General features: G+C 44.5%; 5 protein-coding genes and 2 long non-coding RNA genes across 12 annotated transcripts in view; 4 read left to right on the forward strand and 3 right to left on the reverse strand.

Moving 5' to 3' along the window:
- Nucleotides 1–20475: 20475 nt before the first annotated feature.
- On the forward strand, nucleotides 20476–22524 carry LOC116359938 (ATP synthase subunit f, mitochondrial-like). Its single transcript, XM_031814039.1, has 4 exons — nucleotides 20476–20604; nucleotides 21695–21802; nucleotides 22134–22250; nucleotides 22373–22524. The coding sequence occupies exons 1-4, from the start codon at nucleotides 20589–20591 to the stop codon at nucleotides 22399–22401; spliced, it is 270 nt and encodes an 89-aa protein (XP_031669899.1). The 5' UTR covers nucleotides 20476–20588; the 3' UTR covers nucleotides 22402–22524.
- An 8113-nt stretch (nucleotides 22525–30637) lies between these two features.
- Nucleotides 30638–45088, reverse strand: LOC116359934 (cleavage and polyadenylation specificity factor subunit 4). The gene is made up of 8 exons (XM_031814025.1): nucleotides 43849–45088; nucleotides 43618–43668; nucleotides 41952–42104; nucleotides 37059–37154; nucleotides 35709–35802; nucleotides 32959–33031; nucleotides 32071–32265; nucleotides 30638–31817 (listed from the first exon to the last, which is right to left on the reverse strand). The coding sequence occupies exons 1-8, from the start codon at nucleotides 43949–43951 to the stop codon at nucleotides 31749–31751; spliced, it is 834 nt and encodes a 277-aa protein (XP_031669885.1). The 5' UTR covers nucleotides 43952–45088; the 3' UTR covers nucleotides 30638–31748.
- On the forward strand, nucleotides 44722–56390 carry LOC109886606 (protein BUD31 homolog). Of its 3 annotated transcripts, none has more exons than XM_031814028.1 (5): nucleotides 44722–45391; nucleotides 45654–45744; nucleotides 49774–49896; nucleotides 51859–52025; nucleotides 55787–56390. In XM_031814028.1, exons 2-5 carry the CDS (start codon nucleotides 45654–45656, stop codon nucleotides 55835–55837), a joined length of 432 nt encoding a protein of 143 aa, XP_031669888.1. In that variant the 5' UTR covers nucleotides 44722–45391; the 3' UTR covers nucleotides 55838–56390. The 3 variants fall into 3 exon arrangements, with proteins under 3 accessions (XP_031669888.1, XP_031669887.1, XP_031669886.1); XM_031814027.1 differs by having other exon boundaries at nucleotides 44782–44885; XM_031814026.1 differs by lacking the exons at nucleotides 44722–45391; nucleotides 45654–45744 and adding an exon at nucleotides 47565–47818.
- A 5761-nt stretch (nucleotides 56391–62151) lies between these two features.
- LOC116359926 (serine hydroxymethyltransferase, cytosolic-like) lies at nucleotides 62152–115973 on the forward strand. 4 transcript variants are annotated; one of them, XM_031813987.1, is made up of 12 exons: nucleotides 62152–62245; nucleotides 70859–70973; nucleotides 73564–73709; nucleotides 83626–83741; nucleotides 87508–87722; nucleotides 101660–101741; nucleotides 102619–102831; nucleotides 104156–104269; nucleotides 112398–112520; nucleotides 112987–113103; nucleotides 113783–113893; nucleotides 114592–115973. In XM_031813987.1, the coding sequence occupies exons 2-12, from the start codon at nucleotides 70875–70877 to the stop codon at nucleotides 114762–114764; spliced, it is 1509 nt and encodes a 502-aa protein (XP_031669847.1). In that variant the 5' UTR covers nucleotides 62152–62245; nucleotides 70859–70874; the 3' UTR covers nucleotides 114765–115973. The 4 variants fall into 4 exon arrangements, with proteins under 4 accessions (XP_031669847.1, XP_031669848.1, XP_031669849.1 ...); XM_031813988.1 differs by having other exon boundaries at nucleotides 87508–87668; XM_031813989.1 differs by lacking the exons at nucleotides 62152–62245; nucleotides 70859–70973; nucleotides 73564–73709 and adding an exon at nucleotides 74448–74509.
- On the forward strand, nucleotides 99525–101653 carry LOC116359927 (uncharacterized). Its single transcript, XR_004206820.1, has 4 exons — nucleotides 99525–99647; nucleotides 99743–100551; nucleotides 100587–100681; nucleotides 100777–101653. It is a non-coding gene; the product is annotated as an uncharacterized LOC116359927 (long non-coding RNA).
- A 4004-nt stretch (nucleotides 115974–119977) lies between the features above and the next one.
- On the reverse strand, nucleotides 119978–120496 carry LOC116360021 (uncharacterized). The gene is made up of 2 exons (XR_004206864.1): nucleotides 120309–120496; nucleotides 119978–120278 (listed from the first exon to the last, which is right to left on the reverse strand). It is a non-coding gene; the product is annotated as an uncharacterized LOC116360021 (long non-coding RNA).
- Nucleotides 120497–134642: 14146 nt separating this feature from the next.
- smcr8a (Smith-Magenis syndrome chromosome region, candidate 8a) overlaps nucleotides 134643–144179 on the reverse strand; it is a 29807-nt gene continuing 20270 nt past the window's right edge. The window contains exons 5-6 of the mRNA XM_031814447.1: nucleotides 139484–139708; nucleotides 134643–138718 (exon numbers count right to left, since the gene is read on the reverse strand). Of these exons, the coding sequence (XP_031670307.1) occupies nucleotides 137734–138718; nucleotides 139484–139708 (1210 nt within the window). The 3' untranslated portion in view covers nucleotides 134643–137733. The remainder of the gene's footprint in view (nucleotides 138719–139483; nucleotides 139709–144179) is intronic.

A 144179-nucleotide genomic window follows, 5' to 3' on the forward strand; every position in this document is an offset into this window, starting at 1 on the left:
CCCCCCCCCCCCCCCCCCCCCCCCCCCCCCCCCCCCCCCCCCCCCCCCCCCCACCCCCCCCCCCCCCCCCCCCCCCCCTCTCGGGTAATACTAAAATAAAATCTGTACCAACCCCACCACCGCCTCTAGTCTTTCTGTCAACACAGTTCATCTCCCTACAACAGATATAACAGTGGTGTGTGCTGAGTGCTGAAGGAATGGACAAGTTTACACTAGACCTTACACAACACGTCATTACACAGGCAGGCAGCAGGCAGGCAGGCAGGCAGGCAGACCTTACACACACGTTGTTCACGCAGGCAGGCAGGCAGGCAGACCTTTACACAACACGTTGTTCACGCAGGCAGGCAGGCAGGCAGGCAGACAGACAGACAGGCAGCTGAAGGCCTCAATATATCATAATGATGCGCTCTCTCTCGTCCAGACCGCTAGAAAACAGTTGGGTGTGATTACAGTTCCACCACTAGGCGGCGCNCCCCCCCCCCCCCCCTCTCCCCCCCCCCCCCCCCCCTCTCTCGGTAAATACTAAATACACACAATCTGTAACCACCCCACCACCAGCCTCTAGTCTTTTCTGTCAACACAGTTCATCTCCCTACAAACAGACATAACAGTGGTGTGTGCTGAGTGCTGAAGGAATGGACAAGCTTTACACTAGACCTTACACAACACGTCATTCACACAGGCAGGCAGCAGGCAGGCAGGCAAGGCAGGCAGGACCTTACACAACACGTTGTTCACGCAGGCAGGCAGGCAGGCAGACCTTACACAACACGTTGTTCACGCAGGCAGGCAGCAGGCAGGCAGGCAGACAGACAGACAGGCAGCTGAAGGCCTCATATATCATAATGATGCGCTCTCTCTCTCGTCTCCACTGACCGCTTAGAAAACAGTTGGGTGTGATTACAGTTCCAACCACTAGGCGGCGCTCACAGACTCTTAGTCAGGGGCAGAATGAAAGGGACCGACATAAAGTGATTGAAACATGAACCAAACAGACTCGTACAGCGTTACACATTCAACAACGGCCTATCGGTCAAGAAAAACATACATGTTCTTTTAATGCCATGTGAAAGTGAAGAGTAAAGTTGGTTTTATTCTGTAGCGAAAAAAACAAACATATTGGATGACAGATTAAATCAACTAATAGTCTATGTGTATCGGCCTATTTAACAAATAATTCGCCTAATCCTTGTGTTTGCAGATATTCCTGTATCAGTAGCCTCGCCTTGAGCTCTGTGTCCGTCTGATGACGTTACGACGAAAAACACCGGGAGGGAAAACTAACTGTCTAGACTCCAATTTAATTACAATAAATATAGACTATAAAAATGAATAATATTCATTTTAGAAGCAGCAGTCCACCCATCTCGTTTTATTCTGTCAGTTATTAATATAAACGAACCAGATACGTGAACACAAGTCAGGTATTGCAGCTCCGTTGTAGCCCTCCAACCGTTTCTCCCAAACACACCGAACAAACAACAGGTTCTCCATCCATCCTTTCCTCCAGCCCTCATCACCTTTCCTTACGACGCCGTCTGAGCCTCTATTCCTAGGACAACGGAACAGTCTTTATTCTCCCGTGGTCTCCCGGGTCGATGCTCTCGGTGCTGCTGTCTCCTGTCCGTTAACCGCCTCCATCAGAAGGGAACTCCCGCTGCCGGATCGCGGCTCCCGTCCTGCTCTCCCGGTGCTGCTTCAGGCGGAGAAACGTCCACCGCCGCTGGCTTGACGCTGCTGTCGCTCGACCTCAAACACCGTTATACACCTCTTTAAACGGGAAATCACCTGACTTGCGTCATCCTAGCGTATTATATTGGTATGAATAAGAAGTTGTCGGTTCACCGGTTTCAGTCAGTCAGCTACATCTGGCCAGTATACTCGTCACGGTCAGACGTAACATATTATGTCTCCACATGACACGAGTCAATGATAAGGCTGAACCACCGTCAACAAGGACAGTGTGTATATTACAGTGTCAATATATAATAACTAGATTCGCAGTTACTAAAATCTGCTTTAAATCAAATACAGCTTCCTGTTTCTACTCTTCTACTTCCTGTTTCTACTCTTCTACAGCAGCAGACACATTATGTTCCCTGGAGACACACAACGCTTCCTGTTTCTACTCTTCTACAGCAGCAGACACATTATGTTCCCTGGGGACACACAACACAACACACACAACACAACACAACACAACACACACACACAACACACACACACAACGCTTCCTGTTTCTACTCTTCTACAGCAGCAGACACATTATGTTCCCTGGGGACACACAACACAACACACACAACACAACACAACACACACACACACAACGCTTCCTGTTTCTACACTTCTACAGCAGCAGACACATTATGTTCCCTGGAGACACACAACACAACACACACAACACTACGCTTCCTGTTTCTACTCTTCTACAGCAGCAGACACATTATGTTCCCTGGAGACACACAACACACACACACACACTACGCTTCCTGTTTCTACTCTTCTACAGCAGCAGACACATTATGTTCCCTGGGGACAGACACACACACACACAACGCTTCCTGTTTCTACTCTTCTACTTCCTGTTTCTACTCTTCTACAGCAGCAGACACATTATGTTCCCTGGAGACACACAACGCTTCCTGTTTCTACTCTTCTACAGCAGCAGACACATTATGTTCCCTGGAGACACACAACGCTTCCTGTTTCTACTCTTCTACAGCAGCAGACACATTATGTTCCCTGGAGACAGACACACACACACACACACACACACACACACAACACAACACAACACAACACACGCTAATGTAATCTAGATAATTAAGTTCCTATGACACATCCTGAGCTAGCAGGTTGTCATAGAGACCGGTGTCCTCAGCTTGACTCCCCTTTAGAGAAAGAGAGAGAGGGGGGAGACAGGAGAGAAAGAGAGGAAGGAGAGAGAAACAGAGAGAGGAGAGAGAAACAGAGAAAGGGTGTGTAAATTGTTGTCCTGGTAGTTCATTAAACGTCTAAGTCTGATCATTTATTGATCACATACAGAACTCCACATCAATATTTATTCCTGTCGCTTTGGGAATCACTTAAAAGGTCACACAGTGTCATCACAAACTCCTCACCTCCTCCCCTCCTCTCCTCTCCTCTCCTCTCCTCCTCTCTTCCCCTCCTCTCCTCTCCCCTCTCCCTTCCCCTTCCTCCTCTTCTCCCCTCTCCTCTTCTCTTCTCCACTCTCCTCCCCTCCTCTTCTCCCCTCCTCTCCCTCCTCCTCCTCTCCCCTTCCCTTCCTCCTCTTCTCCCCTCTTCTCTTCTCCCCTCCTCTTCTCCCCTCCTCTCCTCCCCGCTTCTCTCCTCCTCTTCCCCCCTCCCCCCTTCTCTTCTCCTCTCCTCCTCTTCTCCCCTCTCCTCTCCTCCCCCTTCTCTTCTCTTCTCCTCCCCTCTTCTCTTCTCCTCCCCTCTCCTTCCCTCTTCTCTTCTCCCCTCTCCCCTCCCCTCCTCTTCTTCCCCTCCTCTTCTTCCCTCCTCCCCTCTTCTCCCCTCTCCTCTTCTTCCCTCCTCCCCTCCTCTTCTCCCCTCCTCTTCTCCCCTCTCCTCCTAACCCTTCCCATGATCCATCTCCATTATAGCCTCTCTGTCTGCTCTCATCTATCTCACAGAGAGAGAGAGACTGACCCAAACTGAAGGAAAGCTTTGACTATGTACAGACCCAGTGAGCATAGCCTTGCTATTGAGAAAGGCCTCCGTAGGCAGACCCACAAAGAATGAAAAAACAAACCAATATCTACTGGGTGAAATACCACATTGTAGCATCACAGCAGCAAGATGTGTGACCCATATTTACATGTATTTATTTTCCCTTGTGTACTTTAACCATTTGTACATCGTTACAACCCTGTATATATATATATAATATGACATTTGAAATGTCTTTATTCTTTAGGAACTTTTGGAACTTCTGTATGTGTAATGTTTACTGTTCATTTTTATTGTTTATTTCACTTTATATATTATCTACCTCACTTGCTTTGGCAATGTTAACACATGTGTCCCATGACAATAAAGCCCCTTGAATTGAATTGAATTGAAATTGAGAGGAGGGAGGGAGATCAGAGAGAGAGGAGAGATAGAGAGAGAGAGAGGAGAGAGAGAGGAAAGAGAGAGAGAGGAAAGAGAGAGCGAGAGAGAGGAAAGAGAGAGAGAGAGAGGAAAGAGAGAGCGAGAGAGAGGAAAGAGAGAGAGAGAGAGAGAGAGAGAGAGAGAGAGGAGAGAGAGAGAGAGAAAGAGAGGAGAGAGAAAGGTCCTGTTCTGTATGGACAGACAGACATGAAGAGATGTTAACTGCACCTTGTAACATTCATACACATTCAAAAACACATAGTTTACTGTATAAATACTACTATATCTCAGTACCAGTACAGTATAAATACTACTATATCTCAGTACCAGTACAATATAAATACTACTATATCTCAGTACCAGTACAATATAAATACTACTATATCTCAGTACCAGTACAGTATAAATACTACTATATCTCAGTACCAGTACAATATAAATACTACTATATCTCAGTACCAGTACAGTATAAATACTACTATATCTCAGTACCAGTTGCCCACCAAGTACAATATCAATACTACTATATCTCAGTACCAGTCAATATAAATACTACTATATCTCAGTACCAGTAGCCCACCAAGTACAATATAAATACTACTATATCTCAGTACCAGTACAATATAAATACTACTATATCTCAGTACCAGTACAATATAAATACTACTATATCTCAGTACCAGTACAATATAAACACTACTATATCTCAGTACCAGTACAATATAAATACTACTATATCTCAGTACCAGTACAATATAAATACTACTATATCTCAGTACCAGTACAATATAAATACTACTATATCTCAGTACCAGTACAATATAAATACTACTATATCTCAGTACCAGTACAATATAAACACTACTATATCTCAGTACCAGTGCAATATAAATACTACTATATCTCAGTACCAGTACAGTATAAATACTACTATATCTCAGTACCAGTACAATATAAATACTACTATATCTCAGTACCAGTACAATATAAATACTACTATATCTCAGTACCAGTACAATATAAATACTACGAAATCTCAGTACCAGTACAATATAAATACTACTATATCTCAGTACCAGTACAATATAAATACTACGAAATCTCAGTACCAGTACAGTATAAATACTACTATATCTCAGTACCAGTACAGTATAAATACTACTATATCTCAGTACCAGTACAGTATAAATACTACTATATCTCAGTACCAGTACAGTATAAATACTACTATATCTCAGTACCAGTACAGTATAAATACTACTATATCTCAGTACACTACTATATCTCAGTACCAGTACAATATAAATACTACTATATCTCAGTACCAGTACAATATAAATACTACTATATCTCAGTACCAGTACAATATAAATACTACTATATCTCAGTACCAGTACAATATAAATACTACTATATCTCAGTACCAGTACAATATAAATACTACTATATCTCAGTACCAGTACAATATAAATACTACTATATCTCAGTACCAGTAGCCCACCAAGTACATTATAAATACTACTATATCTCAGTACCAGTACAGTATAAATACTACTATATCTCAGTACCAGTAGCCCACCAAGTACATTATAAATACTACTATATCTCAGTACCAGTACAATATAAATACTACTATATCTCAGTACCAGTAGCCCACCAAGTACATTATAAATACTACTATATCTCAGTACCAGTAGCCCACCAAGTACATTATAAATACTACTATATTTATATCGATGCCAGTACAATATAAATACTACTATATCTCAGTACCAGTACAATATAAATACTATTATATCTCAGTACCAGTACAATATAAATACTACTATATCTCAGTACCAGTAGCCCACCAAGTACATTATAAATACTACTATATCTCAGTACCAGTACAATATAAACACTACTATATCTCAGTACCAGTACAATATAAATACTACTATATCTCAGTACCAGTACAGTATAAATACTACTATATCTCAGTACCAGTACAATATAAATACTACTATATCTCAGTACCAGTACAGTATAAATACTACTATATCTCAGTACCAGTACATTATAAATACTACTATATCTCAGTACCAGTACAATATAAATACTACTATATCTCAGTACCAGTACAATATAAATACTACTATATCTCAGTACCAGTACAATATAAATACTACTATATCTCAGTACCAGTACAATATAAATACTACTATATCTCAGTACCAGTACAATATAAATACTACTATATCTCAGTACCAGTACAATATAAATACTACTATATCTCAGTACCAGTACAATATAAATACTACTATATCTCAGTACCAGTACAATATAAATACTACTATATCTCAGTACCAGTACAATATAAATACTACTATATCTCAGTACCAGTACAATATAAATACTACTATATCTCAGTACCAGTACAATATAAATACTACTATATCTCAGTACCAGTACAATATAAATACTACTATATCTCAGTACCAGTACAATATAAATACTACTATATCTCAGTACCAGTACAATATAAATACTACTATATCTCAGTACCAGTACAATATAAATACAACTTAATTGATCTCAATTAGAAGTCAATAGTATTGATCACCTCACAGAAACATCTCCTACAGTAACCATAATCACCTCACAGAAACATCTCCTACAGTAACCATTATCACCTCACAGAAACATCTCCTACTAGATCTACTGCAGTAACCATAATCACCTCACAGAAACATCTCCTACAGTAACCATTATCACCTCACAGAAACATCTCCTACTAGATCTACTGCAGTAACCATTATCACCTCACAGAAACATCTCCTACTAGATCTACTGCAGTAACCATTATCACCTCACAGAAACATCTCCTACTAGATCTACTGCAGTAACCATTATCACCTCACAGAAACATCTCCTACAGTAACCATTATCACCTCACAGAAACATCTCCTACAGTAACCATTATCACCTCACAGAAACATCTCCTACTAGATCTACTGCAGTAACCATAATCACCTCACAGAAACATCTCCTACAGTAACCATTATCACCTCACAGAAACATCTCCTACTAGATCTACTGCAGTAACCATTATCACCTCACAGAAACATCTCCTACTAGATCTACTGCAGTAACCATTATCACCTCACAGAAACATCTCCTACTAGATCTACTGCAGTAACCATTATCACCTCACAGAAACATCTCCTACAGTAACCATTATCACCTCACAGAAACATCTCCTACAGTAACCATTATCACCTCACAGAAACATCTCCTACAGTAACCATAATCACCTCACAGAAACATCTCCTACAGTAACCATTATCACCTCACAGAAACATCTCCTACTAGATCTACTGCAGTAACCATTATCACCTCACAGAAACATCTCCTACTAGATCTACTGCAGTAACCATTATCACCTCACAGAAACATCTCCTACTAGATCTACTGCAGTAACCATTATCACCTCACAGAAACATCTCCTACAGTAACCATTATCACCTCACAGAAACATCTCCTACAGTAACCATTATCACCTCACAGAAACATCTCCTACAGTAACCATAATCACCTCACAGAAACATCTCCTACAGTAACCATTATCACCTCACAGAAAACATCTCCTACTAGATCTACTGCAGTAACCATAATCACCTCACAGAAACATCTCCTACTAGATCTACTGCAGTACCCATAATCACCTCACAGAAACATCTCCTACAGTAACCATAATCACCTCACAGAAACATCTCCTACAGTAACCATTATCACCTCACAGAAACATCTCCTACAGTAACCATTATCACCTCACAGAAACATCTCCTACAGTAACCATAATCACCTCACAGAAACATCTCCTACAGTAACCATTATCACCTCACAGAAACATCTCCTACAGTAACCATAATCACCTCACAGAAACATCTACTACTAGATCTACTGCAGTAACCATAATCACCTCACAGAAACATCTCCTACAGTAACCATTATCACCTCACAGAAACATCTCCTACAGTAACCATAATCACCTCACAGAAACATCTCCTACAGTAACCATTATCACCTCACAGAAACATCTCCTACAGTAACCATTATCACCTCACAGAAACATCTCCTACAGTAACCATTATCACCTCACAGAAACATCTCCTACTAGATCTACTGCAGTAACCATTATCACCTCACAGAAACATCTCCTACAGTAACCATTATCACCTCACAGAAACATCTCCTACTAGATCTACTGCAGTAACCATTATCACCTCACAGAAACATCTCCTACAGTAACCATTATCACCTCACAGAAACATCTCCTACTAGATCTACTGCAGTAACCATTATCACCTCACAGAAACATCTCCTACTAGATCTACTGCAGTAACCATTATCACCTCACAGAAACATCTCCTACTAGATCTACTGCAGTAACCATAATCACCTCACAGAAACATCTCCTACTAGATCTACTGCAGTAACCATTATCACCTCACAGAAACATCTCCTACAGTACCCATTATCACCTCACAGAAACATCTCCTACAGTAACCATTATCACCTCACAGAAACATCTCCTACAGTAACCATTATCACCTCACAGAAACATCTCCTACAGTAACCATTATCACCTCACAGAAACATCTCCTACAGTAACCATTATCACCTCACAGAAACATCTCCTACTAGATCTACTGCAGTAACCATTATCACCTCACAGAAACATCTCCTACAGTAACCATTATCACCTCACAGAAACATCTCCTACTAGATCTACTGCAGTAACCATTATCACCTCACAGAAACATCTCCTACAGTAACCATTATCACCTCACAGAAACATCTCCTACTAGATCTACTGCAGTAACCATTATCACCTCACAGAAACATCTCCTACTAGATCTACTGCAGTAACCATTATCACCTCACAGAAACATCTCCTACTAGATCTACTGCAGTAACCATAATCACCTCACAGAAACATCTCCTACTAGATCTACTGCAGTAACCATTATCACCTCACAGAAACATCTCCTACAGTACCCATTATCACCTCACAGAAACATCTCCTACAGTAACCATTATCACCTCACAGAAACATCTCCTACAGTAACCATTATCACCTCACAGAAACATCTCCTACAGTAACCATTATCACCTCACAGAAACATCTCCTACAGTAACCATTATCACCTCACAGAAACATCTCCTACAGTACCCATTATCACCTCACAGAAACATCTCCTACAGTAACCATTATCACCTCACAGAAACATCTCCTACAGTAACCATTATCACCTCACAGAAACATCTACTACTATATCTACTGCAGTAACCATTATCACCTCACAGAAACATCTCCTACTAGATCTACTGCAGTACCCATTATCACCTCACAGAAACATCTCCTACTAGATCTACTGCAGTACCCATTATCACCTCACAGAAACATCTCCTACAGTAACCATTATCACCTCACAGAAACATCTACTACTATATCTACTGCAGTAACCATTATCACCTCACAGAAACATCTCCTACTAGATCTACTGCAGTACCCATTATCACCTCACAGAAACATCTCCTACTAGATCTACTGCAGTACCCATTATCACCTCACAGAAACATCTCCTACTAGATCTACTGCAGTACCCATTATCACCTCACAGAAACATCTCCTACAGTAACCATTATCACCTCACAGAAACATCTACTACTATATCTACTGCAGTAACCATTATCACCTCACAGAAACATCTCCTACTAGATCTACTGCAGTAACCATTATCACCTCACAGAAACATCTCCTACTAGATCTACTGCAGTAACCATAATCACCTCACAGAAACATCTCCTACTATATCTACTGCAGTGACCATAATCACCTCACAGAAACATCTCCTACTAGATCTACTGCAGTAACCATAATCACCTCACAGAAACATCTCCTACTAGATCTACTGCAGTAACCATAATCACCTCACAGAAACATCTCCTACAGTAACCATAATCACCTCACAGAAACATCTACTGCAGTGACCATAATCACCTCACAGAAACATCTCCTACTAGATCTACTGCAGTAACCATAATCACCTCACAGAAACATCTACTGCAGTAACCATAATCACCTCACAGAAACATCTACTACTAGATCTACTGCAGTAACCATAATCACCTCACAGAAACATCTCCTACTAGATCTACTGCAGTGACCATAATCACCTCACAGAAACATCTCCTACTAGATCTACTGCAGTGACCATAATCACCTCACAGAAACATCTCCTACTAGATCTACTGCAGTGACCATAATCACCTCACAGAAACATATGCTACTAGATCTACTGCAGTGACCATAATCACCTCACAGAAACATCTCCTACTAGATCTACTGCAGTGACCATAATCACCTCACAGAAACATCTACTGCAGTAACCATAATCACCTCACAGAAACATCTCCTACTAGATCTACTGCAGTAACCATAATCACCTCACAGAAACATCTACTACTAGATCTACTGCAGTAACCATTATCACCTCACAGAAACATCTACTACAGTAACCATAATCACCTCACAGAAACATCTACTACTAGATCTACTGCAGTAACCATAATCACCTCACAGAAACATCTACTACTAGATCTACTGCAGTAACCATTATCACCTCACAGAAACATCTACTACAGTAACCATAATCACCTCACAGAAACATCTACTACTAGATCTACTGCAGTAACCATTATCACCTCACAGAAACATATCCTACTAGATCTACTGCAGTAACCATTATCACCTCACAGAAACATATCCTACTAGATCTACTGCAGTAACCATTATCACCTCACAGAAACATCTCCTACTAGATCTACTGCAGTAACCATAATCACCTCACAGAAACATCTACTACTAGATCTACTGCAGTAACCATTATCACCTCACAGAAACATCTCCTACTAGATCTACTGCAGTACCCATAATCACCTCACAGAAACATCTACTACTAGATCTACTGCAGTAACCATTATCACCTCACAGAAACATCTACTACTAGATCTACTGCAGTAACCATTATCACCTCACAGAAACATCTCCTACTAGATCTACTGCAGTAACCATAATCACCTCACAGAAACATCTCCTACTAGATCTACTGCAGTAACCATTATCACCTCACAGAAACATCTCCTGCAGTAACCATAATCACCTCACAGAAACATCTCCTACTAGATCTACTGCAGTAACCATAATCACCTCACAGAAACATCTACTACTAGATCTACTGCAGTAACCATTATCACCTCACAGAAACATCTCCTACTAGATCTACTGCAGTAACCATTATCACCTCACAGAAACATCTACTACTAGATCTACTGCAGTACCCATTATCACCTCACAGAAACATCTCCTACAGTAACCATAATCACCTCACAGAAACATCTACTACTAGATCTACTGCAGTAACCATAATCACCTCACAGAAACATCTCCTACTAGATCTACTGCAGTAACCATTATCACCTCACAGAAACATCTACTGCAGTAACCATAATCACCTCACAGAAACATCTACTGCAGTAACCATGATGTGCCGTGAATACTAGCCCAGCAGTGTCAGATATTTACAATGTGCCGTGAATACTAGCCCAGCAGTGTCAGATATTTACAATGTGCCGTGAATACTATCCTAGCAGCAGTGTCAGATATTTACAATGTGCCGTGAATACTAGCCCAGTAGTGTCAGATATTTACAATGTGCCGTGAATACTAGCCTAGCAGCAGTCAGATATTTACAATGTGCCGTGAATACTATCCTAGCAGCAGTGTCAGATATTTACAATGTGCCGTGAATACTAGCCTAGCAGCAGTCAGATATTTACAATGTGCTATGAATACTAGCCCAGCAGTGTCAGATATTTACAATGTGCCATGAATACTATCCCAGCAGTGTCAGATATTTACAATGTGCCGTGAATACTATCCCAGCAGTGTCAGATATTTACAATGTGCCGTGAATACTAGCCCAGCAGTGTCAGATATTTACAATGTGCCATGAATACTATCCTAGCAGTGTCAGATATTTACAATGTGCCGTGAATACTATCCTAGCAGCAGTCAGATATTTACAATGTGCCGTGAATACTATCCTAGCAGCAGTGTCAGATATTTACAATGTGCCGTGAATACTAGCCCAGCAGTGTTAGATATTTACAATGTGCCGTGAATACTATCCCAGCAGTGTCAGATATTTACAATGTGCCGTGAATACTAGCCCAGTAGTGTCAGATATTTACAATGTGCCGTGAATACTAGCCCAGCAGTGTCAGATAATTACAATGTGCCGTGAATACTAGCCCAGCAGTGTCAGATATTTACAATGTGCCGTGAATATTATCCTAGCAGCAGTCAGATATTTACAATGTGCCGTGAATACTAGCCCAGCAGTGTCAGATATTTACAATGTGCCGTGAATACTAGCCCAGCAGTGTCAGATATTTACAATGTGCCGTGAATACTATCCCAGCAGTGTCAGATATTTACAATGTGCAGTGAATACTAGCCCAGCAGCAGTCAGATATTTACAATGTGCCGTGAATACTAGCCTAGCAGTGTCAGATATTTACAATGTGCCGTGAATACTATCCTAGCAGCAGTCAGATATTTACAATGTGCCGTGAATACTAGCCCAGCAGTGTCAGATATTTACAATGTGCCGTGAATACTTTCCTAGTAGCAGTCAGATATTTACAATGTGCCGTGAATACTAGCCCAGCAGTGTCAGATATTTACAATGTGCCGTGAATACTATCCTAGCAGCAGTCAGATATTTACAATGTGCCATGAATACTTTCCTAGTAGCAGTCAGATATTTACAATGTGCCGTGAATACTAGCCCAGCAGTGTCAGATATTTACAATGTGCCGTGAATACTATCCTAGCAGCAGTCAGATATTTACAATGTGCCATGAATACTAGCCTAGCAGCAGTCAGATATTTACAATGTGCTATGAATACTATCCTAGCAGTGTCAGATATTTACAATGTGCCGTGAATACTAGCCTAGCAGTGTCAGATATTTACAATGTGCCGTGAATACTATCCTAGCAGCAGTCAGATATTTACAATGTGCCGTGAATACTAGCCCAGCAGTATCAGATATTTACAAAATGCCGTGAATACTAGCCCAGCAGTGTCAGATATTTACAATGTGCCGTGAATACTATCCCAGCAGTGTCAGATATTTACAATGTGCAGTGAATACTAGCCCAGCAGCAGTCAGATATTTACAATGTGCCGTGAATACTTTCCTAGTAGCAGTCAGATATTTACAATGTGCCGTGAATACTAGCCCAGCAGTGTCAGATATTTACAATGTGCCATGAATACTAGCCCAGCAGTGTCAGATATTTACAATGTGCCGTGAATACTAGCCCAGCAGTGTCAGATATTTACAATGTGCCGTGAATACTAGCCTAGCAGTGTCAGATATTTACAATGTGCCGTGAATACTATCCTAGCAGCAGTCAGATATTTACAATGTGCCGTGAATACTAGCCTAGCAGCAGTCAGATATTTACAATGTGCCGTGAATACTAGCCCAGCAGTGTCATATATTTACAATGTGCCGTGAATACTATCCCAGCAGTGTCAGATATTTACAATGTGCCGTGAATACTATCCTAGCAGCAGTCAGATATTTACAATGTGCCGTGAATACTAGCCCAGCAGTGTCAGATATTTACAATGTGCCGTGAATACTAGCCTAGCAGCAGTCAGATATTTACAATGTGCTATGAATACTAGCCCAGTAGTGTCAGATATTTACAATGTGCCGTGAATACTATCCTAGCACTGTCAGATATTTACAATGTGCCGTGAATACTAGCCTAGCAGTGTCAGATATTTACAATGTGCCGTGAATACTATCCCAGCAGTGTCAGATATTTACAATGTGCCGTGAACACTAGCCCAGTAGTGTCAGATATTTACAATGTGCCGTGAATACTAGCCCAGCAGTGTCAGATATTTACAATGTGCCGTGAATACTAGCCCAGTAGTGTCAGATATTTACAATGTGCCGTGAATACTAGCCTAGATCACCATAGTAACTAGTATTACTAACCTAGGACATAGATCACCATAGTAACTATGATTACTAACATGGGACATAGATCACCATAGTAACTATGATTACTAAGCTGGGACATAGATCACCATGTGAACTCTCCTCCTCTCTACTCCCTCCCCTCCTCCTCTCTCCTCCCTCCCCTCCTCTCTCCTCCCTTTTCTCTCCTCTCTCCTCCCTCCCCTCCTCTCTCCTCCCTCCCTTTTGTCTCCTCCCTCCCCTCCTCTCTCCTCCCTCCCTTTTCTCTCCTCCCTCCCCTCCTCTCTCCTCTCCTCTCCTCTCTCCTCCCTCCCCTCCTCTCTCCTCCCTCCCTTTTGTCTCCTTCCTCCCCTTTCTCTCCTCCTTCCCCTTTCTCTCCTCCCTCCCCTTTCTCTCCTCCCTCCTCCTAACTCCTCCCTCCCCTCCTCCTCTTGCCTCCCTCCCTTTCTCTCCTCCCTCCTCTCTCCTCTCCCTCCCCTTTCTCTCCTCCCTCCCATCCTCTCTCCTCCCTCCCCTCCTCCTCCTCCTCCTTCCCCTTTCTCTCCTCCCTCCCCTCCTCCTCCTCCTCTTTCTATCAGTGTCTTTATAGCAGCACTCCCCCCCAGGCCAACTGCCTCTTGAGGTGGAATAAAATCACTAATGTCTTTGTGTGTGTGTGTGTGTGTGTGTGTGTGTGTGTGTGTGTGTGTGTGTGTGTGTGTGTGTGTGTGTGTGTGTGTGTGTGTGTTTGCTTAGGGCATCAGCAGTACTCCAATTAATTGCCTACCAGCTCTTACAGAATATCAGAGAGACACACACACACACACACACTAGATCGCTCTGAGGCTGAAATTTAAATCAGCAGTTTGTTTCTGTCAGACCTGAGTCTGCTGATAGTTACGTGTGTGTGTGTGTGTGTGTGTGTGTGTGTGTGTGTGTGTGTGTGTGTGTGTGTGTGTGTGTGTGTGTGTGTGTGTGTGTGTGTGTGTGTGTGTGTGTGTGTGTGTGTGTGTGTGTGTGTGTGTGTGTGTGTGTGTGTGTGTTTGGGAAGCAGGGTGTGTGTGCGCCTCTCAACAGGAACAGAGCGAAACAGAGTGATTGGATTCAGTTCCTACCGCCTCATTTAAATAACAGACGCACGACAGAGCTACGTCTGGTTCCACACCTTCAGATAGAGAAGAGGAAGAGGGAGAGGGAGAGGGAGAGGGAGAGGAGAGGAGAGGAGAGGAGAGGAGAGGAGAGGAGAGGAGAGGAGAGGAGAGGAGAGGAGAGGAGAGGAGAGGAGAGGAGAGGAGAGGAGAGGAGAGGAGAGGAGAGGAGAGGAGAGGAGAAGAGGAGAGGAGAGGAGAGGACAGGAGAGGAGAGGAGAGGAGAGGAGAGGAGAGGAGAGGAGAGGAGAGGAGAGGAGAGGAGAGAATAGAGGGAGAGTCAACATTTAAGCTCACTGACTAGACTGTCACACCAGATAAAATACGTCCCATAATTATCAAAGACGGAGAGAGCTGGAGGAGAGATGGAGGAGAGATAGAGAGAGGGAGATGGAGGAGAGATAGAGGGAGATGGAGAGAGATGGAGGAGAGATAGAGAGATGGAGAGAGAGAGATGGAGGAGAGAGATGGAGAGAGAGATGGAGACAGAGAGAGAGATGGAGAGAGAGAGAGAGATGGAGGAGAGATATGGAGGAGAGAGAGAGAGAGAGGGAGAGAGAGAGAGAGAGAGAGAGAGAGAGAGACGGAGAGAGAGATGGAGGAGAGAGAGAGCAAGAGAAAGTGCTCTAACTGAAATGTCTGAATCCCTGCACATTGTAAATACGGTATAAATACTGAACAAAAATATAAAACGCAACATGCAACAATTTCAAAGATTTTATTGAGTTACAGTTCGTAGAAGGAAATCAGTCAATTTAAAGCCGTAATCTATGGATTTGACATGACTGGGAATACAGATATGCATATGTTGGTCACAGACACCTTTAATAAAAAGGTAGGGGGGTGTGGATCAGAACCAGTCAGTATCTGGGGTGGATCAGAACCAGTCAGTATCTGGTGTGGATCAGAACCAGTCAGTATCTGGTGTGGATCAGAACCAGTCAGTATCTGGGGTGGATCAGAACCAGTCAGTATCTGGTGTGGATCAGAACCAGTCAGTATCTGGGGTGGATCAGAACCAGTCAGTATCTGGTGTGGATCAGAACCAGTCAGTATCTGGGGTGGATCAGAACCAGTCAGTATCTGGTGTGGATCGGAACCAGTCAGTATCTGGTGTGGATCAGAACCAGTCAGTATCTGGTGTGGATCAGAACCAGTCAGTATCTGGGGTGGATCAGAACCAGTCAGTATCTGGTGTGGATCGGAACCAGTCAGTATCTGGGGTGGATCGGAACCAGTCAGTATCTGGTGTGGATCAGAACCAGTCAGTATCTGGTGTGGATCAGAAAACCAGTCAGTATCTGGGGTGGATCGGAACCAGTCAGTATCTGGTGTGGATCAGAACCAGTCAGTATCTGGGGTGGATCGGAACCAGTCAGTATCTGGTGTGGATCAGAACCAGTCAGTATCTGGTGTGGATCAGAAAACCAGTCAGTATCTGGGGTGGATCGGAACCAGTCAGTATCTGGTGTGGATCAGAACCAGTCAGTATCTGGTGTGATCACCGTTTGTCTCATGCAGCGCGACACATCTCCTTCTCATAGAGTTGCTCAGGCTGTTGATTGTGGCCTGTGGAATGTTGTCCCACTCCTCTTCAATGGCTGTGAGAAGTTGCTGGGTATTGGCGGGAACATGCTGTTGTACACGTCAATCCAGAGCATCCCAAACATGCTCAGTGGGTGACATGTCTGGTGAGTATGCAAGCCATGGAAGAACTGGGACATGTTCAGCTTCCAGGAATTGTGTACAGATCCTTGTGACGGCCGTTCATTATCATGCTGAAACATGAGGTGATGACTGGCTCAACAATGGACCTCAGGATCTCCTCACGGTATCTCTGTGCATTCAAATTGCCATTAATAAAATGCATTGTGTTTGTTGTCTGTAGCTTATGCCTGCCCATACCATAACCCCACTACCACCATGGGGCACTCTGTTCACAACGTTGACATCAGCAAAGCGCTCGCCCACACACGTTAGAGGCGGCTTATGGTAGAGAAATGAACATTAAAGGGTCAATGTTGATGTTCAGAGTAACTTCTTACTTTCTGTTTTTACATTGACATCTGCATCGTTGGGTAGGAAAGGAAAGGAAAGGAAAGGAAAGGAAAGGAGAGGAAAGGAAAGGAGAGGAAAGGAAAGGAAAGGAAAGGAAAGGAAAGGAAAGGAAAGGAAAGGAAAGGAAAGGAAAGGAAAGGAAAGGAAAGGCATTTCACCGTCATTTGACATTAAAACTTAAAACTTGAATCCCTCTAATAAAGGACCTGTCTGAGGGACAAAACCACTTCACCACGGCCTGCCATCACTCTGGGTGTGTGTCCCTCTAATAAAGGACCTGTCTGAGGGACAAAACCACTTCACCACGGCCTGCCATCACTCTGGGTGTGTGTCCCTCTAATAAAGGACCTGTCTGAGGGACAAAACCACTTCACCACGGCCTGCCATCACTCTGGGTGTGTGTCCCTCTAATAAAGGATCTGTCTGAGGGACAAAACCACTTCACCACGGCCTGCCATCACTCTGGGTGTGTGTCCCTCTAATTAAGGACCTGTCTGAGGGACAAAACCACTTCACCACGGCCTGCCATCACTCTGGGTGTGTGTCCCTCTAATAAAGGACCTGTCTGAGGGACAAAACCACTTCACCACGGCCTGCCATCACTCTGGGTGTGTGTCCCTCTAATAAAGGACCTGTCTGAGGGACAAAACCACTTCACCACGGCCTGCCATCACTCTGGGTGTGTGTCCCTCTAATAAAGGACCTGTCTGAGGGACAAAACCACTTCACCACGGCCTGCCATCACTCTGGGTGTGTGTCCCTCTAATAAAGGACCTGTCTGAGGGACAAAACCACTTCACCACGGCCTGCCATCACTCTGGGTGTGTGTGTGTGTGTGTGTGTGTGTGTGTGTGTGTGTGTGTGTGTGTGTGTGTGGGTGTGTGTCTGTGTGTGTGTGTGTGTGTGTGTGTGTGTGGGGGTGTCTGTGTCTGTGTCTGTGTGGGTGTGTGTGTGGGTGTGTGTGTGGGTGTCTGTGTGGGTGTGTGTGTGGGTGTGCGCGTGTGTGTGTGTGTGGGGGTGTCTGTGTCTGTGTCTGTGTGGGTGTGTGTGTGGGTGTGTGTGTGGGTGTCTGTGTGGGTGTGTGTCTGTGTGTGTGTGTGTGTGTGGGTGTGTGTGTGGGTGTCTGTGTCTGTGTGGGTGTGTGTGTGGGTGTGCGTGTGTGTGTGTGCGTGTGTGTGTGTGTCTGTGTGTGTGTGTGTGTGTGTGTGTGTGTGTGTGTGTGTGGGTGTGTGTGTGGGTGTGTGTGGGTGTCTGTGTGTGTGTGTCTGTTGAGACACAATATCTTCTGTTGAGACACTGGTCACTTTCATGATGGAACACTGGCGGAGTTCCTCTGTCCAGTCTCAACATCAACAGTGAAGAGGCGACTCCTGGATGCTGACCTTCTAAGGCGGAGTTCCTCTGTCCAGTCTCAATGTCAAAAGTGAAGAGGCGAAAAAGCCATATCTCAGACTGGCCAATAAAAAGAGAAAGATTAAGATGGGCAAAAGAACACAGACACTGGACAGAGGAACTCTGCCTTAGAAGGTCAGCATCCAGGAGTCGCCTCTTCACTGTTGACGTTGAGACTGGACAGAGGAACTCTGCCTTAGAAGGTCAGCATCCAGGAGTCGCCTCTTCACTGTTGACGTTGAGACTGGACAGAGGAACTCTGCCTTAGAAGGTCAGCATCCAGGAGTCGCCTCTTCACTGTTGATGTTGAGACTGGACAGAGGAACTCTGCCTTAGAAAGTCAGCATCCAGGAGTCGCCTCTTCACTGTTGATGTTGAGACTGGACAGAGGAACTCTGCCTTAGAAGGTCAGCATCCAGGAGTCGCCTCTTCACTGTTGATGTTGAGACTGGACAGAGGAACTCCGCCTTAGAAGGTCAGCATCCAGGAGTCGCCTCTTCACTGTTGACGTTGAGACTGGACAGAGGAACTCTGCCTTAGAAGGTCAGCATCCAGGAGTCGCCTCTTCACTGTTGATGTTGAGACTGGACAGAGGAACTCTGCCTTAGAAGGTCAGCATCCAGGAGTCGCCTCTTCACTGTTGACGTTGAGACTGGACAGAGGAACTCCGCCAGTGTTCCATCATGAAAGTGACCAGTGTTCCATCATGAAAGTGACCAGTGTTCCATCATGAAAGTGACCAGTGTTCCATCATGAAAGTGACCAGTGTTCCATCATGAAAGTGACCAGTGTTCCATCATGAAAGTGACCAGTGTTCCATGTCTGTGTACATAATAGAGAAACCTGGTCGCTACAGTGACTGAGTTCAGGGCAGTGGTGGCTGTTTAACAGTCTGATGGCCTTGAGATAGAAGCTGATTTTCAGTCTTTCTGGTCTCTGCTTTGATGCACCTGTACTGACCTCACCTTCTGGATGATAGCGGGATGAACAGGCAGTGGCTCGGGTGGTTGTTGTCCTTGATGATATTTTTGGTCTTCCTGTGACATCGGGTGCTGTAGGTGTCCTGGAGGGCAGGCAGTGTTGTCTGGTGATGCGTTGGGCAGACCGCACCACCCTCTGGAGAGCCCTGCGGTTGTGGGCGGTGCAGTTGCCGTACTAGGCGGTGATACAGCCCGCCAGGATGCTCTCAAGGTGCAAGTAAGCGTTAACATAACTCTGTTACGTTAGGCAATGAGATAAATGTCAGCTTGAATAGACACCTGCTAAAACCATCATTCTGAAACAAACTGTCGAAATGCATTCTGTTATGTGTTATCTGCTGCCCTCTAGTGGATAGAAGCGGCTCTGCAGACCTGCGAATCAGCTGGTGCGTTTATGAAGAAATGTCTCTTTCTGTTATTAGTTGTGTTGTAAAATATATTATGCGTCTAAATGTTTATTTTTATTTTACAAATAATTTAATTGTTATCATACAGCCCTAACAATATTTATAAAATATTTTGCCACTTTCCTCGTCATGTCTAGATGGGATACAGCTTTTGTCAAATTGACATTCATGTATATTATTATTTTGTAGCATTTTAGCTAACCCGAACCATTTTCCTAACCTTAACCTAATTATCATAACCTGCTACGTACGTTGTCCTAAACTTACTACGAAACGTGAATTTTGACAAAAATCTGTATCCCTTCTCGACTAAAAAAAACACGGTCCTCCCATAATCCTCTGCTTCCATTTTAGTCCCGTCATCCACTGCGGTCTTCACCCTCTCCAGCGAGCAAGATGGCGGACAGAATAGGTACGTCTGGTTTACGGGGTTTTTATTTATTATTATTAAACTGACATATTCTTCACTTCAGCATTTTACATGCGAAACATTGTATTTTATTACATAAAAAAAGCGAGATGTTTGGAGTTAGTTGATGTTCATATGTTGTGTGTTTGAAGGCCGCTGTAAATCCATGATTAGAGTCAAGTCAAGGACTTTGCTGTCATGGTCATTTTTTAAATGCATGGGGAAGAGAAACACACATATAATCCCTGACAGTTTATTTTAAGGGTTGTACATTTAAACCCATTTTTAATGTTTGCTATGTGGTTAGGTATTTAACCAGGTAGGTTAGTTAAGCTAGTTAGTCTACAGGACTAATAGCCTCTGCAGCCAGTCGGGAGTTGGCAACGTGTTGTACCTTTTACCGGATAATGACCGATAACCGGTTATAACAACAGCCTTGTCTCAGCGGATCCAGGCTCAATCACAACTCCTGTGACTTTGATGTTGCTAACTATTTAACTATTTAGCTTTGTGTTCTCTAGACCGCTGTCTTAACTTATGCATCTAAGTGGTTTATGAGTATTTTACACCACTGGACTCTTTAGTGAAATACTACCAAAACACGGTAACCTTATAACCTGTAACAATGAATGCTATCTTCGGTGGTGTGTGTTTTGTGTGTGTTTATTGTGTGAGAGGGACGGCAGGTGTGTGTTTATTGTGTGAGAGGGACGGCAGGTGTGTGTTTATTGTGTGAGAGGGACGGCAGGTGTGTGTTTATTGTGTGAGAGGGACGGCAGGTGTGTGTTTATTGTGTGAGAGGGACGGCAGGTGTGTGTTTATTGTGTGAGAGGGACGGCAGGTGTGTGTTTATTGTGTGAGAGGGACGGCAGGTGTGTGTTTATTGTGTGAGAGGGACGGCAGGTGTGTGTTTATTGTGTGAGAGGGACGGCAGGTGTGTGTTTATTGTGTGAGAGGGACGGCAGGTGTGTGTTTATTGTGTGAGAGGGACGGCAGGTGTGTGTTTATTGTGTGAGAGGGACGGCAGGTGTGTGTTTATTGTGTGAGAGGGACGGCGGGTGTGTGTTCATTGTTTGTGTACCTGTGTCCCTAGTTCCCTTGGGTGAGAAGCGTCTGATGGATGTGAAGCTGGGAGAGTTGGGCTCCTGGTTGGGCAAGAGGGACTTCACTCCTAACGGAGTCCTCGCCAGCATCCGCAATGGTACCCCCCCCTCCACCCTCCAACACACACAGTACCTAACATGTCCCCCCCAGGCCATGACAGAGGTTACAACCAGTACCCCCTCCCCAACACACACAGTAACATGTTGTCCCCCCCCCCAACACACACAGTAACATGTTGTCTCCCCCCCCCCCCCCCCAACACAGTAACATGTTGTCTTCCCCCCCCCCCCCCCCCCCCCCCAACACACACAGTAACATGTTGCCCCCCCCCCAACACACACAGTAACATGTTGTCCCCCCCCCAACACACACAGTAACATGTTGTCCCCCCCCCAACACACACAGTAACATGTCTCTCCCTCCCCCAGGCCATGACAGATATTACAACAAGTACATCAACGTGAAGAAAGGAGGTATTGGAGGTGTGGCCATGCTGCTGGTTGGCTACGTGGCCCTCAGTTACATGTGGGAGTACGACCACCTCAGTGAGTACAGACTCTGGGAGTACGATGACCTCAGAGTCCCCACCACATACAATATCATTCACCTCAAAGCACTGTGAAGGACAATCTGATCTGACTTAACCTGCGTCCCTCTCTCTTCTCAGAGCACGACCGCTGGAGGAAGTACCACTAAAGCCCCTCCTCTCCTGACCCAGCAGGGCAAAAGCCTGACCTCTGACCCCCTAGCTCCAGCTGTCTGTATAATACCACCGTTGTGACAAAGAATAAATAAAACTACTTCTGACATTTAACTTGATCTGCTGTGTTGTGGTTTTATTACAGTGTTGGATGTTGAGGTGTGAGGGTGTTTATTACAGTGTTGGATGTTGAGGTGTGAGGGTGTTTATTACAGTGTTGGATGTTGAGGTGTGAGGGTGTTTATTACAGTGTTGGATGTTGAGGTGTGAGGGTGTTTATTACAGTGTTGGATGTTGAGGGGTTTTATTACAGTGTTGGATGTTGAGGTGTGAGGGTGTTTATTACAGTGTTGGATGTTGAGGTGTTGTGGTTTATTACAGTGTTGGATGTTGAGGTGTTGTGGTTTATTACAGTGTTGGATGTTGAGGGGTTGGGGTTTTATTACAGTGTTGGATGTTGAGGTGTGAGGGTGTTTATTACAGTGTTGGATGTTGAGGTGTTGGGGGTTTATTACAGTGTTGGATGTTGAGGTGTTGTGGTTTTATTACAGTGTTGGATGTTGAGGTGTTGGGGTTTATTACAGTGTTGGATGTTGAGGGGTTTTATTACAGTGTTGGATGTTGAGGGGTTTTATTACAGTGTTGGATGTTGAGGTGTTGGGGTTTTATTACAGTGTTGGATGTTGAGGTGTTGTGGTTTATTACAGTGTTGGATGTTGAGGTGTTTTATTACAGTGTTGGATGTTGAGGTGTGAGGGTGTTTATTACAGTGTTGGATGTTGAGGTGTTGTGGTTTTATTACAGTGTTGGATGTTGAGGTGTTGTGGTTTTATTACAGTGTTGGATGTTGAGGTATTGGGGTTTTATTACAGTGTTGGATGTTGAGGTGTTGTGGTTTATTACAGTGTTGGATGTTGAGGTGTGAGGGTGTTTATTACAGTGTTGGATGTTGAGGTGTTGGGGTTTTATTACAGTGTTGGATGTTGAGGTGTTGGGGTTTTATTACAGTGTTGGATGTTGAGGTGTTGTGGTTTTATTACAGTGTTGGATGTTGAGGTGTGAGGGTGTTTATTACAGTGTTGGATGTTGAGGTGTGAGGGTGTTTATTACAGTGTTGGATGTTGAGGTGTTGTGGTTTATTACAGTGTTGGATGTTGAGGCGTGAGGGTGTTTATTACAGTGTTGGATGTTGAGGTGTTGGGGTTTTATTACAGTGTTGGATGTTGAGGTGTTGTGGTTTTATTACAGTGTTGGATGTTGAGGTGTGAGGGTGTTTATTACAGTGTTGGATGTTGAGGTGTTGTGGTTTTATTACAGTGTTGGATGTTGAGGTGTTGTGGTTTTATTACAGTGTTGGATGTTGAGGTGTGAGGGTGTTTATTACAGTGTTGGATGTTGAGGTGTTGTGGTTTTATTACAGTGTTGGATGTTGAGGCGTGAGGGTGTTTATTACAGTGTTGGATGTTGAGGGTTTTATTACAGTGTTGGATGTTGAGGTGTTGTGGTTTATTACAGTGTTGGATGTTGAGGTGTTGTGGTTTATTACAGTGTTGGATGTTGAGGTGTTGTGGTTTTATTACAGTGTTGGATGTTGAGGTGTTGGGTTTTATTACAGTGTTGGATGTTGAGGTGTTGTGGTTTATTACAGTGTTGGATGTTGAGGTGTTGTGGTTTTATTACAGTGTTGGATGTTGAGGTGTTGGGGTTTTATTACAGTGTTGGATGTTGAGGTGTGAGGGGTTTTATTACAGTGTTGGATGTTGAGGTGTGAGGGTGTTTATTACAGTGTTGGATGTTGAGGTGTTGTGGTTTTATTACAGTGTTGGATGTTGAGGTGTTGGGGTTTATTACAGTGTTGGATGTTGAGGTGTGAGGGTGTTTATTACAGTGTTGGATGTTGAGGTGTGAGGGTGTTTATTACAGTGTTGGATGTTGAGGTGTTGTGGTTTATTACAGTGTTGGATGTTGAGGTGTGAGGGTGTTTATTACAGTGTTGGATGTTGAGGTGTGAGGGTGTTTATTACAGTGTTGGATGTTGAGGTGTTGTGGTTTTATTACAGTGTTGGATGTTGAGGTGTTGGGGTTTTATTACAGTGTTGGATGTTGAGGTGTTGTGGTTTTATTACAGTGTTGGATGTTGAGGTGTTGTGGTTTTATTACAGTGTTGGATGTTGAGGTGTTGTGGTTTTATTACAGTGTTGGATGTTGAGGTGTTGTGGTTTTATTACAGTGTTGGATGTTGAGGTGTTGTGGTTTATTACAGTGTTGGATGTTGAGGTGTTGTGGTTTATTACAGTGTTGGATGTTGAGGTGTTGTGGTTTTATTACAGTGTTGGATGTTGAGGCGTGAGTTATTATTCGCTAGTTAAAATGACTTGTGGACATCTATTTTTATTTTTTCAGTTAAATGGGGAAACGTTAAAGTGAAATAAGTGTCACATATGTGTTTATCAGATGTTGGTGCTCCAATAGTGCAGTAATATCTAACGGGCACAACTTGATGCTCCATGTCAGAGCGACTTAGAGACAGTATATACATTTTATTTTACTTTATTGTTTATCCTCAAAGCCATTGGATGAATCCCTGAACATATTCCAGTCTGTGCTAGCAGTCCTGTAGCGTAGCATCCGCGTCATCTGACCACTTCCGTATTGAGCGAGTCACTGGTACTTCCTGCTTTAGTTTTTGCTTGGAACCAGGAATCAGGAGGACAGAATTCATGCGAATGACGGGGATTTGGGCCTGGCCTCCGGGAAGCAGTATATTCTTCGCATCGGACTCATTAAAGGAAAAAATCTTTGTCCAGTTCGTGGTGAGTGATCGCTGTTCTGATGTCCAGAAGGTATTTGCGGTCATAAGTGACAAGGGCAGCAACATTATGTACAATTTATTTTTTAAATAACCAAAAGAGCACAGTTGGTTAGAAACCTGTAAATCGGTGCCATTATCTACAACAAAACAGGAGGATCAAGAGAATGACGAGAACAAGTTTATTGTATTTTACAGACCAGGAGGAGCAGGTTTATTGTATTTTACAGACTAGACCAGGAGGAACAGGTTTATTGTATTTTACAGACCAGGAGGAACAGGTTTATTGTATTTTACAGACCAGGAGGAACAGGTTTATTGTATTTTACAGACCAGGAGGAACAGGTTTATTGTATTTTACAGACCAGGAGGAGCAGGTTTATTGTATTTAACAGACCAGGAGGAGCAGGTTTATTGTATTTTACAGACTAGACCAGGAGGAACAGGTTTATTGTATTTTACAGACCAGACCAGGAGGAACAGGTTTATTGTATTTTACAGACTAGGAGGAACAGGTTTATTGTATTTTACAGACCAGGAGGAACAGGTTTATTGTATTTAACAGACTAGACCAGGAGGAACAGGTTTATTGTATTTTACAGACCAGGAGGAACAGGTTTATTGTATTTTACAGACTAGACCAGGAGGAACAGGTTTATTGTATTTTACAGACCAGGAGGAACAGGTTTATTGTATTTTACAGACCAGGAGGAACAGGTTTATTGTATTTTACAGACCAGGAGGAACAGGTTTATTGTATTTTACAGACCAGGAGGAACAGGTTTATTGTATTTTACAGACTAGACTAGGAGGAACAGGTTTATTGTATTTTACAGACTAGGAGGAACAGGTTTATTGTATTTAACAGACCAGGAGGAACAAGTGTATTGTATTTTACAGACTAGACCAGGAGGAACAGGTTTATTGTATTTTACAGACCAGGAGGAACAAGTGTATTGTATTTTACAGACTAGACCAGGAGGAACAGGTTTATTGTATTTTACAGACTAGACCAGGAGGAACCGGTTTATTGTATTTTACAGACCAGGAGGAACAGGTTTATTGTATTTTACAGACCAGGAGGAACAGGTTTATTGTATTTAACAGACTAGACCAGGAGGAACAGGTTTATTGTATTTTACAGACCAGGAGGAACAGGTTTATTGTATTTTACAGACCAGGAGGAACAGGTTTATTGTATTTTATAGAACTAGACCAGGAGGAACAGGTTTATTGTATTTTACAGACCAGGAGGAACAGGTTTATTGTATTTTACAGACCAGGAGGAACAGGTTTATTGTATTTTACAGACCAGGAGGAACAGGTTTATTGTATTTTATAGAACTAGACCAGGAGGAACAGGTTTATTGTATTTTACAGACTAGACCAGGAGGAACAGGTTTATTGTATTTTACAGACTAGACCAGGAGGACCAGGTTTATTGTATTTTACAGACCAGACCAGGAGGAACAGGTTTATTGTATTTTACAGACTAGACCAGGAGAAACAGGTTTATTGTATTTTACAGACTAGACCAGGAGGAACAGGTTTATTGTATTTAACAGACTAGACCAGGAGGAACAGGTTTATTGTATTTAACAGACCAGGAGGAACAGGTTTATTGTATTTTACAGACCAAGAGGAACAGGTTTATTGTATTTTACAGACTAGACCAGGAGGAACAGGTTTATTGTATTTTACAGACCAGGAGGAACAGGTTTATTGTATTTTATAGAACTAGACCAGGAGGAACAGGTTTATTGTATTTTACAGACTAGACCAGGAGGAACAGGTTTATTGTATTTTACAGACTAGACCAGGAGGAACAGGTTTATTGTATTTTACAGACCAGGAGGAACAGGTTTATTGTATTTTACAGACCAGACCAGGAGGAACAGGTTTATTGTATTTTACAGACTAGACCAGGAGAAACAAGTATATTGTATTTTACAGACCAGACCAGGAGGAACAGGTTTATTGTATTTAACAGACTAGACCAGGAGGAACAGGTTTATTGTATTTAACAGACCAGGAGGAACAGGTTTATTGTATTTTACAGACCAAGAGGAACAGGTTTATTGTATTTTACAGACTAGACCAGGAGGAACAGGTTTATTGTATTTTACAGACTAGACCAGGAGGAACAGGTTTATTGTATTTTACAGACTAGACCAGGAGGAACAAGTGTATTGTATTTTACAGACTAGACCAGGAGGAACAGGTTTATTGTATTTTACAGACTAGACCAGGAGGAACAGGTTTATTGTATTTTACAGACCAGGAGGAACGAGACTGACCTGAACAGGTTTGTTGTATTTTACAGACCAGGAGGAACAGGTTTATTGTATTTTACAGACCAGGAGGAACAGGTTTATTGTATTTTACAGACTAGACCAGGAGGAACAGGTTTATTGTATTTTACAGACTAGGCCAGGAGGAACAGGTTTATTGTATTTTACAGACCAGGTTTATTGTATTTTACAGACTAGGAGGAACAGGTTTATTGTATTTTACAGACTAGACCAGGAGGAACAAGTGTATTGTATTTTACAGACTAGACCAGGAGCAACAGGTTTATTGTATTTTACAGACCAGGAGGAACAGGTTTATTGTATTTTACAGACTAGACCAGGAGGAACAGGTTTATTGTATTTTACAGACCAGGAGGAACAAGAGACTGACCTGAACAGGTTTATTGTATTTTACAGACTAGGAGGAACAGGTTTATTGTATTTTACAGACCAGGAGGAACAGGTTTATTGTATTTTACAGACTAGACCAGGAGGAACAGGTTTATTGTATTTTACAGACCAGGAGGAACAAGAGACTGACCTGAACAGGTTTATTGTATTTAACAGACCAGGAGCAACAGGTTTATTGTATTTTACAGACCAGAAGGAACAGGTTTATTGTATTTTACAGACCAGGAGGAACAAGAGACTGACCTGAACAGGTTTATTGTATTTTACAGACCAGGAGGAACAGGTTTATTGTATTTTACAGACCAGGAGGAACAGGTTTATTGTATTTTACAGACTAGACCAGGAGGAACAGGTTTATTGTATTTTACAGACCAGGAGGAACAAGAGACTGACCTGAACAGGTTTATTGTATTTAACAGACCAGGAGCAACAGGTTTATTGTATTTTACAGACCAGAAGGAACAGGTTTATTGTATTTTACAGACCAGGAGGAACAAGAGACTGACCTGAACAGGTTTATTGTATTTTACAGACCAGGAGGAACAGGTTTATTGTATTTTACAGACCAGGAGGAACAGGTTTATTGTATTTTACAGACTAGACCAGGAGGAACAGGTTTATTGTATTTTACAGACCAGGAGGAACAAGAGACTGACCTGAACAGGTTTATTGTATTTTACAGACCAGGAGGAACAGGTTTATTGTATTTTACAGACCAGGAGGAACAGGTTTATTGTATTTTACAGACTAGACCAGGAGGAACAGGTTTATTGTATTTTACAGACTAGGAGGAACAGGTTTATTGTATTTTACAGACCAGGAGGAACAGGTTTATTGTATTTAACAGACCAGGAGGAACAGGTTTATTGTATTTAACAGACCAGGAGGAACAGGTTTATTGTATTTAACAGACCAGGAGGAACAGGTTTATTGTATTTTACAGACCAGGAGGAACAGGTTTATTGTATTTTACAGACTAGACCAGGAGGACCAGGTTTATTGTATTTAACAGACTAGACCAGGAGGACCAGGTTTATTGTATTTAACAGACTAGACCAGGAGGAACAAGTGTATTGTATTTTACAGACTAGACCAGGAGGAACAGGTTTATTGTATTTTACAGACTAGACCAGGAGGAACAGGTTTATTGTATTTTACAGACCAGGAGGAACGAGACTGACCTGAACAGGTTTGTTGTATTTTACAGACCAGGAGGAACAGGTTTATTGTATTTTACAGACCAGGAGGAACAGGTTTATTGTATTTTACAGACTAGACCAGGAGGAACAGGTTTATTGTATTTTACAGACTAGGCCAGGAGGAACAGGTTTATTGTATTTTACAGACCAGGTTTATTGTATTTTACAGACTAGGAGGAACAGGTTTATTGTATTTTACAGACTAGACCAGGAGGAACAAGTGTATTGTATTTTACAGACTAGACCAGGAGCAACAGGTTTATTGTATTTTACAGACCAGGAGGAACAGGTTTATTGTATTTTACAGACTAGACCAGGAGGAACAGGTTTATTGTATTTTACAGACCAGGAGGAACAAGAGACTGACCTGAACAGGTTTATTGTATTTTACAGACTAGGAGGAACAGGTTTATTGTATTTTACAGACCAGGAGGAACAGGTTTATTGTATTTTACAGACTAGACCAGGAGGAACAGGTTTATTGTATTTTACAGACCAGGAGGAACAAGAGACTGACCTGAACAGGTTTATTGTATTTAACAAATCAAATCAAATCAAATCAAATTTATTTATATAGCCCTTCGTACATCAGCTGATATCTCAAAGTGCTGTACAGAAACCCAGCCTAAAACCCCAAACAGCAAGCAATGCAGGTGGAGAAGCACAGACCAGGTTTATTGTATTTAACAGGTTTATTGTATTTAACAGACCAGGAGCAACAGGTTTATTGTATTTTACAGACCAGAAGGAACAGGTTTATTGTATTTTACAGACCAGGAGGAACAAGAGACTGACCTGAACAGGTTTATTGTATTTTACAGACCAGGAGGAACAGGTTTATTGTATTTTACAGACCAGGAGGAACAGGTTTATTGTATTTTACAGACTAGACCAGGAGGAACAGGTTTATTGTATTTTACAGACCAGGAGGAACAAGAGACTGACCTGAACAGGTTTATTGTATTTTACAGACCAGGAGGAACAGGTTTATTGTATTTTACAGACCAGGAGGAACAGGTTTATTGTATTTTACAGACTAGACCAGGAGGAACAGGTTTATTGTATTTTACAGACTAGGAGGAACAGGTTTATTGTATTTTACAGACCAGGAGGAACAGGTTTATTGTATTTAACAGACCAGGAGGAACAGGTTTATTGTATTTAACAGACCAGGAGGAACAGGTTTATTGTATTTAACAGACCAGGAGGAACAGGTTTATTGTATTTTACAGACCAGGAGGAACAGGTTTATTGTATTTTACAGACTAGACCAGGAGGACCAGGTTTATTGTATTTAACAGACTAGACCAGGAGGACCAGGTTTATTGTATTTAACAGACTAGACCAGGAGGAACAGGTTTATTGTATTTAACAGACCAGGAGGAACAGGTTTATTGTATTTTACAGACCAGGAGAAACAGGTTTATTGTATTTTACAGACCAGGAGAAACAGGTTTATTGTATTTTACAGACCAGGAGGAACAGGTTTATTGTATTTTACAGACCAGGAGGAACAAGAGACTGACCTGAACAGGTTTATTGTATTTAACAGACCAGGAGCAACAGGTTTATTGTATTTTACAGACTAGACCAGGAGGAACAAGAGACTGACCTGAACAGGTTTGTTGTATTTTTACAAAACTAGAACATACTGAAATTGTGTGTAATCTACAAAAGGCAACACAGATCGGTCAGACCAGATCTCACCACCTCCTCCTCCTCCTCCTCTGGGGGGAAAAAGCTGTGAAAGGATCCAACACAGCAACATCACAGCTCAAGAGTTCTATTTCAATTCATTGAAGGTTGAGTCTGAAGCCAGTAAAATGGGGTATTCAGGATGAACAACAGGTCAGACCCTTGGTTAGAATGTATACTAGTCTCTTCACTCACATACAAGAAGGTCTGAAGATCGGATATCGTTCCAATATGTTGATCGAAACCTGGGTCGAATCGTTCAACGTTTGAGTCCATGGATGAACAAAAATCAAGGCTTCAGATAAACCACAGTTGGCTCCGTTACACACTTCCTCTACCCTCCCTGAAGCACATGAAGCAATCTGACAGAATTGTATGGATAGAAGTACCAATCCCAGCTTGGGTCCCAAAAGTGTCCCGGGGTTAAAGGTTAATCCAACAGAAGGATTTGATCAAAGCGTCAGAAGCACTGTCCAATCTAGAAACAGGTCTGTCTGTCCGTTCTAGAAACAGGTCTGTCTGTCCGTTCTAGAAACAGGTCTGTCTGTCCGTTCTAGAAACAGGTCTGTCTGTCCGATCTAGAAACAGGTCTGTCTGTCCGATCTAGAAACAGGTCTGTCTGTCCGATCTAGAAACAGGTCTGTCGGTCCGATCTAGAAACAGGTCTGTCTGTCCGTTCTAGAAACAGGTCTGTCTGTCCGTTCTAGAAACAGGTCTGTCGGTCCGTTCTAGAAACAGGTCTGTCGGTCCGTTCTAGAAACAGGTCTGTCTGTCTGTCCGATCTAGAAACAGGTCTGTCTGTCCAGAGGTCCAGGGTTCCTGACGACTCAGCGAAGGACTTGGAAGTTTTCAAAATAGCATCTCAATCTACAGACGTTGTGCTCTGCTCTCCGCTGTCTTCCAGCTGAACGGAGTCCAACCACGGCGTTGTGAGAGAGTTACTGTCCACTGAGGAAGGCCAGGTGTCCTTTGGTGCATTTATTGGCATAGTGGCCCTTCTCACCACACTACAGACAGAGAGAGAGAGAGAGAGACGAGTGTTAATCACAGAGATGGAGGCTGGGATTCAATCTGATCACTGGTTGTCCACAATGCGGCTTTTAAAAGGCAATTTCAGAATGCAATCTACAGCTTTTACTGTGAATGCGGGGAACATTGCATTGTGGGCCAACAAATAGATTGAATCCCAGCCTGACACAAACACAGGTATATTGATATTGAAACAGGGCTGTGTGACAGACGTGTGTGGTCTCTGTTTACCTTGTAGCAGGTGACCTGGTCTAGTGGGCGTGGACCCCTGTTCCCTCCTCCCATGTTGTTGTGGTGCTGATGCATGCTGGGACCAGAGGAGTATGGCTGGCGTTGATGGTGTTGATGCTGGTGAGGACCTGCACCTCCCCCGGGATTGGTCAGCTGGATGAGTGACAGGGACGAGCGGCCAAGCGAAGGCATCGGCTTGGACGAGGACAGGTAGAGAGGAAAGAAATATAAATTAAGTTGAATATAAAGAGCGAAGTGCAGTGTGTGTGAAAGAGAGAGGGAGAGAGACAGGGAGAGAGAGAGACAGAGAGAGAGAGAGAGACAGAGACAGAGAGAGAGAGAGAGAGACAGAGAGAGAGAGACAGGGAGAGAGAGACAGGGAGAGACACAGAGACAGACACAGAGAGAGACACAGAGAGAGACACAGAGAGAGAGAGACAGGGAGAGACAGAGAGAGAGAGAGAGAGAGAGAGAGAGAGAGAGGGATGGGGCGAGAGAGAGAGAGACAGAGAGGGACGGGGAGAGAGAGACAGAGAGAGAGAGACAGAGAGGGACGGGGAGAGAGAGACAGGGAGAGAGAGACAGGGAGAGAGAGAGACAGGGAGAGAGAGACAGGGAGAGAGAGAGAGAGGGACGGGGCGAGAGAGAGAGACAGAGAGAGGGACGGAGAGAGAGGGACGGGGAGAGAGAGACGGGGAGAGAGAGACAGGGAGAGAGAGACAGGGAGAGACAGGAGAGACAGAGAGAGACAGAGAGAGGGACGGGGAGAGAGAGACAGGGAGAGAGAGAGACAGAGAGAGACAGAGAGAGACAGAGTGAGACAGAGAGAGAGGGAGAGACGGGGCGAAAGAGAGAGATGGGGTGAGAGAGCGACTGTGTGTGTCCTACCTTCTGGTGACCCAGTATCTGTGCTGGTAGAGGAGGCTGTTCTGTGGCTCCCATCGGCAGCTCAAACCGCGGGCTGCAGAAAACACACTCATTATTCTGGACTCATTTCATCTCACGGCCTGCGCCCTAAATGCTATGACTTTTACAGTGCACCACTTGACCCAGAGGGCTCTGAGAGGACTCAGAATCAGAGAGGATTATGGTTACTGTAGTATTACCTCCTCCTGGATTCAGAGAGGATATAAATATGACCAAGAGGTGCTACTCAGGATGGAGGGGCGTTAACTCAAATTCTAATCTGGAACTCAAAGCCAGTTCCACTGCTATTCACCACGCAGAGTAACAGTTGAATACCTCTACAGTATCCCAGACCAGGCAGGGTAACAGTTGAATACCTCTGCAGTATCCCAGACCAGGCAGGGTAACAGTTGAATACCTCTACAGTATCCCAGACCAGGCAGGGTAACAGTTGAATACCTCTGCAGTATCCCAGTATCCCAGACCAGGCAGTCTAACAGTTGAATACCTCTGCAGTATCCCAGACCAGGCAGGATAACAGTTGAATACCTCTACAGTATCCCAGTATCCCAGACCAGGCAGGGTAACAGTTGAATACCTCTGCAGTATCCCAGACCAGGCAGGGTAACAGTTGAATATCTCTGCAGTATCCCAGACCAGGCAGGGTAACAGTTGAATATCTCTGCAGTATCCCAGACCAGGCAGGGTAACAGTTGAATATCTCTACAGTATCCCAGTATCCCAGACCAGGCAGGGTAACAGTTGAATATCTCTACAGTATCCCAGACCAGGCAGGGTAACAGTTGAAGATCTCTACAGTATCCCAGACCAGGCAGGGTAACAGTTGAATACCTCTGCAGTATCCCAGACCAGGCAGGGTAACAGATGAATACCTCTGCAGTATCCCAGACCAGGCAGGGTAACAGTTGAATACCTCTGCAGTATCCCAGACCAGGCAGGGTAACAGTTGAATACCTCTGCAGTATCCCAGACCAGGCAGGGTAACAGTTGAATACCTCTGCAGTATCCCAGACCAGGCAGGGTAACAGTTGAATATCTCTACAGTATCCCAGTATCCCAGACCAGGCAGGGTAACAGTTGAATACCTCTACAGTATCCCAGACCAGGCAGGGTAACAGTTGAATACCTCTGCAGTATCCCAGACCAGGCAGGGTAACAGTTGAATACCTCTGCAGTATCCCAGACCAGGCAGGGTAACAGTTGAATATCTCTGCAGTATCCCAGACCAGGCAGGGTAACAGTTGAATACCTCTACAGTATCCCAGACCAGGCAGGGTAACAGTTGAATACCTCTACAGTATCCCAGACCAGGCAGGGTAACAGTTGAATACCTCTGCAGTATCCCAGACCAGGCAGGGTAACAGTTGAATACCTCTGCAGTATCCCAGACCAGGCAGGGTAACAGTTGAATATCTCTGCAGTATCCCAGACCAGGCAGGGTAACAGTTGAATATCTCTACAGTATCCCAGTATCCCAGACCAGGCAGGGTAACAGTTGAATATCTCTACAGTATCCCAGACCAGGCAGGGTAACAGTTGAAGATCTCTACAGTATCCCAGACCAGGCAGGGTAACAGTTGAATACCTCTGCAGTATCCCAGACCAGGCAGGGTAACAGTTGAATACCTCTGCAGTATCCCAGACCAGGCAGGGTAACAGTTGAATATCTCTACAGTATCCCAGACCAGGCAGGGTAACAGTTGAATACCTCTGCAGTATCCCAGACCAGGCAGGGTAACAGTTGAATATCTCTACAGTATCCCAGACCAGGCAGGGTAACAGTTGAATACCTCTGCAGTATCCCAGACCAGGCAGGGTAACAGTTGAATACCTCTGCAGTATCCCAGACCAGGCAGGGTAACAGTTGAATACCTCTGCAGTATCCCAGTATCCCAGACCAGGCAGGGTAACAGTTGAATACCTCTGCAGTATCCCAGACCAGGCAGGGTAACAGTTGAATACCTCTGCAGTATCCCAGACCAGGCAGGGTAACAGTTGAATACCTCTGCAGTATCCCAGTATCCCAGACCAGGCAGGGTAACAGTTGAATATCTCTACAGTATCCCAGACCAGGCAGGGTAACAGTTGAATACCTCTGCAGTATCCCAGTATCCCAGACCAGGCAGGGTAACAGTTGAATACCTCTGCAGTATCCCAGACCAGGCAGGGTAACAGTTGAATATCTCTACAGTATCCCAGACCAGGCAGGGTAACAGTTGAATATCTCTACAGTATCCCAGACCAGGCAGGGTAACAGTTGAATACCTCTGCAGTATCCCAGTATCCCAGACCAGGCAGGGTAACAGTTGAATACCTCTGCAGTATCCCAGACCAGGCAGGGTAACAGTTGAATACCTCTGCAGTATCCCAGACCAGGCAGGGTAACAGTTGAATACCTCTGTAGTATCCCAGACCAGGCAGGGTAACAGTTGAATACCTCTGTAGTATCCCAGACCAGGCAGTCTAACAGTTGAATACCTCTGTAGTATCCCAGACCAGGCAGGGTAACAGTTGAATACCTCTGCAGTATCCCAGTATCCCAGACCAGGCAGGGTAACAGATGAATATCTCTACAGTATCCCAGACCAGGCAGGGTAACAGTTGAAGATCTCTACAGTATCCCAGACCAGGCAGGGTAACAGTTGAATACCTCTACAGTAGAGGTTATAAAAGGTGAATATTGAACAGACTGAATAAGAGAATAAACTCACTGCATGAATTTACAGGACCGGCCCTCTGGACAGAAACCAACCAAGTAGTTCATACAGATTACTCTTCTGGTGTGGCGATGTCTACAGTCTGGACCTGTGGAGGAGGGAGAGAGAGAGAGAGGTAGGGAGGAGGGAGGAGGGAGGTATGGAGGAGAGAGAGAGAGAGAGAGGAGGGAGGGAGGAGAGAGGGAGAGAGGAGAGAGAGAGAGGGGAGGGAGGGAGAGAGAGAGGGGAGTGAGAAAGAGAGAGAGGGGAGTGAGAGGGAGAAGAGAGGGAGGAGAGAGAGGTGATTCAACATGTAGAATCATCAGGAAGTGAACAGGAAATGACAGTTGATGTTCTGAGGAAGAAGAGACACCTGCTGCTGTGAACCATTGGTTGGTTTAGTCTTTTAGTGCTGGAGCAGTGTGAGTGAGTGAGTAGAGAGAGAGAAGAGGAGAGAGAGAGGAGAGGGAGGAGAGAGAGGGGGGAGAGGGGAGAGAGAGAAGAGGAGAGAGAGCGAGAGAGAGGGGAGGAGAGAGAGGGAAGGGAGAGGGAGGAGAGAGAGGGGGGGAGAGGGGAGAGAGAGAAGAGGAGAGAGAGCGAGAGAAGAGGAGAGAGAGCGAGAGAGAGGGGAGGAGAGAGGGAAGGGAGAGAGAGGGGGGAGAGGGGAGAGAGAGAAGAGGAGAGAGAGGGGAGAGAGAGAAGAGGAGAGGAGAGAGAGCGAGAGAGGGGAGGAGAGAGAGGGGAGGAGAGAGAGGGAAGGGAGAGGGAGGAGAGAGAGGGAGGAGAGGGGAGAGAGAGAAGAGAAGAGAAGAGGAGAGAGAGCGAGAGAGAGGGAGGAGAGAGAGGGAAGGGAGAGGGAGGAGAGAGAGGGAAGGGAGAGGGAGGAGAGAGAGGGAAGGGAGAGGGAGGAGAGAGAGGGAGGAGAGGGGAGAGAGAGAAGGAGGAGAGGGGAGAGAGAGAAGAGAAGAGAAGAGAGAGCGAGAGAGAGGGAGGAGAGAGAGGGGAGGAGAGAGAGGGAAGGGAGAAGGAGGAGAGAGAGGGAAGGGAGAGGGAGGAGAGAGAGGGAAGGGAGAGGGAGGAGAGAGAGGGAGGAGAGGGGAGAGAGAGAAGAGGAGGGAGAGGGGAGAGAGAGAAGAGAAGAGAAGAGAGAGCGAGAGAGAGGGAGGAGAGAGAGGGGAGGAGAGAGAGGGAAGGGAGAAGGAGGAGAGAGAGGGAAGGGAGAGGGAGGAGAGAGAGGGGGGAGAGGGGGAGAGAGAGAAGAGAAGAGGAGAGAAGAGGAGAGAGAGCGAGAGAGTGAGAGGGGAGGAGAGAGAGAGGGGAGAGAGAGAAGAGAAGAGAAGAGGAGAGAGAGCGAGAGGGACGTACCATGTTTGCAGAAGCCTCTGTCATACCAGGGACAGTCTTTGATCTTAGACTCTGGGTCGATGTGGAGGAACGGACACTCCTTGTTACTGCACTCTCCTAGACACACAGAGACATGCACAGTTAGCAGATACAGATGGGGGGGCACCAGTAGACAGTTAGCAGATACAGATGGGGGGGGCACCAGTAGACAGTTAGCAGATACAGATGGGGGGGGCACCAGTAGACAGTTAGCAGATACAGATGGGGGGGGCACCAGTAGACAGTTAGCAGATACAGATGGGGGGGGCACCAGTAGACAGTTAGCAGATACAGATGGGGGGGGGGCACCAGTAGACAGTTAGCAGATACAGATGGGGGGGGCACCAGTAGACAGTTAGCAGATACAGATGGAGGGGGCACCAGTAGACAGTTAGCAGATGGGGGGGGCACCAGTAGACAGTTAGCAGATACAGATGGGGGGGCACCAGTAGACAGTTAGCAGATACAGATGGAGGGGCACCAGTAGACAGTTAGCAGATACAGATGGGGGGGCACCAGTAGACAGTTAGCAGATACAGATGGGGGGGGGGGCACCAGTAGACAGTTAGCAGATACAGATGGGGGGGGCACCAGTAGACAGTTAGCAGATGGAGGGGCACCAGTAGACAGTTAGCAGATACAGATGGGGGGGGCACCAGTAGACAGTTAGCAGATACAGTTGGGGGGGCACCAGTAGACAGTTAGCAGATACAGATGGGGGGGGCACCAGTAGACAGTTAGCAGATACAGATGGGGGGGGCACCAGTAGACAGTTAGCAGATACAGATGGGGGGGCACCAGTAGACAGTTAGCAGATACAGATGGGGGGGCACCAGTAGACAGTTAGCAGATACAGATGGGGGGGCACTGCAGTAGACAGTTAGCAGATACAGATGGGGGGGCACCAGTAGACAGACAGTTAGCAGATACAGATGGGTGGGGCACCAGTAGACAGTTAGCAGATACAGATGGGGGGGGGCACCAGTAGACAGTTAGCAGATGAGGGGCACCAGTAGACAGTTAGCAGATACAGATGGGGGGGCACCAGTAGACAGTTAGCAGATACAGATGGGGGGGGGGGGGCACCAGTAGACAGTTAGCAGATACAGATGGGGGGGGGGGGGCACCAGTAGACAGTTAGCAGATACAGATGGGGGGAGGGCACCAGTAGACAGTTAGCAGATACAGATGGGGGGGGCACCAGTAGACAGTTAGCAGATACAGATGGGGGGGGGGGGGCACCAGTAGACAGTTAGCAGATACAGATGGGGGGGGGGGGGCACCAGTAGACAGTTAGCAGATACAGATGGGGGGAGGGCACCAGTAGACAGTTAGCAGATACAGATGGGGGGGGCACCAGTAGACAGTTAGCAGATACAGATGGAGGGGCACCAGTAGACAGTTAGCAGATACAGATGGGGGGGGGGGGGGCACCAGTAGACAGTTAGCAGATACAGATGGGGGGGCACCAGTAGACAATTAGCAGATACAGATGGGGGGCACCAGTAGACAGTTAGCAGATACAGACGGGGGGGCACCAGTAGACAGTTAGCAGATACAGATGCGGGGGGACACTGCAGTAGACAGTTAGCAGATACAGATGGGGGGGCACCAGTAGACAGTTAGCAGATACAGATGGGGGAGGGGGCACCAGTAGACAGTTAGCAGATACAGATGGGGGGGGCACCAGTAGACAGTTAGCAGATAGAGATGGGGGGCACCAGTACAGTTAGCAGATACAGATGGGGGGGCACCAGTAGACAGTTAGCAGATACAGACGGGGGGGCACCAGTAGACAGTTAGCAGATACAGATGGGGGGGGCACCAGTAGACAGTTAGCAGATACAGATGGAGGGGGGCACCAGTAGACAGTTAGCAGATACAGATGGGGGGGGGGCACCAGTAGACAGTTAGCAGATACAGATGGGGCGGCACCAGTAGACAGTTAGCAGATACAGATGGGGGGGCACCAGTAGACAGACAGTTAGCAGATACAGATGGGTGGGGCACCAGTAGACAGTTAGCAGATACAGATGGGGGGGGGCACCAGTAGACAGTTAGCAGATGGAGGGGCACCAGTAGACAGTTAGCAGATACAGATGGGGGGGCACCAGTAGACAGTTAGCAGATGGAGGGGCACCAGTAGACAGTTAGCAGATACAGATGGGGCGGCACCAGTAGACAGTTAGCAGATACAGATGGGGCGGCACCAGTAGACAGTTAGCAGATACAGATGGGGGGGGCACCAGTAGACAGTTAGCAGATACAGATGGAGGAGGGGCACCAGTAGACAGTTAGCAGATACAGATGGGGGGGGCACCAGTAGACAGTTAGCAGATACAGATGGGGGGGCACCAGTAGACAGTTAGCAGATACAGATGGAGGGGGGCACCAGTAGACAGTTAGCAGATACAGATGGAGGGGGCACCAGTAGACAGTTAGCAGATGGAGGGGGCACCAGTACAGTTAGCAGATACAGACGGGGGGGCACCAGTAGACAGTTAGCAGATACAGATGGAGGGGCACCAGTAGACAGTTAGCAGATACAGATGGGGGGGCACCAGTAGACAGTTAGCAGATACAGATGGGGGGGCACCAGTAGACAGTCAGCAGATACAGATGGAGGGGGGCACCAGTAGACAGTTAGCAGATACAGATGGGGGGGGGCACCAGTAGACAGTTAGCAGATACAGATGGGGGGGCACCAGTAGACAGTTAGCAGATAGAGATGGGGGGCACCAGTACAGTTAGCAGATACAGATGGGGGGGCACCAGTAGACAGTTAGCAGATACAGACGGGGGGGCACCAGTAGACAGTTAGCAGATACAGATGGAGGGGGGCACCAGTAGACAGTTAGCAGATACAGACGGGGGGGCACCAGTAGACAGTTAGCAGATACAGATGGGGGGGGCACCAGTAGACAGTTAGCAGATACAGATGGAGGGGCACCAGTAGACAGTTAGCAGATACAGATGGGGGGGGGGGGGGGCACCAGTAGACAGTTAGCAGATACAGATGGGGGGGCACCAGTAGACAATTAGCAGATACAGATGGGGGGCACCAGTAGACAGTTAGCAGATACAGACGGGGGGGCACCAGTAGACAGTTAGCAGATACAGATGCGGGGGGACACTGCAGTAGACAGTTAGCAGATACAGATGGGGGGGCACCAGTAGACAGTTAGCAGATACAGATGGGGGAGGGGGCACCAGTAGACAGTTAGCAGATACAGATGGGGGGGGCACCAGTAGACAGTTAGCAGATAGAGATGGGGGGCACCAGTACAGTTAGCAGATACAGATGGGGGGGCACCAGTAGACAGTTAGCAGATACAGACGGGGGGGCACCAGTAGACAGTTAGCAGATACAGGTCTCTTTATGTAGTGTTGTCTCTCTTGTTGTGATGTGTGTTGTTGTCTTTAGGTCTCTCTTTATGTAGTGTTGTCTCTCTTGTTGTGATGTGTGTTGTTGTCTGAGGTCTCTCTTTATGTAGTGTTGTCTCTCTTGTTGTGATGTGTGTTGTTGTCTGAGGTCTCTCTTTATGTAGTGTTGTCTCTCTTGTTGTGATGTGTGTTGTTGTCTGAGGTCTCTCTTTGTGTAGTGTTGTCTCTCTTTATGTAGTGTTGTCTCTCTTGTTGTGATGTGTGTTGTTGTCTGAGGTCTCTTTATGTAGTGTTGTCTCTCTTTATGTAGTGTTGTCTCTCTTGTTGTGATGTGTGTTGTTGTCTTTAGGTCTCTCTTTATGTAGTGGTGTTGTGGTGTCTCTTGTTGTTATGTGTGTTGTCTTTAGGTCTCTCTTTATGTAGTGTTGTCTCTCTTGTTGTGATGTGTGTTGTCTTTAGGTCTCTCTTTATGTAGTGGTGTTGTGGTGTCTCTTGTTGTGATGTGTGTTGTCTTTAGGTCTCTCTTTATGTAGTGTTGTCTCTCTTGTTGTGATGTGTGTTGTCTTTAGGTCTCTCTTTATGTAGTGTTGTCTCTCTATGTAGTGTTGTCTCTCTTGTCGTGATGTGTGTTGTTGTCTGAGGTCTCTTTATGTAGTGTTGTCTCTATGTAGTGTTGTCTCTCTTGTCGTGATGTGTGTTGTTGTCTGAGGTCTCTTTATGTAGTGGTGTTGTGGTGTCTCTTGTTGTTATGTGTGTTGTCTTTAGGTCTCTCTTTATGTAGTGGTGTTGTGGTGTCTCTTGTTGTTATGTGTGTTGTCTTTAGGTCTCTCTTTATGTAGTGTTGTCTCTCTTGTTGTTATGTGTGTTGTCTTTAGGTCTCTCTTTATGTAGTGTTGTGGTGTCTCTTGTTGTTATGTGTGTTGTCTTTAGGTCTCTCTTTATGTAGTGTTGTGGTGTCTCTTGTTGTTATGTGTGTTGTCTTTAGGTCTCTCTTTATGTAGTGTTGTCTCTCTTTATGTAGTGTTGTCTCTCTTGTTGTTATGTGTGTTGTCTTTAGGTCTCTCTTTATGTAGTGTTGTCTCTCTTGTTGTTATGTGTGTTGTCTTTAGGTCTCTCTTTATGTAGTGGTGTTGTGGTGTCTCTTGTTGTTATGTGTGTTGTCTTTAGGTCTCTCTTTATGTAGTGTTGTCTCTCTTGTTGTTATGTGTGTGTTGTCTTTAGGTCTCTCTTTATGTAGTGGTGTCTCTCTTGTTGTTATGTGTTGTTGTCTTTAGGTCTCTATTTAGTGTTGTCTCTCTTGTTGTGATGTGTGTTGTCTTTAGGTCTCTCTTTATGTAGTGGTGTCTCTCTTGTCTCTGTTGTTTTGTCCTATAATTGATTTGTATGTTTAATCCCAGGCCCCGTCCCCGCAGGAGGCCGTCATTGTAAAATAAGAAATTGTTCTTAACTGCCTGGTTCAATAAAAGGTGACATAAACCCCCAGCGACGTACCGAACTTGGAGTAGAAGTAACACTCGGGCATCTTGGTCATGTCGTACTCGTGTAGGAACTCACACTGGTCTCCCTTCTTACAGAGTCCTCTGAGCCAATGTTTACACACCACCGTCTTCTCCCCACTGATGTGACGGAACGGACACATCCCACCTGCAGCAACACACACACTGGGTCAGTTCCTATCCACACACACACACTGGGTCAGTTCCTATCCACACACACACACTGGGTCAGTTCCTATCCACACACACACACTGGGTCAGTTCCTATCCACACACACACACTGGGTCAGTTCCTATCCACACACACACACTGGGTCAGTTCCTATCCACACACACACACTGGGTCAGTTCCTATCCACACACACACACTGGGTCAGTTCCTATCCACACACACACACTGGGTCAGTTCCTATCCACACACACACACACTGGGTCAGTTCCTATCCACACACACACACTGGGTCAGTTCCTATCCACACACACACACTGGGTCAGTTCCTATCCACAAACACACAGGGTCAGTTCCTACACACACAGGGTCAGTTCCTATCCACACACACACACTGGGTCAGTTCCTACACACACTGGGTCAGTTCCTATCCACACACACCGGGTCAGTTCCTATCCACACACACACCGGGTCAGTTCCTATCCACACACACACCGGGTCAGTTCCTATCCACACACACACCGGGTCAGTTCCTATCCACACACACACCGGGTCAGTTCCTATCCACACACACACCAGGTCAGTTCCTATCCACACACACACCGGGTCAGTTCCTATCCACACACACACCGGGTCAGTTCCTATCCACACACACACCGGGTCAGTTCCTATCCACACACACACCGGGTCAGTTCCTATCCACACACACACACCGGGTCAGTTCCTATCCACACACACACCGGGTCAGTTCCTATCCACACACACACCGGGTCAGTTCCTATCCACACACACACCGGGTCAGTTCCTATCCACACACACACCGGGTCAGTTCCTATCCACACACACACCGGGTCAGTTCCTATCCACACACACACTGGGTCAGTTCCTATCCACACACACACTGGGTCAGTTCCTATCCACACACACTGGGTCAGTTCCTATCCACACACACTGGGACAGTTCCTATCCACACACACACTGGGTCAGTTCCTATCCACACACACACTGGGCCAGTTCCTATCCACACACACACTGGGCCAGTTCCTATCCACACACACTGGGCCAGTTCCTATCCACACACACTGGGTCAGTCCCTATACACACACACACTGGGTCAGTCCCTATCCACACACACACTGGGTCAGTTCCTATCCACACACACACTGGGTCAGTTCCTATCCACACACACTGGGCCAGTTCCTATCCACACACACTGGGTCAGTCCCTATACACACACACACTGGGTCAGTCCCTATCCACACACACACAGGGTCAGTTCCTATCCACACACACACAGGGTCAGTTCCTATCCACACACACACTGGGTCAGTTCCTATCCACACACACACTAGTCAATTCATTAAATACATTTACACACAGACACTTACAGATCAGTTTATACACACATCCCCCAGCAGACACACACACACACACTTGTAGAGGAGGCTGTAGTAGCCACATAGAGAGAACTCATCACCGATAATACTCTCACCTTTGAGACAGGCTGCTCTCATGAAGAACTCACACACAGCAGCCCCGGACTCTGCACAGACACAGGAAGTTACAATACAAAACCATACATAATCCTCAAACTCTGCAAAAACACCTAACAATAAAACCAGTTAAGAAGTTAGCTAGCCAAGCTATGCTACCAAGCTAAAACTACAACAGTACCTAGCTAACGTTAGCTAACTGGCTAACTTAGTAAGTAGCGACTACTTACTGTCCATCCCGGGGAAAGGGAGAGGCTGAGCCCCCAGCTGCTGCTCCACAGCTATCTCTAGATCAAACTTGATGTGGTCCACGGTGGCTATCAGGTCCTGCATGATGGCAGGTCTCACTACGCTCCGACCAGACAGAAACAAGCTAGCCTAGCTTAGCAGTCTAACCCCGCTCCGACCAGACAGAAACAAGCTAGCTTAGCCTAGCCTAGCTGTCTAATGGCAGTTAGCAATCAGCTAATCTGTGAAATCTCGCTTTTGGTAGCTGATATATCAACCATAAAAAGGCGTGGGAGCTAGATTGCTTTGTCTAGCTAATTGTATATATTTTTTAATGTGTAGAAATCAACAGTGGGAAAAGTTAGATTAACTAAGACAGGTCTTGTTGATCTCCCATCTTGTTTCTCCTGCCTCCAGAAGGCGGGCAGGTTGAACTCTAACCTTTGACCTGGAGGGGGGTTAAAAGGCCGACTAATCGATCTATGAGAGAGTCTGGATGTGAACTTGCCAGAAGATGCCGACCCTATAATTACGCTTGTTTACACAGAGCTGCACTGGGGTCAGAATGCAACCATGGTTACATTAAGCTCCCCATTGAGCTAGTGTGAGATATGGGCTGGAAAGGGTAACGCACTGGGATAAGCCACCATACTCCAAAGGCAGTTAACCCACTGTTCCTAGGCCGTCATTGAAAATAAGAATTTGTTCTTTAACTGATTTGCCTAGTTAAATAAAGGTTAAATAAATAAAAATATTTAAAAAATTCACACTACTTGTTTTCCAGGAAAACTGCCATTTTTATCCTCATGTGGTAACCACCGCAGCCATTTTGAAATGCGTTAGCCAATCAGCTCTTTTGTTGTTCAACACAAACATGTCATTTCATGATGGCTGCTGTGAATAATGCTAGTTAGCATGAGGACGAAAAGTGACGTTTTTCGGGGGGGGGGGAATAAGCGGTATTTCAATCTTCTCGGTGGAGCAGTGAGGATGAAGGTAACATTTGGAGTGCAGTGGCATATCCCATCCCTGTATCGAGGTACGTTTTTCAACCCGTATCCCATCCCAGTTTCGAGGTACGTTTTTCAACCCGTATCTCACGCTGGCGCCACATAAAATATCAATAGGCTGGACTCTCTTACCATTTAAAGCCTTTTAATGTTATTTTACTATTTGACCCACAATCCAGCCAGTCCTTCATCACTCAGGAGAAAAGCTCCCACCCACACACTGGGTGTACCTAGCTAACATATCTGTTAACTAGCCTAGTTCCAGGGTGCGCATGATTTACATCCTGGGGTAGCCCGTTTCACCCAGGAAGGGATCTTTTTTTTTATTGTCAGGGTTTAGATCTTTAGTGAGTGTATGTCAGAGAACACATGGTGAAATGGGCCCAGACAACAGCACAAAGGGCGAGAAGGTCGAGACACTAATACATCATGCAAAGCAGAAACAACTGACAGTAAGAGAGTCCATGATTGAGTCTTTGAATGAAGAGATGGAGATAAAACTGTCCAGTTTGAGTGTTCAAATGTCCATTATCAGGTAAAATCACTACCTTCTCTCTACCTAACTACCCTCTGGCTTCTACCTTCTACACTGAAATTCTCCTCTCTAACTCCTCTCTGTCTTCTACACTGAAATCCTCCTCTCTAACTCTCCTCTGTCTTCTACACTGAAATTCTCCTCTCTAACTCCTGTCTGTCTTCTACACTGAAATCCTCCTCTCTAACTCCTGTCTGTCTTCTACACTGAAACGACTGGACAAGAGAAAACAGAATACACCACTTTTACATCCCGTTATCAGATGTCTAGGATGGAGAAGAGAAGGGGATGGAAGAGGAGGCCACAAGAGGGGCGGGACCCAGGGTTCCAGAGCATCAAATTCCTGATGCATTGTGGGTATATTGACTGTGACTGATGTAAAATAAATAATGAGTAGTTATTTATGATACAGCCTTTTGTCAGAAAAATAACCAAATAAATACATGGACCTGTCTAACCTGTTGATGGTATTATATCAGTCAAATATAATCATGATTTAGCTACACTGAACAAGTTACAGTTCATATGTGGAAATCAGTCCATTTAAATTAATTCATTAGGCCCTAATCTATGGATTTGACATGACTGGGAATACAGATGTGCATCTGTCGATCACAGACACACCAGTCAGTATCTGGGGTGGATCAGAACCAGTCAGTATCTGGGGTGGATCAGAACCAGTCAGTATCTGGGGTGGATCAGAACCAGTCAGTATCTGGTGTGGATCAGAACCAGTCAGTATCTGGTGTGGATTAGAACCAGTCATTATCTGGGGTGGATCAGAACCAGTCAGTATCTGGTGTGGATCAGAACCAGTCAGTATCTGGTGTGGATCAGAACCAGTCAGTATCTGGTGTGGATCGGAACCAGTCAGTATCTGGTGTGGATCGGAACCAGTCAGTATCTGGTGTGGATCAGAACCAGTCAGTATCTGGTGTGGATCAGAACCAGTCAGTATCTGGTGTGGATCAGAACCAGTCAGTATCTGGTGTGGATCAGAACCAGTCAGTATCTGGGGTGGATCAGAACCAGTCAGTATCTGGGGTGGATCAGAACCAGTCAGTATCTGGTGTGGATCAGAACCAGTCATTATCTGGGGTGGATCAGAACCAGTCAGTATCTGGTGTGGATCAGAACCAGTCAGTATCTGGTGTGGATCAGAACCAGTCAGTATCTGGTGTGGATCGGAACCAGTCAGTATCTGGTGTGGATCAGAACCAGTCAGTATCTGGTGTGGATCAGAACCAGTCAGTATCTGGGGTGGATCAGAACCAGTCAGTATCTGGGGTGGATCAGAACCAGTCAGTATCTAGTGTGGATCAGAACCAGTCAGTATCTGGGGTGGATCAGAACCAGTCAGTATCTGGGGTGGATCAGAACCAGTCAGTATCTGGTGTGGATCGGAACCAGTCAGTATCTGGTGTGGATCGGAACCAGTCAGTATCTGGTGTGGATCGGAACCAGTCAGTATCTGGTGTGGATCAGAACCAGTCAGTATCTGGTGTGGATCAGAACCAGTCAGTATCTGGTGTGGATCAGAACCAGTCAGTATCTGGTGTGGATCAGAACCAGTCAGTATCTGGTGTGACCACAATTTCCTTCACGCTGCATGACACCTCCTTTGCATACAGTTGATCAGGCTGTTGATTGGGGCCCGGAAAATTTTATCCAACTCCTCTTCAATGGCTGTGAGAAGTTGCTGGATATTGGCGGGAACTGGAACATGCTGTGGTACAAGTTGATCAAGAGCATCTGAACACTTTTTTCCCCCCAGCTCCTAGTTGTTTTGAACGCACTGAAGTCGGAGATTTCCGAGTTCCCGGTTGTTTTGAATGCACTGAAGTCGGAGATTTCCGAGTTCCCGGTTGTTTTGAACGCACTGAAGTCGGAGATTTCCGAGTTCCCGGTTGTTTTGAGCGCACTGAAGTCGGAGATTTCCGAGTTCCCGGTTGTTTTGAATGCACTGAAGTCGGAGATTTCCGAGTTCCCGGTTGTTTTGAACGCACTGAAGTCGGAGATTTCCGAGTTCCCGGTTGTTTTGAGCGCACTGAAGTCGGAGATTTCCGAGTTCCCGGTTGTTTTGAACTCACTGATGTCGGAGATTTCCGAGTTCCCGGTTGTTTTGAACGCGGCAAAAGCCCCAATTGAATGAAATAGAATTGAGTGACGTACATATCGTGCGAGGATCGAGCTGAAGCTGAAAAACCTCTACGGGGTGACGTCAATAAGAAGCGACGGTGAGCAGGCCTACGAAATCAATACACAAAAATAGGACGGGGGAGAAATAAGGTTGTTGTTGTTTTTGGTTAAATAAATCCGTTTGATTCAACACAATGCCGAAAGTGAAGAGGAGCAGGAAACCACCTCCGGATGGCTGGGAGTTGATTGAACCGACATTGGACGAATTAGACCAAAAAATGAGAGAAGGTAATTGTAGCTAGGTAATAATGTTAGCCACCTAAGCTAGTTAAGTCCGTACCAAACGAGGCTCCGCTAACATCATGTCTACACAATGTTGACATTTGTTTAGGATATTTAACCAGTCAACTAGTACTCATTTCGCTAGCTATGTTCCCAAGCTGTTTTATGGTATGACGAGCTGTGACAGCCAGATGCCTACCGCTGTCTGCCGTTAACTTATTTACTCGTGTCTGTATGGTTCCTATTTCCTATTGTGTGTTCTTGTTCAGATACCCTCGAAAATCATGACCCAAAATGTTGACGTTATATAGGTAGCTTCTAAGTTAACTACACTGAATAAAAATATAAACGCAACATGCAACACATTTAAAAAATGTTACTGAGTTATTATATAATGAAATCCTTAAACTGAAAAAAATTATTTAGGCCCTAATCTGTGGATTTCACATGACAGGGGATACAGATATGCATCTGTTGGCCAGTCAGTATCTGGTGTGACCACCGTTTGTCTCATGCAGCGTGACACATCTCCTTCTCATAGAGTTGATCAGGATGTTGATTGTGGCCTGTTGGAATGTTGTCCCACTCCTCTTCAATGGCTGTGTGAAGTTGCTGGATATTGGTGGGAACTGGAACACGCTGTCGTACACGTCGATCCAGAGCATCCCAAACATGCTCAGTGGGTGACATGTCTGGTGAGTTTGCAGGCCATGGAAGAACTGGGACATGTTCAGCTTCCAGGAATTATGTAGAGATCCTTGCGACATGAGGCCGTACATTATCATGCTGAAGCATGAGGTGATGGTGGCGAATAAACGGCGCAACAATGGGCCTCAGGATCTCGTCACGGGTATCTCTGTGCATTCAAATTGCCATCAATAACATGCAATTGAGTTAGTTGTATGTAGCTTATGCCTGCCCATACCATAACCCCACAACCACCATGGGGCACTTTGTTCACAATGTTGACATCAGCAAACCACTCGCCCACACAATGCCATACATGCTGTCAAAACCAGGATTAATCTGTGAAGAGCATAATTCACCAGCATACCAGGGGCCATCGAAGATGAGCATTTGCCCACTGAAGTTGGTTACGAAGCCGAACTGCAGTCAGGTCGAGACCCTGGTGAGGAAAACGGGCACGCAGATGAGTTTCTGACAGTTTGTGGAGAAATTATTTAGCTGAGCAAACCTACAGTTTCATCAAGTCTCCGGGTCGCTGGTCTCAGACGATCCCATGTGGATGTGGAGGACCTGGGCTGGTGTGGTTTGTGGGTGTTAAGCTGGTTGGACACACTGCCAAATTCTCTAAAATGACGGAGGTGGCTTATGGTAGAGGAATGAACATTGAATTCTCTGGCAACAGCTCTGGTGGACATTCCTGCAGTCAGCATGCCAATTGCACGCTCCCTCAACTTGAGACATCTGTGGCATTGTGTTGTGACAAAACTTCACATTTTAGAGTGGCCTTTTATTATCCCCAGCGCAAGGTGCACCTGTGTAACGATCATGCTGTTTTAATCAGCTTCTTGATAATCCACACCTGTCAGGTGGGTGGATTATCTTGGCAAAGGAGAAATGCTCACGAACAGGGAGGTAAACAAAGTTGTGCAAAAAAATTTGGTGTGCGAAAAAAAAACTGTGTAGAATTGTAGGAAGTGTCTTAAAATGTCAAAACAACATTTGAAAGAGATTTAGTTTCTTTTTTTAAATGAAATTTCTGGGATTTAAAAAATAATAATAATTTCAGGTCATGAAACAGGGGACCACTTTACATGTTGCGTTTTTATTTAGTTGTTCAGTAGACCAACCAGCCAGCCAGTAGCTATTTAGCTAGCTACAATATAAAGGTGATGTATGAATTAATGTGAATCTTGGATAACGGTTATCTTGGATAATGTGAATCTTGGATAATTCCTGTATTTTATTGATGACGAGCTGTGATTGTCTTCTTCCAGCCGAGACGGAGCCTCACGAGGGAAAGCGGAAGGTGGAGTCCCTGTGGCCGATATTCAGACTGCATCATCAGAGGAGCAGATATATCTTCGACTTGTTCTACAAGAGAAAGGCCATCAGCAGAGGTAGATGGTATATAAGAGGAAGGCAGTCAGCAGAGGTAGATGGTATATAAGAGGAAGGCCGTCAGCAGAGGTAGATGGTCTATAAGAGGAAGGCCGTCAGCAGAGGTAGATGGTATATAAGAGGAAGGCCGTCAGCAGAGGTAGATGGTATATAAGAGGAAGGCAGTCAGCAGAGGTAGATGGTATATAAGAGGAAGGCCGTCAGCAGAGGTAGATGGTCTATAAGAGGAAGGCCGTCAGCAGAGGTAGATGGTATATAAGAGGAAGGCCGTCAGCAGAGGTAGATGGTATATAAGAGGAAGGCCGTCAGCAGAGGTAGATGGTATATAAGAGGAAGGCCGTCAGCAGAGGTAGATGGTATATAAGAGGAAGGCCGTCAGCAGAGGTAGATGGTCTATAAGAGGAAGGCCGTCAGCAGAGGTAGATGGTCTATAAGAGGAAGGCCGTCAGCAGAGGTAGATGGTCTATAAGAGGAAGGCCGTCAGCAGAGGTAGATGGTCTATAAGAGGAAGGCCGTCAGCAGAGGTAGATGGTCTATAAGAGGAAGGCCGTCAGCAGAGGTAGATGGTCTATAAGAGGAAGGCCGTCAGCAGAGGTAGATGGTCTATAAGAGGAAGGCCGTCAGCAGAGGTAGATGGTCTATAAGAGGAAGGCCGTCAGCAGAGGTAGATGGTCTATAAGAGGAAGGCCGTCAGCAGAGGTAGATGGTCTATAAGAGGAAGGCCGTCAGCAGAGGTAGATGGTCTATAAGAGGAAGGCCGTCAGCAGAGGTAGATGGTCTATAAGAGGAAGGCCGTCAGCAGAGGTAGATGGTCTATAAGAGGAAGGCCGTCAGCAGAGGTAGATGGTCTATAAGAGGAAGGCCGTCAGCAGAGGTAGATGGTCTATAAGAGGAAGGCCGTCAGCAGAGGTAGATGGTATATAAGAGGAAGGCCGTCAGCAGAGGTAGATGGTCTATAAGAGGAAGGCCGTCAGCAGAGGTAGATGGTATATAAGAGGAAGGCCGTCAGCAGAGGTAGATGGTATATAAGAGGAAGGCCGTCAGCAGAGCTCCTGTAGTGACCTCCAGGACAGGCTCCTGTAGTGACCTCCAGGACAGGCTCCTGTAGTGACCTCCAGGACAGGCTCCTGTAGTGACCTCCAGGACAGGCTCCTGTAGTGACCTCCAGGACAGGCTCCTGTAGGGACCTCCAGGACAGGCTCCTGTAGGGACCTCCAGGACAGGCTCCTGTAGGGACCTCCAGGACAGGCTCCTGTAGGGACCTCCAGGACAGGCTCCTGTAGGGACCTCCAGGACAGGCTCCTGTAGGGACCTCCAGGACAGGCTCCTGTAGGGACCTCCAGGACAGGCTCCTGTAGGGACCTCCAGGACAGGCTCCTGCAGTGACCTCCAGGACAGGCTCCTGCAGTGACCTCCAGGACAGGCTCCTGCAGTGACCTCCAGGACAGGCTCCTGCAGTGACCTCCAGGACAGGCTCCTGCAGTGACCTCCAGGACAGGCTCCTGCAGTGACCTCCAGGACAGGCTCCTGCAGTGACCTCCAGGACAGGCTCCTGTAGTGACCTCCAGGACAGTGACCTCCAGGACAGGCTGCTGTAGGGACCTCCAGGACAGGCTGCTGTAGGGACCTCCAGGACAGTGACCTCCAGGACAGGCTCCTGCAGTGACCTCCAGGACAGGCTCCTGCAGGGACCTCCAGGACAGGCTCCTGCAGGGACCTCCAGGACAGGCTCCTGCAGGGACCTCCAGGACAGGCTCCTGCAGTGACCTCCAGGACAGGCTCCTGCAGTGACCTCCAGGACAGACTCCTGTAGGGACCTCCAGGACAGGCTGCTGTAGGGACCTCCAGGACAGGCTACTGTAGTAACTACAGGACAGGGTTAATGTTTAGTTGGCTTATTTTTTGGGTTGGGTTTTTATGTATAATGCTCTGTGTGTCTGTGTGTGTGTGTGTGTGTGTAGAACTGTATGACTACTGTATAAAGGAGAGTTATGCTGATAAGAACCTGATCGCTAAGTGGAAGAAGCAGGGATACGAGAACCTGTGCTGCCTTCGCTGCATCCAGACACGAGACACCAACTTTGGAACCAACTGCATCTGTCGAGTTCCCAAGAGCAAACTGGAGGTGGTGAGTACAACTACACAATACTATAGTACTACTACACTACTATACCATATCAATACACTGTACATCTGTAGAGTTCCCAAGAGCAAACTGGAGGTGGTGAGTACTATAGTACTACTACACTATAATACAATACTATAGTACTATAATACAATACTATAGTACTACTACACAATACTATAGTACTACTACACAATACTATAGTACTACTATACCATATCAATACACTACATCTGTAGAGTTCCCAAGAGCAAACTGGAGGTGGTGAGTACTATAGTACTACTACACTATAATACAATACTATAGTACTACTACACAATACTATAGTACTACTACACAATACTATAGTACTACTATACCATATCAATACACTACATCTGTAGAGTTCCCAAGAGCAAACTGGAGGTGGTGAGTACTACTACACAATTATATAGTACTACTACACTATAATACTACTGCAACACAATACTACTACACTATAATACTACTGCAACACAATACTATAGTACTACTACACTACTATACCATATCAATACACTGTACATCTGTAGAGTCCCCAAGAGCAAACTGCTACACAATACTACTACACTGTAGTACTACTACACTATAATACTACTACACTATAATACTACTACACTATAATACTACTGCACTATCTATACACATCACTACTACACTATAATACTACTGCACTATAATACTACTACCCTATAATACTACTGCACTATAATACTACTGCACTATAATACTACTACACTTTAATACTACTGCACTACAATAATACTACACTCTAATACTACTGCACTATTATACTACTGCACTATACACATCAATATGACACTATAATACTACTACACTATAATACTACTACACTATAATACTACTAAACTATAATACTACTGCACTATACACATCACTACTGCACTATAATACTACTGCACTATACACATCACTACTACACTATAATACTACTGCACCATAATACTACTCCACTATAATACTACAACAATATAATACTACTACACTATAATACTACTGCACTATAATACTACTACACTATAATACTACTACACTATAATACTACTACCCTATAATACTACTGCACTATACTACTACTGCACTATAATACTACTGCACTATAATACTACTACACTTTAATACTACTGCACTATAATACTACTACACTTTAATACTACTGCACTATAATACTACTACACTACAATAATACTACACTCTAATACTACTGCACTATTATACTACTGCACTATACACATCAATATGACACTATAATACTACTACACTATAATACTACTGCACTATACACATCACTACTACACTATAATACTACTGCACTATAATACTACTGCACTATAATACTACTACACTACAATAATACTACACTCTAATACTACTGCACTATTATACTACTGCACTATACACATCAATATGACACTATAATACTACTACACTATAATACTACTACACTATAATACTACTGCACTATACACATCACTACTGCACTATAATACTACTGCACTATAATACTACAATACTATAATACTACTATAATACTACTATAATACACTGTACATCTGTAGAGTCCCCAAGAGCAAACTGCTACACAATACTACTACACTGTAGTACTACTACACTATAATACTACTACACTATAATACTACTACACTATAATACTACTGCACTATCTATACACATCACTACTACACTATAATACTACTGCACTATAATACTACTACCCTATAATACTACTGCACTATAATACTACTGCACTATAATACTACTACACTTTAATACTACTGCACTACAATAATACTACACTCTAATACTACTGCACTATTATACTACTGCACTATACACATCAATATGACACTATAATACTACTACACTATAATACTACTACACTATAATACTACTAAACTATAATACTACTGCACTATACACATCACTACTGCACTATAATACTACTGCACTATACACATCACTACTACACTATAATACTACTGCACCATAATACTACTCCACTATAATACTACAACAAGATAATACTACTACACTATAATACTACTGCACTATAATACTACTACACTATAATACTACTACACTATAATACTACTACCCTATAATACTACTGCACTATACTACTACTGCACTATAATACTACTGCACTATAATACTACTACACTTTAATACTACTGCACTATAATACTACTACACTTTAATACTACTGCACTATAATACTACTACACTACAATAATACTACACTCTAATACTACTGCACTATTATACTACTGCACTATACACATCAATATGACACTATAATACTACTACACTATAATACTACTGCACTATACACATCACTACTACACTATAATACTACTGCACTATAATACTACTGCACTATAATACTACTACACTACAATAATACTACACTCTAATACTACTGCACTATTATACTACTGCACTATACACATCAATATGACACTATAATACTACTACACTATAATACTACTACACTATAATACTACTGCACTATACACATCACTACTGCACTATAATACTACTGCACTATAATACTACTGCACTATAATACTACTACACTATAATACTACTACACTACAATAATACTACACTCTAATACTACTGCACTATTATACTACTGCACTATACACATCAATATGACACTATAATACTACTACACTATAATACTACTACACTATAATACTACTGCACTATACACATCACTACTACACTAGAATACTACTGCACTATAATACTACTGCACTATAATACTACTGCACCATAATACTACTCCACTATAATACTACAGCACTATAATACTACTGCACTATAATACTACTGCACTATAATACTACTGCACCATAATACTACTCCACTATAATACTACAGCACTATAATACTACTGCACTATAATACTACAGCACTATAATACTACTGCACTATAATACTACTGCACCATAATACTACTCCACTATAATACTACTCCACTATAATACTACAGCACTATAATACTACTACACCATAATACTACTCTACTATAATACTACTGCACTATAATACTACTGCACTATAATACTACTGCACTATAATACCACTGCACTATAATACCACTGCACTATAATACTACTGCACTATAATACCACTACACTATAATACCACTGCACTATAATACTACTACAATATAATACTACTGCGCTATAATACTACTGCACTATAGACATCACTACTACACTATAATACTACTACACTGTAGTACTACTGCACTATAATACTACTGCACTATAATACTACTGCACTATACACATCACTACTGCACTATAATACTACTACACGATAATACTACTGCACTCTAGTACTACTGCACTCTAGTACTACTGCACTATAATACTACTACACTATAATACTACTACACTGTAGTACTACTGCACTATAATACTACTGCACTACAATAATACTACACTCTAATACTGCTACATTATAATACTACTATACTATAATACTACTTTCGGTACACTGTCATTTTATATCTCACACACACCTGAGGTGTATTCATTAGTGCACACCTTAGCAAAACATGTTGCAACGAGAACGATGGTTCCTTATTGGACAAATTCATGTTTGTTCCTCCCCATTTCAGTTGCTAGTGGGTTAACCCCTCTCTCGCTCTCGCTCTCTCTCGCTCTGTCTGTCTTGTCTGTCTCTGTCTCTGTCTCTCTCCCTCTCTACAGGGGAGGATTATAGAGTGCACCCACTGTGGCTGCCGAGGCTGCTCGGGCTGAATCGTCAGGATCATCGCCTGGCTGTTCTACTCTGGCTCGTCTAGTCAGGTCTGGATCGCCTGGCTGTTTTGCTGTGGGGATCGTCTGGCCTGGCTGTTCTGTTCTGGATCGTCAGTTATTTTCTACGGGACATCAGGGCTCATCTACTCCACCTGTGTGCTTCATTACCCTGGAGTGTCTAATCTCAAATACACCCCTAGTTTCTACCCCCCTACTCTCTAGCCCACTACTCTCTAGCCCACTACTCTCTAGCCCACTACTCTCTATTCCCTAGTCTCTACCCCCAAGTCTCTACCCCCAAGTCTCTACCCCCTACTCTCTACGCCCTACTCTCTGCCCCCTACTCCCTACTCTCTAGCCCCTACTCTCTACCTCTCTACTCCCCGTATAGGGGTGTCTTTGTGATTGGGCAAGGTTATTGTTACCATTCCAGCTGTGTAGTACACACGGTGGTCATTCTTAAGTGCTATTGTACCTCATTTCCAATGAAGAGGGCTGTGGGAGAGGGAAGGGTGGGATGGGAGCCTTTTTCTGCTGTTGAACATGTCATTGCTTTCAACCTGATGAATCTTGTTTTGTTTGTACCTTTTTATAATTTCTATTAAAACTCTCTTGTTTTAAATAATGCCGTCTGTGTGTATGTCATGGATGGGATCTGAACCAGGGTCTCCCACGTTGGAAAAACCATGCGTCTTGACCATTGGACCAAGAGGACAATGTGAATTCACATGCCACGGCTGCCTCATCACACCATTGGACCAAGAGGACAATGTGAATTCACATGGCACGGCTGCCTCATTGGCCAAGAGGACAATGTGAATTCACATGGCACGGCTGCCTCATTGGCCAAGAGGACAATGTGAATTCACATGGCACGGCTGCCTCATCAGACACCTCTCTGCAGTCAGAGTCTGAGTTCTGAGACAATGAGTTCTCTCTGGTCTCTCTAACAACATCTCCTCTAGTCTCTAACAACATCTCTTCTAGTCTCTAGTCTATCTAATACTAGAACACTGGGTTCCACCTTGACATCTCTGACCTGTTTACCTCAATACATTAATACTAGAACACTGGGTTCCACCATCTCTGACCTGTTTACCTCAATAGATTAATCTAGAACACTGGGTTCCACCTTGACATCTCTGACCTGTTTACCTCAATACATTAATCTAGAACACTGGGTTCCACCTTGACATCTCTGACCTGTTTACCTCAATACATTAATACTAGAACACTGGGTTCCACCATCTCTGACCTGTTTACCTCAATAGATTAATCTAGAACACTGGGTTCCACCATCTCTGACCCGTTTACCTCAATAGATTAATCTAGAACACTGGGTTCCACCATCTCTGACCCGTTTACCTCAATAGATTAATCTAGAACACTGGGTTCCACCTTGACATCTCTGACCCGTTTACCTCAATAGATTAATCTAGAACACTGGGTTCCACCTTGACATCTCTGACCCGTTTACCTCAATACATTAATCTAGAACACTGGGTTCCACCTTGACATCTCTGACCCGTTTACCTCAATAGATTGATCTAGAACACTGGGTTCCACCATCTCTGACCTGTTTACCTCAATACATTAATCTAGAACACTGGGTTCCACCATCTCTGACCTGTTTACCTCAATACATTAATCTAGAACACTGGGTTCCACCTTGACATCTCTGACCTGTTTACCTCAATACATTAATCTAGAACACTGGGTTCCACCACTCATCTCTCCACCATCTCTGTTCTGGGTCTGAATGGTTATGGGTCTGAATGGTTATGGGTCTGAATGGTTATTGGTCTGAATGGTTATGGGTCTGAATTAATAACTGCTATAGTCTACCACCATCTGAATGGTTATGGGTCTGAATGGTTCTGGGTCTGAATGGTTCTGGGTCTGAATGGTTATGGGTGTGAGTGGTTCTGGGTCTGAATGGTTATGGGTCTGAATGGTTATGGGTCTGAATGGTTATTGGTCTGAATGGTTATGGGTCTGAATGGTTCTGGGTCTGAATGGTTCTGGGTCTGAATGGTTATGGGTCTGAGTGGTTATGGGTCTGAATGGTTATGGGTCTGAATGGTTATGGGTCTGAATTAATAACTGCTATAGTCTACCACCATCTGAATGGTTCTGGGTCTGAAAGGTTCTGGGTCTGAATGGTTATGGGTCTGAATGGTTATGGGTCTGAATGGTTATGGGTCTGAGTGGTTATGGGTCTGAATGGTTATGGGTCTGAATTAATAACTGCTATAGTCTACCACCATCTGAATGGTTCTGGGTCTGAATGGTTCTGGGTCTGAATGGTTCTGGGTCTGAATGGTTATGGGTCTGAATGGTTATGGGTCTGAATGGTTATTGGTCTGAATGGTTATGGGTCTGAATGGTTATGGGTCTGAATTAATAACTGCTATAGTCTACCACCATCTGAATGGTTATGGGTCTGAATGGTTATGGGTCTAAATGGTTATGGGTCTGAATGGTTATGGGTCTGAATGGTTTTGGGTCTGAATTAATAACTGCTATAGACTACCACCATCTGAATGGTTATGGGTCTGAATGGTTATGGGTCTGAATGGTTATGGGTCTGAATTAATAACTGCTATAGTCTACCACCATCTGAATGGTTATGTGTCTGAATGGTTCTGGGTCTGAATGGTTCTGGGTCTGAATGGTTATGGGTCTGAATTAATAACTGCTCCATCCTACCACCATCTGAATGGTTATGGGTCTGAATGGTTATGGGTCTGAATGGTTATGGGTCTGAATTAATAACTGCTCCATCCTACCACCATCTGAATGGTTATGGGTCTGAATGGTTATGGGTCTGAATGGTTATGGGTCTGAATGGTTATGGGTCTGAATTAATAACTGCTCCATCCTACCACCATCTGAATGGTTATGGGTCTGAATGGTTATGGGTCTGAATGGTTATGGGTCTGAATGGTTATGGGTCTGAATGGTTATGGGTCTGAATTAATAACTGCTCCATCCTACCACCATCTGAATGGTTATGGGTCTGAATTAATAACTGCTCCATCCTACCACCATCTGAATGGTTATGGGTCTGAATGGTTATGGGTCTGAATGGTTATGGGTCTGAATGGTTATGGGTCTGAATGGTTATGGGTCTGAATGGTTATGGGTCTGAATTAATAACTGCTCCATCCTACCACCATCTGAATGGTTATGGGTCTGAATGGTTATGGGTCTGAATTAATAACTGCTCCATCCTACCACCATCTGAATGGTTATGGGTCTGAATGGTTATGGGTCTGAATGGTTATAGGTCTGAATGGTTATGGTCTGAATTAATAACTGCTCCATCCTACCACCATCTGAATGGTTATGGGTCTGAATGGTTATGGGTCTGAATGGTTATGGGTCTGAATGGTTATGGGTCTGAATGGTTATGGGTCTGAATTAATAACTGCTCCATCCTACCACCATCTGAATGGTTATGGGTCTGAATTAATAACTGCTCCATCCTACCACCATCTGAATGGTTATGGGTCTGAATGGTTATGGGTCTGAATGGTTATGGGTCTGAATGGTTATGGGTCTGAATTAATAACTGCTCCATCCTACCACCATCTGAATGGTTATGGGTCTGAATGGTTATGGGTCTGAATGGTTATGGGTCTGAATTAATAACTGCTCCATCCTACCACCATCTGAATGGTTATGGGTCTGAATGGTTATGGGTCTGAATGGTTATAGGTCTGAATGGTTATGGGTCTGAATTAATAACTGCTCCATCCTACCACCATCTGAATGGTTATGGGTCTGAATTAATAACTGCTCCATCCTACCACCATCTGAATGGTTATGGGTCTGAATTAATAACTGCTCCATCCTACCACCATCTGAATGGTTATGGGTCTGAATGGTTAGTGGTCTGAATGGTTATGGGTCTGAATTAATAACTGCTCCATCCTACCACCATCTGAATGGTTATGGGTCTGAATTAATAACTGCTCCATCCTACCACCATCTGAATGGTTATGGGTCTGAATTAATAACTGCTCCATCCTACCACCATCTGAATGGTTATGGGTCTGAATTAATAACTGCTCCATCCTACCACCATCTGAATGGTTATGGGTCTGAATGGTTAGTGGTCTGAATGGTTATGGGTCTGAATTAATAACTGCTCCATCCTACCACCATCTGAATGGTTATGGGTCTGAATTAATAACTGCTCCATCCTACCACCATCTGAATGGTTATGGGTCTGAATGGTTAGTGGTCTGAATGGTTATGGGTCTGAATTAATAACTGCTCCATCCTACCACCATCTGAATGGTTATGGGTCTGAATGGTTATGGGTCTGAATGGTTATAGGTCTGAATGGTTATGGGTCTGAATTAATAACTGCTCCATCCTACCACCATCTGAATGGTCATGGGTCTGAATTAATAACTGCTCCATCCTACCACCATCTGAATGGTTATGGGTCTGAATTAATAACTGCTCCATCCTACCACCATCTGAATGGTTATGGGTCTGGATTAATAACTGCTCCATCCTACCACCATCTGAATGGTTATGGGTCTGAATGGTTATGGGTCTGAATTAATAACTGCTCCATCCTACCACCATCTGAATGGTTATGGGTCTGAATGTTTATGGGTCTGAATTAATAACTGCTCCATCCTACCACCATCTGAATGGTTATGGGTCTGAATTAATAACTGCTCCATCCTACCACCATCTGAATGGTTATGGGTCTGAATTCATAACTGCTCCATCCTACCACCATCTGAATGGTTATGGGTCTGAATTAATAACTGCTCCATCCTACCACCATTGGATGGTTATGGGTCTGAATTAATAACTGCTCCATCCTACCACCATCTGAATGGTTATGGGTCTGAATTAATAACTGCTCCATCCTACCACCATCTGAATGGTTATGGGTCTGAATTAATAACTGCTCCATCCTACCACCATCTGAATGGTTATGGGTCTGAATTAATAACTGCTCCATCCTACCACCATCTGAATGGTTATGGGTCTGAATGAATAACTGCTCCATCCTACCACCATCAGGCGTTCGCTCTTCATTCAAACCCCTGAGTTCTATTGGCTGAATTAATAACTGCTCCATCCTACCACCATCAGGCGTTCGCTCTTCATTCAAACCCCTGAGCTCTATTGGCTGAATTAATAACTGCTCCATCCTACCACCATCTGAATGGTTATGGGTCTGAATGGTTATGGGTCTAAATTAATAACTGCTCCATCCTACCACCATCTGAATGGTTATTGGCTGAATTAATAACTGCTCCATCCTACCACCATCAGGCGTTCGCTCTTCATTCAAACCCCTGAGTTCTATTGGCTGAATTAATAACTGCTCCATCCTACCACCATCAGGCGTTCGCTCTTCATTCAAACCCCTGAGCTCTATTGGCTACTGTTTGTAAACATAGAGTTTCCTCATCCAATAGTCTGGTATAAGAAATGGAACAGAAAACGATGTCCAGCAACCTGTTCTAGGCTTCTTCTGCATGGGACTCCAAGGAGTGTGTTTCAAGGAGAGAGGCCTGTGGGGAACATTTCACAAGAGACAGAGGCTATCAGTTAGAACCTTATTATGCATAATCTCATTAATTAGCTAAATATAAGGCGAATACTGCATTGCATTTATTACCTGAAGGAGGTAGGCCAGGACAACTATATATAGAGTCTGTAGGTCTGTTGTGACTGTCTGTCTTTGACAGGGTGGGACCTAAGGTGCTATAACTGATCCTATTGGTCTGTTATGACTGTCTGTCTTTGACAGGGTGGGACCTAAGGTACAATAACTGATCCTATTGGTCTGTATTGACTGTCTGTCTTTGACAGGGTGGGACCTAAGGTACAATAACTGATCCTAATTGGTCTGTTATAACCGTCTGTCTTTGACTGGGTGGGACCTAAGGTGCTATAACTGATCCTATTGGTCTATTATGACTGTCTGTCTTTGACAGGGTGGGACCTAAGGTACAATAACTGATCCTAATTGGTCTGTTATAACCGTCTGTCTTTGACTGGGTGGGACCTAAGGTACTATACTATCTATCATATCACTATAACCATTTAAATGCTGTTCTGAATGTACCATGTTGTATCATAATAATTATTTCATAATTCAACTATTTATAGGCACTTTAATCAAGATATTTGTACAGTACGGTATTATTTCATCACTGTCTATCAGTTTCATTGGAAAGTTCAGATGTTTCTGTTATGTGTTTTTATTGGCTAACAGCGAGAAAGGGGGCGTGGACATCATGTCTCTCTGTACACTGATTGGTTTATAGGTTTCGCGGACTTTGTATTCCTAGTAAACTCAATTTGCATGTTTGTCTTTCTCCAAACGTCAGATTTCCAACGGTGACAGCTGCACAGCCGAGCGACCCGGTGGGTACCCAGCTAAATAACTCTTTAGTTGTTATATTTACGCTTTTTGTACGCTATTCACAAATAAAATGGCTCGATTAGCGTGCGGTTTTTGGGGTGACGTTTGACACTTTTTCTAGCTAGAAACTCATAGCTAAGTTAGCTATGATACAATGTGTAACTTTTTCTTGAATATGTGAGTCCTATTTAAAAAAAAAAAAAGGATTATGCATTAACTCAAATGTTCTATTTAGTCAAATCGGCTCGTAATATCGTAAATGTAGTGAAACAGTTAGACCGCATGTCACGAGACAGCTGAACCTGCTGGCTGACTTCAGTGCTATGCGGGATCCTCGGGACGGTCGTACTCTAACTGACCCGTACCTTACCCTACAGACAGACACAATGCCCCGTACCTCACCCTACAGACAGACACAATGACCCGTACCTTACCCTACAGACAGACACAATGACCCGTACCTTACCTACAGATAGACACAATGTCCCGTACCTTACCCTACAGATAGACACAATGTCCCGTACCTCACCCTACAGATAGACACAATGACCCGTACCTCACCCTACAGATAGACACAATGACCCGTACCTCACCCTACAGATAAACACAATGACCCGTACCTCACCCTACAGATAGACACAATGACCCGTACCTCACCCTACAGATAGACACAATGACCCGTACCTCACCCTACAGATAGACACAATGACCCGTACCTCACCCTACAGATAGACACAATGACCCGTACCTCACCCTACAGATAGACACAATGACCCGTACCTCACCCTACAGATAGACGCAATGACCCGTACCTCACCCTACAGATAGACGCAATGACCCGTACCTTATCCTAGGTATGAGGAGCGCCCAGAGTGTCTCTCTTTCATACAAAGGTATGAGGAGCATCCAGAGTTTCTCTCTTTCATACAAAGGTATGAGGAGCATCCAGAGTTTCTCTCTTTCATACAAAGGTATGAGGAGCGCCCAGATTTTCTCTCTTTCATACAAAGGTATGAGGAGCGCCCAGAGTTTCTCTCTTTCATACAAAGGTATGAGGAGCGTCCACAAAGTGTTTTGTGTGTGGAAGTGCTTAGTAATGAGTCTCTGATAACGAACACATTTAATAAAACGACACGTCCTGATCCAACATCCACATCATGATGGTAAACGACACGTCCTGATCCAACATCCACATCATGATGGTAAACGACACGTCCTGATCAAACATCCACATCATGATGGTAAATGACACGTCCTGATCAAACATCCACATCATGATGGTAAACCCAGAGAGTTATTTCAGAACAGGACAGAATGATTCAGGAAACTGGGCTTCGACTTTGGACCAGTCAGTCAACTAGCAAGACATTGTTGTCATTTTCTAACAGTTGATGATCAGCAGAAATAAGGGACTAACTAACTAACTCTCTCAGTAGACGTGACTTCCTCTTTCTAACAATCCCCTGGTCTTGTACACAGTATCTAACATTCACCAAAGCCAGCTACTGATAGTTCAACCCAGATGGAATATGATCAGGCCTACTGGACATCTGACTAGAAATGACTGTTGAAAACTAATCTAGGTTGGAACTGTTGATCAGGCCTACTGGACATCTGACTGTAGAAATGACTGTTGAAAACTAGTCTAGGTTGGAACTGTTGATCAGGCCTACTGGACATCTGACTGTAGAAATGACTGTTGAAAACTAGTCTAGGTTGGAACTGTTGATCAGGCCTACTGGACATCTGACTGTAGAAATGACTGTTGAAAACTAGTCTAGGTTGGAACTGTTGATCAGGCCTACTGGACATCTGACTGTAGAAATGACTGTTGAAAACTAGTCTAGGTTGGAACTGTTGATCAGGCCTACTGGACATCTGACTGTAGAAATGACTGTTGAAAACTAGTCTAGGTTGGAACTGTTGATCAGGCCTACTGGACATCTGACTGTAGAAATGACTGTTGAAAACTAGTCTAGGTTGGAACTGTTGATCAGGCCTACTGGACATCTGACTGTAGAAATGACTGTTGAAAACTAGTCTAGGTTGGAACTGTTGCTGTTAAAATACAATAATAATTGTTATTCTGAACTGGAATAAACTGATTGAAGCAAGATGCTTTTTGAGGCAAACAGGAAGTTTGAGAGATCTCCAGGGTTATCTATCCCTGAGAGAATGGGTTTGGTTATGGAGACCAGAGGGATCTCCAGGGTTATCTAATGGGTTTGGTTGTGGAGACCAGAGGGATCTCCAGGGTTATCTAATGGGTTTGGTTGTGGAGACCAGAGGGATCTCCAGGGTTATCTATCCCTGAGAGAACGGGTTTGGTTGTGGAGACCAGAGATCTCCCAGGGTTATCTAATGGGTTTGGTTGTGGAGACCAGAGGGATCTCCAGGGTTATCTAATGGGTTTGGTTGTGGAGACCAGAGGGATCTCCAGGGTTATCTAATGGGTTTGGTTGTGGAGACCAGAGGGATCTCCAGGGTTATCTAATGGGTTTGGTTGTGGAGACCAGAGATCTCCAGGGTTGACTGAGAACCCACTCACACAGTTCTGGGTTGTTCATCTACAAACAGGAAGTGGTCTCCTGACTGAGAACCCACCTCACACAGTTCTGGGTTGTTCATCTACAAACAGGAAGTGGTCTCCTGACTGAGAACCCACTCACACAGTTCTGGGTTGTTCATCTACAAACAGGAAGTGGTCTCCTGACTGAGAACCCACTCACGCAGTTCTGGGTTGTTCATCTACAACAGGAAGTGGTCTCCTGACTGACAGAGAAACAGTTCTGGGTTGTTCATCTACAACAGGAAGTGGTCTCCTGACTGAGAACCCACTCACACAGTTCTGCGTTGTTCATCTACAAACAGGAAGTGGTCTCCTGACTGAGAACCCACCTCACACAGTTCTGGGTTGTTAATCTACAAACAGGAAGTGGTCTCCTGACTGAGAACCCACCTCACACAGTTCTGGGTTGTTCATCTACAAACAGGAAGTGGTCTCCTGACTGAGAACCCACCTCACACAGTTCTGGGTTGTTAATCTACAAACAGGAAGTGGTCTCCTGACTGAGAACCCACCTCACACAGTTCTGGGTTGTTCATCTACAAACAGGAAGTGGTCTCCTGACTGAGAACCCACCTCACACAGTTCTGGGTTGTTCATCTACAAACAGGAAGTGGTCTCCTGACTGAGAACCCACCTCACACAGTTCTGGGTTGTTCATCTACAAACAGGAAGTGGTCTCCTGCCTGACTGAGAACCCACTCACACAGTTCTGGGTTGTTCATCTACAAACAGGAAGTGGTCTCCTGCCTGACTGAGAACCCACTCACACAGTTCTGCGTTGTTCATCTACAAACAGGAAGTGGTCTCCTGACTGAGAACCCACCTCACACAGTTCTGGGTTGTTCATCTACAAACAGGAAGTGGTCTCCTGACTGAGAACCCACCTCACACAGTTCTGGGTTGTTCATCTACAAACAGGAAGTGGTCTCCTGACTGAGAACCCACCTCACACAGTTCTGGGTTGTTCATCTACAACAGGAAGTGGTCTCCTGACTGACAGAGAACACAGTTCTGGGTTGTTCATCTACAAACAGGAAGTGGTCTCCTGACTGAGAACCCACCTCACACAGTTCTGGGTTGTTCATCTACAAACAGGAAGTGGTCTCCTGACTGAGAACTCACCTCACACAGTTCTGGGTTGTTCATCTACAACAGGAAGTGGTCTCCTGACTGACAGAGAACACAGTTCTGGGTTGTTCATCTACAACAGGAAGTGGTCTCCTGACTGACAGAGAACACAGTTCTGGGCAGATATGTCAGAGTGTTTTTAATGGGGGAAAATAAACATGAATAGATATTTATATGGATATTTAATGTCATTGTTATTTGTTTTAGGTATAAGGGCTGAAATGTACCGATATTTATGTATAGTTGGTCTATTACCACCTGAAGGGAACGAACCTCTGGTCTATTACCACCTGAAGGGCTGAAATGTACCGATATTTATGTATAGTTGGTCTATTACCACCTGAAGGGAACAAACCTCTGGTCTATTACCACCTGAAGGGAACAAACCTCTGGTCTATTACCACCTGAAGGGAACGAACCTCTGGTCTATTACCACCTGAAGGGCTGAAATGTACCGATATTTATGTATAGTTGGTCTATTACCACCTGAAGGGAACGAACCTCTGGTCTATTACCACCTGAAGGGCTGAAATTTACCGATATTTATGTATAGTTGGTCTATTACCACCTGAAGGGAACGAACCTCTGGTCTATTACCACCTGAAGGGCTGAAATGTACCGATATTTATGTATAGTTGGTCTATTACCACCTGAAGGGAACGAACCTCTGGTCTATTACCACCTGAAGGGAACGAACCTCTGGTCTATTACCACCTGAAGGGCTGAAATGTACCGATATTTATGTATAGTTGGTCTATTACCACCTGAAGGGAACGAACCTCTGGTCTATTACCACCTGAAGGGCTGAAATGTACCGATATTTATGTATAGTTGGTCTATTACCACCTGAAGGGAACGAACCTCTGGTCTATTACCACCTGAAGGGAACGAACCTCTGGTCTATTACCACCTGAAGGGCTGAAATGTACCGATATTTATGTATAGTTGGTCTATTACCACCTGAAGGGAACGAACCTCTGGTCTATTACCACCTGAAGGGAACGAACCTCTGGTCTATTACCACCTGAAGGGAACGAACCTCTGGTCTATTACCACCTGAAGGGAACGAACCTCTGGTCTATTACCACCTGAAGGGCTGAAATGTACCGATATTTATGTATAGTTGGTCTATTACCACCTGAAGGGAACGAACCTCTGGTCTATTACCACCTGAAGGGCTGAAATGTACCGATATTTATGTATAGTTGGTCTATTACCACCTGAAGGGAACGAACCTCTGGTCTATTACCACCTGAAGGGAACGAACCTCTGGTCTATTACCACCTGAAGGGCTGAAATGTACCGATATTTATGTATAGTTGGTCTATTACCACCTGAAGGGAACGAACCTCTGGTCTATTACCACCTGAAGGGCTGAAATGTACCGATATTTATGTATAGTTGGTCTATTACCACCTGAAGGGAACGAACCTCTGGTCTATTACCACCTGAAGGGCTGAAATGTACCGATATTTATGTATAGTTGGTCTATTACCACCTGAAGGGAACGAACCTCTGGTCTATTACCACCTGAAGGGCTGAAATGTACCGATATTTATGTATAGTTGGTCTATTACCACCTGAAGGGAACGAACCTCTGGTCTATTACCACCTGAAGGGAACGAACCTCTGGTCTATTACCACCTGAAGGGCTGAAATGTACCGATATTTATGTATAGTTGGTCTATTACCACCTGAAGGGAACGAACCTCTGGTCTATTACCACCTGAAGGGAACGAACCTCTGGTCTATTACCACCTGAAGGGCTGAAATGTACCGATATTTATGTATAGTTGGTCTATTACCACCTGAAGGGAACGAACCTCTGGTCTATTACCACCTGAAGGGAACGAACCTCTGGTCTATTACCACCTGAAGGGCTGAAATGTACCGATATTTATGTATAGTTGGTCTATTACCACCTGAAGGGAACGAACCTCTGGTCTATTACCACCTGAAGGGAACGAACCTCTGGTCTATTACCACCTGAAGGGCTGAAATGTACCGATATTTATGTATAGTTGGTCTATTACCACCTGAAGGGAACGAACCTCTGGTCTATTACCACCTGAAGGGCTGAAATGTACCGATATTTATGTATAGTTGGTCTATTACCACCTGAAGGGAACAAACCTCTGGTCTATTACCACCTGAAGGGAACGAACCTCTGGTCTATTACCACCTGAAGGGCTGAAATGTACCGATATTTATGTATAGTTGGTCTATTACCACCTGAAGGGAACGAACCTCTGGTCTATTACCACCTGAAGGGCTGAAATGTACCGATATTTATGTATAGTTGGTCTATTACCACCTGAAGGGAACAAACATCTGGTCTATTACCACCTGAAGGGCTGAAATGTACCGATATTTATGTATAGTTGCATATTTTACTACGCTTGGGTCCCAGGAAAACTGAATGTCTAATTTGGGTGCCAGGCTGAAAAGGTTAAAGAACCCCCTGCTTTACACGCTACAACACAGAATGGGTGACTTTATCTAGCGAGGTTAGTTTGGGTCCCAGGCTGAACAGGTTAAAGAACCCCCTGCTTTACACGCTACAACACAGAATGGGTGACTTTATCTAGCGAGTTTGGTTTGGGTCCCAGACTGAAAAGGTTAAAGAACCCCCTGCTTTACACGCTACAACACAGAATGGGTGACTTTATCTAGCGAGGTTAGTTTGGGTCCCAGGCTGAAAAGGTTAAAGAACCCCCTGCTTTACACGCTACAACACATAATGGGTGACTTTATCTAGCGAGGTTAGTTAGCTGACGGTGGCTGGCCTCTTTAAATTGGACAAACAAGATAACAGAAGTCATGAGTCCAGCTGCTGTTGCATCAGACACAGAGTGGCAGTGACAGGGGTGGCACCCTATTCCCTACATAGTCCACTATTTCCACCAGGACCATACCAAATGGCACCCTATTCCCTACATAGTCCACTATTTCCACCAGAACCATACCAAATGGCATCCTATTCCCTACATAGTCCACTATTTCCACCAGAACCATACCAAATGGCATCCTATTCCCTACATAGTCCACTATTTCCACCAGAACCATACCAAATGGCATCCTATTCCCTACATAGTCCACTATTTCCACCAGAACCATACCAAATGGCATCCTATTCCCTACATAGTCCACTATTTCCACCAGAACCATACCAAATGGCATCCTATTCCCTACATAGTCCACTATTTCCACCAGGACCATACCAAATGGCACCCTATTCCTTACACACTGTTCCAGTGATAACCTGACTAAATATAGTCCTGAATACCAGATGACCTGACTAAATATAGTCCTGAATACCAGATGACCTGACTAAATATAGTCCTGTTGGTTTAAACATGTCTGTTCCAGTGATAACCTGACTAAATATAGTCCTGTTGGTTTTAACATGGCTGTTCCTGTGATAACCTGACTAAATATAGTCCTGTTGGTTTAAACATGTCTGTTCCAGTGATAACCTGACTAAATATAGTCCTGTTGGTTTAAACATGGCTGTTCCAGTGATATCCTGACTAAATATAGTCCTGAATACCAGATAACCTGACTAAATATAGTCCTGTTGGACTAAACATGGATGTTCCTGTGATAACCTGACTAAATATAGTCCTGAATACCAGATAACCTGACTAAATATAGTCCTGTTGGTTTAAACATGTCTGTTTTAGTGATAACCTGACTAAATACAGTCCTGTTGGTTTAAACATGGCTGTTCCAGTGATAACCTGACTAAATATAGTCCTGAATACCATATAACCTGACTAAATATAGTCCTGTTGGTTTAAACATGGCTGTTCCTGTGATAACCTGACTAAATACAGTCCTGTTGGTTTAAACATGGCTGTTCCAGTGATAACCTGACTAAATATAGTCCTGAATACCATATAACCTGACTAAATATAGTCCTGTTGGTTTAAACATGGCTGTTCCTGTGATAACCTGACTAAATATAGTCCTGTTGGTTTAAACATGTCTGTTCTAGTGATAACCTGACTAAATACAGTCCTGAATACCAGATGACCTGACTAAATATAGTCCTGAATACCAGATGACCTGACTAAATATAGTCCTGTTGGTTTAAACATGGCTGTTCCTGTGATAACCTGACTAAATATAGTCCTGTTGGTTTAAACATGGCTGTTCCAGTGATAACCTGACTAAATACAGTCCTGAATACCAGATGACCTGACTAAATATAGTCCTGAATACCAGATAACCTGACTAAATATAGTCCTGAATACCAGATGACCTGACTAAATATAGTCCTGTTGGACTAAACATGGCTGTTCCTGTGATAACCTGACTAAATACAGTCCTGTTGGACTAAACATGGCTGTTCCTGTGATAACCTGACTAAATACAGTCCTGTTGGTTTAAACATGTCTGTTCTAGTGATAACCTGACTAAATATAGTCCTGTTGGTTTAAACATGGCTGTTCGAGTGATAACCTGACTAAATATAGTCCTGTTGGTTTAAACATGGCTGTTCCAGTGATAACCTGACTAAATATAGTCCTGAATACCATATAACCTGACTAAATATAGTCCTGAATACCAGATATCCTGACTAAATATAGTCCTGTTGGACTAAACATGGCTGTTCCTGTGATAACCTGACTAAATATAGCCCTGAATACTATATTTTCCCAACAACTGATATTTAGAGGGGTTGGCAAAAGATACTGTTGAATCTTATTTGGCATAGCCTAACTAACTAACTGTCTGTCTTGTCTCATAGCTTAACTAACTAACTGTCTGTCTTGTCTCATAGCTTAACTAACTAACTAACTAACTAACTAACTGGCTGTCTTGTCTCATAGCTTAACTAACTAACTAACTGTCTGTCATGTCTCATAGCTTAACTAACTAACTAACTAACTGGCTGTCTTGTCTGTGTCTGTAGATCAGTACCAGTCGTCATGTCTCATAGCAACGGTACCAGTCACCATGTCAGTAAGGACGTGTGGGAGTCTCACAACAAGATGATGCAGGAGCCACTCAGCTCCAACGACTCTGAGGTACGTCACACGGGGGGGGGGGGGGGGGGGGGAGGAGTGTGTGAGTTTGTGTGTGTGTGTGTGTGTGTGTATGTATGTATGAGGCCGGGATTGAAACCGATCGCCCTTTGTCGACAATGCGTCCACCAAAAGGCAATTTTTGCGGAGCCCCGCATTCACAGTAAACACTGTGAGCTCAATCAGAAAGGACCTTTTGAAATGTGAATGTTGTTGACGAAGGGATCTGATTGGTTCCTGGTGTGAGTGTCTGATTGGTTCCTGGTGTGAGTGTCTGATTGGTTCCTGGTGTGAGTGTCTATAAGGCTGTGTGTTTAAGCCTGGTTTCTATATTCTAGAATCCACATGGTGATAAAATATGCACATTTTCCCTCCGATGGTGTTTCTACCTAAACTGACTCGTTGCTGTTGATGACGTCACTTTTACGTTTCCTCGTACCGAATATAAAGGGCAATGTGTTTCAGCCAGGTAACTACAGGCCAGGTAACTACAGGCCAGGTAACTACAGGCTGGGTTAAGGCCAGGTAACTACAGGCCAGGTAACTACAGGCCAGGTACTACAGGCCAGGTAACTACAAGCTGGGTTAAGGCCAGGTAACTACAGGACAGGTAACTACAGGCCAGGTAACTACAGGCCGGGTTAAGGCCAGGTAACTACAGGCCAGGTAACTACAGGCCAGGTAACTACAAGCTGGGTTAAGGCCAGGTAACTACAGGACAGGTAACTACAGGCCAGGTAAATACATGCCAGGTAACTACAGGCTGGGTTAAGGCCAGGTAACTACAGGCTGGGTTAAGGCCAGGTACCTACAGGCTGGGTTAAGGCCAGGTACCTACAGGCTGGGTTAAGGCCAGGTAACTACAGGCTGGGTTAAGGCCAGGTAACTACAGGCTGGGTTAAGGCCAGGTAACTACAGGCTGGGTTAAGGCCAGGTAACTACAGGCTGGGTTAAGGCCAGGTAACTACAGGCTGGGTTAAGGCCAGGTAACTACAGGCTGGGTTAAGGCCAGGTAACTACAGGCTGGGTTAAGGCCAGGTAACTACAGGCTGGGTTAAGGCCAGGTAACTACAGGCCGGGTTGAGACCAGGTAACTACAGGCTGGGTTAAGGCCAGGTAACTACAGGCTGGGTTAAGGCCAGGTAACTACAGGCTGGGTTAAGGTCAGGTAACTACAGGCCGGGTTGAGGTCAGGTAACTACAGGCTGGGTTAAGGCCAGGTAACTACAGGCCAGGTAACTACAGGCTGGGTTAAGGCCAGGTAACTACAGGCCAGGTAACTACAGGCTGGGTTAAGGCCAGGTAACTACAGGCCGGGTTGAGGCCAGGTAACTACAGGCTGGGTTGAGGCCAGGTAACTACAGGCTGGGTTGAGGCCAGGTAACTACAGGCCGGGTTGAGGCCAGGTAACTACAGGCTGGGTTGAGGCCAGGTAACTACAGGCCGGGTTGAGGCCAGGTAACTACAGGCCGGGTAACTACAGGCTGGGTTGAGGCCAGGTAACTACAGGCTGGGTTGAGGCCAGGTAACTACAGGCCGGGTTGAGGCCAGGTAACTACAGGCCGGGTAACTACAGGCTGGGTTGAGGCCAGGTAACTACAGGCTGGGTTGAGGCCAGGTAACTACAGGCCGGGTTGAGGCCAGGTAACTACAGGCCGGGTTGAGGCCAGGTAACTACAGGCCGGGTTGAGGCCAGGTAACTACAGGCCAGGTAACTACAGGCCAGGTAACTACAGGCCGGGTAACTACAGGATGGGTTGTGTTAGGTGTGTATTATAATGATTAATGAATCAGTGTATTATAATGAATCCGTGTATTGTCTAGGTGTATTATAATGAATCAGTGTATTGTCTAGGTGTATTATAATGAATCCGTGTATTATAATGAATCGGTGTATTGTCTAGGTGTATTATAATGAATCAGTGTATTATAATGAATCGGTGTATTGTCTAGGTGTATTATAATGAATCCGTGTATTATAATGAATTGGTGTATTGTGTGTATTATAATGAATCGGTGTATTGTCTAGGTGTATTATAATGAATCCGTGTATTATAATGAATCGGTGTATTGTGTGTATTATAATGAATCTGTGTATTGTGTGTATTATAAAGAATCGGTGTATTGTCTAGGTGTATTATAATGAATCCGTGTATTGTCTAGGTGTATTATAATGAATCCGTGTATTGTCTAGGTGTATTATAATGAATTGGTGTATTATCTAGGTGTATTATAATGAATTGGTGTATTATCTAGGTGTATTATAAAGAATCGGTGTATTGTCTAGGTGTATTATAATGAATCCGTGTATTGTCTAGGTGTATTATAATGAATCTGTGTATTGTCTAGGTGTATTATAATGAATTGGTGTATTATCTAGGTGTATTATAATGAATCCGTGTATTGTGTGTATTATAATGAATCGGTGTATTGTCTAGGTGTATTATAATAAATCCGTGTATTGTCTAGGTGTATTATAATGAATCAGTGTATTGTCTAGGTGTATTATAATGAATCGGTGTATTGTCTAGGTGTATTATAATGAATCGGTGTATTGTCTAGGTGTATTATAATGAATCAGTGTATTGTCTAGGTGTTCTCCATCATCAAGAGAGAGAAGCACCGTCAGACCTTTGGCCTGGAGCTGATCGCATCAGAGAACTTCACCTCCAGAGCTGTTCTAGAAGCCCTGGGCTCCTGTATGAACAACAAGTACTCAGAGGGGTATCCTGGACAGAGGTAGGCACTATGAAGCTATGAACCTGTATTTAACCAGTCACTCAGAGGGGTAACCAGGACAGAGGTAGGCACTATGAAGCTATGAACCTGTATTTAACCAGGGAGTCACTCAGAGGGGTATCCTGGACAGAGGTAGGCACTATGAAGCTATGAACCTGTATTTAACCAGGGAGTCACTCAGAGGGGTATCCTGGACAGAGGTAGGCACTATGAAGCTATGAACCTGTATTTAAACAGGGAGTCACTCAGAGGGGTATCCTGGACAGAGGTAGGCACTATGAAGCTATGAACCTGTATTTAAACAGTCACTCAGAGGGGTATCCTGGACAGAGGTAGGCACTATGAAGCTATGAACCTGTATTTAAACAGGGAGTCACTCAGAGGGGTATCCTGGACAGAGGTAGGCACTATGAAGCTATGAACCTGTATTTAACCAGGGAGTCACTCAGAGGGGTAACCTGGACAGAGGTAGGCACTATGAAGCTATGAACCTGTATTTAAACAGGGAGTCACTCAGAGGGGTAACCTGGACAGAGGTAGGCACTATGAAGCTATGAACCTGTATTTAACCAGGGAGTCACTCAGAGGGGTATCCTGGACAGAGGTAGGCACTATGAAGCTATGAACCTGTATTTAAACAGTCACTCAGAGGGGTATCCTGGACAGAGGTAGGCACTATGAAGCTATGAACCTGTATTTAACCAGGGAGTCACTCAGAGGGGTAACCTGGACAGAGGTAGGCACTATGAAGCTATGAACCTGTATTTAAACAGTCACTCAGAGGGGTATCCTGGACAGAGGTAGGCACTATGAAGCTTTATGAACCTGTATTTAACCTACCTCTGTCCAGGATACCCCTCTGAGGTAAGAAAAGCAATCGCATCCTGTAGCAAAAGTCTTCAATCAATAATAAGAAATACCAGGAAGGCACCAGAATATCTAACTGGGAAGAGACTATATGGCTTTAGTCAGGTGGTTAGAGTATAGACTACATGGCTTTAGGTGGTTAGAGTATAGACTATATGGCTTTAGGTGGTTAGAGTATAGACTACATGGCTTTAGGTGGTTAGAGTATAGACTATATGGCTTTAGGTGGTTAGAGTATAGACTATATGGCTTTAGGTGGTTAGAGTATAGACTATATGGCTTTAGGTGGTTAGAGTATAGACTATATGGCTTTAGTCAGGTGGTTAGAGTATAGACTATATGGCTTTAGTCAGGTGGTTAGAGTATAGACTATATGGCTTTAGGTGGTTAGAGTATAGACTATATGGCTTTAGGTGGTTAGAGTATAGACTATATGGCTTTAGTCAGGTGGTTAGAGTATAGACTATATGGCTTTAGGTGGTTAGAGTATAGACTATATGGCTTTAGGTGGTTAGAGTATAGACTATATGGCTTTAGGTGGGGTGGTTAGAGTATAGACTATATGGCTTTAGGTGGTTAGAGTATAGACTATATGGCTTTAGGTGGTTAGAGTATAGACTATATGGCTTTAGGTGGTTAGAGTATAGACTATATGGCTTTAGGTGGTTAGAGTATAGACTATATGGCTTTAGGTGGTTAGAGTATAGACTATATGGCTTTAGGTGGTTAGAGTATAGACTATATGGCTTTAGTCAGGTGGTTAGAGTATAGACTATATGGCTTTAGTCAGGTGGTTAGAGTATAGACTATATGGCTTTAGGTGGTTAGAGTATAGACTATATGGCTTTAGGTGGTTAGAGTATAGACTATATGGCTTTAGGTGGTTAGAGTATAGACTATATGGCTTTAGTCAGGTGGTTAGAGTATAGACTATATGGCTTTAGGTGGTTAGAGTATAGACTATATGGCTTTAGGTGGTTAGAGTATAGACTATATGGCTTTAGGTGGTTAGAGTATAGACTATATGGCTTTAGGTGGTTAGAGTATAGACTATATGGCTTTAGGTGGTTAGAGTATAGACTATATGGCTTTAGGTGGTTAGAGTATAGACTATATGGCTTTAGGTGGTTAGAGTATAGACTATATGGCTTTAGGTGGTTAGAGTATAGACTATATGGCTTTAGGTGGTTAGAGTATAGACTATATGGCTTTAGTCAGGTGGTTAGAGTATAGACTATATGGCTTTAGGTGGTTAGAGTATAGACTATATGGCTTTAGGTAGTTAGAGTATAGACTATATGGCTTTAGGTGGTTAGAGTATAGACTATATGGCTTTAGGTGGTTAGAGTATAGACTATATGGCTTTAGGTGGTTAGAGTATAGACTATATGGCTTTAGGTGGTTAGAGTATAGACTATATGGCTTTAGGTGGTTAGAGTATAGACTATATGGCTTTAGGTGGTTAGAGTATAGACTATATGGCTTTAGGTGGTTAGAGTATAGACTATATGGCTTTAGGTGGTTAGAGTATAGACTATATGGCTTTAGGTGGTTAGAGTATAGACTATATGGCTTTAGGTGGTTAGAGTATAGACTATATGGCTTTAGGTGGTTAGAGTATAGACTATATGGCTTTAGGTGGTTAGAGTATAGACTATATGGCTTTAGGTGGTTAGAGTATAGACTTATGGCTTTAGGTGGTTAGAGTATAGACTATATGGCTTTAGGTGGTTAGAGTATAGACTATATGGCTTAGGTGGTTAGAGTATAGACTATATGGCTTTAGGTGGTTAGAGTATAGACTATATGGCTTTAGGTGGTTAGAGTATAGACTATATGGCTTTAGGTGGTTAGAGTATAGACTATATGGCTTTAGGTGGTTAGAGTATAGGACTATATGGCTTTAGGTGGTTAGAGTATAGACTATATGGCTTTAGGTGGTTAGAGTATAGACTATATGGCTTTAGGTGGTTAGAGTATAGACTATATGGCTTTAGGTGGTTAGAGTATAGACTATATGGCTTTAGGTGGTTAGAGTATAGACTATATGGCTTTAGGTGGTTAGGTATAGACTATATGGCTTTAGGTGGTTAGAGTATAGACCTATATGGCTTTAGGTGGTTAGAGTATAGACTATAATGGCTTTAGTGTTAGAGTATAGACTATATGGCTTTAGGTGGTTAGAGTATAGACTATATGGCTTTAGGTGGTTAGAGTATAGACTATATGGCTTTAGGTGGTTAGAAAGTATAGACTATATGGCTTTAGTCAGGTGGTTAGAGTATAGACTATATGGCTTTAGTCAGGTGGTTAGAGTATAGACTATATGGCTTTAGGTGGTTAGAGTATAGACTATATGGCTTTAGGTGGTTAGAGTATAGACTATATGGCTTTAGGTGGTTAGAGTATAGACTATATGGCTTTAGGTGGTTAGAGTATAGACTATATGGCTTTAGGTGGTTAGAGTATAGACTATATGGCTTTAGTCAGGTGGGTTAGAGTATAGACTATATGGCTTTAGGTAGTTAGAGGTATAGACTATAATGGCTTTAGGTGGTTAGAGTATAGACTATATGGCTTTAGGTGGTTAGAGTATAGACTATATGCTTTAGGTGGTTAGAGTATAGACTATATGGCTTTAGGTGGTTAGAGTATAGACTATATGGCTTTAGGTGGTTAGAGTATAGACTATATGGCTTTAGGTGGTTAGAGTATAGACTATATGGCTTTAGTCAGGTGGTTAGAGTATAGACTATATGGCTTTAGTCAGGTGGTTAGAGTATAGGACTATATGGCTTTAGTCAGGTGGTTAGAGTATAGACTATATGGCTTTAGGTGGTTAGAGTATAGACTATATGGCTTTAGGTGGTTAGAGTATAGACTATATGGCTTTAGGTGGTTAGAGTATAGACTATATGGCTTTAGGTGGTTAGAGTATAGACTATATGGCTTTAGGTGGTTAGAGTATAGACTATATGGCTTTTAGGTGGTTAGAGTATAGACTATATGGCTTAGTCAGGTGGTTAGAGTATAGACTATATGGCTTTAGTCAGGTGTTAGAGTATAGACTATATGGCTTTAGGTTACTCAGGTGGTTAGAGTATAGACTATATGGCTTTAGTCAGGTGGTTAGAGTATAGACTATATGGCTTTAGGTGGTTAGAGTATAGACTATATGGCTTTAGTCAGGTGGTTAGAGTATAGACTATATGGCTTTAGGTGGTTAGAGTATAGACTATATGGCTTTAGGTGGTTAGAGTATAGACTATATGGCTTTAGGTGGTTAGAGTATAGACTATATGGCTTTAGGTGGTTAGAGTATAGACTATATGGCTTTAGTCAGGTGGTTAGAGTATAGACTATATGGCTTTAAGGTGGTTAGAGTATAGACTATATGGCTTTAAGGTGGTTAGAGTATAGACTATATGGCTTTAGGTGGTTAGAGTATAGACTATATGGCTTTAGGTGGTTAGAGTAATAGACTATATGGCTTTAGGTGGTTTAGAGTATAGACTATATGGCTTTAGGTGGTTAGAGTATAGACTATATGGCTTTAGGTGGTTAGAGTATAGACTATATGGCTTTAGGTGGTTAGAGTATAGACTATATGGCTTAGGTGGTTAGAGTATAGACTATATGGCTTTAGGTGGTTAGAGTATAGACTATATGGCTTTAGTCAGGTGGTTAGAGTATAGACTATATGGCTTTAGTCAGGTGGTTAGAGTATAGACTATATGGCTTTAGGTGGTTAGAGTATAGACTATATGGCTTTAGGTGGTTAGAGTATAGACTATATGGCTTTAGGTGGTTAGAGTATAGACTATATGGCTTTAGGTGGTTAGAGTATAGACTATATGGCTTTAGGTGGTTAGAGTATAGACTATATGGCTTTAGGTGGTTAGAGTATAGACTATATGGCTTTAGGTGGTTAGAGTATAGACTATATGGCTTTAGGTGGTTAGAGTATAGACTATATGGCTTTAGGTGGTTAGAGTATAGACTATATGGCTTTAGGTGGTTTAGAGTATAGACTATATGGCTTTTCAGGTGGTTAGAGTATAGACTATATGGCTTTAGGTGGTTAGAGTATAGACTATATGGCTTTAGGTGGTTAGAGTATAGACTATATGGCTTTAGGTGGTTAGAGTATAGACTATATGGCTTTAGTCGGTGGTTAGAGTATAGACTATATGGCTTTAGTGGTTAGAGTATAAGACTATAGTGGCTTTAGGTGGTTAGAGTATAGACTATATGGCTTTAGGTGGTTAGAGTATAGACTATATGGCTTTAGGTGGTTAGAGTATAGACTATATGGCTTTAGGTGGTTAGAGTATAGACTATATGGCTTTAGGTGGTTAGAGTATAGACTATATGGCTTTAGGTGGTTAGAGTATAGACTATATGGCTTTAGGTGGTTAGAGTATAGACTATATGGCTTTAGGTGGTTAGAGTATAGACTATATGGCTTTAGGTGGTTAGAGTATAGACTATATGGCTTTAGGTGGTTAGAGTATAGACTACATGGCTTTAGGTGGTTAGAGTATAGACTATATGGCTTTAGGTGGTTAGAGTATAGACTATATGGCTTTAGTGGTAGAGTATAGACTATATGGCTTTAGGTGTTAGAGTATAGACTATATGGCTTTAGGTGGTTAGAGTATAGACTATATGGCTTTAGGTGGTTAGAGTATAGACTATAATGGCTTTTAGGTGGTTAGAGTATAGACTATATGGCTTTAGGTGGTTAGAGTATAGACTATATGGCTTAGGTGGTTAGAGTATAGACTATATGGCTTTAGGTGGTTAGAGTATAGACTATATGGCTTTAGTCAGGTGGTTAGAGTATAGACTATATGGCTTTAGCAGGTGGTTAGAGTATAGACTATATGGGCTTTAGGTGGTTAGAGTATAGACTATATGGCTTTAGTCAGGTGGTTAGAGTATAGACTATATGGCTTTAGGTGGTTAGAGTATAGACTATATGGCTTTAAGGTGGTTAGAGTATAGACTATATGGCTTTAGGTGGTTAGAGTATAGACTATATGGCTTTAGGTGGTTAGAGTATAGACTATATGGCTTTAGGTGGTTAGAGTATAGACTATATGGCTTTAGGTGGTTAGAGTATAGACTATATGGCTTTAGGTGGTTAGAGTATAGACTATATGGCTTTAGGTGGTTAGAGTATAGACTATATGGCTTTAGTCAGGTGGTTAGAGTATAGACTATATGGCTTTAGGTGGTTAGAGTATAGACTATATGGCTTTAGGTGGTTAGAGTATAGACTATATGGCTTTAGGTGGTTAGAGTATAGACTATATGGCTTTAGGTGGTTAGAGTATAGACTATATGGCTTTAGGTGGTTAGAGTATAGACTATATGGCTTTAGGTGGTTAGAGTATAGACTATATGGCTTTAGGTGGTTAGAGTATAGACTATATGGCTTTAGGTGGTTAGAGTATAGACTATATGGCTTTAGTCAGGTGGTTAGAGTATAGACTATATGGCTTTAGGTGGTTAGAGATAGACTATATGGCTTTAGGTGGTTAGAGTATAGACTATATGGCTTTAGGTGGTTAGAGTATAGACTATATGGCTTTAGGTGGTTAGAGTATAGACTATATGGCTTTAGGTGGTTAGAGTATAGACTATATGGCTTTAGGTGGTTAGAGTATAGACTATATGGCTTTAGTCAGGTGGTTAGAGTATAGACTATATGGCTTTAGTCAGGTGGTTAGAGTATAGACTATATGGCTTTAGGTGGTTAGAGTATAGACTATATGGCTTTAGGTAGTTAGAGTATAGACTATATGGCTTTAGGTGGTTAGAGTATAGACTATATGGCTTTAGGTGGTTAGAGTATAGACTATATGGCTTTAGGGTGGTTAGAGTATAGACTATATGGCTTTAGTCAGGTGGTTAGAGTATAGAGCTGGGGATATGGACTATGGCTAGGTGGTTAGAGTTATAGACTATATGGCTTAGGTGGTTAGAGTATAGACTATATGGCTTTAGGTGGTTAGAGTATAGACTATATGGCTTAGGTGGTTAGAGTATAGACTATATGGCTTTAGGTGGTTAGAGTATAGACTATATGGCTTTAGGTGGTTAGAGTATAGACTATATGGCTTTAGGTGGTTAGAGTATAGGACTATATGGCTTTAGGTGGTTAGAGTATAGACTATATGGCTTTAGGTGGTTAGAGTATAGACTATATGGCTTTAGGTGGTTAGAGTATAGACCTATATGGCTTTAGGTGGTTAGAGTATAGACTATATGGCTTTAGGTGGTTAGAGTATAGACTATATGGCTTTAGGTGGTTAGAGTATAGACTACATGGCTTTAGGTGGTTAGAGTATAGACTATATGGCTTTAGGTGGTTAGAGTATAGACTATGGCTTTAGGTGGTTAGAGTATAGACTATATGGCTTTAGGTGGTTAGAGTATAGACTATATGGCTTTAGGTGGTTAGAGATAGACTATATGGCTTTAGGTGGTTAGAGTATAGACTATATGGCTTTAGGTGGTTAGAGTATAGACTATATGGCTTAGGTGGTTAGAGTATAGACTATATGGCTTTAGGTGGTTAGAGTATAGACTATATGGCTTTAGGTGGTTAGAGTATAGACTATATGGCTTTAGGTGGTTAGAGTATAGACTATATGGCTTTAGGTGGTTAGAGTATAGACTATATGGCTTAGGTGGTTAGAGTATAGACTATATGGCTTTTAGGTGGTTAGAGTATAGACTATATGGCTTTAGGTGGTTAGAGTATAGACTATATGGCTTTAGGTTGGTTAGAGTATAGACTATATGGCTTTAGGGGTGGTTAGAGTATAGACTATATGGCTTTAGTCAGGTGGTTAGAGTATAGACTATATGGCTTTAGGTGGTTAGAGTATAGACCTACATGGCTTTAGGTGGTTAGAGTATAGACTATATGGCTTTAGGTGGTTAGAGTATAGACTATATGGCTTAGGTGGTTAGAGTATAGACTATATGCTTTAGGTGGTTAGAGTATAGACTATATGGCTTTAGGTGGTTAGAGTATAGGACTATATGGCTTTAGGTGGTTAGAGTATAGACTATATGGCTTTAGGTGGTTAGAGTATAGACTATATGGCTTTAGGTGGTTAGAGTATAGACTATATGGCTTTAGTGGGTTAGAGTATAGACTATATGGCTTTAGGTGGTTAGAGTATAGACTATATGGCTTTAAGGTGGTTAGAGTATAGACTATATGGCTTTAGGTGGTTAGAGTATAGACTATATGGCTTTAGTCAGGTGGTTAGAGTATAGACTATATGGCTTTTAGTCAGGTGGTTAGAGTACAGACCTATATGGCTTTAGGTGTTAGAGTAATAGACTATATGGCTTTAGGTGGTTAGAGTATAGACTATATGGCTTTAGGTGGTTAGAGTATAGACTATATGGCTTTAGGTGGTTAGAGTATAGACTATATGGCTTTAGGTGGTTAGAGTATAGACTACATGGCTTTAGGTGGTTAGAGTATAGACTATATGGCTTTAGGTGGTTAGAGTATAGACTATATGGCTTTAGGTGGTTAGAGTATAGACTATATGGCTTTAGGTGGTTAGAGTATAGACTATATGGCTTTAGGTGGTTTAGAGTATAGACTATATGGCTTTAGGTGGTTAGAGTATAGACTATATGGCTTTAGGTGGTTAGAGTATAGACTATATGGCTTTAGGTGGTTAGAGTATAGACTATATGGCTTAGGTGGTTAGAGTATAGACTATATGGCTTTAGGTGGTTAGAGTATAGACTATATGGCTTTAGGTGGTTAGAGTATAGACTATATGGCTTTAGGTGGTTAGAGTATAGACTATATGGCTTTAGGTGGTTAGAGTATAGACTATATGGCTTTAGTCAGGTGGTTAGAGTATAGACTATATGGCTTTAGTCAGGTGGTTAGAGTATAGACTACATGGAGAGTTCTCCTGGGTTATCTATCCCTGAGAGAATGAGTTTGGTTGAGGAGACCAGAGAGATCTCTGGGGTATCTATCCCTGAGATAATGGGTTTGGTTGTGGAGACCAGAGAGATCTCAAGGGTTATCTAATGGGTTTGGATGTGGAGACCAGAGAGATCTCTGGGGTATCTATCCCTGAGAGAACGGGTTTGGTTGTGGAGACCAGAGAGATCTCTGGGGTATCTATCCCTGAGAGAACGGGTTTGGTTGTGGAGACCAGAGATGTCAAGGGTTATCTAATGGGTTGGTTGTGGAGACCAGAGATGTCAAGGGTTATCTAATGGGTTTGGTTGTGGAGACCAGAGATGTCAAGGGTTATCTAATGGGTTTGGTTGTGGAGACCAGAGATCTCCAGGGTTATCTATCCCTGAGAGAATGGGTTTGGTTGTGGAGACTAGAGATGTCAAGGGTTATCTAATGGGTTTGGTTGTGAAGACCAGAGATCTCTGGGGTATCTATCCCTGAGAGAACGGGTTTGGTTGTGGAGACCAGAGATGTCAAGGGTTATCTAATGGGTTTGGTTGTGGAGACCAGAGATCTCCAGGGTTATCTAATGGGTTTGGTTGTGGAGACCAGAGATCTCCAGGGTTGTCTAATGGGTTTGGATGTGGAGACCAGAGATCTCCAGGGTTGTCTAATGGGTTTGGTTGTGGAGACCAGAGATCTCCAGGGTTATCTAATGGGTTTGGTTGTGGAGACCAGAGATCTCCAGGTTTATCTAATGGGTTTGGTTGTGGAGACCAGAGGGATCTCCAGGGTTGTCTAATGGGTTTGGATGTGGAGACCAGAGATCTCCAGGGTTATCTATCCCTGAGAGAATGGGTTTGGTTGTGGAGACCAGAGGGATCTCCAGGGTTATCTAATGGGTTTGGTTGTGGAGACCAGAGATCTCCAGGTTTATCTAATGGGTTTGGTTGTGGAGACCAGAGGGATCTCCAGGGTTGTCTAATGGGTTTGGATGTGGAGCCAGAGATCCAGGGTTATCTATCCCTGAGAGAATGGGTTTGGAGACCAGAGACAACATATTGTTGAGACACATGTTTCCATGTGTGTGTGTAGGTACTACGGCGGTACAGAACATGTTGATGAGTTGGAGCGTCTGTGTCAGAGGAGAGCTCTGGAGGCCTACGGACTGGACGCTGACAAGTGGGGAGTTAACGTACAGCCATACTCAGGTAGTACCCCCCCCCCCCCTACACAGGGACACATACTCAGGTAGTACCCCCCCCCCACTACACAGAGAGCTCTGGAGGCCTACGGACTGGACGCTGACAAGTGGGGAGTTAACGTACAGCCATACTCAGGTAGTACCCCCCCCCCCCCCCCCCCCCCCCCCCCCCCCACTACACAGAGAGCTCTGGAGGCCTACGGACTGGACGCTGACAAGTGGGGAGTTAACGTACAGCCATACTCAGGTAGTACCCCCCCCCCCCCCTACACAGGGACACGTACTCAGGTAGTACCCCCACCCCCCACACACACAGGGACACACACACACACTACGCAGAGACACACACACACTACGCAGAGACACACACACACTACGCTGAGACACACACACACACACTACTCAGAGACACACACACACTACTCAGAGACACACTACGCAGAGACAGAGACACACTACGCAGAGACACACACACACACACTACGCAGAGACACACACACACACACTACGCAGAGACACACACACACACACTACGCAGAGACACACACACTACGCAGAGACACACACACACACACTACGCAGAGACACACACACACACACTACGCAGAGACACACACACACACACTACGCAGAGACACACACACACACTACGCAGAGACACACTACGCAGACACACACACACACACTACGCAGAGACACACACACACACACTACGCAGAGACACACACACACACACACTACGCAGAGACACACACACACACACACACACACACTACGCAGAGACACACACACAACACATACTACGCAGAGACACACACACACACACACTACGCAGAGACACACACACTACACAGAGACACGCACACTACGCAGAGACACACACACACACACACTACGCAGAGACACACACACTACGCAGAGACACACACACTACACAGAGACACGCACACTACGCAGAGACACACACACACACACACTACGTAGATACACACACACACTACGCAGAGACACACACACACACACACTACGCAGAGAGACACACACACACACTACGCAGAGACACACACACACTACGTAGAGACACACACACACACACACACGCTACACAGAGACACACACACTACACAAAGACACACACACTACACAGAGACACACACACTAACTAGGTGGAGGTGTAACCAGGCCATCCCAGTACAGCTCTGTAGGGTCTAACTAGGTGGAGGTGTAACCAGGCCATCCCAGTACAGCTCTGTAGGGTTTAACTAGGTGTAACCAGGCCATCCCAGTACAGCTCTGTAGGGTCTAACTAGGTGGAGGTGTAACCAGGCCATCCCAGTACAGCTCTGTAGGGTCTAACTAGGTGTAACCAGGCCATCCCAGTACAGCTCTGTAGGGTCTAACTAGGTGGAGGTGTAACTAGGCCATCCCAGTACAGCTCTGTAGGGTCTAACTAGGTGTAACCAGGCCATCCCAGTACAGCTCTGTAGGGTCTAACTAGGTGGAGGTGTAACCAGGCCATCCCAGTACAGCTCTGTAGGGTCTAACTAGGTGGAGGTGTAACCAGGCCATCCCAGTACAGCTCTGTAGGGTCTAACTAGGTGTAACCAGGCCATCCCAGTACAGCTCTGTAGGGTCTAACTAGGTGGAGGTGTAACCAGGCCATCCCAGTACAGCTCTGTAGGGTCTAACTAGGTGGAGGTGTAACCAGGCCATCCCAGTATAGCTCTGTAGGGTCTAAATAGGTGTAACCAGGCCATCCCAGTACAGCTCTGTAGGGTCTAACTAGGTGGAGGTGTAACCAGGCCATCCCAGTACAGCTCTGTAGGGTCTAACTAGGTGGAGGTGTAACCAGGCCATCCCAGTACAGCTCTGTAGGGTCTAACTAGGTGGAGGTGTAACCAGGCCATCCCAGTACAGCTCTGTAGGGTCTAACTAGGTGTAACCAGGCCATCCCAGTACAGCTCTGTAGGGTCTAACTAGATGGAGGTGTAACCAGGCCATCCCAGTACAGCTCTGTAGGGTCTAACTAGGTGTAACCAGGCCATCCCAGTACAGCTCTGTAGGGTCTAACTAGGTGGAGGTGTAACCAGGCCATCCCAGTACAGCCCTGTAGGGTCTAACTAGGTGGAGGTGTAACCAGGCCATCCCAGTACAGCTCTGTAGGGTCTAACTAGGTGTAACCAGGCCATCCCAGTACAGCTCTGTAGGGTCTAACTAGGTGTAACCAGGCCATCCCAGTACAGCTCTGTAGGGTCTAACTAGGTGGAGGTATAACCAGGCCATCCCAGTACAGCTCTGTAGGGTCTAACTAGGTGGAGGTATAACCAGGCCATCCCAGTACAGCTCTGTAGGGTCTAACTAGGTGGAGGTGTAACCAGGCCATCCCAGTACAGCTCTGTAGGGTCTAACTAGGTGGAGGTGTAACCAGGCCATCCCAGTACAGCTCTGTAGGGTCTAACTAGGTGTAACCAGGCCATCCCAGTACAGCTCTGTAGGGTCTAACTAGGTGGAGGTATAACCAGGCCATCCCAGTACAGCTCTGTAGGGTCTAACTAGGTGGAGGTGTAACCAGGCCATCCCAGTATAGGTCTGTAGGGTCTAACTAGGTGGAGGTGTAACCAGGCCATCCCAGTACAGCTCTGTAGGGTCTAACTAGGTGGAGGTGTAACCAGGCCATCCCAGTACAGCTCTGTAGGGTCTAACTAGGTGGAGGTGTAACCAGGCCATCCCAGTACAGCTCTGTAGGGTCTAACTAGGTGGAGGTGTAACCAGGCCATCCCAGTACAGCTCTGTAGGGTCTAACTAGGTGTAACCAGGCCATCCCAGTACAGCTCTGTAGGGTCTAACTAGATGGAGGTGTAACCAGGCCATCCCAGTACAGCTCTGTAGGGTCTAACTAGGTGTAACCAGGCCATCCCAGTACAGCTCTGTAGGGTCTAACTAGGTGGAGGTGTAACCAGGCCATCCCAGTACAGCCCTGTAGGGTCTAACTAGGTGGAGGTGTAACCAGGCCATCCCAGTACAGCTCTGTAGGGTCTAACTAGGTGTAACCAGGCCATCCCAGTACAGCTCTGTAGGGTCTAACTAGGTGTAACCAGGCCATCCCAGTACAGCTCTGTAGGGTCTAACTAGGTGGAGGTATAACCAGGCCATCCCAGTACAGCTCTGTAGGGTCTAACTAGGTGGAGGTATAACCAGGCCATCCCAGTACAGCTCTGTAGGGTCTAACTAGGTGGAGGTGTAACCAGGCCATCCCAGTACAGCTCTGTAGGGTCTAACTAGGTGGAGGTGTAACCAGGCCATCCCAGTACAGCTCTGTAGGGTCTAACTAGGTGTAACCAGGCCATCCCAGTACAGCTCTGTAGGGTCTAACTAGGTGGAGGTATAACCAGGCCATCCCAGTACAGCTCTGTAGGGTCTAACTAGGTGGAGGTGTAACCAGGCCATCCCAGTATAGGTCTGTAGGGTCTAACTAGGTGGAGGTGTAACCAGGCCATCCCAGTACAGCTCTGTAGGGTCTAACTAGGTGGAGGTGTAACCAGGCCATCCCAGTACAGCTCTGTAGGGTCTAACTAGGTGTAACCAGGCCATCCCAGTACAGCTCTGTAGGGTCTAACTAGGTGTAACCAGGCCATCCCAGTACAGCTCTGTAGGGTCTAACTAGGTGGAGGTGTAACCAGGCCATCCCAGTATAGCTCTGTAGGGTCTAACTAGGTGTAACCAGGCCATCCCAGTACAGCTCTGTAGGGTCTAACTAGGCGATGTGTTTGTAGGCTCCCCTGCTAACTTTGCTGTGTACACGGCGATCGTGGAGCCTCATGGGAGGATCATGGGTCTGGACCTCCCTGATGGAGGTCACCTGACGCACGGCTTCATGACGGACAAGAAGAAGATCTCTGCCACATCCATCTTCTTTGAGTCCATGCCATACAAGGTAAACAACAACAACAACAACACCTCCATCTTCTTTGAGTCCATGCCCTACAAGGTAAACAACAACAACACATCCACCTTCTTTGAGTCCATGCCCTACAAGGTAAACAACAACACATCCGTCTTCTTTGAGTCCATGCCCTACAAGGTAAACAACAACAACAACAACAACACATCCATCTTCTTTGAGTCCATGCCCTACAAGGTAAACAACAACAACAACACATCTATCTTCTTTGAGCCCATGCCCTACAAGGTAAACAACAACAACAACAACAACACATCCATCTTCTTTGAGTCCATGCCCTACAAGGTAAACAATAACAACAACACATCCATCTTCTTTGAGTCCATGCCCTACAAGGTAAACAACAACAACAACAACAACACATCCATCTTCTTTGAGTCCATGCCCTACAAGGTAAACAATAACAACAACACATCCATCTTCTTTGAGTCCATGCCCTACAAGGTAAACAACAACAACAACACATCCATCTTCTTTGAGTCCATGCCCTACAAGGTAAACAACAACACATCCGTCTTCTTTGAGTCCATGCCCTACAAGGTGAACAACAACAACAACACATCCATCTTCTTTGAGTCCATGCCCTACAAGGTAAACAACAACAACACATCCATCTTCTTTGAGTCCATGCCCTACAAGGTAAACAACAACAACAACACATCCATCTTCTTTGAGTCCATGCCCTACAAGGTAAACCACAACAACACATCCATCTTCTTTGAGTCCATGCCCTACAAGGTAGAGAGAGGAGCCGGGGCATAGAGAGAGGAGCATAGAGAGAGGAGCAGAGAGAGAGGAGCATAGAGAGAGGAGCATAGAGAGAGGAGCAGAGAGAGAGGAGCAGAGAGAGAGGAGCAGAGAGAGAGGAGCAGAGAGAGAGGAGCAGAGAGAGAGGAGCAGAGAGAGAGGAGCAGAGAGAGAGGAGCCGGGGCATAGAGAGAGGAGCATAGAGAGAGGAGCATAGAGAGGGTAGCCGGTGCATAGAGAGAGGAGAGGAGCAGAGACACACACCACACAGTTTATTTGAGATCAACGTCCTTCTGCCTGCCTGTCCAGCCAAGGTAACCACGGGGAGAACAGAACTGTCTGACGCACCGTTCTGTCATCACACCAGAGATGGGCCTTGACACGGTTAGTTGGTTGTGTCAGTCTTGTCTTTATGTTGCAACAATGTTGCTGTGCAAAGGCCTTGACCACACGGAGTTGTCTCACTGACCTTTACCCATCCTCAACACCTGATTGGCTGATTTAAATGACGTGGTAAAGGGCTGGATAGGACCGAGGTACTGTGCAGCCCTCTTTATTGACCTATCGGAGGCTTTCCATACTGTAGACCAAAGATCTAAGATCGTCTGCAGTCGTTCTGATCGGGCCTCATTTTATTGGTAAGTCAGGTTTCCGGGTCGAGAGCTTCCTTAGTGTTCAAATCACTAAGGACTTAAAGTTCCCGGAGTGTTCCTTAAAGTTCCCGGAGTGTTCCTTAACGTTCCCGGAGTGTTCCTTAAAGTTCCCGGAGTGTTCCTTAACGTTCCCGGAGTGTTCCTTAACGTTCCCGGAGTGTTCCTTAAAGTTCCCGGAGTGTTCCTTAAAGTATTCCTCCTTTGAGTCCCGGAGTATTCCTCCTTTGAGTCCCTGAGTATTTCTCCTTTGAGTCCCTGAGTATTCCTCCTTTGAGTCCCGGAGTGTTCCTTTGAGTCCCTGAGTATTCCTCCTTTGAGTCCCGGAGTATTCCTCCTTTGAGTCCCGGAGTATTTCTTTGAGTCCCTGAGTATTCCTCCTTTGAGTCCCTGAGTATTCCTCCTTTGAGTCCCGGAGTATTCCTCCTTTGAGTCCCGGAGTATTCCTCCTTTGAGTCCCGGAGTGTTCCTCCTTTGAGTCCCGGAGTGTTCCTCCTTTGAGCCCCGGAGTGTTCCTCCTTTGAGCCCCGGGGTATTTCTTTGAGTCCCGGAGTATTTCTTTGAGTCCCGGAGTATTCCTCCTTTGAGTCCCGGAGTATTTCTTTGAGTCCCGGAGTATTTCTTTGAGTCCCGGAGTATTTCTCCTTTGAGTCCCGGAGTATTTCTTTGAGTCCCGGAGTATTTCTTTCAGTCCCGGAGTATTTCTTTGAGTCCGGAGTATTTCTTTGAGTCCCGGAGTATTTCTTTGAGTCCGGAATATTTCTTTGAGTCCCGGAGTATTTCTTTGAGTCCGGAGTATTTCTTTGATTTCTCAATGCCAGAAACACATATAATAGTAATTTAGAGCACCCCAAGAAAACATTCCCAAATGTACAAATCCTTAAATCAATTCTCATAAAGTTATTCTAAAAGTTGGGTTAGATTTTTTTCTCTCCAAATCTGTTTGAATTTCAGAGATCACGTGATCAAAGCCAACCAGCTGTAAACACGTCAACCATGTTGGTATTTAACTGCTGCTGATGTCGTAGATAGTACCAGCCTATGGGAAACAGCCGTTTTCAAGGTGTTTGTGGTGGCTGTGCGTGGTGCTAATTCGGTCGTTCTGTGGTTGTTTTCTCTACAGCCCGAGTGCTGCCTAAAGGTGTTTATGGTGGTGCTAATTCGGTTGTTCTGTGGCTCTCGGGGGTTGTTTTCTCTACAGCCCGAGTGCTGCCTAAAGGTGTTTATGGTGGTGCTAATTCGGTTGTTCTGTGGCTCTCGGGGGTTGTTTTCTATACAGCCTGCCCGAGTGCTGCCTAAAGGTGTTGGTGCTAATTCGGTTGTTCTGTGGCTCTCGGGGGTTGTTTTCTATACAGCCTGCCCGAGTGCTGCCTAAAGGTGTTGGTGCTAATTCAGTCGTTCTGTGGCTCTCGGGGGGTTGTTTTCTATACAGCCTGCCCGAGTGCTGCCTAAAGGTGTTGGTGCTAATTCAGTCGTTCTGTGGCTCTCGGGGGGTTGTTTTCTATACAGCCTGCCCGAGTGCTGCCTAAAGGTGTTGGTGCTAATTCGGTCGTTCTGTGGCTCTCGGGGGGGTTGTTTTCTATACAGCCCGAGTGCTGCCTAAACAGAAATGCGATGCTTTGGCCACAGGGATCGGGTGGCATTCCGTAGAAGCGCAGGGGCCATGCTTTTTTTGGTCCGTGGGAGGGGGGGAGGGGAGGGAAGTGTATTTCTGGATCGTAGGATCAATGTGGCTTCTTGTTGAAGAGGCAGCAGATAATGGTAGCTTTCTAGAGCTTTCTCTCCTCTTTCTCCATTTCTGAATTGGGGGCCATTTTCTTTCTAGCTGACAAAAAACAACACTTTGTAGACAAATGTATGTGGACAACCCTTTTCAAATGAGTGGATTATGTTTCAGCCACGTCCGTTGCTGACAGGTGTATAAAGTCATGGACTCTACAAGGTGCTGAAAGTGTTCCCCCAAGGATGCTGGCCCGCTGTGGCATTATATAACAATAATAACTCGAGACAGTTTTCTCCAAAAGGGACATGCGTTCATATGGATGGGTGGTCCCAGCGGGAATCAAACCCACTATCATATGGATGGGTGGTCCCAACAGGAATCAAACCCACTATCATATGGATGGGTGGTCCCAGCTGGAATCAAACCCACTATCATACGGATGGGTGGGGCCAGCGGGGATCAAACCCACTATCATATGGATGGGTGGTCCCAGCTGGAATCAAACCCACTATCATACGGATGGGTGGTCCCAACAGGAATCAAACCCACTATCATATGGATGGGTGGTCCCAGCGGGAATCAAACCCACTATCATATGGATGGGTGTTCCCAACAGGAATCAAACCCACTATCATATGGATGGGTGGTAATCAAACCCACTCATATGGATGGGTGGTCCCAACAGGAATCAAACCCACTATCATACGGATGGGTGGTCCCAACAGGAATCAAACCCATTATCATATGGATGGGTGGTCCCAACAGGAATCAAACCCACTATCATATGGATGGGTGGTCCCAACAGGAATCAAACCCACTATCATATGGATGGGTGGTCCCAGCTGGAATCAAACCCACTATCATATGGATGGGTGGTCCCAACAGGAATCAAACCCACTATCATATGGATGGGTGGTCCCAGCGGGAATCAAACCCACTATCATATGGATGGGTGTTCCCAACAGGAATCAAACCCACTATCATATGGATGGGTGGTAATCAAACCCACTCATATGGATGGGTGGTCCCAACAGGAATCAAACCCACTATCATACGGATGGGTGGTCCCAACAGGAATCAAACCCATTATCATACGGATGGGTGGTCCCAGCGGGAATCAAACCCACTATCATATGGATGGGTGGTCCCAACAGGAATCAAACCCACTATCATACGGATGGGTGGTCCCAACAGGAATCAAACCCACTATCATATGGATGGGTGGTCCCAGCAGGAATCAAACCCACTATCATACGGATGGGTTGTCCCAGCAGGAATCAAACCCACTATCATACGGATGGGTGGTAATCAAACCCACTATCATATGGATGGGTGGTAATCAAACCCACTATCATATGGATGGGTGGTCCCAGCGGGAATCAAACCCACTATCATATGGATGGGTGGTCCCAACAGGAATCAAACCCACTATCATACGGATGGGTGGTCCCAACAGGAATCAAACCCACTATCATATGGATGGGTGGTCCCAGCAGGAATCAAACCCACTATCATACGGATGGGTTGTCCCAGCAGGAATCAAACCCACTATCATACGGATGGGTGGTAATCAAACCCACTATCATATGGATGGGTGGTAATCAAACCCACTATCATATGGATGGGTGGTCCCAGCGGGAATCAAACCCACTATCATACGTATGGGTGGTCCCAGCAGGAATCAAACCCACTATCATACGGATGGGTGGTAATCAAACGCACTATCATACGGATGGGTGGTCCCAGCGGGAATCAAACCACTACCATATGGATGGGTGGTAATCAAACCCACTATCATATGGATGGGTGGTAATCAAACCCACTATCATATGGATGGGTGGTAATCAAACCCACTATCATATGGATGGGTGGTCCCAGCGGGAATCAAACCCACTATCATACGGATGGGTGGCCCCAGCGGGAATCAAACCCACTATCATACGGATGGGTGGTAATCAATCCCACTATCATATGGATGGGTGGTAATCAAACCCACTATCATATGGATGGGTGGTAATCAAACCCACTATCATATAGATGGGTGGTCCCAGCGGGAATCAAACCCACTATCATACGGATGGGTGGTAATCAAACCCACTATCATATGGATGGGTGGTAATCAAACCCACTATCATATGGATGGGTGGTCCCAGCGGGAATCAAACCCACTATCATATGGATGGGTGGTAATCAAACCCACTATCATACGGATGGGTTGTCCCAGCAGGAATCAAACCCACTATCATATGGATGGGTGGTAATCAAACCCACTGTCATATGGATGGGTGGTCCCAGCGGGAATCAAACCCACTATCATATGGATGGGTGGTAATCAAACCCACTATCATATGGATGGGTGGTAATCAAGCCCACTATCATATGGATGGGTGGTAATCAAACCCGCTATCATATGGATGGGTGGTCCCAGCGGGAATCAAACCCACTATCATATGGATGGGTGGTAATCAAACCCACTATCATATGGATGGGTGGTCCCAGCGGGAATCAAACCCACTATCATATGGATGGGTGGTAATCAAACCCACTATCATACGGATGGGTTGTCCCAGCAGGAATCAAACCCACTGTCATATGGATGGGTGGTAATCAAACCCACTATCATATGGATGGGTGGTAATCAAACCCACTATCATATGGATGGGTGGTAATCAAACCCACTATCATATGGATGGGCAGTAATCAAACCCACTATCATACAGATGGGTGGTAATCAAACCCACTATCATATGGATGGGTGGTCCCAGCGGGAATCACACCCACTATCATATGGATGGGTGGTAATCAAACCCACTATCATATGGATGGGTGGTCCCAGCGGGAATCAAACCCACTATCATACGGATGGGTGGTAATCAAACCCACTATCATATGGATGGGTGGTCCCAACAGGAATCAAACCCACTATCATACGGATGGGTGGTCCCAGCGGGAATCAAACCACTATCATATGGATGGGTGGTAATCAAACCCACTATCATATGGATGGGTGGTAATCAAACCCACTATCATATGGATGGGTGGTAATCAAACCCACTATCATATGGATGGGTGGTCCCAGCGGGAATCAAACACACTATCATACGGATGGGTGGTCCCAGCGGGAATCAAACCCACTATCATACGGATGGGTGGTAATCAAACCCACTATCATATGAATGGGTGGTAATCAAACCCACTATCATATGGATGGGTGGTAATCAAACCCACTATCATATGGATGGGTGGTCCCAGCGGGAATCAAACCCACTATCATACGGATGGGTGGTCCCAGCGGGAATCAAACCCGCTATCATATGGATGGGTGGTCCCAGCGGGAATCAAACCCACTATCATATGGATGGGTGGTCCCAGCGGGAATCAAACCCACTATCATATGGATGGGTGGTAATCAAACCCACTATCATACGGATGGGTGGTCCCAGCGGGAATCAAACCCACTATCATATGGATGGGTGGTAATCAAACCCACTATCATGCAGATGGGTGGTAATCAAACCCACTATCATACGGATGGGTGGTCCCAGCAGGAATCAAACCCACTATCATACGGATGGGTGGTCCCAGCAGGAATCAAACCCACTATCATACGTATGGGTGGTCCCAGCAGGAATCAGACCCACTATCAGACGGATGGGTGGTCCCAGCAGGAATCAAACCCACTATCATACGGATGGGTGGTCCCAGCAGGAATCAAACCCACTATCATACGGATGGGTGGTCCCAGCAGGAATCAAACCCACTATCATACAGATGGGTTGTCCCAGCAGGAATCAAACCCACTATCATATGGATGGGTGGTCCCAGCAGGAATCAAACCCACTATCATACGGATGGGTGGTCCCAGCAGGAATCAAACCCACTATCATATGGATGGGTGGTCCCAGCGGGAATCAAACCCACTATCATACGGATGGGTGGTCCCAGCAGGAATCAAACCCACTATCATATGGATGGGTGGTAATCAAACCCACTATCATATGGATGGGTGTTCCCAACAGGAATCAAACCCACTATCATACGGATGGGTGGTCCCAACAGGAATCAAACCCACTATCATATGGATGGGTGGTCCCAGCAGGAATCAAACCCACTATCATATGGATGGGTGGTAATCAAACCCACTATCATACGGATGGGTGGTCCCAGCGGGAATCAAACCCACTATCATATGGATGGGTGGTAATCAAACCCACTATCATACGGATGGGTGGTCCCAGCAGGAATCAAACCCACTATCATGCGGATGGGTGGTCCCAGCAGGAATCAAACCCACTATCATACGTATGGGTGGTCCCAGCAGGAATCAGACCCACTATCATACGGATGGGTGGTCCTAGCATGAATCAAACCCACTATCATATGGATGGGTGGTAATCAAAGCCACTATCATACGGATGGGTGGTCCCAGCAGGAATCAAACCCACTATCATACGGATGGGTGGTAATCAAACCCACTATCATATGGATGGGTGGTAATCAAACCCACTATCATATGGATGGGTGGTCCCAGCGGGAATCAAACCCACTATCATACGTATGGGTGGTCCCAGCAGGAATCAAACCCACTATCATACGGATGGGTGGTAATCAAACGCACTATCATACGGATGGGTGGTCCCAGCGGGAATCAAACCACTACCATATGGATGGGTGGTAATCAAACCCACTATCATATGGATGGGTGGTAATCAAACCCACTATCATATGGATGGGTGGTAATCAAACCCACTATCATATGGATGGGTGGTCCCAGCGGGAATCAAACCCACTATCATACGGATGGGTGGCCCCAGCGGGAATCAAACCCACTATCATACGGATGGGTGGTAATCAATCCCACTATCATATGGATGGGTGGTAATCAAACCCACTATCATATGGATGGGTGGTAATCAAACCCGCTATCATATAGATGGGTGGTCCCAGCGGGAATCAAACCCACTATCATACGGATGGGTGGTAATCAAACCCACTATCATATGGATGGGTGGTAATCAAACCCACTATCATATGGATGGGTGGTCCCAGCGGGAATCAAACCCACTATCATATGGATGGGTGGTAATCAAACCCACTATCATACGGATGGGTTGTCCCAGCAGGAATCAAACCCACTATCATATGGATGGGTGGTAATCAAACCCACTGTCATATGGATGGGTGGTCCCAGCGGGAATCAAACCCACTATCATATGGATGGGTGGTAATCAAACCCACTATCATATGGATGGGTGGTAATCAAGCCCACTATCATATGGATGGGTGGTAATCAAACCCGCTATCATATGGATGGGTGGTCCCAGCGGGAATCAAACCCACTATCATATGGATGGGTGGTAATCAAACCCACTATCATATGGATGGGTGGTCCCAGCGGGAATCAAACCCACTATCATATGGATGGGTGGTAATCAAACCCACTATCATACGGATGGGTTGTCCCAGCAGGAATCAAACCCACTGTCATATGGATGGGTGGTAATCAAACCCACTATCATATGGATGGGTGGTAATCAAACCCACTATCATATGGATGGGTGGTAATCAAACCCACTATCATATGGATGGGCAGTAATCAAACCCACTATCATACAGATGGGTGGTAATCAAACCCACTATCATATGGATGGGTGGTCCCAGCGGGAATCAAACCCACTATCATATGGATGGGTGGTAATCAAACCCACTATCATATGGATGGGTGGTCCCAGCGGGAATCAAACCCACTATCATACGGATGGGTGGTAATCAAACCCACTATCATATGGATGGGTGGTCCCAACAGGAATCAAACCCACTATCATACGGATGGGTGGTCCCAGCGGGAATCAAACCACTATCATATGGATGGGTGGTAATCAAACCCACTATCATATGGATGGGTGGTAATCAAACCCACTATCATATGGATGGGTGGTAATCAAACCCACTATCATATGGATGGGTGGTCCCAGCGGGAATCAAACACACTATCATACGGATGGGTGGTCCCAGCGGGAATCAAACCCACTATCATACGGATGGGTGGTAATCAAACCCACTATCATATGAATGGGTGGTAATCAAACCCACTATCATATGGATGGGTGGTAATCAAACCCACTATCATATGGATGGGTGGTCCCAGCGGGAATCAAACCCACTATCATACGGATGGGTGGTCCCAGCGGGAATCAAACCCGCTATCATATGGATGGGTGGTCCCAGCGGGAATCAAACCCACTATCATATGGATGGGTGGTCCCAGCGGGAATCAAACCCACTATCATATGGATGGGTGGTAATCAAACCCACTATCATACGGATGGGTGGTCCCAGCGGGAATCAAACCCACTATCATATGGATGGGTGGTAATCAAACCCACTATCATGCAGATGGGTGGTAATCAAACCCACTATCATACGGATGGGTGGTCCCAGCAGGAATCAAACCCACTATCATATGGATGGGTGGTAATCAAACCCACTATCATACGGATGGGTGGTCCCAGCAGGAATCAAACCCACTATCATACGGATGGGTGGTCCCAGCAGGAATCAAACCCACTATCATACGTATGGGTGGTCCCAGCAGGAATCAGACCCACTATCAGACGGATGGGTGGTCCCAGCAGGAATCAAACCCACTATCATACGGATGGGTGGTCCCAGCAGGAATCAAACCCACTATCATACGGATGGGTGGTCCCAGCAGGAATCAAACCCACTATCATACAGATGGGTTGTCCCAGCAGGAATCAAACCCACTATCATATGGATGGGTGGTCCCAGCAGGAATCAAACCCACTATCATACGGATGGGTGGTCCCAGCAGGAATCAAACCCACTATCATATGGATGGGTGGTCCCAGCGGGAATCAAACCCACTATCATACGGATGGGTGGTCCCAGCAGGAATCAAACCCACTATCATATGGATGGGTGGTAATCAAACCCACTATCATATGGATGGGTGTTCCCAACAGGAATCAAACCCACTATCATACGGATGGGTGGTCCCAACAGGAATCAAACCCACTATCATATGGATGGGTGGTCCCAGCAGGAATCAAACCCACTATCATATGGATGGGTGGTAATCAAACCCACTATCATACGGATGGGTGGTCCCAGCGGGAATCAAACCCACTATCATATGGATGGGTGGTAATCAAACCCACTATCATACGGATGGGTGGTCCCAGCAGGAATCAAACCCACTATCATACGGATGGGTGGTCCCAGCAGGAATCAAACCCACTATCATACGTATGGGTGGTCCCAGCAGGAATCAGACCCACTATCATACGGATGGGTGGTCCTAGCATGAATCAAACCCACTATCATATGGATGGGTGGTAATCAAAGCCACTATCATACGGATGGGTGGTCCCAGCAGGAATCAAACCCACTATCATACGGATGGGTGGTCCCAGCAGGAATCAAACCCACTATCATACAGATGGGTTGTCCCAGCAGGAATCAAACCCACTATCATATGGATGGGTGGTCCCAGCAGGAATCAAACCCACTATCATACGGATGGGTGGTCCTAGCATGAATCAAACCCACTATCATATGGATGGGTGGTAATCAAACCCACTATCATACGGATGGGTGGTCCCAACAGGAATCAAACCCACTATCATACGGATGGGTGGTCCCAGCAGGAATCAAACCCACTATCATATGGATGGGTGGTAATCAAACCCACTATCATATGGATGGGTGTTCCCAACAGGAATCAAACCCACTATCATATGGATGGGTGGCCCCAGCAGGAATCAAACCCACTATCATACGGATGGGTGGTAATCAAACCCACTATCATATGGATGGGTGGTCCCAACAGGAATCAAACCACTACCATACGGATGGGTGGTAATCAAACCCACTATCATATGGATGGGTGGTAATCAAACCCACTATCATATGGATGGGTGGTCCCAACAGGAATCAAACCACTACCATACGGATGGGTGGTAATCAAACCCACTATCATATGGATGGGTGGTCCCAACAGGAATCAAACCACTACCATATGGATGGGTGGTAATCAAACCCACTATCATATGGATGGGTGGTCCCAACAGGAATATACAATACAGTGACGTTAATCTGTGTTGTATCAGGTGGATCCTAGTGACGTTAATCTGTGTTTTATCAGGTGGATCCAGACACTGGTCTCATCAACTACGACTAGTGACGTTAATCTGTGTTGTATCAGGTGGATCCTAGTGACGTTAATCTGTGTTGTATCAGGTGGATCCAGACACTGGTCTCATCAACTACGACTAGTGACGTTAATCTGTGTTGTATCAGGTGGATCCTAGTGACGTTAATCTGTGTTGTATCAGGTGGATCCAGACACTGGTCTCATCAACTACGACTAGTGACGTTAATCTGTGTTGTATCAGGTGGATCCTAGTGACGTTAATCTGTGTTTTATCAGGTGAATCCAGACACTGGTCTCATCAACTACGACTAGTGATGTTAATCTGTGTTTTATCAGGTGGATCCAGACACTGGTCTCATCAACTACGACTAGTGACGTTAATCTGTGTTGTATCAGGTGGATCCTAGTGACGTTAATCTGTGTTGTATCAGGTGAATCCTAGTGACGTTAATCTGTGTTGTATCAGGTGGATCCAGACACTGGTCTCATCAACTACGACTAGTGACGTTAATCTGTGTTGTATCAGGTGGATCCTAGTGACGTTAATGTGTGTTGTATCAGGTGGATCCAGACACTGGTCTCATCAACTACGACTAGTGACGTTAATCTGTGTTGTATCAGGTGGATCCTAGTGACGTTAATCTGTGTTGTATCAGGTGGATCCTAGTGACGTTAATCTGTGTTTTATCAGGTGAATCCAGACACTGGTCTCATCAACTACGACTAGTGACGTTAATCTGTGTTTTATCAGGTGGATCCAGACACTGGTCTCATCAACTACGACTAGTGACGTTAATCTGTGTTGTATCAGGTGGATCCTAGTGACGTTAATCTGTGTTGTATCAGGTGAATCCTAGTGACGTTAATCTGTGTTGTATCAGGTGGATCCAGACACTGGTCTCATCAACTACGACTAGTGACGTTAATCTGTGTTGTATCAGGTGGATCCAGACACTGGTCTCATCAACTACGACTAGTGACGTTAATCTGTGTTGTTTGTATCAGGTGGATCCTAGTGACGTTAATCTGTGTTGTATCAGGTGGATCCTAGTGACGTTAATCTGTGTTGTATCAAGTGTATCCTAGTGACGTTAATCTGTGTTGTATCAGGTGGATCCTAGTGACGTTAATCTGTGTTGTATCAGGTGGATCCTAGTGACGTTAATCTGTGTTGTATCAGGTGGATCCAGACACTGGTCTCATCAACTACGACTAGTGACGTTAATCTGTGTTGTATCAGGTGGATCCTAGTGACGTTAATCTGTGTTGTATCAGGTGAATCCTAGTGACGTTAATCTGTGTTTTATCAGGTGAATCCAGACACTGGTCTCATCAACTACGACTAGTGACGTTAATCTGTGTTGTATCAGGTGGATCCAGACACTGGTCTCATCAACTACGACTAGTGACGTTAATCTGTGTTGTATCAGGTGGATCCTAGTGACGTTAATCTGTGTTGTATCAGGTGAATCCTAGTGACGTTAATCTGTGTTGTATCAGGTGGATCCAGACACTGGTCTCATCAACTACGACTAGTGACGTTAATCTGTGTTGTATCAGGTGGATCCTAGTGACGTTAATGTGTGTTGTATCAGGTGGATCCAGACACTGGTCTCATCAACTACGACTAGTGACGTTAATCTGTGTTGTATCAGGTGGATCCTAGTGACGTTAATCTGTGTTGTATCAGGTGGATCCTAGTGACGTTAATCTGTGTTTTATCAGGTGAATCCAGACACTGGTCTCATCAACTACGACTAGTGACGTTAATCTGTGTTTTATCAGGTGGATCCAGACACTGGTCTCATCAACTACGACTAGTGACGTTAATCTGTGTTGTATCAGGTGGATCCTAGTGACGTTAATCTGTGTTGTATCAGGTGAATCCTAGTGACGTTAATCTGTGTTGTATCAGGTGGATCCAGACACTGGTCTCATCAACTACGACTAGTGACGTTAATCTGTGTTGTATCAGGTGGATCCAGACACTGGTCTCATCAACTACGACTAGTGACGTTAATCTGTGTTGTTTGTATCAGGTGGATCCTAGTGACGTTAATCTGTGTTGTTTGTATCAGGTGGATCCTAGTGACGTTAATCTGTGTTGTATCAAGTGTATCCTAGTGACGTTAATCTGTGTTGTATCAGGTGGATCCTAGTGACGTTAATCTGTGTTGTATCAGGTGGATCCTAGTGACGTTAATCTGTGTTGTATCAGGTGGATCCAGACACTGGTCTCATCAACTACGACTAGTGACGTTAATCTGTGTTGTATCAGGTGGATCCTAGTGACGTTAATCTGTGTTGTATCAGGTGAATCCTAGTGACGTTAATCTGTGTTTTATCAGGTGAATCCAGACACTGGTCTCATCAACTACGACTAGTGACGTTAATCTGTGTTGTATCAGGTGGATCCAGACACTGGTCTCATCAACTACGACTAGTGACGTTAATCTGTGTTGTATCAGGTGGATCCTAGTGACGTTAATCTGTGTTGTATCAGGTGAATCCTAGTGACGTTAATCTGTGTTGTATCAGGTGGATCCAGACACTGGTCTCATCAACTACGACTAGTGACGTTAATCTGTGTTGTATCAGGTGGATCCTAGTGACGTTAATCTGTGTTGTATCAGGTGGATCCTAGTGACGTTAATCTGTGTTGTATCAGGTGGATCCAGACACTGGTCTCATCAACTACGACCGACTGGAGGAGAACGCCCGGCTGTTCCACCCTAGACTGATCATCGCAGGTAACACACACCACCATCATCATCATCATATACACACACACCACCATCATCATCATCATCATCATATACACACACACCACCACCACCATCATCATCATCATATACACACACACACCCACCACCACCACCACCATCATCATCATCATATACACACACACACCACCAGCAGGTCCTGTCGCCAGCTGTATCACATTGTGTCCAATCAGACTATAGATCCTCTCTGTTCGGGGACAGAATCTCCTGTTGTATCATTTGGGCCTGGTTTCTCAGACACAGAATCTCCTGTTGTATCATTTGGGCCTGGTTTCTCAGACACAGAATCTCCTGTTGTATCATTTGGGCCTGGTTTCTCAGACACAGAATCTTCTGTTGACATTGTATCATTTGGGCCTGGTTTCTCAGACACAGAATCTTCTGTTGACATTGTATCATTTGGGCCTGGTTTCTCAGACACAGAATCTCCTGTTGTATCTTTTGGGCCTGGTTTCTCAGACACAGAATCTCCTGTTGTATCTTTTGGGCCTGGTTTCTCAGACACAGAATCTCCTGTTGTATCATTTGGGCCTGGTTTCCCAGACACAGAATCTCCTGTTGACAGTTTCATTGTATCATTTGGGCCTGGTTTCCCAGACACAGAATCTCCTGTTGACACTGTATCATTTGGGCCTGGTTTCCCAGACACAGAATCTCCTGATGAAATATCTTGTCCAGGACTTTCCAATGTCATTAGCTGTAAAAAAATAATTTGCCATCGTTTGGTGCATCTTTTTAACTACAAAACATCGAAATCTGTCATTTTCACAGTTGATGTTGGGAATGGTGCTGAAGATGATGTTTAAAAAACGAGACCGTTTCCTGTTAACCGTCTTCTCTCCAGGTACCAGCTGTTATTCCCGTAACCTTGACTACGCTCGGCTGCGTTGTATCGCCGATGAGAACGGAGCTTTCCTATTGGCCGACATGGCACACATCAGCGGACTGGTGGCGGCCGGGGTCGTCCCGTCTCCGTTCGAGTACTGTGACGTGGTCTCCACGACGACCCACAAGACGCTGCGGGGCTGTCGCTCTGGGGTCATCTTCTACAGAAAGGGTACGGAGAGGAGGGGGGGGGTATCATGCTGGTCTCTCTCTCTCTGTGGGGTTTAGTGTGTGTATCATGCTGGTCTCTCTCTGTGGGGTTTAGTGTGTGTATCATGCTGGTCTCTCTCTGTGGGGTTTAGTGTGTGTATCATGCTGGTCTCTCTCTCTGTGGGGTTTAGTGTGTATCATGCTGGTCTCTCTCTCTGTGGGGTTTAGTGTGTGTATCATGCTGGTCTCTCTCTCTGTGGGGTTTAGTGTGTGTATCATGCTGGTCTCTCTCTCTGTGGGGTTTAGTGTGTGTATCATGCTGGTCTCTCTCTGTGTGGGGTTTAGTGTGTGTATCATGCTGGTCTCTCTCTCTGGTTTAGTGTGTATCATGCTGGTCTCTCTCTCTGTGTGGTTTAGTGTGTGTATCATGCTGGTCTCTCTCTCTCTGTGGGGTTTAGTGTGTGTATCATGCTGGTCTCTCTCTCTCTGTGGGGTTTAGTGTGGGTATCATGCTGGTCTCTCTGTGTGGTTTATTGTGTGTATCATGCTGGTCTCTCTCTCTCTGTGGGGTTTAGTGTGTGTATCATGCTGGTCTCTCTCTCTCTGTGGGGTTTAGTGTGGGTATCATGCTGGTCTCTCTCTGTGTGGGGTTTAGTGTGTGTGTCATGCTGCTCTCTCACTCTGTGGGGTTTCGTGTGTGTGTCATGCTGGTCTCTCTCTCTGGGGGGTTTAGTGTGTGTGTCATGCTGGTCTCTCTCTCTGTGGGGTTTATTGTGTGTATCATGCTGGTCTCCCTCTCTGAGGGGTTTAGTGTGTGTAACTTGCTGGTCTCTATCTCTGTGTGGGGTTTAGTGTGTATCATGCTGGTCTCTCTCTGTGTGGGGTTTAGTGTGTGTATCATGCTGGGCTCTCTCTGTGGGGTTTAGTGTGTGTATCATGCTGGTCTCTCTCTCTCGGTGGGGTTTAGTGTGTGTATCATGCTGGTCTCTCTCTCTGTGGGGTTTAGTGTGTGTATCATGCTGGTCTCTCTCTGTGGGTTTAGTGTGTGTATCATGCTGGTCTCTCTCTCTGTGGGTTTAGTGTGTGTATCATGCTGGTCTCTCTCTCTGTGGGGTTTAGTGTGTGTATCATGCTGGTCTCTCTCTGTGGGGTTTAGTGTGTGTATCATGCTGGTCTCTCTCTCTGTGGGGTTTAGTGTGTGTATCATTCTGGTCTCTGTGGGGTTTAGTGTGTGTATCTTGCTGGTCTCTCTCTGTGGGTTTAGTGTGTGTATCATGTTGGTCTCTCTCTGTGTGGGGTTTAGTGTGTGTATCATGCTGGTCTCTCTCTGTGTCCCTGTCCTCCAGGAATACGTAGTGTGGACCCTAAGGGAAAGGAGACTCTGTATAATCTGGAGTCTCTCATCAACCAGGCAGTATTCCCAGGACTACAGGGAGGACCCCACAACCACGCCATCGCAGGTACAGGCACTTCTCTGGACACCTATATTGGCTTTATATACAGGCACCTACACAGACATCTCTAAGGTGGATATTAACTAGGACACCTCACTACCACACTATGACAGGTAAAGTAGCCAGGACACCTCACTATGACAGGTACAGTAGCCAGGACACCTCACTATGACAGGTAAAGTAGCCAGGACACCTCACTACCTCACGATGACAGGTAAAGTAGCTAGGACACCTCACTACCACACTATGACAGGTAAAGTAGCCAGGACACCTCACTATGACAGGTAAAGTAGCCAGGACACCTCACTATGACAGGTACAGTAGCCAGGACACCTCACTACCTCACTATGACAGGTAAAGTAGCTAGGACACCTCACTACCACACTATGACAGGTAAAGTAGCCAGGACACCTCACTATGACAGGTAAAGTAGCCAGGACACCTCACTACCTCACTATGACAGGTAAAGTAGCTAGGACACCTCACTACCACACTATGACAGGTAAAGTAGCCAGGACACCTCACTACCTCACTATGACAGGTAAAGTAGCTAGGACACCTCACTACCACACTATGACAGGTAAAGTAGCCAGGACACCTCACTATGACAGGTAAAGTAGCCAGGACACCTCACTATGACAGGTACAGTAGCCAGGACACCTCACTACCTCACTATGACAGGTAAAGTAGCTAGGACACCTCACTACCACACTATGACAGGTAAAGTAGCCAGGACACCTCACTATGACAGGTAAAGTAGCCAGGACACCTCACTACCTCACTATGACAGGTAAAGTAGCTAGGACACCTCACTACCACACTATGACAGGTAAAGTAGCCAGGACACCTCACTACCTCACTATGACAGGTAAAGTAGCTAGGACACCTCACTACCACACTATGACAGGTAAAGTAGCCAGGACACCTCACTATGACAGGTAAAGTAGCCAGGACACCTCACTATGACAGGTACAGTAGCCAGGACACCTCACTACCTCACTATGACAGGTAAAGTAGCTAGGACACCTCACTACCACACTATGACAGGTAAAGTAGCCAGGACACCTCACTATGACAGGTAAAGTAGCCAGGACACCTCACTACCTCACTATGACAGGTAAAGTAGCTAGGACACCTCACTACCACACTATGACAGGTAAAGTAGCCAGGACACCTCACTATGACAGGTACAGTAACCAGGACACCTCACTATGACAGGTAAAGTAGCCAGGACACCTCACTACCTCACTATGACAGGTAAAGTAGCCAGGACACCTCACTATGACAGGTACAGTAACCAGGACACCTCACTATGACAAGTACAGTAGCCAGGACACCTCACTATGACAGGTACAGTAACCAGGACACCTCACTATGACAGGTACAGTAACCAGGACACCTCACTATGACAGGTACAGTAGCCAGGACACCTCACTATGACAGGTAAAGTAGCCAGGACACCTCACTATGCCAGGTGCAGTAACCAGGACACCTCACTATGACAAGTACAGTAACCAGGACACCTCACTATGACAGGTACAGTAACCAGGACACCTCACTATGACAGGTACAGTAACCAGGACACCTCACTATGACAGGTACAGTAGCCAGGACACCTCACTATGACAGGTACAGTAACCAGGACACCTCACTATGACAAGTATAGTAACCAGGACACCTCACTATGACAGGTACAGTAGCCAGGACACCTCACTATGACAGGTACAGTAACCAGGACACCTCACTATGACAGGTACAGTAACCAGGACACCTCACTATGACAGGTACAGTAGCCAGGACACCTCACTATGACAGGTACAGTAACCAGGACACCTCACTATGACAGGTACAGTAACCAGGACACCTCACTATGACAGGTAAAGTAGCCAGGACACCTCACTATGACAGGTACAGTAGCCAGGACACCTCACTATGACAGGTACAGTAGCCAGGACACCTCACTATGACAGGTACAGTAGCCAGGACACCTCACTATGACAGGTACAGTAACCAGGACACCTCACTATGACAGGTACAGTAACCAGGACACCTCACTATGACAGGTACAGTAGCCAGGACACCTCACTATGACAGGTACAGTAGCCAGGACACCTCACTATGACAGGTACAGTAGCCAGGACACCTCACTATGACAGGTACAGTAACCAGGACACCTCACTATGACAGGTACAGTAACCAGGACACCTCACTATGACAGGTACAGTAGCCAGGACACCTCACTATGACAGGTACAGTAACCAGGACACCTCACTATGACAGGTACAGTAACCAGGACACCTCACTATGACAGGTACAGTAGCCAGGACACCTCACTATGACAGGTACAGTAACCAGGACACCTCACTATGACAGGTACAGTAACCAGGACACCTCACTATGACAGGTACAGTAACCAGGACACCTCACTATGACAGGTACAGTAGCCAGGACACCTCACTATGACCGGTACAGTAACCAGGACACCTCACTATGACAGGTACAGTAACCAGGACACCTCACTATGACAGGTACAGTAACCAGGACACCTCACTATGACAGGTAAAGTAGCCAGGACACCTCACTATGACAGGTACAGTAGCCAGGACACCTCACTATGACAGGTACAGTAGCCAGGACACCTCACTATGACAGGTACAGTAACCAGGACACCTCACAGTGACAGGTACAGTAACCAGGACACCTCACTATGACAGGTACAGTAACCAGGACACCTCACTATGACAGGTACAGTAACCAGGACACCTCACTATGACAGGTACAGTAACCAGGACACCTCACTATGACAGGTACAGTAACCAGGACACCTCACAGTGACAGGTACAGTAACCAGGACACCTCACTATGACAGGTACAGTAACCAGGACACCTCACTATGACAGGTACAGTAACCAGGACACCTCACTATGACAGGTACAGTAGCCAGGACACCTCACTATGACAGGTACAGTAACCAGGACACCTCACTATGACAGGTACAGTAACCAGGACACCTCACTACCTCACTATGACAGGTACAGTAACCAGGACACCTCACTATGACAGGTACAGTAGCCAGGACACCTCACTATGACAGGTACAGTAGCCAGGACACCTCACTATGACAGGTACAGTAACCAGGACACCTCACTATGACAGGTACAGTAGCCAGGACACCTCACTATGACAGGTACAGTAGCCAGGACACCTCAGTGTGTGTGGTGTTCTAATATACAGTGCCTTCAGAAAGTATTCAGACCCCTTGACTTTTTCCACATTTTGTTACGTTACATCCTTATTCTAACATTGATTGATTAAAAAAAAATCTTATTCAATCTACACTCGATACTCCATAATGACATCACGATGCTCCATAATGACATCACAATACCCCATAATGACATCACGATGCTCCATAATGACATCACAATACCCCATAATGACATCACTATGCTCCATAATGACATCACGATGCTCCATAATAACATCACAATACCCCATAATGACATCACAATACCCCATAATGACATCACTATGCTCCATAATGACATCACGATGCTCCATAATAACATCACAATACCCCATAATGACATCACAATACCCCATAATGACATCACAATACCCCATAATGACATCACGGTGCTCCATAATGACATCACAATACCCCATAATGACATCACAATACCCCATAATGACATCACGATGCTACATAATGACATCACAATACCCCATAATGACATCACAATACCCCATAATGACATCACGATGCTCCATAATGACATCACAATACCCCATAATGACATCACAATACCCCATAATGACATCACGATGCTCCATAATGACAAAGTGAAAACAGGTTTTTAGAATTGTTGCCAAATGTATAATTAGAATAAAAACATACCTTATTTATAATAAGTATTCAGACCCTTTAGTTAGTTAGTATTACTAGTTAATTAGTATTACTTATTTAGTATTCAGACCCTTTGCTATGAGACTTGAAATTGAGCTCAGATGCATCCTGTTTCCATTGATCATCCTTGAGATGTTTGTGCATGTCGGAGCAAACACCGAGCCATGAGGTAAAACAATTTGTCCGTAGAGCTCCGAGACGGGATTGTGTCGAGGCACAGATCTGGGGAAGGGTACCAAAAGAATATCTGCAGCATTGAAGGTCCCCAAGAACACAGTGGGTCTCCATCACTCCCGAGTGGCGCAGCGGTCTAAGCCACTGCAACTCAGTGCCAGAGGCGTCACTACAGACTCTGGTTTGATTCCAGGCTGTATCACAACCAGCCATTATTGGGAGTGCAATAGGCCGGCGCACAATTGGCCCAGCGTCGCCCGGGTTGTGGTAGGCCGTCATTGTAAATAAGGATTTGTTCTTAACTGACTTGCCTAGTTAAATAAAGGTTAAGTTAAACCTAAATGGAAAAAGTTTGGAAGCCCCAAAATTCTTTCTAGAGCTGGCCGGAAAACTGAGCAATCGGGGGAGAAGGGCCTTGGTCAGGGAGGAGACCAAGAACCCAATGGTCACTCTGACAGAGCTCCAGATTTCCTCTGTGGAGATGGGAGAACCTTCCAGAAGGACAACCATCTCTGCAGCACTCCACCAATCAGGCCTTTATGGTAGAGTGGCCAGACGGAAGCCACTCCTCAGTAAAAGGCACATGACAGACCGCTTGGAGTTTGCCAAAAGGCACCTAAAGGACAGACCATGAGAAACAAGGTTCTTTGGTCTGATAAAACCAAGATTGAAGTCTTTGGCATGAATGCTAAGCTTCATGTCTGGAGGAAACCTGGCACCATCAGGATCGAGGGAAAGATGAACAGAGCAAAGTGCAGAGAGATCCTTAATGAAAAGGTGCTCCAGAGCACTCAGGACTTCAGACTAGGGAGAAGGTTCACCTTCCAACAGGACAACGACCCTAAGCACACAGCCAAGACAACACAGGAGTGGCTTCAGGACACTCCTGTCTCTGAATGTCCTTGAATGGCCCAGCCAGAGCCCGGACTTGAACCTGATTGAACATCTCTACAGAGACCTGAAAATAGCTATGCAGTGACACTCCCTGTCCAACCTGACAGAGCTTGAGAGGATCTGCAGAGAAGAATGGGAGAAACTCCCCAAATACAGGTGTGCCAAGCTTGTAGCGTCATACCCAAGAAGACTCGAGGCTGTAATCGCTGTCAAAGGTGCTTCAACCAAGTACTGAGTAAAGGGTCTGAATACGTATGTAAATGTGATGTTTCAGTTTTTTATTTTTTATACATAAGCAAAAAATTCCAAAAACCCGTTTTTGCTTTGTCATTATGGGGCATTGTGATGTCATTATGGGGTATTGTGATGTCATTATGGGGTATTGTGATGTCATTATGGGGTATTGTGATGTCATTATGGGGCATTGTGATGTCATTATGGGGTATTGTGATGTCATTATGGGGCATTGTGATGTCATTATGGGGTATTGTGATGTCATTATGGGGTATTGTGATGTCATTATGGGGTATTGGGATGGCATTATGGGGTATTGGGATGGCATTATGGGGTATTGGGATGGCATTATGGGGTATTGGGATGGCATTATGGGGTATTGTGATGTCATTATGGGGTATTGTGATGTCATTATGGGGTATTGTGATGTCATTATGGGGTATCGTGATGTCATTATGGGGTATAGGGATGTCATTATGGGGTATTGTGATGTCATTATGGGGTATTGTGATGTCATTATGGGGTATTGTGATGGCATTATGGGGTATCCTGATGGCATTATGGGGTATCGTGATGGCATTATGGGGTATCGGGATGTCATTATGGGGTAACGGGATGTCATTATGGGGTATCGGGATGTCATTATGGGGTATCGGGATGTCATTATGGGGTATCGGGATGTCATTATGGGGTATCGGGATGTCATTATGGGGTATTGTGATGTCATTATGGGGTATTGTGTGTAAATTGATAAGGGGAAAAAAATATTGAATCCACTTTAGAATGATGCTGTAACGTAACAAAATGTGGAAAAAGCCAAGTTGGTCTCAATACTTTCTGATGCACTGTGTGTTTCTCCAGGTGGAGCAGGCTCTGACCCCAGAGTTTAAGGGTTAATGTTTCTCCAGGTGGAGCAGGCTCTGACCCCAGAGTTTAAGGGTTAATGTTTCTCCAGGTGGAGCAGGCTCTGACCCCAGAGTTTAAGGGTTAATGTTTCTCCAGGTGGAGCAGGCTCTGACCCCAGAGTTTAAGGGTTAATGTTTCTCCAGGTGGAGCAGGCTCTGACCCCAGAGTTTAAGGGTTAGTGTTTCTCCAGGTGGAGCAGGCTCTGACCCCAGAGTTTAAGGGTTAATGTTTCTCCAGGTGGAGCAGGCTCTGACCCCAGAGTTTAAGGGTTAATGTTTCTCCAGGTGGAGCAGGCTCTGACCCCAGAGTTTAAGGGTTAATGTTTCTCCAGGTGGAGCAGGCTCTGACCCCAGAGTTTAAGGGTTAATGTTTCTCCAGGTGGAGCAGACTCTGACCCCAGAGTTTAAGGGTTAATGTTTCTCCAGGTGGAGCAGGCTCTGACCCCAGAGTTTAAGGGTTAGTGTTTCTCCAGGTGGAGCAGTCTCTGACCCCAGGGTTTAAGGGTTAATGTTTCTCCAGGTGGAGCAGGCTCTGACCCCAGAGTTTAAGGGTTAGTGTTTCTCCAGGTGGAGCAGGCTCTGACCCCAGAGTTTAAGGGTTAATGTTTCTCCAGGTGGAGCAGGCTCTGACCCCAGAGTTTAAGGGTTAGTGTTTCTCCAGGTGGAGTAGGCTCTGACCCCAGAGGTTAAGGGTTAATGTTTCTCCAGGTGGAGCAGGCTCTGACCCCAGAGGTTAAGGGTTAATGTTTCTCCAGGTGGAGCAGGCTCTGACCCCAGAGGTTAAGGGTTAATGTTTCTCCAGGTGGAGCAGGCTCTGACCCCAGAGTTTAAGGGTTAATGTTTCTCTAGGTGTGGCGGTGGCCCTGAAGCAGGCTCTGACCCCAGAGTTTAAGGGTTAGTGTGTGTGTGTTAATGTGTGTGTGTTTCTCCAGGTGGTGGCCCTGAAGCAGGCTCTGACCCCAGAGTTTAAGGGTTAATGTGTGTGTGTGTATGTTTCTCTAGGTGTGGCCGTGGCCCTGAAGCAGGCTCTGACCCCAGAGTTTAAGGGTTAGTGTTTCTCCAGGTGGTGGCCCTGAAGCAGGCTCTGACCCCAGAGTTTAAGGGTTAGTGTTTCTCCAGGTGGTGGCCCTGAAGCAGGCTCTGACCCCAGAGTTTAAGGGTTAATGTTTCTCCAGGTGGAGCAGGCTCTGACCCCAGAGTTTAAGGGTTAATGTGTGTGTGTGAATGTTTCTCTAGGTGTGGCGGTGGCCCTGAAGCAGGCTCTGACCCCAGAGTTTAAGGGTTAATGTGTGTGTGTGTGTGTGTGTGTGAATGTTTCTCTAGGTGTGGCCGTGGCCCTGAAGCAGGCTCTGACCCCAGAGTTTAAGGGTTAATGTGTGTGTGTGAATGTTTCTCTAGGTGTGGCGGTGGCCCTGAAGCAGGCTCTGACCCCAGAGTTTAAGGGTTAATGTGTGTGTGTGTGTGTGTGTGAATGTTTCTCTAGGTGTGGCCGTGGCCCTGAAGCAGGCTCTGACCCCAGAGTTTAAGGGTTAATGTGTGTGTGTGTGTGTGTGTGTGAATGTTTCTCTAGGTGTGGCCGTGGCCCTGAAGCAGGCTCTGACCCCAGAGTTTAAGGGTTAATGTGTGTGTGTGAATGTTTCTCTAGGTGTGACGGTGGCCCTGAAGCAGGCTCTGACCCCAGAGTTTAAGGGTTGGTGTGTGTGTGTGAATGTTTCTGTAGGTGTGACGGTGGCCCTGAAGCAGGCTCTGACCCCAGAGTTTAAGGGTCAATGTGTGTGTGTGAATGTTTCTCTAGGTGTGGCGGTGGCCCTGAAGCAGGCTCTGACCCCAGAGTTTAAGGGTTAATGTGTGTGTGTGAATGTTTCTCTAGGTGTGGCGGTGGCCCTGAAGCAGGCTCTGACCCCAGAGTTTAAGGGTCAATGTGTGTGTGTGAATGTTTCTCTAGGTGTGGCGGTGGCCCTGAAGCAGGCTCTGACCCCAGAGTTTAAGGGTTAATGTGTGTGTGTGAATGTTTCTCTAGGTGTGGCGGTGGCCCTGAAGCAGGCTCTGACCCCAGAGTTTAAGGCGTATCAGTACCAGGTGCTCTCTAACTGCAGAGCTATGGCCAACGCCCTCATCAACCACGGGTACAAGATCGTCACCGGTGAGACAGTAATGTCATGGTTGTGGTTAACAGACTGCAACCTGTGTTAATGTTGTGTTAATGTTGCTGTAGGGTTGTGGTTAACAGACTGTAACCTGTGTTAATGTTGCTGTAGGGTTGTGTTAATGTTGTTGTAGGGTTGTGTTAATGTTGTTGTAGGGTTGTGTTAATGTTGCTGTAGGGTTGTGTTAATGTTGCTGTAGGGTTGTGTTAATGTTGTTGTAGGGTTGTGTTAATGTTGCTGTAGGGTTGTGTTAATGTTGTTGTAGGGTTGTGTTAATGTTGCTGTAGGGTTGTGTTAATGTTGTTGTAGGGTTGTGTTAATGTTGCTGTAGGGTTGTGTTAATGTTGCTGTAGGGTTGTGTTAATGTTGCTGTAGGGTTGTGTTAATGTTGCTGTAGGGTTGTGTTAATGTTGTTGTAGGGTTGTGTTAATGTTGCTGTAGGGTTGTGTTAATGTTCTCCAGGGGGTTCTGATAACCATCTGATCTTACTGGACCTGAGGCCCAACGGGACGGACGGAGGACGAGCTGAGAAGGTTCTAGAAGCTGCTGCCATCGCCTGCAACAAGAACACCTGTCCAGGTAAGTAACAGACACAGTCCTCTGTAGGTGGTGAGAGTGCTCTGTGTCCCAGTTGTCTGTATATGGTAACAGACACAGTCCTCTGTAGGTGGTGAGAGGGCTCTGTGTCCCAGTTGTCTGTATATGGTAACAGACACAGTCCTCTGTAGGTGGTGAGAGTGCTCTGTGTCCCAGTTGTCTGTATATGGTAACAGACACAGTCCTCTGTAGGTGGTGAGAGGGCTCTGTGTCCCAGTTGTCTGTATATGGTAACAGACACAGTCCTCTGTAGGGGGTGAGAGGGCTCTGTGTCCCAGTTGTCTGTATATGGTAACAGACACAGTCCTCTGTAGGGGGTGAGAGGGCTCTGTGTCCCAGTTGTCTGTATATGGTAACAGACACAGTCCTCTGTAGGTGGTGAGAGTGCTCTGTGTCCCAGTTGTCTGTATATGGTAACAGACACAGTCCTCTGTAGGTGGTGAGAGGGCTCTGTGTCCCAGTTGTCTGTATATGGTAACAGACACAGTCCTCTGTAGGGGGTGAGAGGGCTCTGTGTCCCAGTTGTCTGTATATGGTAACAGACACAGTCCTCTGTAGGTGGTGAGAGGGCTCTGTGTCCCAGTTGTCTGTACATGCATGTATATACATAATGTGTGTGTGTGTGTGTATATACATAATGTGTGTGTGTGTGTGTGTGTAGGTGATAAGAGTGCGTTGCGTCCCAGCGGTCTGAGGTTCGGCTCTCCTGCTCTGACCTCCAGAGGAATGGTTGAAGACGACTTCAGGAAGGTCGCAGAGTTCATCCACAGAGGTGACCCCTAACCCCTGACCTCTGTGTCTATAGACATAGTGCTGACCCTAGATGTCCAGCTAGCAGACCAAGGCCACCTCTAACCCCCTGACCTCTGTGTCTATAGACATAGTGCTGACCCTAGATGTCCAGCTAGCAGACCAAGGCCACCTCTAACCCCTGACCTCTGTGTCTATAGACATAGTGCTGACCCTAGATGTCCAGCTAGTAGACCAAGGCCACCTCTAACCCCCTGACCTCTGTGTCTATAGACATAGTGCTGACCCTAGATGTCCAGCTAGCAGACCAAGGCCACCTCTAACCCCTGACCTCTGTGTCTATAGACATAGTGCTGACCCTAGATGTCCAGCTAGTAGACCAAGGCCACCTCTAACCCCCTGACTTCTGTGTCTATAGACATAGTGCTGACCCTAGATGTCCAGCTAGTAGACCAAGGCCACCTCTAACCCCCTGACCTCTGTGTCTATAGACATAGTGCTGACCCTAGATGTCCAGCTAGCAGACCAAGGCCACCCCTAACCCCCTGACCTCTGTGTCTATAGACATAGTGCTGACCCTAGATGTCCAGCTAGCAGACCAAGGCCACCTCTAACCCCTGACCTCTGTGTCTATAGACATAGTGCTGACCCTAGATGTCCAGCTAGCAGACCAAGACCACCTCTAACCCCTTGACCTCTCACCCCTCGTTCTCCCTACAGGTATCCAGGTGACCCTGGACATCCAGGCCTCTCTGCAGCCCAAGGCGACCCTGAAGGAGTTTAAGGAGGCCCTGGCAGGGGAGGGGAAGCACCAGGAGAGGGTAGCAGAGCTGAGGGGGGAGGTGGAGGCTTTCGCTGGGGGGTTCCCCATGCCTGGTCTGGAGGAACTTTAAAGTTTTCAAGATGAAATGTTTTCATGTCACCTGCCACATCATCATACCTCTTGAATATCCTTTATCTTGAAAACTTGTCTGCTGACCTGCAAAACTGACAGGTTCCTTCTCTGCTGTCCTCTGCCTTACCGGTTTGACTGACTGTTTCCTTCTCTGCTGTCCTCTGCCTTACCGGTTTGACTGACTGTTTCCTTCTCTGCTGTCCTCTGCCTTACCGGTTTGACTGACTGTTTCCTTCTCTGCTGTCCTCTGCCTTACCGGTTTGACTGACTGGTTTGTCCTCTGCCTTAACGGTTTGACTGACTGTTTCCTTCTCTGCTGTCCTCTGCCTTACCGGTTTGACTGACTGTTTCCTTCTCTGCTGTCCTCTGCCTTAACGGTTTGACTGACTGGTTTGTCCTGTCTTACCGGTTTGACTGACTGTTTCCTTCTCTGCTGTCCTCTGCCTAAACAGTTTGACTGACTGGTTTGTCCCCTGCCTTAACAGTTTGACTGACTGTTTCCTTCTCTGCTGTCCTCTGCCTTAACAATTTGACTGACTGGTTTGTCCCCTGCCTTAACGGTTTGACTGACTGGTTTGTCCTCTGCCTTAACAGTTTGACTGACTGGTTTGTCCTCTGCCTTACCGGTTTGACTGACTGTTTCCTTCTCTGCTGTCCTCTGCCTTAACAGTTTGACTGACTGGTTTGTCCCCTGCCTTAACGGTTTGACTGACTGTTTCCTTCTCTGCTGTCCTCTGCCTTAACAGTTTGACTGACTGGTTTGTCCCCTGCCTTACCGGTTTGACTGACTGTTTCCTTCTCTGCTGTCCTCTGCCTTAACAGTTTGACTGACTGGTTTGTCCCCTGCCTTACCGGTTTGACTGACTGTTTCCTTCTCTGCTGTCCTCTGCCTTAACAGTTTGACTGACTGGTTTGTCCCCTGCCTTAACGGTTTGACTGACTGTTTCCTTCTCTGCTGTCCTCTGCCTTAACAGTTTGACTGACTGGTTTGTCCCCTGCCTTAACGGTTTGACTGACTGTTTCCTTCTCTGCTGTCCTCTGCCTTAACAGTTTGACTGACTGGTTTGTCCCCTGCCTTACCGGTTTGACTGACTGTTTCCTTCTCTGCTGTCCTCTGCCTTAACAGTTTGACTGACTGGTTTGTCCCCTGCCTTAACGGTTTAATGTACTGAAACCCAAGACAAATAAAACTCAGATGTGGAACACACCTCGGTCTCTAGCGTCTCTTTATCTTCAGAAGATGAACTGTAGATAGCATGTGTGGATCAATGGATGTGATTAGAGCGTGCATTGTGGGTAGATATAGAGCCCGTCGGCCATTAGGATTGGGTTCCAGATACACACATTTATCATGTTTCCATTGAGAGAGAAAGATGACTGTGGAGGAACCGACTGGAGAGGAACCGACTGGAGAGGAACCGACTGGAGAGGAACCGACTGGAGAGGAACCGACTGGAGAGGAACCGACTGGAGAGGAACTGACTGTGGAGGAACTGACTGGAGAGGAACTGACTATAGAGGAACTGACTGGGGAGGAACTGACTGGAGAGGAACTGACTGGAGAGGAACTGACTATAGAGGAACTGACTGGAGAGGAACTGACTATAGAGGAACTGACTATAGAGGAACTGACTGGAGAGGAACTGACTATAGAGGAACTGACTGGAGAGGAACTGACTATAGAGGAACTGACTGGGGAGGAACTGACTGGGGAGGAACTGACTATAGAGGAACTGACTATAGAGGACCTGACTATAGAGGAACTGACTGGAGAGGAACTGACTATAGAGGACCTGACTATAGAGGACCTGACTATAGAGGAACTGACTGGGGAGGTACTGACTGGGGAGGAACTGACTGGAGAGGAACTGACTGGAGAGGGACTGACTGGGGAGGAACTGACTATAGAGGAACTGACTATAGAGGACCTGACTGGAGAGGAACTGACTGGAGAGGAACTGACTATAGAGGAACTGACTATAGAGGAACTGACTGGGGAGGAACTGACTGGAGAGGAACTGACTGGAGAGGAACTGACTGGAGAGGAACTGACTATAGAGGAACTGACTATAGAGGAACTGACTATAGAGGAACTGACTATAGAGGACCTGACTATAGAGGAACTGACTGGGGAGGAACTGACTATAGAGGAACTGACTATAGAGGAACTGACTATAGAGGAACTGACTATAGAGGAACTGACTGGGGAGGAACTGACTGGAGAGGAACTGACTATAGAGGAACTGACTATAGAGGAACTGACTATAGAGGAACTGACTATAGAGGAACTGACTATAGAGGAACTGACTATAGAGGAACTGACTATAGAGGACCTATAGAGGAACTGACTATAGAGGAACTGACTATAGAGGAACTGACTAGAGGAACTGACTGGGGAGGAACTGACTGGGGAGGAACTGACTGGGGAGGAACTGACTGGAGAGGAACTGACTATAGAGGAACTGACTATAGAGGACCTGACTGGAGAGGACCTGACTGGGGAGGAACTGACTGGGGAGGAACTGACTGGGGAGGAACTGACTGGAGAGGAACTGACTGGAGAGGAACTGACTATAGAGGAACTGACTATAGAGGAACTGACTGGGGAGGAACTGACTGGGGAGGAACTGACTGGAGAGGAACTGACTATAGAGGAACTGACTATAGAGGACCTGACTGGAGAGGAACTGACTGGGGAGGAACTGACTGGAGAGGAACTGACTATAGAGGAACTGACTATAGAGGAACTGACTGGGGAGGAACTGACTGGGGAGGACCTGACTGGGGAGGACCTGACTGGAGAGGAACTGACTGGGGAGGAACTGACTGGGGAGGAACTGGCTGTGTTTTATCTGACCGGAGAGGAACCGGCTGTGTTTTATCTGACTGGAGAGGAACCGGCTGTGTTTTATCTGACTGGAGAGGAACCGGCTGTGTTTTATCTGACTGGAGAGGACCCGGCTGGAGAGGAACCGGCTGTGTTTTATCTGACTGGAGAGGAACCGGCTGTGTTTTAACTTACTGGAGAGGAACCGGCTGTGTTTTATCTGACTGGAGAGGAACCGGCTGGAGAGGAACAGGCTGTGTTTTATCTGACTGGAGAGGAACCGGCTGTAGAGGAACCGGCTGTGTTTTATCTGACTGGAGAGGAACCGGCTGTGTTTTATCTGACTGGAGAGGAACCGGCTGGAGAGGAACCGGCTGTGTTTTATCTGACTGGAGAGGAACCGGCTGTGTTCAATCTGACTGGAGAGGAACCGGCTGTGTTTTATCTGACTGGAGAGGAACCGGCTGTAGAGGAACCGGCTGTGTTTTATCTGACTGGAGAGGAACCGGCTGTGTTTTATCTGACTGGAGAGGAACCGGCTGTAGAGGAACCGGCTGTGTTTTATCTGACTGGAGAGGAACCGGCTGTGTTTTATCTGACTGGAGAGGAACCGGCTGGAGAGGAACCGGATGTGTTTTAACTTACTGGAGAGGAACCGGCTGTGTTTTATCTGACTGGAGAGGACCCGGCTGGAGAGGAACCGGCTGTGTTTTATCTGACTGGAGAGGAACCGGCTGGAGAGGAACCGGCTTTATTTTATCCGGCTGGAGAGGAACCGGCTGTGTTTTATCCGGCTGGAGAGGAACCGGCTGTGTTTTATCTGACTGGAGAGGAACCGGCTGTGTTTTATCTGACTGGAGAGGAACCGGCTGTGTTTTATCTGACTAGAGGAACCGGCTGTAGAGGAACAGGCTGTGTTTTATCTGACTGTAGAGGAACCGGCTGTGTTTTATCTGACTGGAGAGGAACCGGCTGTGTTTTATCTGACTGGAGAGGAACCGGGTGTGTTATATCTGACTGGAGAGGAACCGGCTGTGTTTTATCTGACTGGAGAGGAACCGGCTGTGTTTTATCTGACTGGAGAGGAACCGGGTGTGTTATATCTGACTGGAGAGGAACCGGCTGTGTTTTATCTGACTGGAGAGGAACCGGGTGTGTTATATCTGACTGGAGAGGAACCGGCTGTGTTTTATCTGACTGGAGAGGAACCGGCTGTGTTTTATCTGACTGGAGAGGAACCGGGTGTGTTTTATCTGACTGGAGAGGAACCGGCTGTGTTTTATCTGACTGGAGAGGAACCGGCTGTGTTTTATCTGACTGGAGAGGACCCGGCTGGAGAGGAACCGGCTGTGTTTTATCTGACTGGAGAGGAACCGGCTGTAGAGGAACCTGCTGTGTTTTATCTGACTGGAGAGGAACCGGCTGTGTTTTATCTGACTGGAGAGGAACCGGCTGTGTTTTATCTGACTGGAGAGGAACTGGCTGTAGAGGAACCGGCTGTAGAGGAACCGGCTGTGTTTTATCTGACTGGAGAGGAACCGGCTGTGTTTTATCTGACTGGAGAGGAACCGGCTGGAGAGGAACCGGCTGTGTTTTATCTGACTGGAGAGGAACCGGCTGGAGAGGAACCGGCTGTGTTTTATCTGACTGGAGAGGAACCGGCCGTAGAGGAACCGGCTGTGTTTTATCTGACTGCAGAGGAACCGGCTGGAGAGGAACCGGCTGTGTTTTATCTGATTGGAGAGGAACCGGCTGGAGAGGAACTGGCTGTGTTTTATCTGACTGGAGAGGAACCGGCTGTGTTTTATCTGACTGGAGAGGAACCGGGTGTGTTTTATCTGACTGGAGAGGAACCGGGTGTGTTTTATCTGACTGGAGAGGAACCGGGTGTGTTTTATCCGGCTGGAGAGGAACCGGCTGTGTTTTATCTGACTGGAGAGGAACCGGCTGTGTTTTATCTGACTGGAGAGGAACCGGCTGTGTTTTATCTGACTGCAGAGGAACCGGCTGTAGAGGAACCGGCTGTGTTTTATCTGACTGGAGAGGAACTGGCTGTAGAGGAACCGGCTGTGTTTTATCTGACTGGAGAGAAACCGGCTGGAGAGGAACCGGCTGTGTTTTATCTGACTGGAGAGGAACCGGCTGGAGAGGAACCAGCTGTAGAGGAACCGGCTGTGTTTTATCTGACTGTAGAGGAACCGGCTGTGTTTTATCTGACTGTAGAGGAACCGGCTGTAGAGGACCCGGATGTGTTTTATCTGACTGGAGAGGAACCGGCTGGAGAGGAACCGGCTATGTTTCATCTTTGATATTGATCATTATCAGGTTGGATCCGTCTCCGTAACAACACCCAACAAATGACGGAGACTCCAAGAACTTCCAAATCGACAGAAACATTCAACAATTTAATGTCATTATAATAACAATAAATCAGCATCAAAATGGTGTGAACCAGACATTCAGCTCTGTTTAACACTGGTCCTGGATCAGTCTTATGGTCAGTTATATATCACCCCTCTAATGGTGGCCGTTAGGACTGGAGGAGAGGAAGCTGATTCTAGATCAGTCTTATGGTCAGTTATATATCACCCCTCTAATGGTGGCCGTTAGGACTGGAGGGGAGGAAGCTGATTCTAGATCAGTCAGCCGAAACACTTCTGGTTCTCATCCGAGACTCATTCACACCTGGGGACATCAGGTGAGACTCATTCACACCTGGGGACATCAGGTGAGACTCATTCACACCTGGGGACATCGGGTGAGACTCATTCACACCTGGGGACATCAGGTGAGACTCATTCAACAGCTATACATAACTAGGTGAAACCAGACCTGATGAAACACGACAGCTATACATAACTAGGTGAAACCAGACCTGATGAAACACGACAGCTATACATAACTAGGTGAAACCAGACCTGATGAAACACGACAGCTATACATAACTAGGTGAAACCAGACCTGATGAAACAAGACAGCTATACAGAACTAGGTGAAACCAGACAGCTATACAGAACTAGGTGAAACCAGACAGCTATATAGAACTAGGTGAAACCAGACAGCTATACATAACTAGGTGAAACCAGACAGCTATACAGAACTAGGTGAAACCAGACAGCTATATAGAACTAGGTGAAACCAGACAGCTATACAGAACTAGGTGAAACCAGACAGCTATACATAACTAGGTGAAACCAGACAGCTATACAGAACTAGGTGAAACCAGACCTGATGAAACCAGACAGCTATACATAACTAGGTGAAACCAGACCTGATGAAACCAGACAGCTATACATAACTAGGTGAAACCAGACCTGATGAAACCAGACAGCTATACAGAACTAGGTGAAACCAGACAGCTATACAGAACTAGGTGAAACCAGACAGCTATACATAACTAGGTGAAACCAGACAGCTATACAGAACTAGGTGAAACCAGACCTGATGAAACCAGACAGCTATACATAACTAGGTGAAACCAGACCTGATGAAACCAGACAGCTATACAGAACTAGGTGAAACCAGACCTGATGAAACCAGACAGCTATACATAACTAGGTGAAACCAGACCTGATGAAACCAGACAGCTATACATAACTAGGTGAAACCAGACCTGATGAAACCAGACAGCTATACAGAACTAGGTGAAACCAGACCTGATGAAACCAGACAGCTATACATAACTAGGTGAAACCAGACCTGATGAAACCAGACAGCTATACATAACTAGGTGAAACCAGACAGCTATACAGAACTAGGTGAAACCAGACAGCTATACAGAACTAGGTGAAACCAGACAGCTATACATAACTAGGTGAAACCAGACAGCTATACATAACTAGGTGAAACCAGACAGCTATACATAACTAGGTGAAACCAGACCTGATGAAACTAGACAGCTATACAGAACTAGGTGAAACCAGACAGCTATACAGAACTAGGTGAAACCAGACAGCTATACATAACTAGGTGAAACCAGACCTGATGAAACCAGACAGCTATACATAACTAGGTGAAACCAGACAGCTATACATAACTAGGTGAAACCAGACTGCTATACAGAACTAGGTGAAACCAGACAGCTATACAGAACTAGGTGAAACCAGACAGCTATACATAACTAGGTGAAACCAGACAGCTATACATAACTAGGTGAAACCAGACCTGATGAAACCAGACAGCTATACAGAACTAGGTGAAACCAGACCTGATGAAACCAGACAGCTATACATAACTAGGTGAAACCAGACCTGATGAAACCAGACAGCTATACAGAACTAGGTGAAACCAGACCTGATGAAACCAGACAGCTATACAGAACTAGGTGAAACCAGACAGCTATACAGAACTAGGTGAAACCAGACCTGATGAAACCAGACAGCTATACATAACTAGGTGAAACCAGACAGCTATACAGAACTAGGTGAAACCAGACCTGATGAAACCAGACAGCTATACATAACTAGGTGAAACCAGACCTGATGAAACCAGACAGCTATACATAACTAGGTGAAACCAGACCTGATGAAACCAGACAGCTATACAGAACTAGGTGAAACCAGACCTGATGAAACCAGACAGCTATACATAACTAGGTGAAACCAGACCTGATGAAACCAGACAGCTATACATAACTAGGTGAAACCAGACAGCTATACAGAACTAGGTGAAACCAGACAGCTATACAGAACTAGGTGAAACCAGACAGCTATACAGAACTAGGTGAAACCAGACAGCTATACATAACTAGGTGAAACCAGACAGCTATACATAACTAGGTGAAACCAGACAGCTATACATAACTAGGTGAAACCAGACAGCTATACAGAACTAGGTGAAACCAGACCTGATGAAACCAGACAGCTATACATAACTAGGTGAAACCAGACTGCTATACAGAACTAGGTGAAACCAGACTGCTATACAGAACTAGGTGAAACCAGACTGCTATACAGAACTAGGTGAAACCAGACTGCTATACAGAACTAGGTGAAACCAGACTGCTATACAGAACTAGGTGAAACCAGACAGCTATACAGAACTAGGTGAAACCAGACCTGATGAAACACGACAGCTATACAGAACTAGGTGAAACCAGACAGCTATACATAACTAGGTGAAACCAGACAGCTATACAGAACTAGGTGAAACCAGACAGCTATACATAACTAGGTGAAACCAGACAGCTATACAGAACTAGGTGAAACCAGACAGCTATACATAACTAGGTGAAACCAGACAGCTATACAGAACTAGGTGAAACCAGACAGCTATACAGAACTAGGTGAAACCAGACCTGATGAAACCAGACAGCTATACAGAACTAGGTGAAACCAGACAGCTATACAGAACTAGGTGAAACCAGACAGCTATACAGAACTAGGTGAAACCAGACCTGATGAAACCAGACAGCTATACAGAACTAGGTGAAACCAGACAGCTATACAGAACTAGGTGAAACCAGACAGCTATACATAACTAGGTGAAACCAGACAGCTATACAGAACTAGGTGAAACCAGACCGCTATACATAACTAGGTGAAACCAGACCTGATGAAACCAGACAGCTATACAGAACTAGGTGAAACCAGACCGCTATACATAACTAGGTGAAACCAGACCTGATGAAACCAGACAGCTATACAGAACTAGGTGAAACCAGACAGCTATACAGAACTAGGTGAAACCAGACAGCTATACAGAACTAGGTGAAACCAGACCTGATGAAACCAGACAGCTATACATAACTAGGTGAAACCAGACAGCTATACATAACTAGGTGAAACCAGACCTGATGAAACCAGACAGCTATACAGAACTAGGTGAAACCAGACAGCTATACAGAACTAGGTGAAACCAGACAGCTATACATAACTAGGTGAAACCAGACAGCTATACAGAACTAGGTGAAACCAGACCGCTATACAGAACTAGGTGAAACCAGACTGCTATACAGAACTAGGTGAAACCAGACCTGATGAAACACGACAGCTATACAGAACTAGGTGAAACCAGACCTGATGAAACCAGACAGCTATACAGAACTAGGTGAAACCAGACAGCTATACATAACTAGGTGAAACCAGACTGCTATACAGAACTAGGTGAAACCAGACAGCTATACATAACTAGGTGAAACCAGACTGCTATACAGAACTAGGTGAAACCAGACCTGATGAAACACGACAGCTATACATAACTAGGTGAAACCAGACAGCTATACAGAACTAGGTGAAACCAGACAGCTATACAGAACTAGGTGAAACCAGACCTGATGAAACCAGACAGCTATACAGAACTAGGTGAAACCAGACAGCTATACAGAACTAGGTGAAACCAGACAGCTATACAGAACTAGGTGAAACCAGACCTGATGAAACACATGGTGAGGCTGTTTTAGTTTCTGGCATTCAGCCAATCTGTAACAATCAGAAGAATAAAATATACATCTAATCAGCTTGACCTTTCAAACAAACAGGAAGACGGAATGACCTTTGTAAAGGAAACGCCAACATAGTGTTTTAATAGGGCGTTGGGTCTCCACCAATCAGAACAGCTTCAATGCACCTTGGCATCGATTCTACAAGTGTCTGGAAAGTGTATGGGAGGGATGAGGCACCATTCTTCAACGAGGGAATTCCATCGTTTGGTGTTTTGTTGATGGTGGTGGGAAAACGCCGTATCAGAATCTCCCAGTGTGCAATGGGGTTGAGATCTGGTGACTGAGACGGCCGAGGCGTACGGTTCACATCGTTTTCACGCTCATCAAACCAATCAGTGACCACTTGTTCCCTGTGGATGGAGGGCATAACCATGGTAGCCAAAATAATGGCCTGCCCAGGATATTCATACACGAACCTAAGCATGATGGGATGTTAATTGCTTAATTAAGTCAGGAACCACACCTGTGTGGAAGTACCTGCTGTCAACATACTTTGTGTCCCTCATTTACACAAGGGTTTTGACCTGTAGATGGTAGAACAGCAGTTAGGATATCGGAGGGAAACTAGCTGGTTGCAATGGTCTGGTAACAGGTTATAGATGGAATGGTCTGGTAACAGGTTATAGATGGAATGGTCTGGTAACAGGTTATAGATGGAATGGTCTGGTAACAGGTTATAGATGGAATTGTCTGGTAACAGGTTATAGATGTGTAGATGGAATGGTCTGGTAACAGGTTATAGATGGAATGGTCTGGTAACAGGTTATAGATGGAATGGTCTGGTAACAGGTTATAGATGGAATGGTCTGGTAACAGGTTATAGATGTGTAGATGGAATGGTCTGGTAACAGGTTATAGATGGAATGGTCTGGTAACAGGTTATAGATGGAATGGTCTGGTAACAGGTTATAGATGGAATGGTCTGGTAACAGGTTATAGATGGAATGGTCTGGTAACAGGTTGTAGATGGAATGGTCTGGTAACAGGTTGTAGATGGAATGGTCTGGTAACAGGTTGTAGATGGAATGGTCTGGTAACAGGTTATAGATGTGTAGATGGAATGGTCTGGTAACAGGTTATAGATGTGTAGATGGAATGGTCTGGTAACAGGTTATAGATGGAATGGTCAGGTAACAGGTTATAGATGGAATGGTCTGGTAACAGGTTATAGATGTGTAGATGGAATGGTCTGGTAACAGGTTATAGATGGAATGGTCTGGTAACAGGTTATCGCGTCAATCCACAAACATTTGGTCAACATCTCAGTAAAACGGTGGTCGTCGCGTCAACGTTTAAAAACGACCCCCTTACACCCTCATGCTGACGTCACAACACTCCCACGTTACTACGACAACGTTACTCCCACAACGTTACTACGACAACGTTACTACGACAACCTTCGAAAAACAGTTTCAATACGTCACATTTAGTAGTAGTTTTAAAAAGTGTCCAGGGAGACACTGGATGGTTACTATGGGGAAAGTGGTTGCCGCCGCCCGGGTGTAGTAGCGCCGTAACTAGGAACGTACAGAGTAGGAACTGTCGGACGCTTCACCCCCGGGGACGAGCCGCACCGGGTGTAGTAGCGCCGTAACTAGGAACGTACAGAGTAGGAACTGTCGGACGCTTCACCCCCGGGGACGAGCCGCACCGGGTGTAGTAGCGCCGTAACTAGGAACGTACAGAGTAGGAACTGTCGGACGCTCCACCCCCGGGGACGAGCCGCAAGGGGTGTAGTAGCGCCGTAACTAGGAACGTACAGAGTAGGAACTGTCGGACGCTTCACCCCCGGGGACGAGCCGCTCCGGGTGTAGTAGCGCCGTAACTAGGAACGTACAGAGTAGGAACTGTCGGACGCTTCACCCCCGGGGACGAGCCGCTCCGGGTGTAGTAGCGCCGTAACTAGGAACGTACAGAGTAGGAACTGTCGGACGCTTTACCCCCGGGGACGAGTCGCACCGGGTGACACATTTCAAATGGACTTTAGATTCATTAGGATCCCCCATCAGCAATACATTGAATACACAGAGCAGGGTTTGGAAAACAAATTGGCATAAAACAAACTATTTAAATGTATTTTGGGAAGAGCTGTGGTCACCATTTATGGACAGGAATACATTAAAAGCAGCGTTTCTCAAACTCGGTCCTGGGGACCCCAATGGGTACTACCTTTTGGTGTTTTTCCCCTAGCACCATACAACCTAGGGTCCCCAGGACCGAGTTTGGGGAAACGCTGCTTTGGATATATATTTTAAATATATAAAACCCAACATCCCTACGGTGTTAAGGACCTAGTTCCTGGTTGTTGTTGTTACATATTTCCTGGTTGTTGTTGTTACCTATTTCCTGGTTGTTGTTGTGTTACATATTTCATGGTTGTTGTTGTTGTTGTTACATATTTCCTGGTTGTTGTTGCATATTTCCTGGTTGTTGTTGCATATTTCCTGGTTGTTGTTGTGTTACATATTTCATGGTTGTTGTTGTTGTTGTTACATATTTCCTGGTTGTTGTTGCATATTTCCTGGTTGTTGTTGTTGTTACATATTTCCTGGTTGTTGTTGTTGTCGTTACATATTTCCTGGTTGTTGTTGCATATTTCCTGGTTGTTGTTGTTGTTACATATTTCCTGGTTGTTGTTGTTACATATTTCCTGGTTGTTGTTGTTGTCACATATTTCATGGTTGTTGTTGTTGTTGTCGTTACATATTTCCTGGTTGTTGTTGCATATTTCCTGGTTGTTGTTGTTGTTACATATTTCCTGGTTGTTGTTACATATTTCCTGGTTGTTGTTGTGTCGTTACATATTTCCTGGTTGTTGTTGTTACATATTTCCTGGTTGTTGTTGTTGTCACATATTTCATGGTTGTTGTTGTTGTTGTCGTTACATATTTCCTGGTTGTTGTTGCATATTTCCTGGTTGTTGTTGTTGTTACATATTTCCTGGTTGTTGTGTTGTTACATATTTCCTGGTTGTTGTTGTGTTGTTACATATTTCCTGGTTGTTGTTGTGTTGTTACATATTTCCTGGTTGTTGTTGTTACATATTTCCTGGTTGTTGTTGTTGCTGTTGTTACATAATTCCTGGTTGTTGTTACATATTTCCTGGTTGTTGTTGTCGTTACATATTTCCTGGTTGTTGTTGTTGTCGTTACATATTTCCTGGTTGTTGTTGTGTTGTTACATATTTCCTGGTTGTTGTTGTGTTGTTACATATTTCCTGGTTGTTGTCGTTACATATTTCCTGGTTGTTGTTGTGTTGTTACATATTTCCTGGTTGTTGTTGTGTTGTTACATATTTCCTGGTTGTTGTTGTTACATATTTCCTGGTTGTTGTTGCATATTTCCTGGTTGTTGTTGTCGTTACATATTTCCTGGTTGTTGTTACATATTTCCTGGTTGTTGTTGTCGTTACATATTTCCTGGTTGTTGTGTTGTTACATATTTCCTGGTTGTTGTTGTGTTGTTACATATTTCCTGGTTGTTGTTGTTACATATTTCCTGGTTGTTGTTGTTGTTGTTACATATTTCCTGGTTGTTGTTACATATTTCCTGATTGTTGTTGTTGTTACATATTTCCTGGTTGTTGTTGTGTTGTTACATATTTCCTGGTTGTTGTTGCATATTTCCTGGTTGTTGTTGTTGTTACATATTTCCTGGTTGTTGTGTTGTTACATATTTCCTGGTTGTTGTTGTGTTGTTACATATTTCCTGGTTGTTGTTGTGTTGTTACATATTTCCTGGTTGTTGTTGTTACATATTTCCTGGTTGTTGTTACATAATTCCTGGTTGTTGTTACATATTTCCTGGTTGTTGTTGTCGTTACATATTTCCTGGTTGTTGTTGTTGTCGTTACATATTTCCTGGTTGTTGTTGTGTTGTTAAATATTTCCTGGTTGTTGTTGTGTTGTTACATATTTCCTGGTTGTTGTTACATATTTCCTGGTTGTTGTTGCATATTTCCTGGTTGTTGTTGTCGTTACATATTTCCTGGTTGTTGTTACATATTTCCTGGTTGTTGTTGTCGTTACATATTTCCTGGTTGTTGTTGTTGTCGTTACATATTTCCTGGTTGTTGTTGTGTTGTTACATATTTCCTGGTTGTTGTGTTGTTACATATTTCCTGGTTGTTGTTGTTACATATTTCCTGGTTGTTGTTGTTGTTACATATTTCCTGGTTGTTGTTACATATTTCCTGGTTGTTGTTGTTGTCGTTACATATTTCCTGGTTGTTGTTGTGTTGTTACATATTTCCTGGTTGTTGTTATATATTTCCTGGTTGTTGTTGTTGTTACATATTTCCTGGTTGTTGTTGTCGTTACATATTTCCTGGTTGTTGTTGTGTTGTTACATATTTCCTGGTTGTTGTTGTGTTGTTACATATTTCCTGGGTGTTGTTGTTACATATTTCCATGTTGTTGTTGTGTTGTTACATATTTCCTGGTTGTTGTTACATATTTCCTGGATGTTGTTGTTGTTACATATTTCCTGGTTGTTGTTACATATTTCCTGGTTGTTGTTGTGTTGTTACATATTTCCTGGTTGTTGTTGTCGTTACATATTTCCTGGTTGTTGTTGTGTTACATATTTTCTGGTTGTTGTTGTGTTGTTACATATGTCCTGGTTGTTGTTGTTACATATTTCCTGGTTGTTGTTGTTGTTACATATTTCCTGGTTGTTGTTGTTACATATTTCCCGGTTGTTGTTGTGTTTTTACATATTTCCTGGTTGTTGTTACATATTTCCTGGTTGTTGTTGTGTCGTTATATATTTCCTGGTTGTTGTTGTGTTGTTACATATTTCCTGGTTGTTGTTGTGTTGTTACACATTTCCTGGTTGTTGTTGTTGTTACATATTTCCTGGTTGTTGTTGTTGTTACATATTTCCTGGTTGTTGTTACATATTTCCTGGTTGTTGTTGTTACATATTTCCTGGTTGTTGTTGTTACATATTTCCTGGTTGTTGTTACATAATTCCTGGTTGTTGTTACATATTTCCTGGTTGTTGTTGTCGTTACATATTTCCTGGTTGTTGTTGTTGTCGTTACATATTCCTGGTTGTTGTTGTGTTGTTAAATATTTCCTGGTTGTTGTTGTGTTGTTACATATTTCCTGGTTGTTGTTACATATTTCCTGGTTGTTGTTGCATATTTCCTGGTTGTTGTTGTCGTTACATATTTCCTGGTTGTTGTTACATATTTCCTGGTTGTTGTTGTCGTTACATATTTCCTGGTTGTTGTTGTTGTCGTTACATATTTCCTGGTTGTTGTTGTGTTGTTACATATTTCCTGGTTGTTGTGTTGTTACATATTTCCTGGTTGTTGTTGTTACATATTTCCTGGTTGTTGTTGTTGTTACATATTTCCTGGTTGTTGTTACATATTTCCTGGTTGTTGTTGTTGTCGTTACATATTTCCTGGTTGTTGTTGTGTTGTTACATATTTCCTGGTTGTTGTTATATATTTCCTGGTTGTTGTTGTTGTTACATATTTCCTGGTTGTTGTTGTCGTTACATATTTCCTGGTTGTTGTTGTGTTGTTACATATTTCCTGGTTGTTGTTGTGTTGTTACATATTTCCTGGGTGTTGTTGTTACATATTTCCATGTTGTTGTTGTGTTGTTACATATTTCCTGGTTGTTGTTACATATTTCCTGGATGTTGTTGTTGTTACATATTTCCTGGTTGTTGTTACATATTTCCTGGTTGTTGTTGTGTTGTTACATATTTCCTGGTTGTTGTTGTCGTTACATATTTCCTGGTTGTTGTTGTGTTACATATTTTCTGGTTGTTGTTGTGTTGTTACATATGTCCTGGTTGTTGTTGTTACATATTTCCTGGTTGTTGTTGTTGTTACATATTTCCTGGTTGTTGTTGTTACATATTTCCCGGTTGTTGTTGTGTTTTTACATATTTCCTGGTTGTTGTTACATATTTCCTGGTTGTTGTTGTGTCGTTATATATTTCCTGGTTGTTGTTGTGTTGTTACATATTTCCTGGTTGTTGTTGTGTTGTTACATATTTCCTGGTTGTTGTTGTTGTTACATATTTCCTGGTTGTTGTTGTTGTTACATATTTCCTGGTTGTTGTTACATATTTCCTGGTTGTTGTTGTTACATATTTCCTGGTTGTTGTTGTGTTGTTACATATTTCCTGGTTGTTGTTACATATTTCCTGGTTGTTGTTGTTGTTACATATTTCCTGGTTGTTGTTGTGTTGTTACATATTTCCTGGTTGTTGTTGTGTCGTTACATATTTCCTGGTTGTTGTTGTATATTTCCTGGTTGTTGTTGTGTCGTTACATTGCACTGCTCCCTTTACATGTTACTTCCAGGTTCAAATATCACAATATTTAAGCATCAGGTTGAAATGGGGAAAATAATGTACCTGTGAAAATAGCTCGCCAATATCGTCTGATGTACACTTAAAGTAGGAAGTTTACATACACCTTAGCCAAATACATTTAAACTCAGTTTTTAACAATTTCTGACATTTAATCCTAGTAAAAAATCCCAGTTTTAGGTCAGTTAGGATCACCACTTTATTTTAAGAATGTGAAATGTCAGAATAATAGTAGAGAGAATGATTTATTTCAGCTTTTATTTCATTCATCACATTCCCAGTGGGTCAGAGGTTTACATACACTCAATTAGTATTTGGTAGCATTGCCTTTAAATTGTTTAACTTGGGTCAAACGTTTTGGGTAGCCTTCCACAATCTTCCCACAATAAATTGGGTGAATTTTTGCTCATTCCTCCTGACAGTAATCTGTCTGTAAACAATTGTTGGAAAAATGACTTGTGTCATGCACAAAGTAGATGTCCTAACCGACATGCCAAAACTATAGTTTGTTAACAAGAAATGTGTGGAGTGGTTGAAAAACGAGTTTTAGTGACTCCAACCTAAGTGTATGTAAACTTCCGACTCCAACTGTATGTATTATATGAACGGTGACCATCTGAAAATCCATTTAAGTCCTGTTTTAAATCAGATTTCTTCCCAGCATGCTCCACGTATGCCATTTTAAATATGTCTTCAAGTACTGCTTTATCTTCAGGTTATTATGGTGCATCTGACAGTCCCTCTGTATAGAGATAATACTCAATAACAGGGAAATGGTTCACATCTGACAGTCCCTCCTCTGCAGAGAGATAATACTCAATAACAGGGAAACGGTTCACATCTGACAGTCCCTCCTCTGCAGAGAGATAATACTCAATAACAGGGAAACGGTTCACATCTGACAGTCCCTCCTCTGTATAGAGATAATACTCAATAACAGGGAAATGGTTCACATCTGACAGTCCCTCCTCTGTAGAGAGATAATACTCAATAACAGGGAAATGGTTCACATCTGACAGTCCCTCCTCTGCAGAGAGATAATACTCAATAACAGGGAAACGGTTCACATCTGACAGTCCCTCCTCTGTATAGAGATAATACTCAATAACAGGGAAATGGTTCACATCTGACAGTCCCTCCTCTGTAGAGAGATAATACTCAATAACAGGGAAATGGTTCACATCTGACAGTCCCTCCTCTGTATAGAGATAATACTCAATAACAGGGAAATGGTTCACATCTGACAGTCCCTCCTCTGTAGAGAGATAATACTCAATAACAGGGAAATGGTTCACATCTGACAGTCCCTCCTCTGTAGAGAGATAATACTCAATAACAGGGAAATGGTTCACATCTAACAGTCCCTCCTCTGTAGAGAGATAATACTCAATAACAGGGAAATGGTTCACATCTGACAGTCCCTCTGTATAGAGATAATACTCAATAACAGGGAAATGGTTCACATCTGACAGTCCCTCCTCTGTAGAGCGATAATACTCAATAACAGGGAAATGGTTCACATCTGACAGTCCCTCTGTATAGAGATAATACTCAATAACAGGGAAATGTTTCACATCTGACAGTCCCTCCTCTGTAGAGAGATAATACTCAATAACAGGGAAATGGTTCACATCTAACAGTCCCTCCTCTGTAGAGAGATAATACTCAATAACAGGGAAATGGTTAACATCTGACAGTCCCTCTTCTGTAGAGAGATAATACTCAATAACAGGGAAATGGTTCACATCTAACAGTCCCTCCTCTGTAGAGAGATAATACTCAATAACAGGGAAATGGTTCACATCTGACAGTCCCTCCTCTGTAGAGTACCACAGTAGAGTCATAGGACCCAATAACAGGGAAATGGTTCACATCTGACAGTCCCTCGTCTGTAGAGTACCACAGTACAGTCATAGGACCCATAAACAGGGAAATGGTTCACATCTGACAGTCCCTCCTCTGTAGAGTACCACAGTACAGTCATAGGACCCATAAACAGGGAAATGGTTCACATCTGACAGTCCCTCCTCTGTAGAGAGATAATACTCAATAACAGGGAAATGGTTCACATCTGACAGTCCCTCTGTATAGAGATAATACTCAATAACAGGGAAATGGTTCACATCTGACAGTCCCTCCTCTGCAGAGAGATAATACTCAATAACAGGGAAACGGTTCACATCTGACAGTCCCTCCTCTGCAGAGAGATAATACTCAATAACAGGGAAACGGTTCACATCTGACAGTCCCTCCTCTGTAGAGAGATAATACTCAATAACAGGGAAATGGTTCACATCTGACAGTCCCTCCTCTGCAGAGAGATAATACTCAATAACAGGGAAACGGTTCACATCTGACAGTCCCTCCTCTGTATAGAGATAATACTCAATAACAGGGAAATGGTTCACATCTGACAGTCCCTCCTCTGTAGAGAGATAATACTCAATAACAGGGAAATGGTTCACATCTGACAGTCCCTCCTCTGTAGAGAGATAATACTCAATAACAGGGAAATGATTCACATCTGACAGTCCCTCCTCTGTAGAGAGATAATACTCAATAACAGGGAAATGGTTCACATCTGACAGTCCCTCCTCTGTAGAGAGATAATACTCAATAACAGGGAAATGGTTCACATCTAACAGTCCCTCCTCTGTAGAGAGATAATACTCAATAACAGGGAAATGGTTCACATCTGACAGTCCCTCTGTATAGAGATAATACTCAATAACAGGGAAATGGTTCACATCTGACAGTCCCTCCTCTGTAGAGCGATAATACTCAATAACAGGGAAATGGTTCACATCTGACAGTCCCTCTGTATAGAGATAATACTCAATAACAGGGAAATGTTTCACATCTGACAGTCCCTCCTCTGTAGAGAGATAATACTCAATAACAGGGAAATGGTTCACATCTAACAGTCCCTCCTCTGTAGAGAGATAATACTCAATAACAGGGAAATGGTTAACATCTGACAGTCCCTCTTCTGTAGAGAGATAATACTCAATAACAGGGAAATGGTTCACATCTAACAGTCCCTCCTCTGTAGAGAGATAATACTCAATAACAGGGAAATGGTTCACATCTGACAGTCCCTCCTCTGTAGAGTACCACAGTAGAGTCATAGGACCCAATAACAGGGAAATGGTTCACATCTGACAGTCCCTCGTCTGTAGAGTACCACAGTACAGTCATAGGACCCATAAACAGGGAAATGGTTCACATCTGACAGTCCCTCCTCTGTAGAGTACCACAGTACAGTCATAGGACCCATAAACAGGGAAATGGTTCACATCTGACAGTCCCTCCTCTGTAGAGAGATAATACTCAATAACAGGGAAATGGTTCACATCTGACAGTCCCTCTGTATAGAGATAATACTCAATAACAGGGAAATGGTTCACATCTGACAGTCCCTCCTCTGCAGAGAGATAATACTCAATAACAGGGAAACGGTTCACATCTGACAGTCCCTCCTCTGCAGAGAGATAATACTCAATAACAGGGAAACGGTTCACATCTGACAGTCCCTCCTCTGTAGAGAGATAATACTCAATAACAGGGAAATGGTTCACATTTGACAGTCCCTCCTCTGTAGAGAGATAATACTCAATAACAGGGAAATGGTTCACATCTGACAGTCCCTCCTCTGTAGAGAGATAATACTCAATAACAGGGAAATGGTTCACATCTAACAGTCCCTCCTCTGTAGAGAGATAATACTCAATAACAGGGAAATGGTTCACATCTGACAGTCCCTCCTCTGTAGAGAGATAATACTCAATAACAGGGAAATGGTTCACATCTGACAGTCCCCCTGTATAGAGATAATACTCAATAACAGGGAAATGGTTCACATCTGACAGTCCCTCCTCTGTAGAGAGATAATACTCAATAACAGGGAAATGGTTCACATCTAACAGTCCCTCCTCTGTAGAGAGATAATACTCAATAACATGGAAATGGTTCACATCTGACAGTCCCTCCTCTGTAGAGAGATAATACTCAATAACAGGGAAATGGTTCACATCTGACAGTCCCTCTGTATAGAGATAATACTCAATAACAGGGAAATGGTTCACATCTGACAGTCCCTCCTCTGTAGAGAGATAATACTCAATAACAGGGAAATGGTTCACATCTAACAGTCCCTCCTCTGTAGAGAGATAATACTCAATAACAGGGAAATGGTTCACATCTGACAGTCCCTCCTCTGTAGAGAGATAATACTCAATAACAGGGAAATGGTTCACATCTAACAGTCCCTCCTCTGTAGAGAGATAATACTCAATAACAGGGAAATGGTTCACATCTGACAGTCCCTCCTCTGTAGAGAGATAATACTCAATAACAGGGAAATGGTTCACATCTGACAGTCCCTCCTCTGTAGAGTACCACAGTAGAGTCATAGGACCCAATAACAGGGAAATGGTTCACATCTGACAGTCCCTCGTCTGTAGAGTACCACAGTACAGTCATAGGACCCATAAACAGGGAAATGGTTCACATCTGACAGTCCCTCCTCTGTAGAGTACCACAGTACAGTCATAGGACCCATAAACAGGGAAATGGTTCACATCTGACAGTCCCTCCTCTGTAGAGTACCACAGTACAGTCATAGGACCCAATAACAGGGAAATGGTTCACATCTGACAGTCCCTCCTCTGTAGAGTACCACAGTACAGTCATAGGACCCAATAACAGGGAAATGGTTCACATCTGACAGTCCCTCCTCTGTAGAGTACCACAGTACAGTCATAGGACCCAATAACAGGGAAATGGTTCACATCTGACAGTCCCTCCTCTGTAGAGTACCACAGTACAGTCATAGGACCCAATAACAGGGAAATGGTTCAAATTGTTTTTCCCAGAATACAGTTCAGGATCTTAAAATAAGGGCTGTGTAAATCTCTCTTGGACAAGGTGATTCTTTAAATCAAATATAGGTTGCCTTTATTCCCCCCCGCCCCCCCCCCACACACAAAAAAAAAGAATGCTAATTAGCTGCTAATGTGGCTATCATAAAGAACTACAAATACCATGATGATCTGGACAAGAGACTGACGAATCGAGACAAAGGTAAGAATCTCTGTATTAACTATCTAATGTTAGCTAAATGTAGTTATTAATAAATTAGCTACATTTAATTTAAATGGACAATTCTGCTAACTGTCTTGTGTAAGTTTTTTAATTGACACAATATCTGTTAGCAAAGGTGTCAGCTAGAGATGACGTGCAGGAGCATGCTGGGATTTGTAGTTTTGCATGTCTACTTTGATGCTAATTAGCATTTTCAAATCAGAGTAAACAGCCGAATATATTGATTTAAAGTCACCTTGTCCGAGAGAGATTAACATGGTGGAAAAATGATTGGAACCATTTCCCTATTTGACCGCTAGGTTTTATGGGAATTATGACACCACTAAGGGGCTCTATAAATCAATGATGTGTATAAACCCTGGATGGCTGACAGGGGGGTGCTGTATTGAAGCCACCGGGCAGCCATTTTGGCTCTCCTTAATGATGTGTATAAACCCTGGATGGCTGACAGGGGGGTGCTGTATTGAAGCCACCGGGCAGCCATTTTGGCTCTCCTTAATGATGTGTATAAACCCTGGATGGCTGACAGGGGGGTGCTGTATTGAAGCCACCGGGCAGCCATTTTGGCTCTCCTTAATGTGTATAAATCCTGGATGGCTGACAGGGGGGTGCTGTATTGAAGCCACCGGGCAGCCATTTTGGCTCTCCTTAATGATGTGTATAAACCCTGGATGGCTGACAGGGGGGTGCTGTATTGAAGCCACCGGCAGCCATCTTGGCTCTCAATTGTAAATAATATGTTGGAAGATATAGAAATCCATTTACTAATGTCACAACACGTTTATTCCATTATACACCTTAAATGTATAATTTTACACATGTGAGCTACACCAAAAAAATAAACGTCCCCCCCCCCTCTTAAAAATACTAATGTTACTGTCCCAAACTACAACAACAACAAATACTGAAATACATGTAATTTGGTCCTCGAAACCTTTAATTGAAATGCTGTAGAATTCCATTCCATCCTATGGAGGACTGTCAAAATGGCCGACCGGTGGCTTAAAGTCTCTAAATGGCCAAAACAAAGCATCAGCAGTCCTGAGTTTATATACACGTCGTTGGTTACAGATGCAGTAACGAGCTAAATCCAACTGAACAAAACAATGGGAACGCCGTTGCCATGGAAACGTGTCGGGGGTTAAGATCCCCAAGCTTCCTCATTGTCCCCCCCCCCCCCCCCCCCCCCCCCCCCCCCTACCCCAAAGCTAAATTAGCCTACATTTAAGTTGTTGTCTATTTCACACGATGTTGAGGTATAATGCTTGTGTGGACGTTAACATCAACTCATCGTCACCAATCAAGTGCATCCGTTTTTTTTTTTAAACGACATGACTACCATCAACGATTTCTGTATGCTAGCTATGCTACCAGCTTATACGGATGGGAGTTAGCATTTAGCGGTCACCTCTTCTTCTAAACCTGAAAAAAGGACAACTGCTACATGTTTACAGGGAAAACAGTCCAATATATCGGGACTTAAGTAACTACATCGTGGGTTTGTTACAAATGATCCTGTTTTGTTAGATTAGATGTGTTGAATGGGCACCAATCTGGTCTTTTTACAACGGCAACGTTCCTAAGCAACTGTAGTAGTCCTGTGGTTCCGTGGACAACATGCAACGTCACGGGAGACAGACCGGCACGAGACAGACCGGCACGAACGCACACAGAACATATTAACGTTTCACACACAACACACACACTTCTCGCTCAGATCAGAAGGACGGTTCATAGTGACTTGTCAATCATCAAAATCAGGGTCCAGGCCCCCCCCCCCCCAAGGTTAGGACATTCATCGGAAGGAGGACTTGATGGACAGCATGATTGACGTGAACACTGCTACTCTACATTCACTAAACCCCCTCAGTCTCTCCTGGTTACCTAGGAGACAGAGACAGGCCCTCAGTCTCTCCTGGTTACCTAGGAGACAGAGACAGGCCCTCAGTCTCTCCTGATTACCTAGGAAACAGAGACAGGCCCTCAGTCTCTCCTGGTTACCTAGGAGACAGAGACAGGCCCTCAATCTCTCCTGGTTACCTAGGAGACAGAGACAGGCCCTCAATCTCTCCTGGTTACCTAGGAGACAGAGACAGGCCCTCAGTCTCTCCTGATTACCTAGGAGACAGAGACAGGCCCTCCCGTCTCCAACCCAGAGTGAATCTACCGCAGATCTGTCTCCTCCGGTGTTGTTTTGAGGAGGTGAGTAGAGAGGACTTGAAGGCTCTCAGGAGATTCGACCCCAGTCAGTGTTTCAGATCAGATCTTGTATAGGAGACTGGTGGTGTAGTTAAAGGTGAAGCTGGGTGGAGCTCTGCTCCTAGTAGCAGACTGATGGATGGTAGGGTCTAGGTACTGCTCTGGGGTTATAGCACCCCCAGTGGTAGGGTCTAGGTACTGCTCGGGGGTTATAGCACCCCCAGTGGAAGGGTTTAGGTACTGCTCTGGGGTTATAGCGCCCCCAGTGGTAGGGTCTAGGTACTGCCCTGTATTCACTCTGCCTCCAGTATTAGACTCAGGGTCTTGTTGGTTTATAGTGCCCCCAGTGGTAGGGTCTAGGCCCGTCTCTGGGGTTATAGTGCCCCCAGTGGTAGGGTCTAGGTACTGCTCTGGGTTTATAGTGCCCCCAGTGGTAGGGTCTAGGTACTGCTCTGGGGTTATAGCACCCCCAGTGGCAGGGTCTAGTATGTTGTTAGCTTCCAGGTCCTGCTGTGTGGTTCCAGGCGTGTTGTCCTTCTCCAGGTGGGGTTGTGTCGTAACAGCACCTACTGAGGTACTGTCCAGGTGCTGCTGGTTGGTTCCAGGCGTGTTGTCCTTCTCCAGGTGGGGTTGTGTCGTAACAGCTCCTACTGAGGTACTGTCCAGGTAGTGCTGTGTGATCAGCTGACTCAGGTACATCAGGATGGAACAGTCGTCTTCCCCAAGCCTGAGCTGATCCCTCAGGAAGCCCCTCGTCCTCTCCTCCACTTCCTGTCTCTGCTCCAGGTGGCTGATGGGAAGGTGGAGGTGATGCGTAAAGCTAAGGAGGAAGGCCCGGGAAGCCAGTCTACTGAGCACGTTCTGGAGATGAAGGAAGTAGGTGGAACCTCGACGCAGACGGGTTCGGTGGTCCGCCACGTTGGCCAGGAGGGTTCCGCGGTAGCCGGGGCAACGGAGGGTCTTCCGGTCGGCGTCCAGGACGGAGATGTAACGGCTGTAGCGAGACAGAGAGCAGAGCATGCTGGTCCCCACGGGAGACGCCATCCTGGGGGGTAAAGAGGGAGGAGAACTTCAGTCTGAGTGAGATGCATAGCGCCTCGTTAAAGTCTAGACAGATTTTATATTGATCAATGGGGGAAATGATCCCAAATAAATGCACTTTTTATAGTTTAATTTAAGGCCGCAAAATGAGAACTATGCAAGGGGTGTGTAGACTTGAATTAGGCTGTCTGTATGAGTAGGAGCTAGGAGGCATGTCTACTGTATATAGGGTAGGAGCTAGGAGGCATGTCTACTGTATATAGGGTAGGAGCTAGGAGGCATGTCTACTGTATATAGGGTAGGAGGCGGCATGTCTACTGTATATAGGGTAGGAGGCGGCATGTCTACTGTATATAGGGTAGGAGGCATGTCTACTGTATATAGGGTAGGAGGCATGTCTACTGTATATAGGGTAGGAGGCATGTCTACTGTATATAGGGTAGGAGGCGGAGGCATGTCTACTGTATATAGGGTAGGAGGCGGAGGCATGTCTACTGTATATAGGGTAGGAGGAGGCATGTCTACTGTATATAGGGTAGGAGGCATGTCTACTGTATATAGGGTAGGAGGCATGTCTACTGTATATAGGGTAGGAGGCATGTCTACTGTATATAGGGTAGGAGGCATGTCTACTGTATATAGGGTAGGAGGCATGTCTACTGTATATAGGGTAGGAGGCGGAGGCATGTCTACTGTATAGACCGTATATAGGCTAGTTATAACAGGATGCTGTAGAACACAGGCACCGCCCCTTCCTCCTCCTCCTCACCTCTGCAGTCCTATGAGTTTCCATCGCTGTAGGTCAGTGAGGCTGAAGGGGCAGGACAACCAGGGCTGGACCCTCTCCCCACAGCGCCCGGGTCCAGGCACGTAGAGGGCCAGAGCGGACACCAGCCTCCTGACCCTCCCCTCCTCAGATCCCAGGACCACCAGGGTTCGACCACTCAGTAGGGACCACAGGGCATGCAGGGCAAACGGATACTGACGCACAAACCTGGAGGTAGAGGCCGAGAGAGAGATGATCACATGTTATTGGTCACATACACGTTTTTAGCAATGTTATTGAGGGTGTTCCTAGCTCCAACAGTAATATCTAATGCTTGTGTTTCTAGCTCCAACAGTCAGTAATATCTAATGCTTGTGTTTCTAGCTCCAACAGTACAGTAATATCTAATGCTTGTGTTTCTAGCTCCAACAGTACAGTAATATCTAATGCTTGTGTTTCTAGCTCCAACAGTACAGTAATATCTAATGATTGTGTTTCTAGCTCCAACAGTAATATATAATGCTTGTGTTTCTAGCTCCAACAGTAATATCTAATGCTTGTGCTTCTAGCTCCAACAGTAATATCTAATGCTTGTGTTTCTAGCTCCAACAGTAATATCTAATGCTTGTGTTTCTAGCTCCAACAGTAATATCTAATGATTGTGTTTCTAGCTCCAACAGTAATATCTAATGATTGTGTTTCTAGCTCCAACAGTAATATCTAATGATTGTGTTTCTAGCTCCAACAGTAATATCTAATGATTGTGTTTCTAGCTCCAACAGTAATATCTAATGCTTGTGTTTCTAGCTCCAACAGTAATATCTAATGCTTGTGTTTCTATTCTCCAACAGTAATATCTAATGCTTGTGTTTCTAGCTCCAACAGTAATATCTAATGATTGTGTTTCTAGCTCCAACAGTAATATCTAATGATTGTGTTTCTAGCTCCAACAGTAATATCTAATGATTGTGTTTCTAGCTCCAACAGTAATATCTAATGATTGTGTTTCTAGCTCCAACAGTAATATCTAATGCTTGTGTTTCTAGCTCCAACAGTAATATCTAATGCTTGTGTTTCTAGCTCCAACAGTAATATCTAATGCTTGTGTTTCTAGCTCCAACAGTAATATATAATGCTTGTGTTTCTAGCTCCAACAGTACAGTAATATCTAATGCTTGTGTTTCTAGCTCCAACAGTACAGTAATATTTCATGCTTGTGTTTCTAGCTCCAACAGTAATATCTAATGCTTGTGTTTCTAGCTCCAACAGTAATATCTAATGCTTGTGTTTCTAGCTCCAACAGTACAGTAATATCTAATGCTTGTGTTTCTAGCTCCAACAGTAATATCTAATGCTTGTGTTTCTAGCTCCAACAGTACAGTAATATCTAATGCTTGTGTTTCTAGCTCCAACAGTAATACCTAATGCTTGTGTTTCTAGCTCCAACAGTAATATCTAATGCTTGTGTTTCTAGCTCCAACAGTAATACCTAATGCTTGTGTTTCGAGCTCCAACAGTAATATCTAATGCTTGTGTTTCTAGCTCCAACAGTAATATATAATGCTTGTGTTTCTAGCTCCAACAGTACAGTAATATATAATGATTGTGTTTCTAGCTCCAACAGTACAGTAATATCTAATGCTTGTGTTTCTAGCTCCAACAGTAATATATAATGATTGTGTTTCTAGCTCCAACAGTACAGTAATATCTAATGCTTGTGTTTCTAGCTCCAACAGTAATATATAATGATTGTGTTCCTAGCTCCAACAGTAATATCTAATGCTTGTGTTTCTAGCTCCAACAGTACAGTAATATCTAATGCTTGTGTTTCTAGCTCCAACAGTAATATCTAATGCTTGTGTTTCTAGCTCCAACAGTACAGTAATACCTAATGCTTGTGTTTCTAGCTCCAACAGTAATATCTAATGCTTGTGCTTCTAGCTCCAACAGTCAGTAATATATAATGCTTGTGTTTCTAGCTCCAACAGTACAGTAATATCTAATGATTGTGTTTCTAGCTCCAACAGTAATATCTAATGCTTGTGTTTCTAGCTCCAACAGTAATATCTAATGCTTGTGTTTCTAGCTCCAACAGTAATATATAATGATTGTGTTCCTAGCTCCAACAGTAATATCTAATGCTTGTGTTTCTAGCTCCAACAGTACAGAGATTCGTTAAGGCTTGTGTTTCTAGCTCCAACAGTAATATATAATGCTTGTGTTTCTAGCTCCAACAGTAATATCTAATGCTTGTGTTTCTAGCTCCAACAGTAATATCTAATGCTTGTGTTTCTAGCTCCAACAGTAATATCTAATGATTGTGTTTCTAGCTCCAACAGTAATATCTAATGATTGTGTTTCTAGCTCCAACAGTAATATCTAATGATTGTGTTTCTAGCTCCAACAGTAATATCTAATGATTGTGTTTCTAGCTCCAACAGTAATATCTAATGCTTGTGTTTCTAGCTCCAACAGTAATATCTAATGCTTGTGTTTCTAGCTCCAACAGTAATATCTAATGCTTGTGTTTCTAGCTCCAACAGTAATATCTAATGCTTGTGTTTCTAGCTCCAACAGTACAGTAATATCTAATGCTTGTGTTTCTAGCTCCAACAGTAATATCTAATGCTTGTGTTTCTAGCTCCAACAGTACAGTAATATCTAATGCTTGTGTTTCTAGCTCCAACAGTAATACCTAATGCTTGTGTTTCTAGCTCCAACAGTAATATCTAATGCTTGTGTTTCTAGCTCCAACAGTAATACCTAATGCTTGTGTTTCGAGCTCCAACAGTAATATCTAATGCTTGTGTTTCTAGCTCCAACAGTAATATATAATGCTTGTGTTTCTAGCTCCAACAGTACAGTAATATATAATGATTGTGTTTCTAGCTCCAACAGTACAGTAATATCTAATGCTTGTGTTTCTAGCTCCAACAGTAATATATAATGATTGTGTTTCTAGCTCCAACAGTACAGTAATATCTAATGCTTGTGTTTCTAGCTCCAACAGTAATATATAATGATTGTGTTCCTAGCTCCAACAGTAATATCTAATGCTTGTGTTTCTAGCTCCAACAGTAATATCTAATGATTGTGTTTCTAGCTCCAACAGTAATATCTAATGCTTGTGTTTCTAGCTCCAACAGTACAGTAATACCTAATGCTTGTGTTTCTAGCTCCAACAGTAATATCTAATGCTTGTGCTTCTAGCTCCAACAGTCAGTAATATATAATGCTTGTGTTTCTAGCTCCAACAGTACAGTAATATCTAATGATTGTGTTTCTAGCTCCAACAGTAATATCTAATGCTTGTGTTTCTAGCTCCAACAGTAATATATAATGATTGTGTTCCTAGCTCCAACAGTAATATCTAATGCTTGTGTTTCTAGCTCCAACAGTACAGTAATTCCTAATGCTTGTGTTTCTAGCTCCAACAGTAATATATAATGCTTGTGTTTCTAGCTCCAACAGTAATATCTAATGCTTGTGTTTCTAGCTCCAACAGTAATATCTAATGCTTGTGTTTCTAGCTCCAACAGTAATATCTAATGATTGTGTTTCTAGCTCCAACAGTAATATCTAATGCTTGTGTTTCTAGCTCCAACAGTAATATCTAATGCTTGTGTTTCTAGCTCCAACAGTAATATCTAATGATTGTGTTTCTAGCTCCAACAGTAATATCTAATGCTTGTGTTTCTAGCTCCAACAGTCAGTAATATATAATGCTTGTGTTTCTAGCTCCAACAGTAATATCTAATGCTTGTGTTTCTAGCTCCAACAGTACAGTAATATCTAATGATTGTGTTTCTAGCTCCAACAGTACAGTAATATCTAATGATTGTGTTTCTAGCTCCAACAGTACAGTAATATCTAATGATTGTGTTTCTAGCTCCAACAGTACAGTAATATCTAATGCTTGTGTTTCTAGCTCCAACAGTACAGTAATATATAATGCTTGTGTTTCTAGCTCCAACAGTAATATCTAATGCTTGTGTTTCTAGCTCCAACAGTAATATCTAATGCTTGTGTTTCTAGCTCCAACAGTACAGTAATATCTAATGATTGTGTTTCTAGCTCCAACAGTAAAATCTAATGATTGTGTTTCTAGCTCCAACAGTACAGTAATATCTAATGATTGTGTTTCTAGCTCCAACAGTAATATCTAATGATTGTGTTTCTAGCTCCAACAGTACAGTAATATATAATGCTTGTGTTTCTAGCTCCAACAGTAATATCTAATGCTTGTGTTTCTAGCTCCAACAGTAATATATAATGCTTGTGTTTCTAGCTCCAACAGTAATATCTAATGCTTGTGTTTCTAGCTCCAACAGTAATACCTAATGCTTGTGTTTCGAGCTCCAACAGTAATATATAATGATTGTGTTTCTAGCTCCAACAGTACAGTAATATCTAATGATTGTGTTTCTAGCTCCAACAGTACAGTAATATCTAATGCTTGTGTTTCTAGCTCCAACAGTCGGTAATATATAATGCTTGTGTTTCTAGCTCCAACAGTAATATCTAATGATTGTGTTTCTAGCTCCAACAGTCAGTAATATCTAATGCTTGTGTTTCTAGCTCCAACAGTAATATCTAATGATTGTGTTTCTAGCTCCAACAGTAATATCTAATGCTTGTGTTTCTAGCTCCAACAGTAATATCTAATGATTGTGTTTCTAGCTCCAACAGTAATATCTAA

Source organism: Oncorhynchus kisutch, unplaced genomic scaffold (assembly GCF_002021735.2).
Source record: "Oncorhynchus kisutch isolate 150728-3 unplaced genomic scaffold, Okis_V2 Okis06b-Okis10b_hom, whole genome shotgun sequence".
In the NCBI taxonomy this organism is placed as follows: domain Eukaryota; kingdom Metazoa; phylum Chordata; class Actinopteri; order Salmoniformes; family Salmonidae; genus Oncorhynchus; species Oncorhynchus kisutch.

Coding starts and splice junctions, on each gene's coding strand:
- LOC116359934 (XM_031814025.1), bottom strand. CDS start 43,951: ATGCAGGACCTGATAGCCACCGTGGACCACATCAAGTTTGATCTAGAG. Junction 43,669..43,848: donor CCCTTTCCCCGGGATGGACA/GTAAGTAGTCGC, acceptor GTGTCTGTGCAG/AGTCCGGGGCTGCTGTGTGT. Junction 37,155..41,951: donor TTACTTCTACTCCAAGTTCG/GTACGTCGCTGG, acceptor CTGTGTGTCTAG/GAGAGTGCAGTAACAAGGAG.
- LOC109886606 (XM_031814026.1), top strand. CDS start 47,725: ATGCCGAAAGTGAAGAGGAGCAGGAAACCACCTCCGGATGGCTGGGAG. Junction 47,819..49,773: donor AGACCAAAAAATGAGAGAAG/GTAATTGTAGCT, acceptor GTCTTCTTCCAG/CCGAGACGGAGCCTCACGAG. Junction 49,897..51,858: donor GAGAAAGGCCATCAGCAGAG/GTAGATGGTATA, acceptor GTGTGTGTGTAG/AACTGTATGACTACTGTATA.
- LOC116359938 (XM_031814039.1), top strand. Junction 21,803..22,133: donor CCTCGCCAGCATCCGCAATG/GTACCCCCCCCT, acceptor TCCCTCCCCCAG/GCCATGACAGATATTACAAC. Junction 22,251..22,372: donor GTGGGAGTACGACCACCTCA/GTGAGTACAGAC, acceptor CTCTCTTCTCAG/AGCACGACCGCTGGAGGAAG.
- LOC116359926 (XM_031813986.1), top strand. CDS start 87,759: ATGCCCTACAAGGTAAACAACAACACATCCGTCTTCTTTGAGTCCATG. Junction 88,386..101,659: donor TTGAGTCCATGCCCTACAAG/GTAAACCACAAC, acceptor GTGTTGTATCAG/GTGGATCCAGACACTGGTCT. Junction 102,832..104,155: donor GGTCATCTTCTACAGAAAGG/GTACGGAGAGGA, acceptor CCTGTCCTCCAG/GAATACGTAGTGTGGACCCT.